The following is a 102,914-nucleotide window of genomic DNA, read 5'->3' as shown; positions in this document are numbered from 1 at the left end:
GTAACATTCCATTGTGTATATATACCACATCTTCTTTATCCATTCACCCCTTCATGGGCACCTAGGTTGCTTCCAAGTCTTGGCTATTGTGAATAAGGCTGCAATGAACATAGGGGTGCTTATATCTTTGTGCATTCATGTTTTTCAGATAAACACCCAGCAGTGGGATAGCTGGATTGTATGGTAGTTCTATTCTCAATTTTTTGAGGAATCTTCATACTGTTTTCCATAGTGGCTGCACCAGTTTGCACTCCCACCAGCAGTGTATGAGAGTTGTCTTCTCTTCACATTCTCTCCAACACTTATTATTTCCTAGCCATTCTGATAGGCGTGAGGTGATATCTCATTATGGTTTTGATTTGCATTTCCCTGATAGTTAATTATGCTGAACATCTTTTCATGTGCCTATTGGCTATTAGTATATCTTCTTTGGAGGAATGTCTGTTTAGATCTTTTGCCCGTTTTTTAATCGGGTTGTTAGTTTTTTTGTTGTTGAGATGTATAAGTTCTTTATATATCTTGGATATTAACCAAAAGATACATGGTTTGCAAATATCTTCTCCCAATTGTTAGATTGTCTTTTCACTTTGCTGATGGTTTCCTTTTCTGTGCAGAAGCTTTATAATTTGATGTAGTCCCATTCGTTTATTTTTTCTATTCTTTCCCTTGCCCTGTCAGAGATGATACGTAAAAATACGCTGCTAAGACCGATGTCAAAGAGTGTACTGCCTATGTTTTCTTCTAGAAGTTTCATGGTTTCAGGTCTTACATTCAAGTCTTTAATCCATTTTGAGTTAATTTTTGTGTGTGGTGTAAGATAATGGTCTACTTTTATTCTTTTGCATGAGGCTGTCCAGTTTTCCCAGCACCATTTATTGAAGAGACTTTCCATTCTCCAGTTTATGTTCTTGGCTCCTTTGTCGGAAATTAGCTGTCCATGGATGTGTGAGTTTATTTCTAGGCTCTTGATTCTGTTCCATTGATCTCCATGTCTGTTTTTGTGCCAGTACCATGCTGTTTTGATTACTACAGCTTTGTAGTATATTTTGAAGTCAACGAGTGTGATGCCTCCAGCTTTGTTCTTTTGTCTCAGGATTCCTTTGGCTATTCAGTGTCTTTTGTTGTTCCACATAGATTTTAGGATTCTTTGTTCTACTTTTATTAAAAATGTTGTTGGAACTTTGATAGGGATTGTAGTGAATCTGTAGATTGCTTTAGGAAGTGTGGACATTTTAACTATGTTAATTCTTCCAATCCAAGTGCACAGAATACCTTTCCATTTCTTTGTGTCGTCTTCTACTTCTTTTGACAAAGTTTTATAGTTTTCAGTGTACCAGCCTTTCACCTCTTTGGTTAAGTTTATTCCTAGGTATTTTATTCTTTTTGTTGCAATTTTAAATGGGATTGTATTCTTAATTTCTCGTTCTGCTACTTCATTGTTAGTGTACAACATTGTTAGTGAAATGCAACTGATTTTTGTATGTTGATTTTGTATCCTGCAACTTTACCATATTCATTTATTATTTCTAAAAGTTCTTGGTGTATTCTTTAGGGTTTTCTATATATAAAATCATGTCATCCGCAAATAGTGACAGTTTCATTTCTTCTTTTCCAGTTTGGATCCCTTTTGTTTCTTTTTCTTGCCTGATTGCTATGGCTAGGACTTCCACTACTATTTTAAATAAGAGTGGTGACAGTGGGCATCCTTGTCTTTCAGTTTTTATCCATTGAGAATGATATTAGCTGTGGGTTTGTTATATATGGTGTTTATTACATTGAGGTACTTTCCTTCTATACCCATTTTATTCAGCGTTTTTATCATAAATGGATGCTGTATCTTGTCCAATGCTTTCTCTCCATCTATTGAGATGATCATGTGATTTTTATTCTTCATTTTGTTAATGTGGTGTATCACATTGATAGATTTGCCGATGTTGAACCATCCCTGCATCCCTGGAATAAATTCCACTTGATCATGATGTATGATCTTTTTAATGTATTGTTGTATTCAATTTGCTGAGATTTTGTTGAGGATTTTTGCATCGATGTTCATCAGTGATACTGGTCTGTAGTTTTCTTTTTTTGGCGTTATCTTTTTCTGGTTTTGGTATCAGGGTAACGTTGGCTTCATTGAATGAGTTAGGAAGCTTCCCCTCCTCTTCAATTTTTTGGAAGAGTTTGAGAAGGATAGGTATTAAGTCTTTGAATGTTTGGTCGAATTCACAGGGAAGCCCTCTGGTCCTGGACTCTTATTTTGGGTGAGGTTTTTAATTACAGTTTCTATCTCCTTACTGGTGATTGGTCTATTCAAATGGTCTATTTCTTCTTGATTCAGTTTTGGGAGGTTGTATGATTCTAAGAATTTATTTGTTTCTTCTAGATTATCCAATTTGTTGGCGTATAGGTCAACTACATCACCCGATCTTGGAGAGATGGCCTTTGTAAGAGATGCCTTACAACGCCTGCAGTGTGCTTCCCTCTCATCATCAGTTCCAAATGTTCCAGGAGTTTCTCTTGTGTGGGCTACGTGTCTCCCTCTGTTGCAGCAGGTTTGCTCTTGCTGCAGGTGCCCAGGGTGGCTAGGCTGTCCCCCTGGCTGGCTGGTTGTAATGCTCAGCTGTGTGTGGCTGCTGTGGTCCTTTCAGTTACTTTATTGGGTTTAGGGAGCCAAGCACAGTTGGTTGCAAGATCTAATAGCACATTCCTGTTGCAGGTTTTCTGTTAAGTGAACAAGCTTGGCTGGCTGCTAGGGTCAGGGACTTACAATTGCTATAGGCCCCCAGCCTACAAGGCTGTTGTCAGCTCTCTCAGGAGTGCAGCTGAGTGGGTCCAGCCCCAGGCATGGCAGCACATAATTGTTTCAGGCTTTGGAAGGTGGGCCTGATCCCCTATGTGGCTGTTTGAGAAGTACAAATCTGGGGCAACTGACAAGCCCCACCACCCACAGGGCTGCACAACCTGTCAGCTCAGTCCCGCCCCATGCATGCACCCAAAACCATGGAAGCAGACCCACTCCTCCCACTGCAGAGGCCAAGTGCACTCCACCAATGCAGGCCTGCCCCTTGCCCACACCCTGCCCCACCAAGAGAAACCCACTTGCCCAACTGTAGAGGTTCCAGGCACCCCACCTTTGAGGGCCCACAATTTGCCTGAGGGCTTGCTGTTGGGTGGGGCCAGTCCCTAGGGTAGGGTGCCTGCTCTGGCTGATTAAATTGGTGCTCTAGTGGGTGGGGCAAACCCATTGGCTAAGAGGCCAGGGGAGGAACTCCAATGGCATCTGCCAGTGTCTGTGTCAGCATCCCCGCACTAGGTCAAAGTAATGGCTGCCACTGTCTCAGTCCCTGGGGAGGTCTCACCTCTCACTGAGATGCACCCAGAGTGTATCCAGTGAGTCTCTTTTCACCAAAGGACTGTGTACCTTTCTTTCTGGTGATTTTAGCTTGTTTTCTGAGATGAGTGAATTTGTACATGGGCCCTTAAGAGCAGGCTTTTTTTACCCTCTTATGTCTGATAGCTTTTCTGGGACAATTCCCTGGTTTTGTTAATAGCCATGAAAGCCAGGTATTATGACACTCATGTCGGTTGTGCTGAGTCCAAAAGCTGCTGATTGTGGTAATGCTCCCCCACTCAGATCTGCTCCTTCAGAGAAAGGCTTTGTACTTTAAGGTTGTGCCTGGCTGGCCATGAAGCTATGTGCTAGAAGGTGGCTTTTCCCTCTCCAGAAAGGATTTCTGCCTTGTCTACCTCTGTCAGCACTGTCCCTTGTTGTTGGGGTTCCTTTTTATCTAGGTTTCAGTTCTCTCTCAGGGGTAATTATTCCAAGAGTAGTTGTAAATTTGTTGTGTCTGTGGGAGGAGGTGAGTTCAGAGTCCACCTCCACCGCACCTGCACACCTTCTCTCTAAAATTGCTCCTCTCACTGCATTGACAGTTTATATTACTTTTTCTCTTAATATAATATAATCATTTCCTGACCTTGAAATTGTTAAGATTTTGAATGGTTGCGAGTATTCCACCCTATAGACGTGTGACAATCACTCTTTTTCTTTACTGTTGGACATCTAGATTGCTTCCATTCTTTTCCACCGTGAATAACACAGCAATGAATATGTTTGCGACAAATCTTGATTTGAGTTTTAACAAAAAGTTAAAAAAATTTAGATAGCCAGACTAAAATATTCCCATAATAAAAACCAAACAAACAAACAAAAAACCCTTAAAATGATATGAAAATATATACAATCAAAACTGAAGGCCAGACTTTCAGAATGAACATGGCCATATAAGTCAGTGACTTTCTCCTTTTTCTCTTTGAAATCATAGAAGAGAAACAAGAAAAATGAAACCAAAAAGCAAACTACAAACGAAAAAAGCGAACTAAACTACAGTTTCGTACAAACTACTAAAAACCTTGCATTTTTAGTGAAATGAGGAGAGAGAACGGCAGACTACAAGACTGTGCAGAAGCTTCCAAAAGCAGCTGAGGTCAGGCAGAGGTCATGGGGAAGAAATGAAGAGACAAAGGATGGCAAGTGAGTTAGGGTTCAGCAGCATCCAGTCTCAGAAGGCACTGGAAAACATTCATTTCCCTGAATGAGTAGCTCCCCCTGCAATGTAAAAGGCTTATTCCTTCTTTTCAGCAACAGGAAAGGAGAGTGAACAGGGCTGATGGCACTCCTCAGAGAAGCTGTGAAACTATGTACACACAAGTTTCAAATTTCCAGAAAACAGTCTGCTTATGTGGCAGCAGAGAAAGATGTAATATGAGAACTGAAACCTGGGAGGCGAGGTGAAACCTACGTTCTCAGTCCCACTGCAACCTCCTGGAAATAGCTGGTCCACAAATCTACGGTGAGTGAACGAATGATTTAAAAAAGGAACTCAAGCAGAATGGATGAGCAGATGTTACAAGAAACAAAATGTGGAAAAGAGCGGCAAAACTTAGCATCTAATGAAGAGCACTGACCAGAAAAAAGATCTTCAGAGAGCAGATGAAAAGTGTCAGCATGCATTTTGTGACAATTTAAAAAAAAGAATGCATTGAAGTAATTCCTTCAACAAAGGAGGCTCATAAAGAAGAAATGCAAAAATTGGGGAAAGGCAGCAAAAGAACAGGAGGAGACGAAACTCAAGCTGACCGAACTCAAGAAAGACATAAATATACTAGAAGAAAATACATTTATGTTTCCTTACACACTTGGAGTTGAAATGGCTGTTCTAACACTCAAGTGCAGAACACCTGTTAGAAAACACTTAGTAAATTTGAATGTGTGTATACACCTTTCTCAAAGGCAAAAAGAGACAAAAACAAAAACAAAAACAAAAACAAAAAACCCCAACACAAGCTAAGTCAAAAGACAGGAAAAACTGGAAAAAATATTTGCAACTGATAATCTCCCTTGTTTTTTTTTTTTTAATTCAGCCATCGCACATGGTGCTTTCTATGTGGCAGGCATTATACTGAGCACATTACAAAGATTAGCTCAGTTAATTTGTGCACCAACTCTGAGATGCAGTGTTGTTAGTAACCCCATTTCACAGCTGGGAAATTGGAGCAGGAAGGGTTAAGTAATTTGCCAGGATGACACAGCTAGTATGAAGCTAATATGTAGGCACCTCCACATATAAAGTCTATAATCTGTATACCAATATTTACATGAGTCTCTTGAAACTGACCAACAGCCCAGTAGAAAAATGGATAAAAGATCTGAAGAGTTCATAGAAAAAAAACTGCAGTTGGCTCTTAAATAAATGAAAAGATGTCCAAAGTCTTTCATGATAAAGATATGCAAATTAGAACTACACTGAAATATCATTTTCACCTATCAGGTTTGCAAAAATCCCCCAATTTTCTTAGGCTTGTTTTTTAAAATTGAGGTATAATCGATATATAACAATATATTAATTTCAGACGTACAATATACTGATTGGATATTTGTATAGATTGTGAAATGATCACCACAATAAGTGTAGTTAACATCCGTCACCATGCAGTTACAAATTTTTTTTTTCTTGTGATGAGAACTTTTAAGATCTCTCTTAGCAGCTTTCAAATATGCAATACAGTATTATCAACTGCAGTCAGTCGCCATGCTGTACAGTACAAAAGTTCTTGATGAGAGACAGGGAACCAGGCACATTCATATATTACTTGTAGGAGTGTAAATTGGAATAATTCCTTTTTTTTTTTTAAGGTATACTCTCTGACGAGAAAGATTGGCCCTGAGCTAATGTCTGTTGCCAATCTCCCTCTTGTTTTTTTTTTTTTCTCCCCAAAGCCGCAGGACATAGTTGTATATACTAGTTGTAGGTTATTCCAGTTCTTCTATGTGGGATGCTGCCACAGTGTGGCTTGACTAGTGGTGTGTAGGTCCATGCCCAGGATCTGAACCCGTGAACCCCCGACCGCTGAAGTGGAGCACGCGAACTTAACCACTTGGCCACAGGGCCGGCCCCCTGGAATAGTTCTTGTAAAAGGCAATTTGACAGGGCTTGTGAGGATTGTAAATGTAGGTGTCCTTTGACCCAGCAATTCCCCTCCCGGAAATGAATCCTCCACGTGGACTTGTCCACACGATGTTTGTATAAGCTTACTCATTGCAACAACCTTTTAAAGACAAATGGGAAGGCTACATGGCAAACTCCTAGCAGATTCCCTTGGCAGAGGTTAGGGGTGGTGGGGAAGGGGTTGAAACGAGGCAGATGAGGCATCAGGAGTGGGAAGGAGATTTTTCACCAAAGATTGTTTTGACTTTTGAACCTTGCGAACGTATAACCTATCAAAAGTTAAATGAAAAAAGGCTTAAACGTAAATAAGGCATAAAAAAGAAAAAACAGAAATAAAAGACAAATATTAGGAAGAAGATAAAGTTATCATCATTTGCAGATGATATAATTTTCTTCTCGGTAAACCTCAGAAAATCAAAGCAGGAAAAAAACTTGTTTGAAACAATAAGTTTACTAATGTGGTCAATTACAGGATGAAAACATAAAAGTAGGTACATTCAGATACATAAGCAATAACCAATTTTAAAATGTCATAAAAAAGTCCCATTTATAATGACAACACAAAATCCACAGTCCTTGGGGATTAACTCATCAAGAAATAGGCATTCACCTCCCACATGAAGTGAACTCTTCTGAGGGATGTGATAAATGACCTAATAAAGACACAACTATGCCATTCGATTGAATTCAAAGGCTTAGTTTTGTAACAATGTAAATTCTCCCGAATTTCATCTACAAATTTAGCATGACTTCTAAACAAATCTCAAGAGGACAATGTTAGAAACACCATCCAATATTTCTAAAGGATATCCAGGAGAATAAATACATGCTAATCTTACATCAGAGGACTAACCAGGGGGAATTGCCTCCCTATATATTAAAATCACATTAATAAGTGACAGTAACTGAGACAGTGGACTCGAAGCAGACGCACATATGGGTCAGAAGAGTCCTGAAGGGGCCCCCAGGAAATGCAGGGATTTAGAAACACTCAGGGTAGCGTTTACTCAACCAACAGGATCAAGCCTATTGGCTGAGCGTGTAGCAAACATCACATGAATACATTGTTTAGAAATATGGAAGTAGCAAGGAAACAGGACTGGGAGGGGGCTGCCTCTGCTCAGCGGGACCTCAAGGTGGGTAGAGGTGAGGCAGCAGCCTGCCCTGTTTTTTTGTGATAAGCTTTTTGAGATAATTTGAATTTTTAATAACGATATCAATGTATTACTTGAATTAAAAAAATTAATTCAAAAATCCCTAAACCATCCCTTTCCTCCTTGACTCCCACTTCTTGGGGTAACAGGTTAGGCTGAGTTTCATGGACTCACCAGACTCTTATTTTTTGTACTCTTACATTCATATCAACATATTTCTCTTTAAAAATGGATGTAATATTGGCATATTATGCAGCAAGTGCTTTTCTCACTCTATATATTTCCTGGTTTGTCCACATTTCTGTTTCTTGAGGATAGATTCCTAAAAGAAGGATTAATTCAGAGGTGACCTGGGTATTTTCGGGGCTCTCCAGCATGATGTTTCCGAAGCATACTTCCCATTGGCAACCTAGGACACTGCTCACCTGTTAGGCAGCTATTCATCGTTAAGAACTTTGTTCATTTGGGGCTGGCCCTGTGGCCTAGTGGTTAAGTTCGCACACTCCACTGCAACCAGCCCAGTGTTTCGTTGGTTTGTAATCCTGGGCGCGGACATGGCACTGCTCATCAAACCACGCTGAGGCGGCATCCCACATGCCACAACTAGAAGGACCCACAACAAAGAATATACAACTATGTAACGGGGGGCTTTGGGGAGAAAAAGGAAAAAAAAATTTTAAAAAAAAGAACTTTGTTCATTTGACTTTTAACTATAGTCATGCATCACATGGTGACGTTTCCATCAACGACGGACCACACAGACGACAGTGGTCCTATAAGATTAGCGCCGAGGAGCCCAGGTGTGTAGTAAGCCGCACCATCTGGGTTTGTGTAAGTGCGCTCTATGATGTTCATGTAACTGAAACTTCAGTCTCTGAACCCGGCGCCAATCCAAACAGCAAGAACAGAGTCTTGGGTGAAAAGGAAAAACAGCTTGACTTTCTTTGCCAGGCAGTGAGAGCAAAGCAACGGGCTAGTGCCTTAAGAATTGCTAGCTCCCCATTAAAAAGCGGGTAGGGGTTTTGTGTAGGGGAGGGGGGAGCATGAGGCCGTGCTGGTGGGCTCCTCCCCACCAGCCTGTTCGGCCTTGAAGCCTGAATTTCTTTTTGCTTGACTATCTAGACTTTTCCGATTAGGTTTCATCTTCAGTCTGTGTTTGGCCTTGTGAGACTGAATCTTGATGTCTGGATCTTGACTTCCTGGGAAAGACAGCTCACTCATATACTAAGGAGGGACAGAAAGACCTGGTTAGTTTTATTTATTTATTTTTTTTGAGGAAGATTAGCCCTGAGCTAACATCTGCTGCCAATCCTCCTTTTTTTTGCTGAGGAAGACTGGCCCTGAGCTAACATCCGTGCCCGTCTTCCTCTACTTTATCTGTGGGACGCCTTCCAAAGCATGGTGTGCCAAGCAGTGCCATATCCGCACCCGGGATCCGAACCGGTGAACCCCAGGCCACCAAAGCGGAACACGCGAACTTAACTGCTGCACCACTGGGACGGCCCCAAGACCTGGTTAGTTTTAAACAGCAGTTGATGCTGCTGAATATGCACAGCTGTAGTTAGCAAAGCTTATCTCAAAGTTTTTTTTTTCTTCTTCTAGCCCAGGGAAGATTTTTTTTAACCTCTTCCTCCTGGGTTTCATTCATCCAACAATGAAATCGCCTGATGATGTTTCTCAGAATGTATCCATTTGATAGTCCCACTTCTGGCAGCTTTTGTTCACTGCCTTTGCCTGTTTTTCTATGGGGCTCTCATGTTCTTCTTTGGTGTTTTAAGGGTACCTGGGGTTTGTCTTAATGAGGTATGGTAAGACATGCAGAAGCAGAGATGACTGTTATGAAGGAAGACCATTAGAAACAGGATGGACGCATGGACATGCCACGCAGGGTGGAACAGGGAGCATCAAGGTCGGCCAGGAGGCAGAGAGAGGAGGGGGAGAAAATGAGCCTTTATTTTGGTTCCCAGGAAGGAACAGGCGAGGCAGGGTAGATAGGTTTAGGATGGGCTAGACTGAGTAATTTCAGCAGGCTCTGGGGCACAGGCACTGTCTGTAATCACCTGGTATCTGACCCTGGGGTGATTAGTGGCCCAGGGTGTGACAGCCGATAAAGGATGAGTTTGAGGGTGGGCTCCAAACTGGTTGGTTTGCCTTTGAAAGGCACGCATCTAGGTGTGTTGGCTCCCAGGTGAGCTGCTTGCTGTCTCTAGGAATCGGCTAACCCGGGAGTCCAGTCTCTCCAGGGTCAGCCAGGTCCCAGATGTCAAAGCGTCAGCATACAAAAAATAAAAGACGTGGTTAACACATTTGGCTTATTTGTATGAGATTTTTATATGTGAAGAACAGAGGGCCTTTTGGTTTTATTTTTTTTTTTTTACCATGCTGACACACTTAAGACCTTGGCCTGTGGGGTCTCATCCTGTGGGGTGAGATCTCCCTTGCCCCGTACTCCTCAACTTCTCTGAATCTGTCCTCTCTGTGCCCCATGCCGTCCACCCCAGGGTTTAAGAATATTATTAGTAACAATGTGTACCAGATAGGGCTGATCTGAGGATGAAATGTCATAACGCATCTAATATGCATGTCCAGAATTTGCCGTTCAATAAATGTTAGCTTCAGTCCTTATATTTGTTAAAAATATTTTCCCTTGTAGCATTTTGACTTTAGCAGACATCATGTCCAATTTTTAAAAGCATAATTTTCCCTTCAATTTCCAGTTTTTAACCTTATCAAGACAGTAGCAGAATGGTTGAGATTGTGGGTCTGGTCATCAGACAAGCTGGCTTTTTGAATCTGGACTCTGCCACGGACAGGAAGAACCTGGAGACATTACAGACCCTCTCTGTGACTCAGTTTCCTTCCCTGTGCAGCAGCCAAGGGGCTGGAGATGTGTATTTGGGGATTGTCGCTAAGATTTATGACACATCTGGGCACCCTATTTTGCAGATTCTATTTTGGAGAAGAATGGAGGAGCAGACATCCTTGGATAGTTGCTGGGGTATAGTTTAGCTACATACACATGCTTGATGAAAGTAGCCCGTGAAAGCGAGCAGAATGAAAAAAATAAAACCACAAACGTCATACCGCAAAGTTTCACAACAGCACCACCTAGTGACAAGCACACAAAATCACACCTGCAGTGCCATCCACCGCTTAGGATGGCAACATGGGATAAACCAGCACAGAAAACAAAAGTGCAATGAAATCAAATTCTCTCCTTCGTTATTAGAAAGCAAACCTCCTATTCTGTTTCTCCAATAACTCATGCTTCACTTCCTAATGGTTTGACATTCTCTCCCCGCCCCTTTCTTTTTGTCTGGGTATCGTCAAGCAAGAAGTGTCTAGTCCTTGAAAGAAGCATATTTTTCAAGGATTGGTGTAACAGCCAGATCACGGCTCACAGACGAGGTCTGCCTCCATTAATTAAGTACCGTTACTCCTTTGCGAGAGTTGGTGCACACCCCTCTCTAGACTGACCCACTCAGCTGGATCCTTAATGCCCAAATGCTACAGCACACTTCTGGAAGGTGTGGCTCTGCATCCCACCTGGGCGAGAGCGTGGTGTAGAGAAAGAGCTCGGCTTTTGCAGGTGGACAGAGCTGGGTCCACCCCCAGGATAAACACTTTCCTGACTGTGTTTTCCTCGGCACGTGAGTTGGAGCTGGCTTCTCATCTGCAGAATGGGGAGAACACCATGTCCTTGAGGGGTGACTGTGGCAGGGGGACGGCCAGCCATTCCCAGGCGGGCATATTTGGTCCCCAAGACTAGGCTGAGCACCCTAATCCTTACCACCACTTATGTGCGCTCATTGTTGTCTTTTGTGTAGGCGGTTTCTCTCCACTCCGGGGATGACTGTCGCATCTAAAGGACTTTATTCCTCTCCCATTTTCAGCATACTTTACATCTTAACCATTGGGCCTGGACCCTCCCTCCATTCAGTTTTACCTTTGATGCTTTACAGGACTCTGTGTGAAAGCAGAGGAGGTTAGCAGACCGGGACACGCCGCCAACAGCAATTTCAGGAGTGTGACTTGCACTAAGAATTAAAAAATTCCAAACCCAGCAAGTTGGAAGTATTATTTATTCAAACAAACCAAACTCTTTTATTTCCTTTTCAATGGTATACATCTTAAATTGTTGGTACACACAAGTATAAAAATAGGATTATTTTAGAAAACTCCAGTTTTGAAGTGCACAACGATTCGGACATTGGTCAGTAGCCGCAGGGCCACTTCTAAGATGGAACGAATACTTCTTTGCTCCAACTCCTGGTCCTATCACACCTTTAATTTAAGTCGATATACTAAAAATAGAGGGAAATTCCAAAAGGGAAATATAAAATAACCTTAAGCATTTTCAGAAATACAAGTTACACTGAAGAATTGTGTATTAAAGGACATTAATCTGAGATGTACACATAAATACATTTCGTAAAGCACTACTTTTAGCATCCATTTTAGCAGACAAGGCTTGTAGCTCTTTGGCCCAAAAAGAAACGCCACTAGTGCAGCAGAAAAGTCACCCTTTTTAAGAAAAAATGAGTGCCTCCTTTAAGTGACTGAACATAGAGATTTTAAACTTTAAGTATATTTAACTGTGCGAATTAACAGAAATGGTAGGAAATGCATCATTTTAGATGACAAACATTCAGCTTTTATTAGCACATGACAAATCTCATTCATTCTCTTTCCTCTCCTCGTACTAAGTAATGCCAACGCTAAGTACAATTCCAAAACTCACAGCTAAGAATGTAAAATAGTACATCCACAATTCGGAAAATGAGAGAAAGCAATTCCAGGTTGTTACCACCAGCAACAGAGAACATAAAACTGGATAAAAAGCTGGAGTCAAGGGAGTTTATTTTGGGTGATTTTTGTTATAGATCAGTAGGTCCTTAATTAGCTTTGTTCACATTTTCTTTATCTCAAAAAGATAATCTTTGAACGTTTTCTTAATTTTCATTCAGGAGTGATAACTGCAAAAATGGGAAATTTTACCTCAATAGGTAACATGAGACAAGCTGAAATCTTGTTATATCAGGACATTTTCAACAACCTCTACATGTAGCACTTAGAGAAAAAAATAAGCCCTGCCTTTTGGTCACACTTGCCTTCTCACAATATTCTGATCCATGCGTGCATCGTGAGTACAAACACATATATTCCAACCTAAATTAAGGAAATTCTGTAGAAAAACATCATTGCTACAGGACGCGAGGTTTCAAAGAGGCTCAAGGTTTCAAGTCTCCTTTTAGTAACATCATTAAGATGGCAGCTGTGCTCAACTTATTTGAAATCTATTTTATAAACCTATAATCTGTAATTATATAATTATAAATCTATATTGGTAAAATATTCTACTCCGATGGATATGTGTGGGGTACACCTGTGTGCTACATACAATTTAGACTTTACCCATTGGGTCCGGTAGAGGTCATTCTCCATCTGTAAAGGGAACTGCCTACTTCTCATGACTGCCGGGTAGGCGGGGGCAAACCCCGGCCCGTGGATATCTAGAGGCGAGACAGGTCTTCCACCATCACACCCTGTCCTGTAACCTGAGATGCTAACTGGTACCCAAAGGCTGTATGGGACACGTGGAGGCCCTTGGCCATCAAACATCAAGTGCCCTGGAGTCACTGTCACTGTGGGCTGGATCCGAATTTATCAGGAACCTTGATGTGCCTCTTGACTCAGCCTTGAGCTACTGGGCCCTCGCTCTTTAAGAGCAAGTGTGCTATAAAATTACACAGCACAGTGCAGTTTAGAAACACCAGACATCTATGTGCAGTATCTGATTATAAAAACCTCAGCGAAGGTTCAGGGGTAGGGGAGAAAACACTGTATGGATTGGTTGAAGCTGTATGTCCTCAAGTAACTAATGTGCCCAGAGGTTTTGCAGACACACTGACGTCACTATGAGGCCTGGCTCTGCTCTCACTTCCCCATTCCACAAATATGACTAATGACAGGCTGTCAGGCTGTCCTCACCCGCCCCCAGGAGGACATTCTCAGCAACCCAGGGCGCTTGCCCAAGGCTGAGAGCCATGGGTGGCCTTCACTGGAGTCTCCTGGGGAGACTAATGAAGTGCTCTGACTGAACTGGACCAGGGTGAGCTCCGGGATGTCACGGGCCTGCAAGGGATGCTGGTTGCCCGTGAGCCACACTGATGCACAGGGGCTCAGAGGCTGACAGCAGTGACATGAAGGAGCCTCCTGCTTCCTCTCCAGCTGTTCTTTCTGGAAGTATCTCTGACAGAAGGTATTCTCAGAGGAGTGTGGCCAGGAACCTGTAGGACTCTGAATCACGGCCGGCCTGGCAGGGTTGGATAGAAATGGCTGTGTCGGACTTGCTCTGGCTTTCAATGAGACAGTCAGGGCAGCGGCTGCCAGGAGCCCTTCCCAGATGCTCAGATCCCAAACTTTGCCAGCTCCCCTTTGGCCCCAGCCTCTTGACCCTGCCCTATGAACTTCCTAGCGCACAACCTTGAACCTGCAGCCTGAGGACCGTGTCCGTCTTGGGAGTTTGGGTACCTTAACTTTTAGTAGAACACAGGTGATCTAAAAATGGCTGCAAAAAAGTTTCTCTTTCACAAATTATAAATCCTGAGGGGTCCCTTTGGATAATTCCTAAAAAGAAAGCTGTGCCAAAAACGTGGGTGAAATGAGCTGCCTGTGACACCCTGGGGTGTTCTCAGCTCCTCTAGATCTTTGCTTTCATCTGCTGGTCAAGGGTTATGACTTCTTACCCGACCTCCTTTCCCAGATGCTAGAATTTTCCAGGTCCCAAACATCCTCTACTCTCTATTCCTTGAATGAACCAATCTTCACTTGGCTTGGTCAACACAAAGTGGAAGGGGCCACAGTTTTTCACTTTGTCCGTGCTGACATCTGACACACAACTCCAGCTCTAACGTTCTTGAAGTTTGGGGTTTATGGCTGTGTAAGATAAACCACATCTCCAATTGATTTAGCAACTTTAAGGTTAAAAGAAATCTCAGGATTCCTGCAGTTAAAGCTACTTTTCCAAAGGAGCACATTCTGCTTATTTTGTTAGCATACTTTTGCTTATATTTTTATTTCCCTTCCCCACTTTCAAATGTATTTTTCCAGCTTGCTATTTAATTGGTAAACTGCCAGAGGTTCAAATCCCAAATCCTTACAACCCACTAGAAATGTACACAATAACTTCTGTGGTGTGGAGTTTTCTTGGCACTAAAAAATCTCGTCCCTCTCTTGGAGAAACCTGTAATTTTACATTTTAGGGTGTTTAGTTGTTTTCCCCCAAAAAGAAAAATTCTTAGTAGCAAGCTTTTCCTCTGAACAGTTCTGTAATCAATTCTAATAAGTCTGTGCAAGAGAAAACGCACTGGGATTCCACCCAATTATTTGGTCTCCACTAAAAAGGAAAAAGTCCGTGAAACTCAATTATTGTTGTTTATGGAACAGGATGTTTGGCAGTGACTCTTCCAAAAGACATCAATTGGCACCAGGCCAGGGCTTAGAACTGAACCATGCTGGGCAAATCCACCACATGGGGATGCGGTAAGAGGAATTGAACAAATTTTCATTCACATAGAGAACCTATTAAATAGTGAAATAATTCTTCGTCACCTCTTAAATGAGTTCATGGAATCTCCAAATCACAGCTGCTCTGCAAATTCTATTACCTGACGCTCTGCAGAGCTGTGAATGCTGCATTGCTGGGAATGACTTCCGTCATTTCAAACCAGAAGGGACCCCACATTTATCTCCCACCAAAACCTCTGCATTTCACAATGAATCAGGTAAAACATCCTTCCAAACACTTGGGAGTGGACTGTGTTTAGGGAAACATTCCCCGCTGTCACACGCAAGGAAATCTGTTTCTTTAATGCCAAGTACTTGTTTTTGATTCTAAGAAATACAAAATAGTGTACGGTAAATGCCAGGTGATCTGACACCAGTCACTTGTGGTTCTTTTAAATTCCGGAGGAAAAAAAATAGAATCAATCCTCATCTCATTTCCTTGCTATTTTCCATAAACAGTTTCAGTTGCTGAAGACAGGATTTCATTTCAGGCTTCTGAACAGCTTATCAAGACTATAAAGCCTCACCCTATTTAAAAAAAGTATTGTTCATGTAGAAGCATCTATTTCCCATCAGAGAGTTGACAAGGTTTTGACAACAACCTTTCAGGAAAGACCATCTTCCAGCATTTTCCACAGTGTGTTACAAGGTAAAAATGATACCCTCAAATGGTTGCTACTTCCTTTCCTGTTCAAAGCCAGCCTTCTTGAAGCTTTTCCAAGCTAAGTATCAATTTACATAACTCGAGGAGGTGGGTGTCACTAACAGGGTTTTGACTCAAAGTCCAATTTTCTGCAGCAAGGCACGCCAGGAAAATGTCTCACATTCAATTGTCTATTTCATCCGTGTTGCTAAGTTATGCTTTTGTAATTTAAGTATTTCCATTAAAATGTCACATCCAATGACATCTGAGATGAAAAGGTAGCGAAATTTGATATGAAATACAGAGCATTATAGCAAACTTCATTCAAATACCCTAGCTTGAAATCTGACTTGGTATTATCATGTATTCTGGGAACAGTGCCTGCTAATCTACTTCAACAGAAATGTTCCCCAGCTCAGAAACCTAACACGAGAAAATGGAACAGAAGACGCCTGTGTGAAGAAACATGGAGCAAAACTAAGCGGGTCATCCCAGCCATTCTATCCTTTCATTTCAGGGGTTCAGATTTTTCATAGCAAGGGGAAGACACAGTCCAGGGGCATTGCCTTCACTTCTATGCAAAGTGGCCCACAAAACAGGAACCAATGAAAAAGCCAACTGGGCAAGCAGAGAATTGGACTTCCAGAGACTTCTAACTCTGAAATGTATTTTGAAATTATTCCCTGTCAACTAGCTGAGACCAGAAATGATGATGAGCATCTGACAACAGAATCCCCTTCTACCATCCCATTCCAAGATGGCATTGTGCCCGCCATGCTTGAACTATATCTTGAAGAACACAGAAGACTCACGCTCTTTCTAAGATGCAACTTAAACCTTCTCCACAAGAATCTCACAGATTCTTCTGGCTGTGGAGTCTGCGAGGACACTGTGACATGTATAAGTGGCCCCACGTCTCTTTGGCACTGTCAAATATTTCTAAATATGGAGGTGACCTGGGGAGCCAGTGAGGAGAGAGGGCTGAAACATGCACATGTAGCCTATTTTGAACACAACGCTCCAGCTGGAGGAGATGCTCCATAGTCAGCCCTTCCAGTGCAATTTTATTATGTACCCAACTCATTCCAATAGCAATGCAGAGTGAACATTGAACATGGCACACGAACGAGAGAGAAGGAATATTACCTTTGAACTCTTCTCCTAATTACATCAGATCATACAAAGCTGACTACATTGAGTTAAAGGCTTCCACTTTTCTTTGGCAAAGGCCTAAATAAATGACAGCGAGTGGAAATTTCCTCAAATAAGGATACCACTGCACATCCAACTCGTCACCCAAGATTGAACACACCAAAGGGAAGAAGGATGTGGGTCAACCACTCAACGGATTTGTTTAAGCTGATTCAGATGAATGTGCTTGAGTCTAGGGGATTCTGCAAACAGAAACACATAGTTTCAAAGCACAGGAGGAATTGGGTGTTCCCTTCATGTCCTTTGCAGGTCTTGGATCTTCCTTCCCCGAGACGTGCTCAGAAGTACGGGCATTTAGCCATTTCCCTATTTCCCCAAGGGGTAATAATCAACTTACCTTCAGAGAGTTGGAAGAGAAACAACTAAGCTAGGGAAAAAGAATTTGTGTTTCTCATTAAAACACTGTTTGTTCATTTTAAGTAAGAGTAAGCATGGCGACAGTGACCAGCTTGGTGACAGACCTTCTCCAGGTTGATGTGAGCTCAGCACCTGATACATCTCACCTGTTGGAATGAGGGTTCTTTTAGGTGAGGTCAGCAGCTGGGACCAGGCTGCCTGCACTCCCACCCAGGCACAGGACCCTAGGCAAAGTCTCAACAGAGGTAGTTTTTCACTTTGACACCAACAATACTATGCAAGCAGTGAGTACAAAAGAGTAGGTTTCCTTCCCACTCTATCGCGATGGACGGACGGTCTTCCATCTTCAGAAGAGGCTGGTGAAGGCTGCTGGGTGACGATCTTCTCCTTGAGGATTCAGCTCCCAATCAGAGCACAGAGACCCAGAAAAGGGGCCTGCTGCTGTTTCCGACTCAGAAGGGGGCAGGATGGTTATATCATCAGGCCCCAGGCTGCTTCTCCTGCCATCATATTGCAAGCCTTCTTGTCTCACTCTGACCTGGGTTGAGGCTTAGTGCAAAATACTCTTAAGTGAAATAGAAAAAGCTTCCCATTAGCTAAGAGGAGTTATAAACTATATGCACTCACTTCTCCAGAGATGGGAGGGAGAGAACTAGCCAAGGCTTGCTTTTTTTTTTTTTTGGTGGTATACCTAGACAGTTTGGTATAATCAGTCACATAAAGGCTGCAGCCCAATTCACTCTGTTTTGGTTTAGAAGGAGGTGTTTTTTATTATCATTTTTCTTGGAAGTAGGAGAGAAGGAGGAAGCTTTAAAATCAAGAATCAAAATACAGTGAGTCTCGAAGGCATCTGGGAGCAGAACAGAGATTTAAGACTAATGGACATAGGAAGAAACCTTGCCTTAGAACCCCTGCTTACTGCACTTGAAATTTATTTCTCTTAATAGTTGAGTTCAAGGTTGCCCGAGTTCAGGCTTTGCTCTTCATTTCCAGCGATGCCGGACGAGAGAGGACTCATCATTGACAACCTCGGGATCGCGGGGGCCATGCCGACACCGGAACGGAACTAGCAGCAGGATGATTAAGATAAGAAGGATGATTCCGCACACGCTCATAAGAGTATAGGAGACAATCCACAAAATGGGCTCATTCAAAGGCAGGGCAGGGACACAGTTGCTGGCTACATCGTCTGTGGAGAAAGGCCCAGAAATTTCAGACACCGGAGCACCTGCAATTTCTGAGGAGACAGAAGGGGGAAAATCCACAGCTATGAAATGAGCAGTCCATCTCTAACATATGACAAAAGAGATAACCCCTTGCTTTATCAAACCACAGTCACATCGGCACTCAGGTTCCAGGGGCTCAGGCATCTGAGCACGCACTGAGCAAAGTCTCGGTGGCTGCGTGCCTTCAGAGGGTCCAGTCCCTTGAATCTGGAACGACAGCATGTTTCAAGGTGTACAGGTGCTGAACCTATGTGATGGAGAGCGATGTGCAGAAGGGCATAGACAGAAGCATCAGGTGCTCCGTGGAGGGCAAGCAATGGCTGGAGCGCTATGCAGGTCAGAGAGTACCGGTCAGTGCCCGGTAGGGACATCTGGGTTGGTTGTGCTTCCTCAGTGGAGACCAGCAAGGAAGCGTAAGTAGGAAAAGCAGTAGCATCTGAAGCAGAAAGCTCAGCTGAACCTGTCTGAATCATGGGGATGTCCCCTGGTGGATTCTATAACAGTGTCTCTTAATGGGTTCCAAGACCACCTGGGTCAGACTGGCCCAGGACACCCTTCCCCGCCCCAAACTTGCCCCATGTCACATCTACAGTGTACAGAGGACCCAGAATCAAGAGTGGTAAAGGGGTGCACCACCAAATCCATGACATCACTGGCAAGAAAGAGAAACAGAGCTAAAACTCATGGGTGACTTTTGCTAGCAGACTCTGGGATAACACTTTCACTGGGAAGGACGTCTTAGATGATTTCTTACAGCAGGTTTGGGGATTATCAGTATCTCCTTTACCTACTCTCCACTTATCTGCTCCTTTCAGGGGTACAGATTTGTTTGACACCTTAAGCTTTACTTGGAAAAATAAATAGGCCTTGTTACCCATTTCACTCATAATTAAGAAATGAGTATTTAGGCACTAGAAAGCAACATTCTAAGCATTTAATTTTTCTGTAACTAAAGTCTCAAGATTCTAAGGCCTGCCAAGTAAGATCACTTTTTACTGAGGAAAGAAAAAGTCAAAATAACAATGGAATAATGCCCTTAAAAATGAGGGACAAAACAAACTTGACTAATACATTTTCTTGCTAAGGTGGATTCTGTTCATGTGGATTCACGGCTTTTACTAAGTGTACTGGAAGAGAAAAGGAATGAACAAGAGCCTGCAAATACCTAAGAACAGAGATGCTAGCCTGTGGTTAATCTAGACCCCCAAGTGTCTACAGCTGTGGTCAGCAAAGGACATCCCACAGACCAAATCCGGCTTGCCAGCTCTCTCTCTTTGAAAATCGAGTTTTGTTGGAACACAGCACATCCATTTATTTACATATTGGCTAAGGTCACTTTTTTCTTTTTCTTCTTCTCCCCGAAGACCCTGAGTATATAGTTGTATATCCTAGGTGTAGGTCCTTCTGGCTGTGGTATGTGGGATGCCGCCTCAACATGGCCTGATGAGCGGTGCCATGTCCACACCCAGGACCTGAACCAGCGAAACCCTGGACCGCTGAAGTGGAGCGCGTGAACCCAACCACTCAGCCATGAGGCTGGACCCATCGGCTGTGGTTACTTTCATCCTATAACAGCGGTGGAGCAATTGTGACAAGACCACTTGGCCCACAGACCTTCAGAATCTACTACCTGGCCCTTTATGGAAAAAGTTTGCCAACCCCCAGCCTATAGCATGAAAATGAAACATTTAACGAATATTTTAAATAACTAAAAATAACCCTACTCTTCTTGTTACAAAGGCAATACATATATATGGTAGAAAACTTGAAAATATGAGTAAATAAAAATAAGGAAATAAAAACATTCATAAATTCACCACTCGAAAATAATTAATATTCATATTTTAGAGTATAATCTTTTTCTATGCATCAACTTTTGAACAAAGATGGGACCATGTCTACATGCTGTTTTGTAAACTATATTTTCACTTTACATGTCATAAAAATCTTTCCGTATCACTTAATTTTCAACCATGCTATTTTTTATGACTACACAAAAACCATATTCCAGATGTATCAAATTTGTTGACCAATGCTTCTTTGTGACCATTTACGTGGTTTTCAATATTTCTACCGTCATAAACACTAACATATGAAACATCTTAGACCTAAGTCTGTGCCCATTTTCTTAATTTCTTCAGAGTGAGTTACTGAAAGTAAAATTATGGGTTAAGATGTGCTCACTTTTATGCATCCAGATATACGCTGGCAAAATGTCGCCAAGAAAGACAGAGCCAGTACACATGCCCACCACCATGGTATGGGAGTGTCCACTTCCCATTCTTACCAACTGCCAAACAGAAAGAGGAATGATGGTCTTCAATCCAAGATCATAATGTTCACAAGGTTTTTTTTTTTTATTACTAGTTGGGGAAATCATTTAAAAAACACACTTTTTGGCCATTTATATTTCTGTTATAATTTCTATCTTTTTCTCATCAATTTGTAAGAATCCTTTATACGGTAAAAGCTTTATGCTACAAATGTCTTTCCACAGTGGGCCATTTGTGTATTTTTACGTATTTACTTTATAATAGAGAAGCTTTAACAAATACAATTATGAGAGTGAAATACACTTAGTGGAAACCATGCTTAGCTCAACACCCTGACACAGGAAAGCATAAAGAAATTGAAAGTCCCTTGAAACCACGTCTGCTTCCAGACAAGATGGAGTAAGAAGGACCAGATTTACCTTCCTACCTGAAACAACAAAAACATTGGATGTAATATATGAAAAAAAAGGGCTCTCAAGATGTTGGAATTTGGGTGAGGAGAGAGAGCCAATCCTGAGGGGGGAGGGCAGCTGCAGCGGGCCCCACAGTTGCCCCAGCTCACCACCTTGAGAAAGTGGCTGGGTTGTGGCACAGAGGAGGGCACACAGGCAGAGGCTGGCAGAGTTAGACTTTGCAGGGAGAGTGATGGAGAGCTCCACATCTCTCTAGAGAGCCTCCCTTTTTTTTTCTTTTTTGAGGAAGATTAGCCCTGAGCAAACTACTGCCAGTCCTCCTCTTTTTTGCTGGGGAAGACTGGCCCTGAGCTCACATCCGTGCCCGTCTTCCTCTACTTTATACATGGGACGCCTACCACAGCATGGCTTTTGCCAAGTTGTGCCATGTCCGCACCCGGGATCTGAACTGCCGAACCCCGGGCCACTGAGAAGTAGAACGTGCGAACTTAACCCCTGCACCACCAGGCCACCCCAGAGAGGGCCTCCCTTGAGCCTTCAGCTGAGTGCTCACCAAAAAATGAGTGAAAGCCCCTGGAAGAACCACTTGAAAGGATTAAAAGGAATAGCGCTTGGGGCTCACAGACAGGGCTGAGAATAGCGCCTGTTACCAATTGTTCCCTGTTTACTCTCTTTTCCAGAGTGAAAAAAATCCCAAATCCCATTCACAGGGCATCAGTTAGATACTAAGGGTCTTTCTCTGTAACGGGAAGAATTAACCTTGGCCTAAGCACTGCTCTGATCCCATCCAATGAAGCTTAAACGAAAGACAAGAAAGGACCAGACTCTTTTCCACGTAACTTAACTATAACCCAGAACAGACGTCAAGAATATCTGTAAGAACACAAAAGTACTCAGCACTCAACAAGGTAAAATTTGCAACGTCTGGCATCCAATAAAAAATTACCAAGTACGCAAAGAAGCAGGAAAGTAACTTATCACGAGGGGAAAGATCAATCAACTGAGCTTAGCAAGAAATGACACAGATGATAGAATTAGTAGAGGAAACTAAGACAGCTATTATGACTGCCTTCCACCCCAGATGCTAGAAGAAATATTAGACACATTAAATAGAGACAAACAAGCCACAAAAAAGACCCAAGTCAAACTTCTAGAGATAAAACTTGCAACATGTGAGTTGAAAATAGGCTGTAGGGTATTAATAGCAGATTATATAATGGCAGAGAAAAAGACTAGTGAACTTAAAAACATAACAATAGAAATTATCCAAAATAAAATGCAGAGAGAGGAAAGTACAAAAAAGAGAGAGAGAGAGAGAGAGAACGTCAATAAACAACGGGACCACTTGTAATCAGAGCACCCAAATGAGGGGAGGGGAGGGGAGACAGAAAAAGTATTTCAAGAAATAATAACCAAAAATTTTCTGAATCTGATGGAAACCATAAGCCCACAGATCCGAGAGGCTCAAAGAACTCCAAGCATAAAAAACACAAAATAGACTACCCCAGTGTATTGCTGAAAACCAGTGATAAAGAGAAAACCTTGAAAGAAAAAAGAAATATTATGTACAAAGGAATAAAGAAAAGGATTACAGAAGATTTCATGTCAGAAATAATGCAAGCTGTAAGACAACGGAGCAACATCTTTAAAGTACTAGGAGGGGGAAACCCTGTCAACCTAGAATTCTATACCAAAATATCTTTCCAAAAATGGAGACAAAATAAAGATGTTTTCAGAGACACATAGCTGAAAGAATTCATCACAAGTGGATACACACACACATACACACACACAGTGGAATATTATTCAGCCTTAAAAAAAAAGAAAAGGAAATTTTATCATCTGCAACAACATGGAAGGCCCTGGAGGGCATTATGCTAAGTGTAATAAGCTACATACAGAAAGACAACTACTGCATTATCTCATTTATATGTGGAATCTAAAAAAGTCAAACTCATAGTAGCAGAGAGCAGGATGGTGGTTGCCAGGGGCTGGGAGAGGGGGACAGAGGCAGATGTTGGTCAAAGGATACAAAGTTTCAGTTATGCAAGACGAGTAAATTCTAGAGATCTAGCACACAGCACGGTGGCTACAGTTAACAACATTGAACTGCGTACTTGAAATTCGCTAAAAGGGTAGATCTCAAGTGTTCTCACCACCATGAGAAGAAAAGAAAGAAAATGATAACTACATGAGGTGATGGGTATGTTAATTAGCCTGATTGTGCTGATCATTTTACAGTGTATACATATACCAAAACATCGAGTTATATCCCTTAAATACATATAACTTTTATTTGCCAAATATACCTCAATAAAGCTGAAAATGGAAAAAACCATCACAGCAGCTCTGCCCTATACAATATACTAAAGGAAATCCTTCAAGCAGAAGAAAAATGGTATCAGATGGAAATTTGGATCTACACAAAGGAACGACAAACATCAGAAACGGTAACTATGTAGGCAATTATAACATCTTCACTTTTAATTTAAAATATTTCAGAAGATAATTGACTGAATAACGCAAAAATAATAACAATGTTCTGGGTGTTGTATAACATGTGCATAAGTAAAATGCATGACCACAATAGCACAAAGGACAGAAGAGAAGAAATGGAGTGCCCTCTTGTGGGTTCTTATTCTATACGAAGTAGTAGGCTGTGATAAATTAAAGGTGTGTACTATAAACCCTAAGGCAACCGCTAAAATGACACAACAGAGAGTTACAGCTAATAAACTAGGAGACAAAAGACATAAAAATACTCCATCCAAAAGAAGGCAGAAAAAGAGGAAAAAGGGAAAAAAGAACAGATGACACAGAGAAAACAAAGAGCAACATGATGGACTTAAACGCAACCATATCAATCATCACATTAAATAAAAATAGTCTAAATCAGAAGTTGGAAATCTTTTTCTGCAAAGGATCAGATAGTAAATACATTAGGCTTTTTTGGGGCACAGATGATTTCCGTCACAGATTCTTTTTGAATTTTTTTTTTTTTTTTTACATAATCCTTTAAAAATGTAGTTCACTGGCCATACAAAAACAGGCTCCACACCAGATTTGGCCCGCAGGCTGCTGTTCATTGAACTCCAGTCTAAATATACCAATTAAAAAGCAGAGATCATCAAATTAGATAAAAAGCAAGACCTCACTCTATGCTGCCTACAAGAAACCCACTTCAAATGTAAATACTCGAACATGTTAAAGTCAAAGGATGGAAAAAGATGTATCAAGCTAACACTAATCAAAAGAAACCCAGAGTGGCTATACTGATACAGAGTAGATTCAGAACAAAGCGTACAGCCAGGAATAAAGATGGGGATTTCATAACGATACAATGTTCAATTCATAAATAGGACACAACAATACTAAACATTCATGCACCTAATAAAAGTCTCAAAATATAGGAAACAAGAATGATGAAACTGCAAGGAGAAATGGACAAATCTATAAACAGAGTGAGAGATTTCAACATCCCTTTCTCAATAATAGTTAGAGCTACTAGACAGAAAATAAGTGAGGTTACAGACTATCTGAACAATGCTACCAACCAACTTGACCTAATTGACAATTATAGACTACGCCACCCACACAGCAGCATCTACATTGTTTTCAAGAGCATATTTATCAATATCGACTATAGTCTGGGGCATAAAACAAGTTTCAATAAATTTAAAAGGATTCAGTTTATACTAACTATGGTTTCTGACCACAGTGGAGTTAAATTAGAATAACAAAGATATCTGAAAAATCCCTAAATATTTGGAAACTAAATAATACACTTCTCAAACTATAAAACTTCTAGAAGAAAACACAGGAGGAAATCTTTGTGTCCTTGGGTTAGGCAAAAAATATCTTAGCTACAACATCAAACAGATCAATCTACAAAGGAAAAAAATTTGATAAATTTTATTTTATCAAAATTAAGAAATTCTCCTCTTTGAAAGAATATATCAAGAGATTGAAGACTGGGAGAAAATATTTGCAAGTCACATTTCTGATAAAGGATTTGTACTCTGAATATAAAGAACTCTGAAAACTCAATAGTAAGAAATCAAACAATTCAATACAAAAATGGGTAAGAAAATTTGAAAATACACTTTACCAAAGAAGATAATGTAAGTGGCAAATTAGCACATGAAAAGATGCTGAAATTATTAGTCATTATTAGGGAAAAGCAAATTAAAACCACAATGAGATACCACTTAACACCTATTAAAATTAAAAGGACTGACCATATCAAATGTTGGTGAGGATGTCGAGGTGAAATAACTCTCATACACCGCTGGTGGGAATCTTAAAAGATATAGCCCACCTTGAAAACAATTTGGCAGTTTCTTAGGAAGTGAGACATAACCCTATTATGTGACTGAGCCATTCCACTCCTTTCTATTCACCCAGGAGAAATGAAAATATATGTCCAAGGACTTCTGCTCAATGTTCACAGCAGCTTTATTTATAACAGCCAAAAAACCTGAAACAATGCAAAAGTTCAATAGGTGAATGGGGGTAAACAAATTGTGGTATATCTATACAATCGAGCATTGCTCAGCAATAAAAATGAACTATTGATACATGAAACAACGTGGATAAAGCTGAAAATAAGTATGCTGAGGGAAAGAAGTCAGACAAAAAGGAATGTATGCTGATTCCATTTTTATGAAATTCTAAAAAGTGAAAACTAATCTAGAGTGACAGAAGGCAGAGCAGTGGTTACCTGGGGGTGGGGTGGGGTCAGCAAGGGCTGGGGGGCAGGCAGAACGAAACCGGGCAAGGAAACTTTGCGGCTCGATGGCAATGTTCATCAGCTTATTTGTGGTGATGGTTTCAAGGGTGCGTACATATGTGAAAACTTATCAAGCTGTACCCTATAACACGAACTTTTCACTTTAGACCCATTTTATCTCAATAAAGCCATTAAAAAACTCAAAAGTACAAGATAGTCAAAAACGTAGTTAAAGAATAACACGTGATATGATCACATTTAGGTTAAAAAAGAAAAACGAAACCAACCCCAGCTATGCTAGATGCATGGGGATTGATTTTAGTATTGTTCTACAATGCCCAAGATTATACACATTTTTTTCATGTATTACGTCTATATATATGCACAATAAAAATATAAAAAAACCCAACAAAATAAAATTTTCTTCAATGTACATGTATTATTTTATAATCAAAAAAGTTGTATACTTTTTTTAAGTTTTTGAAAAATAGCACCAATTTAAGATTGTCAGACATAATGCATAATGCAGGAAACAACTGCATTCTCACATTTGCTAACCAGCTCCTCAACGTTAAAGGAAAGTTGATTTAAAATTACTTCTGGAGGATATTTTCTAGGAATGCCATTCACCGGACATTTATTACATATACCACTAATTCCATGGTCATAGAACAGATTTTCATTTTTTATGTTGGATTTATTTATGAGAGGTCATACTAGGCAGTGATGAAGAGCACAGACCCCAGGGCCAGACCCTTGGGGTTTAGATCCTAGCTCCCATTTATGAGCTGTGTCATCTTGGCCAAGTTACTTCTTTGCCCCTCAGTTTCCTTATCTGTAAAATGGGTATAATAATAGCATCTACAAGTCACCAGCTCATATGGATAACCAAGTTAAGAGAAGTTAAGCACTTAGCATGGTGCCTGCAAGGAGGTCAGTGCTTCCTAAGTGTCAGCTGTCAACATACTGTTATTTTAAATTCTTTCATCCATGCCTTGGGTTAAAATTTTAATTACACATTTTCTCTGCCCCCCAGAGAGTCCAAACCCAGTTGATAATGAATACCTGAGGAAGAGATATCAATTCACCAACTATAAATATTATAATGGGGGCCGGCCCGGTGGTGTAGTGGTTAAGTTCTTGCACTCTGCTTTGGCAGCCTGGGGTTTGCAGGTTCAGATCCCAGGTGTGGACCTAGCACCACTGGTCAAGCCATGCTGTGGCAGCATCCCACATATAAAATAGAGGAAGATGGGCACAGGTGTTAGGGAGGGAAGGAGGGAAGGAAGGAGGGAGGGAGGGAGGGAGGGAGGGAGAGAGGGAGGGAGGGAGGGAAGGAGGAAGATTATAACGATAGGGTCTTTTTGGCCATAGCTTACAACATGAAGTGCACTGTCCCTTCAGATGAGTTAGTAAGCACTGAGATGCTTTCTGAGTAGACATGGTTTACTTGGAAGAGTATTCTGGAGTTACAGGACAGGTTTTCTGGACCCAGGGCCATTTTGCTCTGCACACACATGAAAGCCACTTAATATCTGGGACCTCAGCGTTCTCTTCTTTAAAATGAGAAAGGACGGCTGCCTGATCTATGTCTTTGGGGGCCCCTGCCTTTGGCATCTTTTGACTGTATTCTAAGTAGATGGCAGAGCATATCTCTGAAACCCTGTTCTTAACAGCTAACTTTCCTATTTTAAACACGAACATGCACCAGATGATCCACTTTCAGACTGCAGCACGGAAAATTCAGTGAAGTGACTGCCACAATCCACGATATGCCTCAAGTTGTATAAGCTGAAATCTATACAGCTCTTGGGTGCTAAATGTCTCAATCTATAAAAAGAGATGGGTGGTATTTCAGAAGCTTTGGATCCATGAAGAGAGAGCTGTCAATTTTCACACTCTATTATTTTCCTAGCTATAGGAATCTTGGCCTGGGCAACAAAGAGATCTGGTCCAGGGATACGAGACTCTATGCTGAAGACTCAGGTTGGCCAGCTCTGTGGCACATCATGACCACTGCTGCCTTATTAATCTGGCTCTGATCTGAGACTAGATAGAGACTCTCCGTGGGGATGCTGGGTGAGCTGAGGAGAGGCAGGGGCGGCATAAGAGAAGCATCTGAAGATCTTTTTCCAAAATATCCATCAGCCCCCTACCCACCACCATCCTGATATCCCCTGGCTGAAAAAGTGGGTGAGGAGGTAGACCATGTGGCATTTAAAAAGCTCCCCTGGGGATGCTAATCAAAGAGCTCCCACTTACTGCTCTCTTCCCACCCTGTCCCAGCCCTTACAGACAAGCCTAATCCTATAAGCTGAGTATTGTCTGATAAGCACAAATTATTATGAAAACCAAAATGAACGGCACTGGGAGAGAAGGGCACCTCCCAAAGATTTTGGCTCCATCAACTGCTCATTGGTGAAAAGATGGAACTTCCTCCTTCTATAACACATAGAACTGAGGATAAAATATAACCCCCAACTTAAAACTACGGAGCTGAGCCCAGAAAGAGGCCCCAGGGCTGTGGTTCCAATGACCAGGGCGGGGCAGAAGACTTGACCCCAGCACTAAGCAGACAGATTTTAGAGCCGAGATGCCAGTGAAAGCCTGGCCCGTTGGTAGAAGGAGCTGGAGAATTCTACCAACAAGACGGGCTGACTGTTTCTGAGGTCTAAGGAGGAGCGAGTGAGGAGGGCAAGAAACAATCTCCTACGGGAAATGGAGCCTCCACAGCTCTACCCCAAGCATGACTGGGCTCAAACTTTACACAGCTTGGTGTCGAAATCCGAAAGGTCTCACGGTCTGAGGACACTCAGCTGAAACAAACGTAAAATTGCTTTACAGCAACATTTTTACAACCCAAGGCACACTGAACTCTCTCAGAAGGAAAACAAGCACTCCCACTAAAGATAAGCTCGCAAAAAAAATTGCCAAGCAAGTGAGAAAAAAATCCACGGTGAGAGAACAGTCAGCAGACACAAAAACAAGGAGACGCGCTCTCCATAAATGATAGAAAAATAGAAGAATTCGTTTGAGATTACACAACAGCTGTGTTTAAAGTGATTAAAAACTCACTAAAAATACCAATAAGATTTTTTTTTAACTAAACAAGCTGATTCAAAAGTTCATAAAGGAAAAGAAAATGAAGAAAGAACAGTAGGGAAGTTTTGAAAAAAGAAGAAGAAATGGAAACGAATACTATGAGACATATCAATGCAACAGAATAGAAAATCCTCAAATAAATATACATCTCCCAAATATTTGCTGGAATTTGGTATGCAATAGTGGGATTTCAAATTAGTGAAGAAAATATAGATTATTCAATAAATGTTATAGGAACAATAGGGTAGTTGTCTTGAGGAAAAAGAGGCTTAACCCACACATTCTGTGCGAAGGCAAACCAAACACAAAAGTACTTGAACAAATTACAAAAGAATTTTAGTGAGAAAGGCCATTTAAAATGTGACATTAAGCCCAAGGGCCTTAAAGCAAAACACTGATATATTTAAACATATACAAGTAAACATTTTTACACTAAAATTCACCCTAAGCAAAGATTAAAAATAATTGACAATCGAGAGATGAATTATAGTTGTTTTCTCCAGACAAATGGTTAATTACTCCATTACGCAAAGAGCTCCTACAAATCAATACCAGAAACTAAAAACCCAACGGAAAAAATGGGAAAGAGATATGAGTGGATAGTTCACAGAAAAGGAAAAACAAATACCCTTAAACATCTGAAAAGAAACTCCAGCTCACTCACGTACAGTAATACAAATTAAAACCACACTGAGATAGTCTTTTTCATCTATGAGATTGGCAAAATTCCCCAACATGTGACAACACCATGTTGGTGACGCTGACTGGAGAAACAGGCCACCATATACGTTGCTAGAGAACTGGGATAGCCAGGGATAAACGAGTATTACCTCTTGGAAGGCAGTGTGGCAACTTTCATCAAGATTACAAATATTTATCCCCTTTAACCCAGAAATTCTCCTTCTAGTAATCTAGCTTCGAGGTATACTTTCATATAGTGATAGACATTTATGAATGGTATCCATTACAGCACTGTTTGTAATAACAAGAGACCGGAAACAACCTAAATGTCTATCAATAAGGAATTGGTTAAATAAATTAGAGAACATCCATATAAAGAAGATCATCATGTTCAAAAACAAATCTTTAAAAACATAACTTTACAGACTTATATGATTTCATATGACTGCCTCTGAGGGAGTGGGGCACTATGTAATTCATTGTATCTTTTGAATATTACCTAACCAGTTTTTTTAATTAAATAAAAATGACAAGAGAGATAAAGGAAATACAAGCCATAAGAAAATTATTACAGAAAACCGCAGAAAAGTGAACTAGTATATTTGAAAAAATACAAAATAGAATCTCTAAAATGAAAAGTACAGTCAATGTAACTAAAAACTCACTGAATAGGCTAAATAGTAGATCGAACATAGGTGAAGACAGAACTAGGCCAATATAAAATGCACCTGAGGAAAGCACACAGAATGCAGTAGAGATATAGAGAGGAAAATATGAATGAAAGATCAAGGGACACGGAGGAAATAATGAGAAATCCCAAAGTTTATCTCACAGGAGATCCAGAACAAAGGATGAAGAGTGGGTGTGAGGCAACAGTGGAGAGGTAACAGCGAAGAACTGATGATGAAAACCAGGAATGATCAGATTTAGAGGGCGCAATGAGTCTCAAGAAGACGAAAAAATAACCTGTGTCTAGATACATCATGGTAAAACTTCAGAACAGTAGAAGTTTAAAATAAAAGAAGTAGCAATAGCAGCCAGAGAGAAGAAATAGATTACCCTTGAAGGCATAATCATTGAAACTAACTGGGGTCTTTTCATCAGCAATAACGATGGCCAGAGAACAACAAAATAGCATCTTCAAAACAGGAAGGCAAAATGGTGGACCTAGAATTCCACAGGCAGCTGAATTATGATTCAAGAGTTGGGGCAAAATGAAAGTTACCTTTCAGACTTTTATAAAAGAAATCTTAAAGCACATTCTTCAGCAGAAAGGAAATGGCTGTGTAGTGTTCCATGGAACGGATAGATGACAATTTGTTTATCCATTCACCTTTGTTGGATTTTGGGCTGTTTGCAGTTTGATGAAAATCAGTTTTATGTAATTAATGTAATTACTAAATGAAGTACTACTTCATTTAGTTTTATGAATAAAGCTGTTTCTGGTCAAGTCTTTGGGTGGACATACACATTCATTTCTCCTTTGCATATACCTAAGAGTGAAATTGCTGAGTTATCGACTAGGAGTATGTTTAACATTAGTAGAAACTGTCAATCAGTTTTTCTATGCATACTAAAGAATTTCAGCAAACTGGGAATCCCTTAGGGATTAAAAAGGAATTCCCAAAACCTACCCCGTGCATCATGCTCAATGGTGAAACATGATAAGCATTCCCAATAAAAAGACAAAAATGTCCATTATCATCATTTGTATTCAATATTGTCTCTAAAGGCATCACAAAAATAAATAAAGAAATAAATAAAAGATATAAAGGCTAGAAATGATAAAAAGTGTATCATTTGCTGATTATATTATGGCTTTCATAGAAAATCCAAGTGACTCTAACAGCTATTAAAAAAAGGAGAATCCAACAAGATGGCTGGATAGAAGATTAATATACAAAAAAATTGCATGCCTATATATCAAGTCTTATTACAACTACAGAAATTGAAACCATATGTTATAGCACAGGGATAGACAACTACACCAATGGGACAGAATAGGATGCTCAGAAACAAACCCACGTATATTATGGGTCTTGGTACATGACAAAGATGTTATTAAAATTCAGTAGGTACAATATTTAATCTGAATTAAATAATTTAATCTGAATCTAATCAAGCTTCCAGACCTAAGTTTACATAATATATGATATTAAATAAATATGTTAAATGATACCATGAGGAAATACTCAAACAAATCTGAATACGATACCTTCTACAAAACAACTGGCCTTCCAATTAAAGCTAAGAAAAACATTTTTGGAACAACTTGGGAAATTTTAGTATGATGTAAACATTACATGATATGAGACAAATATTGTTAATTTTTTAGGTGTCATAATGGTATTATGGTTATGTAAGAGATTGTTCTTATTTTTAAGAGAGACACAACGAAATATTTAGGGGTGAAATGTCATGATATCTGCAGCTTATGTGCAAATGGTTCAGCAAAAACTACATACACACATATACACTTACACCGATATATGGCAAAATGTTAAAAATTGTTAAATCTAGATGGTTGGCATGCAGGGCATCATTGTATTCTTTAAGTCTTTTCTGTATATTAAATTTTTTCTTAATGAAATATTGAAAAACTCAGAGAGGAAACATATATTCAATAAATGAGAGAAAGTTGCACGTTCCTATAAAAATTAGATTCCTACTTCACATTTTAGAAGAAAATGAAAAAAAGTATACAGCATCTTTAGAAGAAAAAAGTCTCTACTTTCTTAGATTAAAGAAGAATTTCTTAAGGTACAAAGTAAAAGTGATAAGGAAGAGATTGGTAAATTTTATTTCACTAAATTAAAATAAAATGCAAATGAAAGACACCAAAAGCAAGTCAAAAAAAGCCAAAGGGATTACAAGAAGATATTTGCCATGCACATAACCCAGAAAAATTAATATCTCAAATATGTAAAGAACTCATACACAGCAATAAAAAAATATAAGTAGAAAAATGTGCACAAGCTGTTAATAGAAAAATTCACCATCAGAGAAAAAGCTCAAACTTCCCATAAACATATTAAAAGTTGCATAGGAAGTAATCATATGAAGTAATCAGTTACAACGTGACACACCTAGATAGGCAAAAAACAAAAAAAATATGATAATACGTTGAGGGAATGGAAATTTTTATATAATTCTGGTGGTCTGGCTGTTTCGAAGACAACTTTGACAGTAGCCAATAGCATTGAGGACTGGCATACCAAATCATCTAGGAATTCCGCTTCCAGAAGATCTTATTGACATGCACAAAGATGTTCACTGCAACACTATTTATAATTGCAAATATTAGAAAAAATGTTAATCAAAGAGGGCCTGGATAAATAACTGGGTACATTTCTACAATGGGATACCACACAGCAGTCAGAATGAATGACCTAGTATTCCTATCAATATGGAAAATCCAGAAAACGTAATGTTGAACAATCAAAGCAAGCTGACAAAAGATACGCACAGTACCATTGCATTTGTATAAATTAAAAATACCAAAAACTCGAAAGAACCTGTGTTTTAAGTACTTATTTACGGGTTTATGACAGGCAGCTTCTAAAATGACTCCTGCTGATCTCTGCTTCCTGGTATTTACTCTTGTACCAGGGCTGCTCTGGGCGACCAATAGAATAAGGCAGAGTGATAGCGTGTCACTTCCAATATTAGGTCATAAAAAGACTGTGGCTTCTGTCTTGGGTGCTCTGTTGCATGCTCTCTCTCTCTGGGATCAGTTGCTCTGGAGTGACCAGGTGCCCTGTCTTGAGGACATTCAGGCAGGCTTATGTGGAATCCACATGGCAAGGAATGGAGGGCTCTGCTCACGACCACGTGAGCTAGCTTAGAAGCAGACCCTCCAGGCTTCAGATGGCTGCAGCCTCATGAGAAACCCTGGACCAGCATCATCCAACCAAGCCTCTCCTCAGTTCCTCACCCTCAGCAAATGTGAAGGTCATAAAGTGCTGCTAAATTTGGGGCAAGTTGTTATCCACCAATAGATAATGAATCCAAGGTACTTATAACAACGTAGTGAAGTTCTAAGTGTGTGGTAAGTATGAAAAACCATACACACCCATTTCAGGATGAAGAGTAACTCTGGGGAAGGAGGTGAGTTGGGGCTTTAGCTACACTTATTTTTTATTTCTATGACAAATTTTTGAAGAAAATATCACAAAAGGGTAGGATTTGTTAACTCTGGGGGTTCCATAAGGGCGTACCCAGAACATGATTTCCTGCAATTTAAAACATTTTGTTATTTAAAATATGTTATAAATTAAAAATAAACTCTTTTAAAAAAGAACAAAAGGCTGGCTATCTATCCCATTTATTATGGTGCTACAGACCACCGTCTGGCTCCTAACTGCAGCCTGAGGGAAGTAATTGCTCTAATGGCTACAGAATTTGCACTGAAGGGAGGGGCACAGTTAGGTATATTCCCATCACTGGTAAAATCTGTTTAAGAACCAAAACCTTAAATATATTTTTAAAAATAGCAACCAAAAAACTTACACAAGAGCACCTAACAAAGAATTCACGATGAAATGCAGGAAAACAATGTTGCTCTGCCTAGAGGTGCTTAATATTAAACCATTTCCCACAGCGATCCACTTAGGAAACGTACGGTAATTACGCTGTCCGTGGTACTAAGCAAAGCGGCCCGTGTGACGGCTGTTGCCATAGTAGCCCCTGCTTTAATGGTATTTAACAAGAGAACAGAAATTGTGGGGAAAATTGCTTTCGTTCTTAGATTCTCTGGGTTAAGAGAAGTAAAACGTTCACAGCTGGGAGCGACAGTAGCGTTTCCGGTTGTATGGCCCCAGCTAACACCGCAGAGAAAGTCCTTCCTCGATGACGACCTGATGAGCTGCAAGTTAATGCACATCTGAGAGGTACACATTTATTTACTCACCACTAAGATAAAAAAATGACACGTCCCAAGAATTCTGAGTCTATTCACTAACACAAAGTCAAAGAAGTCTGCATTGCTATTTAAGACGCTATATTGCAACGTACAAATGCGTATATGGGGTTGAGTGATTTTATTTATATGGAATACGAACTGGCCTCATAGTCCAGACATCATTTTTTCCTTGTACTATTTCTCTTTTTCCTGTCTCCAAACTGTTATTTTACTTTTCAGGAATGACAGTATGTCGAAACCAGGATAGGAAGCATCACTTACTTGCTTTCTTGACCAGAATTCCCATTTTAAGACCATGATTTAGGGCGTGAGACATAACTGAAATCTCTGTCTCCTGAAGAAGTCAGCTGTGACCATTTAGCATTTTGCCTTCACACCCTCATCTCCGTGGCTCTCCTCCGAACTCTTCAGCTGGTTCTAGACCACAGCAAGGTCTGGTCAGAGCTGAGGCCACCAGCATGACCAGTGAGTATTCCTGCCTGTCCTACAACTTGATCTAAGGTTTAAGGCTTTTTTCATCAAACGAATTTCTGTTCCTTCGTACATGGTGATCTTGTATTTTACGACGACCCCGCCCCTGCAAGTTTTCTTCTGCTCCACCTCCTTGTCATCAGTTCTTTTGCTTCCTTGCATTTGCTTATTTTTTCTCTGCCTTAGCATGTTACCAGCACAACTTTGGGATTTCTGTTACTGACCCCAAACTGAATGTACCAGAACTTTTTTCAATCCTGCAAAGTCCTGGTTTGAAGCGCCGCAGCCCTCACAGCCACTTCCTCCTCGCACACTCTATCTCTGCTCGTCTCCACAACTCAATCTCGTGCTCCCTTCTATGATTTTCCTTTTCCTCGCTAGCCTGGGCTATTAGTCAGAACTGCCTGATCCTCCTACTAAACCGTGTGCTGTGGGAATGCTGCATTTCAAGCAAACTGTTAAATCTGAGGACATTCTCAAGTTTCAGTGGTTTAAGCATACTGTCAAATTTGTCATGCTCTCCTGGTTTCTCTGAACACCTGCTCAATCCTCAAGCTAGACTCTGCAGAATAATGCTGCTGTGTCATCCTCATATCATCTCTTCCAAGGAATTCTACGAGAAAAATGGGCTCCTTGGTCTCATTATTTTAGGATTTTGAGAAATAGCAATGACAGGTCTTTACTTCTTATTTCATAACGAAGATTTCTTCGAGAAAAAAAATACACACAGCTCACAGCTTACCTATGAATTGTCTTCTTTATTCATTTTGCTTTCACTGTAAAAAACTATAATTCATCCCTAAGGCCCCACAGTTTTAAGTTCAATATGAGAGAGAACTTTAATGACTCACATTTCTTGAGCATTGCCATGTGCCAAGCACCGGACTGAAAGTTTGACCATGGATTTTCTCACTTATTGCTCTCAGCAATTCCACAATACATGTTATTGAGAAGACTTTGATCATTGGCAACGGGCAGGAGTGAAAACAATTCAACGGGAACAGACTTGTCATCAAGAAATGCTTCCAAGTTAGTTAAGTGACAAAAAGGACTCTAGGTAGGGCTCCCTGCCCACAGAAGGATCGCTTACCTGCACAGGGGCTTGCTGCAAAGCCTACCCTCTTCCGAGCTCTGTCAAAGACCACGTAGAAACCCTCCATCACGGTAGCACCAATCACCAGCGCATTCGTGGAAGGGGAAATGCCGAATCGGTAACATTCATAATTCAGGCCAGGCCCCATCATGGGCTGAATGTAAAGCTGTTTGTTTCAGAGGAAAAAGCAAACAAACAAGAAAAGCACAAATCAGGCGACATCACGGAATCGTGGAGGTCACAGCATGCTCAGAACCCTACGAGGTGCTGGGGGCAGCTAGAGGAAGAAAGAGAAGGAAATCCGCCCTGCCGTCCAGGAGTTGAGATCATAGGCATGGTGATAAACATCTCTGAAAGTGATAGAAACACGTACACCACCTGTAACTGTACACGGGTACACCCACACAGACGATGTCCATCTGTCTGTCCATTCGTCCATCCACCCAGCAGTTTTTTATTGAGCACTTTATATAGTCTAAATATTGTCCTCAGTGCCAGCAATGAAAGGATGAATAACACATAGATACTTCCCATCTATTGGGGAGCAGGTAGGTAAATTCAGAGTGGAAGTGCCCCAATAGGCCCCATCTGCTGGTAATGTTGACCAGCAAACTGTTCCCTCTTAAAACTCTTTCTTCACTTGCCCTCTAAGAGAAGACACTCTCTTCTTCTTCCTAACTTATTGGCTGTTCCTTCTCAGCCATCTGTATTGGGTTTGCTTCATCTTCCTCACCTGTAAGCATCAGAGACCTCCTGTGCTCTGGCCTGCTCTCTGTCTTCCCTCCCTGGGTGACCTATGGTCCTGGGTGATCCATGATGCTAAGTACAATGCCTTTGCTCTGTGCTGAGACTCCCAAATCTTTATCTTTAGCCCAGGTCTTTGCTGTCATTGTCACAGTCTTACATCCACCTGCCCACTTGCCACTCAACTGGCATCTCAAATATAATATTTTAAAAACTGAACTTTGCATATTGTCCCCAATCTGCTCTTCTCTCAAGTTTCTGTCTCAGTAAATCAATGACACAACCAGTTACTCAGGCCCTAGACCGCTTACCCTACATCCAAACCATAACCTGAACCTGCAGGCCTTCCTCTGAATCTGAATCTGATCACTTCTCCCATCTCCATCGCTGCCACCCTGGCCCAGGTCATTAGCATTCTCTTCTCTCATAGGCTACTGCAATGGTTCCAAACTGGCTGCCAAATGCCATCTTTCCAAAGTGCTGGTGTTATCCTCTGTCAAAGAGAACTTCCGAGGAGGCAGCTTGGCAGATGTAGGATGACTTCCTCAGCATGAGAGAGAAAAGCCCTCCCACTCAGAGAGAAGACACAGCACCCACAGAGAAGCCGTCTGACAAGTGTGAAGACCATGTCATGCAGATGCTGTGCTGCGTTCAATAAACACCAGATGTGGCCCTTGAGATGCCCTGCAGGTGAGAGTCTGCGGCAGGGTAGCGGGGGAGGGTGTAGTCAAAACTTCAAACGATTAGTGAGCAAGTCAGCATCATGTCAGTAATGACAACCCCTCTGCTTTTTAATGGCGAAAAGAAAAGGGTGGCTCAATATGACAAAATGCTGAGTATTTGAAAGAAAGCAATAAAGTGCGAAATGAGTGAGAAAAAGGACCTTGTGGTGAGTAATGATTAGCCCTAAAGGGCAAAAGCAGGAAGAAAAACTTGGAGGAAAAAGGTCTGACTGATGATAGACTGAGTCCTGGGCCTAGGGCTGGAGGGAGGGTGAGAGGGCTCGGGAGGTGGTGATTTTGGAGGGAGCAGGAAAGACTGAAGGGAGCCCAGCAGGGAGGGGCTGTGGTATGAGGACTCTGAAGGGGAGGATGCCAGGTGGGAGGCAGACTGAAGACTATCATGGCGTGGCGGAGCACTGGTCACTATGTCCAGGAAGCACACAAACACTATTTAAAATTTGAACAGAAAAGGAAACCAAAAGTTGTGCTGGGGAAAACCTGTGAAATAAAACCGACGCCTGAAGAAGATGAATGCCATTGCGTTTGCCACGTGCAGAGAAGACCAGAGGGAGAGGGAGAGGAGTCTCAAGGCAGGGGGGCGAGCAAGGACCCAGCCAGCAGCTGCTGTGTCCGGGGAACTGCTCCCGCAGTCACAGCCCTACACTGATGTCTGTAAACCCTCTTCAAGGCACGGAGTCATCCCAGCCTTCACTATATTTTTGGCACCGAGGCATCTAGTGTATGCGAGGCTCCTGGGAGAGCCTCCACACACGTGTGTCACATGAATGAGTGGTGCTAAGCTTGATCCGTGTTAAATGGAATACCCAACTTCTCAGGATCAACTGAAATTAGGAAAAGGTGGGGGACACTCAGCTGCCACTGAAACACTTTGATTTGAGGTTCCATAAGCAGGACCTAGGAACATCCACGAACACACACACACATCTACACACACCCCTACCTTCGAATGAACTCTTTCCATAATAAACCCCAAACAACAATCAAATACGATGCAACCAATGATCCTGATGCAAACACGATGCAAACCGAATTTGTATCTTTTACTCTGCCCTCCCTGTGTGCGTCTCCGCTGACTTCCAACCAAAGTTCCAGGCTGTAAATTCTGTAACATGTTGGGAAAGCCGCAGTATTGCTGGAGCTCGGAATAAACTGTCTGCCTTAAACCGAAATAGCACAAATTGACGAATCCATGGTATTTAGACTGAAACTATTTACATTTTTAGGGTTATGTGAAAAAAAAAATCTGAATTTGCCTGTGGGCTGGGGTTGGGGGCTGCTTTTGTAAACAGGCCAAATAGGATTCAGTCCATGTGTTTTCCGAAAAGTGTTGGGGACAGACAAAAGTTAAGATAATTGCCTTTCGTTTTTTTAAAGATTGGCACCTGAGCTAACTACTCTTGCCAATCTTCATTTTTTTTTTCCCTTCTTCTCCCCAAAGTCCCCCTAGTACGTAGTTGTATATCCTAGCTGCAGGTCCTTCTGGCTCTGCTATGTGGGACGCCACCTCAGCATGGTCTGATGAGCAGTGCTATGTCTGTGCCCAGAATCCAAAGTGGCAAAACCCTGGGCCACCAAAGTGGAACGTGTGAACTTAACCACTCAGCCATGGGGCCGGCCCCAAGATAACTGCCTTTATGTGATCTTTTTGCACTAGTAATCCTTTGCCCATCTACTACTCCTGACGCCTGAAAGGTCCTGGGTAGGGACCCCATTCTAAACCTTTGGTGACAAGGAGCCCTGCGGACAGCCCTAAAGGGATCAGGAAGAGGGCTGGGCAGGCAGAGCTGGGGTGTTAGGAGAGGACTCCTCAGTGCTCACCCTGAGGAGTGTGTCACCGGCAGATGGAGCTTGGACGTTGTCATCAGGAGATCATTCATAACTGCCTGGCTAAGTCCTTTCCAACACGGCAATGGAAAGCCAATGGGACGGTGACGTGGAATAAATCAGGACAACAGCAGGAAAAGCAGGTTTTTAAAAATTGAAAATGTGAACATGTCAAAGACAACCAAAACACATCCTCAGGGGCCGGCCCCGTGGCCAAGTGGCTAAGTTCGCATGCTCTGCTTCCACAGCCCAGGGTTTGGCTGGTTCGGATCTTGGGCATAGACATGGCACTGCTCATCAGGCCATGCTGAGGTGGCGTCCCACATGCCACAACCAGAGGCACTCACAACTAGAATATACAACTATGTACTGGGGGGCTTTGGGAGGATGAAGAAGGGAAAAAAAGAAGATTGGCAACAGCTGTTAGCCCAGGAGCCAGTCTTTAAAAAAAAAAACAAAAAAAGATGCTGGGATGTAAACCATTGTAGCTAAATATTAAAAAAAAAAAATCTACAACCTCACAAGTGAGAATAATGTTCACCTCTTATGTAGAGAGATGCAAATTAAATGCAACACTCCCAACCCCTTCATTATACTCCTGCGCTCGCCCGGCTCGGTCCTAAAAGCAGTTCCGATCCCCGTGAAGCTTCAGCTCTGACAGCTATTACCTGCCGGGCCTAGATCGTCCCTGAATGCCTGCTTCTTTCTCCTGCTTCTTCTGAGTCTCTGACTGTGCCAACCAAGCTACATGCCACTTATTTACCAGTCTCATTCACCTTTGTCTCCAAGGTAGATTTCACTTTTAGTTTAGTTTGGTTTGTCGAACAGCAGGATGTGGACATGACGAAACGATGTCCACATCTTGCTGTTCGACAAACCAAAATTTAATCATCAAGAGCATATTATTTCAAAGATGCTGAAAACATAACGTTCTAACATCACTCTATGCCATGCCACTCATCCAAGGATACCTCCGTCTTCTGAAAACATCTTTGGCAAGTATGATCATTTCTCCTTTACCGTCACAGAGACAGACACAGAAAGGGCTAAGTGACTTGCTCGAAGTGACAGTGTGAGTCAAGGGCAGGGCTGAGGGTGGAACTCCAGCCTCTCGCGCTCAGCCTATGAGGCCTCTGTTGGGCTGTATGTCTCTTGAAGCATCCAATCCTTTCCCCAATGACTCTCCATTTCTCTAATGCACATCCCCAAGTAGAAAATTGGAAATGGGGAAAAGGATTATCATTTCCTCTTTTTCCTCTGAAATCATTCCTCCTTCCTTATCCTCCAATCCCACCCCTTTCTGCCAATTTCACCAAAACACGACAAAGACGCCCTGATTTATTGGTCCAACAAATGCTTATCACCCACCATCCTCTACTGCATGGCAGTGTTAGGGAAGGAAGGACGATCTTTAAAACTCATGGTTCTCATCTTGGAGGAATTAACAATTTAACTGAGGAAGGAATATAAGTGCGTGTGTGTCTGAAGAAAACAGAAGTCAGATGAGAAAGGCAACAGCATAAAATATCCCCCGGAAGATATGATCTCACGCAGGATGAGCAGACTAGAAAACACGCGCTGGGAGTTTGAAGGGCAGCTCACAAATGGCTTATTCTGCTCAGCAGAGGTTCAACAAAAGAGGAGTTGTTTGAATCGGGTCTTGAAGGATGGGAAGAATTGGAGCACGGGCGGACTGGGGAGGAGATGGCCTTTCAAGGCAGGGGCTGGGGTGGGGGGTGGTTGGTGGAAGCAAAGGTTAGGAGACAGGAGCAGGCACGAAGCACTGGAGGACGGTGGCTGACGGGTAGAGGGTCCAGGGAGCAGCAGGAAAAGGCTGGAGAACAAGGAGGGGTCCAGGGAGGGGCCCCTGGAAAGGCAGTGGGGGAGGCCTCCAGCATTTAAATAGTGGGACTCGCAGAGTGCCCTCAGCAGGGAGGCTGGGCTCAGAGCTGTGGCTCAGGAAGACTAATCTGTCAATAGTTTTAAAAGGGAGAGAGAGTGGGGACTCGGGATGCAAGGAGGGCACTCTGGAAGTTGAGTGGTGGAGAGGGGACGTGAGTGATGTGAGGGCTACGGGAACGGGGGGAGAGGAAGAGGCGAGAAACGCGACTCAGGAAGGCGGAACTTGGTCTGTTTAACTAGATGCTTAGGATGAAGAAGGAGCCAATGATTTATTGAATACGGAAAAAAAATGTTCTCATCTCTGAGAATCCAGTTTTATTCTTTTTTTATAAGTAAATAGGGAGAAACATATGTATTGGCGTTATGGGAGATGTTGCGGACAGAAATGTTCTCGATTCTTGACCTTTCCTTGCAGCCACGCCCTTGTTATGTGACTCTGCAGCTCCTCCCATTGGGAAGTGGTGCCTACTTCCCCACCCCGGGGATCAGGGCTGGCCTTGGCCTTGTATGGGCAGCACTGGGCAAGAGGTGCTGGCTCTGGGCCTCGACTTCAGGAGCCCCTGTGTGTTTCTTCTCTTTCTCTCAGAACCCTGCCACCACCGTGTGAGTCGGCCACTGGACAGGGAGAGACATGGCCCCATCACTCCATTGACTTAGCCGCCAGACAGGTGAGTGAGGCCGACCTAGACCCAGCCTACCATCAGCTGATCAGAGACACATGAGCACACCTGGCAGAGACCAGCAGACCTGCCCAGACTCATGAGCAGGAATAAATGCTCCTTGATTAAAGCTACTGGGTTTTGTGGGCGGTTGTTACACAGCATTATTGTGGCAATCGATATCTAATCCAGGGGTGCTATCTGACGACACACATCATGCACAAAGTGCTTTCCTTGGTGTGGTCTATGTTACAAAGAGAAAAGCACACAGCCAAGTTCGTACCTGAGGCAGGATAGTTATCCGGAACGACCTGCTGGAGTTCTCGGCTCTCAGGTAGATGGAGATTTTAGGGAAGTAAGACCAAGGTGTCTCCGAATTCGTCCAACATGCCAGCTGGGACCCAGTCCAGAAACCATCAGAGAATTCTGGAATCTAGACAAAACAGGATCGTGTGAGAAACAACGACTAGTCTGGCACATCAACAGGAACCAGCTACCAGCTCTCCGAGTCACCTCGCCAGATGCCCACAGGGAGAAACAACGTTTAATTTGGACAGCATGGTGGAGATATCAGCCCCTGGGAAGAGTAATGGGGATGACAAAATGACAATTACTCACATTACCGAGCCACGTGGAGCACTTACTGGTGTTAGGCTCTGTTATAAGCCCTTTGCAGCAATAATTATTTAATCCTCAAACACTTCCATCAGTGCAGTAACACTGTCCTCCCTGTTTTACAGATGAGGAAACCAAAGCACAGACAGGTGAAGTAACTTGCCCAAGCCAAGGTCACACAGTAGTGGGCAACAACCCTTTAGAAGAAAGACCAGATCCTAAGTGTGGCCGTCAAGGCTCTGTCCAGCATCACTTCTCTGAATTCTGTGGGCCCAGCAAGTTTTCCTCTGACACAGAGCCCTCTGCGGGCTCCCTGTTCTTCTGGAACATCTTTCTCCTCCTCCAGATCTCAGCTCAGAGGTCACTTCATCCAGGAAGCCCTCCCTGGCTGCCCCACGTAATGCTGGTATCCCATCACGTATCTCTCCTTCTTGGCCTTTCTGCTTATAGCAGCTATAGTTTTACATTAATGGGAGTGATTGGTTAACTTCTGTGTCCTGCTGGGATCTGAGCCCTCTAAGGACGGGGGTCTGTTGTCTACTGCCCCTCGTAGTCCTAACACCCAGCCCATAGGAGACACTCAGGAAATACTTGTAGGAGACCACGATTGGCCAAAAGCATGAGACATCCACCTGCGCCTCCTATCAGGGGACTGGAAGGGCGATGCCACCCACGCGTGTCCACTAGTTGCTGAATCCGCACGTTTATTACAACTGCACCCATGCCATCTCACAGACCTGGCAACGGTTTCTGAGCAAAGGCTGCCCTGAGCCTGCAGCTCCAGAGGGAAGGCCTGTGCCGGCTGTGCCTCCTGTAACACCTCCAGCCCAGGGCCCCGCTCAGGTCAGAGCCAGAGGAGCATGTGACGGGGGCGGACGTATGCTGACCGGGAGGAAGCGGGTGTCTGTCAAGGGAGCAGCCTTGAGGAAGAGACATGGGAGGCAAGTTGAGGGGTTGGTGGGATTGCTTAGGAGGGAGAACAGGGAGCAGAGAGGGGCCTAGGACCCACCCTGAGAAACGGGCCAGCAAAGGAGATCTGGGAAGAGGGCCCTGGATGGGAAGATGGCCAGGGTGGAGGGTGTGTGGGAGCCAAGAGAACCTCCTGGAGGCAGACAGGTGAGCGGGATGCTACAGAGAGGAAGCAGGACAGGACCCGGGGACACCGTGGATGTCACTGAATGAATACCGAGTGAGCGCTGCCTGCTACACAACCACACACGGCAGGTGCCGACCCCCCTCCCAGGGCAGACAATGCGGGAAAGATGCCCTGAGGGCTCTTCCTCTCGCGTAGGTGGACCAAGAGAGCACAGGGCACACCAATGCTGGCGTTAATATATTTTCACCTTTTACGAAAGCGAGGTCAATTTGAAATATGCATCATAGGAATGAAGCCCTTGCCAGACGAGTTGATAAGGGGTAGGGCAGACCTTTTGCTGGCTTCTAGGAAGACCTAAGGGCAGGTGAGCCTGCACCAAGGGCACCGAGCTCTGAGGTCAGGACTATGACCAGGTCCATCTGCAGATGATGAATGAGGCTCACGGGGCCAAGTAACTCAGCTAAGGGGCACGGTGCAGAACTGGATATGGGATCGGCTGCCTCCATGGAGGCGCCCGTAAGTCTGGAAGGCCTCCCCGGGGGCTAAGCCATGTGTCCTTGGAGGGCAGTTCCTACTCTCAGATCGCAGTTTTCAAGTCAGAAGCGATCTTAAAGCGGGTGTCATGTGCTTCTGCATTTTACAGATGCAGAAGTGCTGGGCTCTGGCCATGTGGGCACCGCGGCTGCGCAGGAAGGGAGCCCAGGTCTCCACCATGCCCAAAACTCCCCACCAGGCTCGTTTCAAAAGAGACTTACAAACCCTTCATTTCTAAAATCCTATCTGAACACTCCAGGCCAGGAGAGAGAGCCCGGCCTCTGTCCTGTGTCTACCTCTTCAAAGCCAGCCCTTTCCTTAACCAGCAAGAAAACCCGAGCCAAGAATGCTGGCTGAGAGGAACCTAGCAGATAAGAAGAACAAACGCATCTTTGGTCCCCACACAATGGGACAGTGACACCATCCATCTTGTTGAGCTTTCCCTGCCCGAGACAAACAGCCTTCCCGGATTTCTCCTTCCTGACGCAGGCACTGAAATCAGAGGATAATTTTAGACAAAGCAAACAGATTTCGTAAGCTCGTTCCTTCTACCTCGTGGTTGTCTTACAGTGGCTGCTGAACACGTGCTGCAGTGACCTCAGGAGTGCTAAGGTCTGTGGGTCACTGCCCGCTCTCTCAGACACGGAGAAGGGCTGGGTTCACAGCCTTCAAGGCCTGGCTGGTTAAGGGCTTGCCGGGCTTGCCGATGCTGGAGGCAAGTCCTTGGGACAGTTGAAGACACTGATCGCTCAGAATATCAAATTTGAAGATGCTCATGTTAATTCTGCTGAGCACATTTTTACTCCTGAAGAAAACCAGCATCCTGCTCCTTATTTCCAGCACGGTCTGATTTTCGGCCAGCGTTCTCAACGCAAGGCACTAAAGCTTTACCTGCCGACTTCTCTGATTCAGCAGACGTGAGACACGACACAGGAGGGGCTTTGCGCTGGCTCTCGATGCAGCTGCTCCGGGCTGCTGCCTTGAAGATTTTAGTTCAGAAAGGGCCTCCGAGTTATTTCTGTTTTATTTCCGCTTGGCGTTCCTTTGGTTTACCTGCTGCTATACCACCGCGGTTCTAGACTTTTGAAGTTTTGGCTCAGGACAACCCAAAGCCCTCTTCCTTCCATGTTTCTGCTGTCACCTGGAACAAAGCAGCTGCTGTGCGCTTTCCTATCAACTGTCCTTTGAATTCGGCCGTCCCAACGGAGCAGTGGCACAGTCAGTGCCGAGTTTGCACCAGGATAAAGGGTTTTATGCAGGAAACACTCCTTGTTGGGGAACTGGCGAGGGTGGTCGTGCGTGGACAGATGCTTTTGAAAGCACCCAAGGAGCCGAGACGAATGTTTATCCCACGTCCAAACAAATAGTAGTTGTGCTGTGGTTTGGACACTAAATAGAAGCCCCTCTTTACCTCACACCCACTGTTCCCGGCACTTCACCCCAAACCCTCATGACAACCTCGCAGACGAACATGGAGGCTCCCAGAGGGCACAGTGCCCTTGCCCCAGGCACTTGGCTAATAAGTGGCAGAAAGCGCGCTAAATTCATCTCCGTCTGACCTCTGAAGCTGTGTTCGTTCTCATCAGTGCCTTCTGGTCCATGCCGTTACCCTGAACTAGCTGGGAAGATGGGGTCACACTGGGAATACCGACAGCCAGGTCCCCCACAGGTATGTTGTCCTCGCCCATGATTTTAATTGTATTTCAGCATAACCGTAAGATAATTATGGAATCTGCCTGACTGACCTTTGTCTTCTGGGCATCACCTTCTTTTACAGAAGTTAAGAATTAAAATCTCAGCATGGCTTGGATGCAGGCCAGAAAGGAGGAAGATTTTTGGTTTATCTGTTTCGTTTTAAAGGCTACAAACATACACCTGGTTTACTGTTTACTTTAGTCCACAGCCATCCCTCAGCATCCACGGGGATTGGTTCCAGGACCCCCACGGATACCAAAAGCCACAGATGCTCACGTCTCTTATGTAAAACGGTGTAGTATTTGCATATAACCTAAGCACAGCCTCCTGTATACTTTAAATCATCTCTAGATTACTTATAATTCCTAATACAATGCAAATGCTGAGGAAATAGTGGTTATACTGTATTGTTTAGGGAATAACAACAAGAAAAAAAGTCTATACACGTTCAGTACAGATGCAGCATCACAGGCCTTTTTATCCACAGTTGGTTGAATCCACAGAGAGGGAACCTGCGGCCATGGAGAGCCGAGTGAAGTACATTGCCAAGTGTTTCTTTTCTTAGATTAGAAAGAAAGTGCTACACCCACTATACTATTATTTGAAATACTCAAAAGCACCGCGCCGTCAGATCCAAGTCCTCTGAGGTTAAAGTGAAAGAATTATTTGCTGGTTAATGTCAAAGAATAAGACTGTGAACTTAATAAGTAATTGTTTAAAAAAAACCCCAATAGTCAGATGGAGACTATTTGGATAATACATGGTAACACTCCCCAGCGTGTGGTCAGGACTTGCTGTTCTCCAAGATTCAGCATCCTGAGGACTCACCAGAGATGTGCGGGCCACAGCTTCGACCACTGCGTTAAACACCTTCTGGGGCAGGCGCAGCAGTGTGGTGCCACTGTCCACGATGGCCTTGTCCGCATTATACTACAATGAGGGAGGGATAGGGGGAGAAGGCACATGAGTGACATGGCATTTCATATCAACGCATGGCTCTAGCCTGCTGTCTCAGTGCATCTGTTACATACAAATTTGGACAGCCCCAGTACCTCGTTGGTGGCTACAATTCATCTCACATTCTCGGAACTTGGGAACCAAGGATCTGCTGGCCCAACATCCTCATTTCACAGATAAGGAAGCTGAGGCCAGGAAGGGAAGTGGCATGACCAAAACTAACTGCCCTCCCAAAGCAGAGCTCTTCTCTTATTTTGAGGTACCCAAACTTCCCCATCAAGGAACCCCCAAGGGCAAAGAGAGAAGACCCATTTGTCTTTAGAGGTTGAAACGACACATTCAATGTCATTGACGCAAATCATACAAACTCAACTCTCCGTTATCCCACTCATGGAGAAAGAGAAGAAAGAAGGGCAGTTTTTGCATACCCCATATTTGCATTTGGAACAGAACCAGAGCTCCATCCAGTAAGAGAATCTCACAAACACACACACACAAGCCTCGCCAGCCCTGTTCCCACCTCTACCATTCTTTATGGGGCCAAGTGAGGAAAATGGAGGTCAGCGGGCCAACACCAGACAAGCCACTCCACCACCAGAGACATAACTGTACGAGCAAGGCCACCCAGGGATCGGCTGAATCATAGCAACTTAATCCCCCCTCTTTTAAAGCAAATCTTTAAAGTCATTTGACTGAATACATCAATCAGGTCAAAAGGAAATAAGATTTTGTCAGGGAGCAGGTAGGAGGAGTGAAGAATCTTGAGAAATTGAAATACGTCAATTTACTCATATTATTTTCAGATTTTATTTTTTTTCCTTTTTCTCGCCAAAGCCCCCCGGTACATAGTTGTATATTCTTCGTTGTGGGTCCTTCTAATCGTGGCATGTGGGATGCCGCCTCAGTGTGGCTCGATGAGCAGTGCCATGTCCGCGCCCAGGATTCGAACCAATGAAACACTGGGCCGCCTGCAGTGGAGCGCGCGAACTTAACCACTCAGCCGCGGGGCCAGCCCCTCATATTATTTTCAAATGTAAAGTTATTTTCAGTTCAGAAACAAATTTAACTACAGTCTAGTTTGTTCAAAGAAATTACCACTTTAAAATATCTGAAAGGGCTGTAGCCGCTAAAACGTTGTGGTGGGACGTTCTGGGTTTTGTTTGGTCTCTTGTGGCATGGGTGGTATATTTGGTGGCAGGAAAGAATCAAGAATCTAAGCATCAAACCTCCAAATATATGCTTATACTCCCTAATACACACACTCACACACACATACGAAGAGTTTGTGTTTTATTATAGGCCCTCATATTTGACGCTACCACTGGATTCTTTATTAGCAAATGAGTGCCTTTTGACCATCAACACAGATCTGTGGACGGAGGACTGAAGCATCCTCACAGTGGAAGGGACCATCACTTTACCAAACTTTGACTGGTTTCTCAGAGGCATCTGTGCGCATGAGCTTTTATGGTGGAATGTGATGGTTAACATGAAAGGAAGTGAGGACAGGTAGAAGCATGATGAAATGCTGGTGGTTTTTATAAACCACTCTGAAAATGTTGTAGATGACAGAGGCTGCCTCAAGTCCTCATCATCACCGTGTCGTTACGTGCCACAAATAAGCCGAAATGCAGCGAGAGGGTGCTGACAAGTTTAATAAGAGGTCTGGTTTCGCGGCTCTGCACATCTGCCCCCTCTCAGCACCGTGAAGCCACGCACATCTTTAGCCACACACGTAATTTTTGTTCGAGTAAGAACTGTGTGCTGGAGGGAAGGGGGGCATTAGCTAAGAATGGAGGACAAAGCTGATGATTTATTTTTGGTTTCATTTTGCTTACTTTTTGTCCCCCTCTGTCTCCTTGCACTGATGAAAACTTGCTTATTCATCCTCTTAGAGTTCAGGACCATTGGTCCAAGATGAAGGGTAAAACGTGCAGCTCTAGACAATTCTTACCATTTTATGCTGATTTCCTCTGTGAAGCCAAGTGGCCAGAAGGAAGCCATTTTTTGGGTGGGGAGGTGGGTCACTATTTAATTTACACAAAAAGGCCCTATAACCTTTGATGACAAATCTTTGACTTGCCTTGTAAGTAATGTACCTTCTGACTTCATATTCAGGTCCAAGCTGTAATGTTTAAGCACCCCAGGCACACAGACAGGTAGACACAAAGGGATCACAGCGTAAATACCTCTCTGCAGTCCAGATTAAGGCTCTGGCCTCCGATTTCCAATTTCAGAATTTCTATCTGATAATACCACTCCTCCTTAATAGGGGTATACCAGATGTCTCCTCTGTACAGACTCGGTTCAATTCCACCCAGGACCTGGGAAGGAACATATTCACAAGTATAAGAGAAAAAATATGCGGGCATGTAACAAGTTACACAAAGAAGCACGCACTTAGAAGGTGAAACGTCACTGAATTGGTACTTTCCCTTTATTGTGATGTTATAAAACACATATATATGCTTGAAAATTAAACACGGAATGTTTTGGGGCCATGCATCCAAAGGTCAAATAACTTTATGCGCTCGTCTAATCAAGATGCTTTGGTGGTCCCCCTTATCTAAAGGAAGTCCACGCAATTCTAGCTTTACAATATTGAGATTCCACCCCCTATCCCGCAAAGAAATGCAATAAAATGGTTAACCACCTAGACTGACCATCATTCAGTTCCTCAGAAGACAGAGGATGACTTCCTGTCCACACACCTGCATGGAAAGCAGAACAAAAACGCTTCCCTGATTCAAACTTCATTCTGCAAAACTATGTAACGTTACCCCGCAAAATTCCAGGCTACCCTCTAATCTGAAAGGGGGTAAGAAGGGCGTGAAGAGCCGGTGGACTGCTGGCAAATGAAAGTGGCTGAGCCTGCTTCTCACTGTCAGAGAGCAAAGGGTTGGCAGCACCCACCCCGAGAGGGCCCTTCCCGTGCATCCTCCTTGTCACGTCCCACTTTAGACATCTGGGTGCAGGGTCTCTCAAGGGGATGCTTGGGCGACAGCACATCTAGTGCTGATGGCCTTCATTCTGTTTCAATAGAAAACTTTGTGTACGTGTGTGTGTGTTGTGAGAGAGGGGAGAGAGATATACAGGTGTCCCTGTCTCCCCACCAAATTTTCAAAATCCCTTTGCCACCTCTACCCAGAGTAAGGCCACCTACCACCCCCCCCCCTCGCCTTGTTTCTCACTTGCCCCTCTACCATCCACCAAAACCAGTTACCTTTCAAAAGACAATTTTAAAAAGCTTTAATAGAATCTGGGGAAGTGATGAGAATCATCTTTTTAGATGGTAGGATGATCAGGAAAGATCAAAAATAATACCTAATTTTATCCATTTTTGCAAAGGTTCTATAACAAGGATTATCACAATTTTACAGTACTTATGTATGCCTACATGTTGAATATTTCTATCAGGGTCTTAATAAAACAGAGAAAACAGCCCCATTGATTTGTGATATTTCGCCCCTTGAAGACTAAAAGATACCCACAAGACTACCTCCGTTGGTACCAGGTCCAGCTACTGGCAATCCTGCCCCACACATCTGCATGGAGAAAACGTTGGGGATTTTTGCTTGTGTCACCAGGGAATCAAAAAATGTCTCCAGGGAACTTGATGGCTGGAGGAGGATGAAAAAGAAGGACAACAGCTTCATGACTCATAATGAGGACAGGGAGGGATCCCATGTGGACACCAGGCATGATAATTTGATATTACTTTATGCTTAATTTTTTTATGGCTAAACAATAAACAAGCTTATGATTAAGTACAATAACTTGGAAACCTCCCACAGAACTTCCTACTCCTTGGTATTTTTCCTTTTGGTATGAATTTGTTGTAAGAATAAGAGAGGAAGTGGGTGACCAAAGTACATGGTGGATCCTAATCTTAGACACTTCAGAGTAGAGGGAGAAGAGTGTCTCTAGGAGCTGCCTTTGCAGCTTCAGAAAAAGTCTGTATTCCCCTCTTTCAGCCACAGTTGTCCACCACACAAATGAGATGTTCTGACCCAAGAGGACAGCTCATCTCGGATCACAGACCCTGGACATGGCGTAGCACTGCCAGCTGTCTACTGAACTCTGATGATCAGGAAGGTGGCAGGAAGGGAACGGTGCTATGCTCCTAAACATTGAGAGCCCTATTATTCCTCATTGCCATATTTTGGTAGCCCTAATTTGATCTGCACCTCCCTTACAAGCAGCCTTACGTTCAGAGGACACCCCTATTTCCCCAGGTCTCAAAAGGAAGAGGGATGGTCTGTAAACAGTTCTGAGTTGGGATGATGAGGATTATTTTAGGCTGGTTACTTTTAAAACTGCAGATGAGAAGGGGGCTGGTTACCTTTAATAAAAGCAACTCTGAGGAGTGAGTTTGCTTGCCCTTTGTTGGGAAACATTTACATTTGTAAGGGAAACCTCCATCTGTAAAGATGCCTCCTCTCTGTGCCAGGAAGAAGGGGGATGACCTTATCTCTAGAAACTCTTAATCAATGCCAAAGGTAAGAACTTAAGTTGTTTACTGTCTGGCAACCTCATGTAACTGACCGCCCCCAACATCCTCCTTTGTCTTTAGCTGAAGATAATGTTTAAGCGGTGGCTTCTGCCAGGTTTGATTCTTATCTAAAAGTTATAGGACCACCCAATAACCAGACCCTACGGGCACTGACACCATTTTAACAACTTTTTGCATATTCTTTCCTTTGTCTTGTAAAGACATAACTCACATACCTATGCCTTAAATTTAGCCTTACTCTCCACCCAGGTTTGCAGCAGCAGCAGCGGCAGCAGCAGCTCTAACTACCCATGGGTCCTGTCCCCACGCAGCAGCCTGACTGCCCATGGGTCCTGTCCCCATGCTATTCCACACTATTCTCTAAATAAAAGAGCACTACTGCCAGACCTTGAGAGTCCGAGAAATCTTTCTTTCGACGACTCGGCTCACCGACCCTGCATGGGGGTGGGGCGGGGGGGGGGGAGGCTCGGGTGATGGTGGTCATGAAGGAAGGAAAGTGCTCGACTCGCATTCAGATTTTGGCTTTGATGACTGGGAGATAGGAGTTAGTCCCTAGGAGGTGTTAGTTCTTGATGAACACTTAATTGCAGTAGCATAGATGCTGTAGGCATAGTCTGACCACCTATGGTTAACATAAGGAACAATTACTTATTATCTGTAGGAACTAAGACTGTCATTCTAGAAGGAGTGAGAATAGAGCCCCATTATCAAATAGATACAAATCTTCCCATTTGTTTGGTTCATTTGTATGGGGCCTCCTTCTTGCTTCCTTCTCAGACTCTGTGGAATCTCTGGCAGAATTCAGCACTATCTCTATGTGTAATCTTTGTTGAAACACTTTGTGTTTGGGTCACTGAGTGAGATGAAGCCCTGTCCTGGAGTGGGCTGGGTCTGCCGGTGACCCAGTCTGGTGCTCTCAGCCCCCGTGCTTGAGAGGCAGCAAAGTCAACACTGCCTGGAATTGGCTCCTGGCTCCGCCACCTGATAATGGAGCGACCTGTTCCTTTGTTTCCTTATCTGTAAAATGGGGATAATAATACCCCCTAGAGCTGTTCTGGGGCGTAAATGGGTCAATACACAGAAAGCACTTGGAGCAGTGCCTGGCACCTGGTTAGGGATCTATTATTATTCTGTCAAGTCATTCCTCAGCAGGCCTGTGCCTCAGGATCCCTCAAGAGCTTTAAAAGCACACAGTTGCCCAGGACCAACCCAAGAGAACCTGATTCAGCAGGTGTGCAGCTGGACCGGGGCATCTCTAGTGTAAGAGACCCTGTGGTTGGTTCTGACACATATCCTTGGTGGGAAGCTTCTGGGATGGACCAGAGGCCACCACACACTATGACCACCACTGAGCGCTCGGCTAAGCTAGCTCAGAAGCACCTTTGGACCACCAACCCAGGCTGCCCTGCCAGTCCCGTTCCAGCCATGCTTCCTCCAAACCCCGTTATTGTCTCCTCAAACCTGGGAACTTGAAGCCAATGGTTGGTAATCTTGGAATTTCATAGATGAAAAGATAAAAGGTCATGTGGGGAATCTGGACACCCCAAAGAACTCTGAAGTAGTTTATTCTCAAGGAAGTTTTACATATTATTAATTCCAGACCATTTAGCTTTACTCTCCCATCTTCCAAATAATCAGCACAAAATCTTATCATACTCACATCTTTCATTTTCAAAGTCACATGAAAGTGAAACATTTTGCCCAAGGTCACATTGTCAGTGAAAACATATTTAGGAATGTAGATTATCACCAGCCTGAAAATCTCCTATTAAGCTCGCCCTACCCTACTAAGGAAAAAGGGGATCCAGAACCCATTTGGGCTCTGTAGACAGAGTGAGAAGTATCCCCGGGGCTCTGTGCTCTGGGTACCTCTCTGACCCTCAGTCTGCACATCTCTGAAATGGGGATCATATGGCCTTACAAAGTCTGCCTCATGGGGAAGAGGTGAGAACCAAGTGGACCAACATCTTGTAATGTTCTCAGCCTAGTGCCTCATGGGCTTTTCTTTCACCCTGAGAAGCCACGGGGTTGGGGAACTCCCCTTGCCTGATGCCCCCCCCCCCCCACCTCACCCCCTCACCTTACCTCCCGTACCATCTGCTAGGAAACTTGAGTTGGAACAAATATCTTCAGGGAGAGAGAAAACAGGCCTTCCCTTTGGGATCCTCGTGGATCAATGCGGGCTCTGTTGTCACTGGGCCCGCTGCTCTGCAACCATCTAGCTCCTCTCTTGTTTCACGCTTGGCTCTGCCTCAAAGCCTGACACTGAGCAGTGAGAGGCCAAGGTGTGGAGTCTGGTTACAGGCAGGAGAGGTGACCTCCTTCTGCTTTGCTCAAGTGCATGCAAACCTAGCCAGGTCACCCAGAGCCCATGGGTATACCCTGCCGTCTAATCTCCCTGCCTCGGAACCCTTCCGGTGGAAATTCCCAGCACAGAGGCGAGCCTGCCTCACTCCTCCTGCACACCAACACTATTTCCGTTAGGTTGGCCTGAGTACAGATATTTGGAGAACATTCAATTGTGTCTTTCCCCATTTTGTGATGGTTCTGATGTTCACGTGAGCAAGGGTTCCCCACTTCCTCCTTGGCACATTTCTACTTCTCGTGGCTGGAGATCCCCAGGGCACACTTTCAAGTGGCCCTCATTCTGGCTCCAGGTGTCTCCTCAGAGGGCTTCTGGAGTGACAGAAAGGTGGCAGGACGCTCTTGCCCTGGTGGGGGAAGGCTCCATCTTCATGTGAACATACGAATTTAATAAATGTGTTTTCTTTTAACCCTACCCGAAGAAAAACTCCTAAACAAACACCATGATCAAAGTGATTCAGATTCTGTTAACATTCTTAAGCTATACAACTAAAACAAACAAAGACAAATAAAAAAAGGAAAAATGCTTAGAAATACAACTAATTGTGTGCCCACAGGTCTGTTTCAACCGTGTGATTCTCACTGTCTCCAACAGCCTGGACCCATCTGTGGGCCCCTCCAACGACAGGCTGTCAGAATCTCATCCGATCACTTGATTACCGTAGCTCCGTGCATTCTCCTTACCTTCGCCAGGGTTGCATAGGCAAGTCCAAGGATCCCGTTCCATTTAATGCCAGGCAAAAAGAAATTCTCAGACTCAAAAATAGTGGCAATGTTGACAAGAAAAGAACTATTGAAGCCTTTTGGGATGGTGACAAGGTCCTCCCCAACGAAGCCAGTCCAGCTCCCCTGTGTGTACTTCACGGTGACATCAAAGCCCTTGGAGCGGTACGTGCTGGACCTGGAGAAAGAAGGAAAAAGGCATCGTACTCTGTCCACATACCCATGTCCGACCCAATGGCTGGTCATGGTGGCAAAGACAGCTCTCCCAAACACAGAAAGTCTCCCATAAGCAATTCCTAATATTAACAGTGCTCACGTTCACGGAGTGACAGTTCCCACAAAACATAGTCACTAACGTTGCACAGTGTTTCTGCGCCCCGTCAAAGGGAAGTACTGGGGTTGACATGTGGCCCCCGAGTTTAACCCTTCCCTCTGCCCAAGTCGAACCTCTAAGTCCAGTCCTTTCTTAACTGCAGTAGCCTTTCACAGCACAGCCCAATCTGGGCACCTGCATGGCCCTCTGGCTTTGCAGGGACCCTGTACTGCTGCTCTGTGACACAGGGAGGGCGAGCAGACTAGAGGGAGATGCCACCAGCTTGTGCCAGCAGTGACCTGGGGTTCAGATTTATACAAACAACCAATGTGACGAATAAAGACCAAGCCATGCCCACCAACACCAACAGCTCGGGCCTTCCTCCTCAGGGCCCACGTAACCTCCTGATGGCACAGGTTCCTTTTCAAGGCCACCCGCCCATGCCCCAAGGCTGATTATACTCATACCAGAATATGGGGGATGAAGCTAATGACATGGCTGTAACATAAATCGCTGTGACAGCATCTACACCCCCACATGCATATAGCCCTAAGGGTAAGAGTTACAGACACAGAATAACATTAACAAGATCAGACAATGGACAGGGCAGAGAAAATCCTGCCCTCGGGATTTCAGAGACAGACAATAAACAAGTGAATACATAAAATTCCAGGCAGTGATAAGGAAAGATAAGAGCTACCCAGGAAATAAAGCAGGGTGAAGAGAGGGCAAGTGACATTTGTGTGAGACCCGCATGAAGACAATGAGCCATGTGGGACATGGGGAAGGGACATCCTGGAGAAAGGACAGCAGGTGTCAAGGCCTGGGGGTGTCCAATCCTGTAAGGTAATTCTCACATCCATTATCCATTTGAATCAGAAAATTATGCTGGATTCTGCGAAGGAACCCGGGGAACATCTCTAGGCAAATATCTGGGCATTCAGACCACCCTCCCCCTAGGAAAATGATCAAGTTCCCAAGAGAAATGTCAGATTGGCAAACAGATAATTATAAAGTGTTGCTGTTTGCCTGTTTTCATGTACTCTGTTTTAATATCAAGTCTCTGAACATTACTATGTGTTAATGAGTCTTTGTTGCAGGATTGCATGAACTAGCCCAGTCTTGTTTGGGTTCAGGGAAGAAATTAAGCCAGAGACGATATGAGCTTTTTTTTTTTTTTGGTACATCTTATAAGCTTTAAAAACGTTAACAGCCTTGGGGCCAGCTTGGTGGTGTAGTGGTTAAGTTCGCGTGCTCTGCTTCAGTGGCCTGGGGTTCACAGGTTCGGATCCTGGGCATGGACCCACACGTAGCTCATCAAGCCATGCTGTGGCAGCATCCCACATACAAAATAGAGGAAGATTGGCACAGATGTTAGTGCAGCAACAATCTTCCCCAAGCAAAGAGAGGAAGATTGGCAACAGATGTTAGCCAGGGCCAATCTTCCTCACACACAAAAAACGTTAACAGTCTTTAATTCCGTAATTGTACTTCTGAGAATTTGATCCAGAGAAACATCCATGATGCAGACAGAGGTTCACGTACAAAGAGAGTCGTTATGTTTTATTGATAACAGAGAACAGTTGGAAAACTCCTAAATGCCCAGTAAAAAGGAAATAGTTTAGTAAATGACAGTACATCCATATGATGAAATTATGTAGCACTGAAAAATGCTATTTACTGAGACATTTTCAATGACAAAAAAATTAAAAGAAAAAATCGTGTATTGGCAGAATCTTCTTCAAAACAATTTATTACACTCAGATATTTATAGTGCTACCTCTAGATGGTGGGGTTTGTGGAAGAGATTCTCATTCTTGTGGGTAGGTCCTTCTACATTTTCTGCATATATCACTTTTATAATCAGGGGAAAAAAGTTATTTTTAAAATGTCTGGCAGACAAATTTTGGAGAAATTTAATTTATTCTAACTTCATAATGGAACATAAAATATGAAAAATGTTTAATTTTAGTATTTTCTTACATTTTAGCTCATTCCCCCATAATCTTAAAGTGAGAGCAGCATTAAGTGAACACTTTGTGTGCACGCATCTCCTGACAAGGCCAGGCACAGATGGAAAAGTGACAGTGGATGGACCCTCGGCACCCACGGAGCACTGAGGAACCCACCACAAATTACACAGGTAAAGTGCACAGTCAGGTCATGGAAACGTGGGCACTGGAGGATTGGCGGAATGTCAAGTTTTAGTGTCAGAGTCAATTCAGTGGTGCCTGGCACACAGCAGGGGCCACACACATTTACACTGAACAGCAATGAAAATACTGCATCATTCAGTCCCTTTTGACAATTAGTGGTCATTCCTCAAGTTGGAGAATACGCTCTTGCTAACGGGAGAGGCTATCCATCTTGAGGTGCTTGGAGAACACCATCTAGTATAGAGTCAGCAAGCTTTCTCTGTAAAGGGCCAGAAAATAAATGTTTTAGCTTTTGTGGGTCACATGATTTCCATTGCAACTAGTCAGCTCTGCCAGTATAAGGAGGAAGCAGACACAGGTGATGCATAAACAAACACGCATGGCTGCGTTCCAATAAAACTTTATTTACAAAAAGAGGCAGCAGGTCAGACATAGCCTATGGGCCCAAGTTTGCAGTCCCCCAGTCTAAAATGTCATGCCTTTCTTGTGAAGCTGTTTTCTTTTGACTCCGTCCAAGCTACAGAAAGCTCCTTAGAATCTGCTAATGTTAACAAAAAGAGTCTGAACACCTAGTTGGCATATGTCTTCTATAGTTTCCTGACCAGGTTGCTATTTCCCTCATGGGGGGAACGTTCTGGATATTTCAGTGCCATGTGCAGAGAGATGAGAGGTAACTGGAGTTACACTGCCTGGCTTCAAATGGGAGTTCAACCACTTATTAGCTGTGTGTGACCCACCCGGGCCAAGTTATTTAACTTCTCTGTGTCTCAGTTTCCTCAACTAAAAAATGGGGCTAACACAGTATCATAGCTCATGGGGTTAATTCTGAGGATGAAAAGAGTTAATTCTGTAAAGCATTTAGAACAAAGTCTGGAACAAAAATAACTGCTATTATTATAACTATCTAATCACATCCTACCTTTATTCAATCTATGAACTACAAAGAAAGGGTAAGAATTGTTTTTTCTAGAAAATGCTCTGATAGTTACTTTTACGGAATATCCAAAATTGTCTCATATTGACAAAGGGGCATGTCTTGGGGGGATGACGTGGTTAAGGTAGTCGGGGACGTGGGGGAGCCTTCCAGCGTTCTAAAAAGTAGAGCTCTTCTGTCTTCCAGACCAGTGCTGACCAAGAGAGCTTGCTGCCATGAAGAAAACATTCTGTCTCTACGCCGGCCAATATGGTAGCCACAGGTGGCTACTGAGCCCTTGAAATGTGATGACAGTGTGACTGAAAAACTGAACTTTTCTTTAACGTTGATTAATTTAGATTTAAATAGCCACATGCGGCTAGAGGCTACCCTTGTAGAAAGCATCGTCCTAGATAATGTGAGAAAAAAGTCATTCCAAGCTTATATTCCCTGAGCTCCTTAAACTAAGCCTCGAAGGGCAAAATCCCCAGAGATGAACCGTAAGCAGCTCTGAGGATGATTAATGTATAGTTTCCAGCACTAAATTAAAAAAATAAAATGCATTCCTCCATCTTCGTGTTCTAACATCCTACCTCTTGGCACTAAAATGCTTTGGCTCTCAATTGCTCTGCACACTAATTAACTATATTGAGAGGGAACCCTAGATTGGTTTCTCCTTTGTAGCGTCCATCCTGGGTGCTCAGGAACAGCAATCAATCAAGGATGTGGGTAGCCAGGAAAAAGTCAGCTCACAGCAATAAAGTCACTTTGAATCCAATTCAGGAGACACTCTGCCTCTGATTAAGAGTGTCAGGGAACGCAGGATGGACAGTGAAATTAACTGAACTGAGGAGGAAACAGTCGCAGAATATTTTATTATTTTAAAAGAAACCCATTATCATTTTCAGAGAACATAAAAAGAGAAAGTTTGGAAGGGCAGAATTCAGAAGAGTTGAATTCTTGGGCCCACGGCTTTGCTTCTCCTAAGCCATCCCACCCAGGGAACGTCCTAAAGAACTCTGCCCAAGACTTCCCTGGGGCTCTTCAGAGTTTGGAACCTACCTTCGGGGTTGTTGGTCCAGCCTAGGTGGTCAGATACCTTTCTTGCTCTTGCCCTATTCTGGAAGTGACCAGACCAGAGTGGATGGGGCCACTGACAGGCCATGGGCTGCTCAGTTAGCCTGTCCACACTGGAGCTTGATCAACATCCAGCAAAGGCAAATGCTCAAGGGCTCCAACAGGGAAAGTCCCCTCCTGGACAGGCAAACAACGCTGGCTTGAGAAATTATCTAAATAATCAAGCAAATATGTCTGTCATCATCACATGGACAGATGAGGCGTTTGGTCTCGAGGGTCCGGTTCAGCCTCCTTAAGGAGGTCACCAGGTAATTCTCTAATATCCTAATTCTACTTACAAGCACCTCTTGAGGAAAAGAAATGGCTCCCTTGCCACAACCACACTCTGTGGGCTTCACCCCAGGTGGAGTACAGGAGGAGGAGACATCTTCAAAGGAGACAGACAATTTCCCAAATAGATTAGGAGAAGGTCAGATGGATAAGTATACTGGACCTCTCATCAAGCCAACTGGCTGGATGCTATTTTATTAGCTAAACAAGAAGTACATCTAAAAAAACCACACCATTTTCTTTTTGCTATATAGTAATTCACTGGAACATCCACCGCCATGAAAAGCGGGCATCTGATGGGAACAAGCTACACAGACGACTAACGGTAGCCTGACGTCTCATTCCATAAATCAAAGAGATCTTGTCAAAGAACCCCAAGCCAAATCTCCAATTACTGGGAGATGTTTCAGGAAGCATTAAACCTGAATATCCAAAGTCTGGGGGACTTGAATCAGAGGCTGACAAACCCAACCAGAAACCTTATTTTAACTAAGGGAGATCAGAGGGACAGCGAATACAGAAACATCACAGGGCAGGGAGCCACATCTCTGAAAAGGAAGCTTTGTTAAAAATTGAGAAAGGAAGTAAGAACATTCTCTTGGCTTCCATCAAATACGATGATGGGAAGAGTACCTTCCGCCAACTCTAAAGTTAGCTGAAAGCATCAGACAAATTAATCATACATAATTTACAAAATAAATTACGTTCCTAGTTCATATCTTTAAAATAACAAATCTGTGTTAACATAAGTCTATGAGAAGCATGGGGGGAAAAAAGAGGAAAAGAGAGCAAAGAAGTTTATCACAAATCTAAGCAAGTACTGAACGTGCAAAATATGCAAGTTTAGCAGGGGTGCAGTTGATAGAAGGGAACTTGCCTAAAATTAAAAAATGGTACGCTTCACATCTGATTCAGCTAGAAGAAGCCTGACAGGTCTGTTGAAAAACGGTTCTCTCTCAAAGACAGGCAGTATCGGGGCTAGAGGCCCAAAATGGGGGTGACGTTTTATAGGTAACAGGTAAATTTCAGCAACGCTTGCAAATGAGGAAGGCTGGCTGAAGTTTGAATGATGGAAGTGCCAGTGGATAAAACTGACGATGGAGGGGACATCTGGGACTTTCCCTGCACATTGGTGGGTTCCATTATTTCTTTTTATTTGTCCACAAAAGGAGAAATGGATGAGAACCTTGAGGGCTCAGAAAGCTGAGAGGGAGCCCTAAATTCTCCTGTGGGGTTAGCAGGAGAGAAAGCCTAGCCACCACAGGAGCTATTGCGCCCCACCCCCCCTTTCCCTTAAGGTTCTTATGGCTGGCCAAATAATTAAAAAGCAGGTTAGCAGTAGAAAATCAAAGTTTAACGACATGTACACATGGGAGGAACTCGGGCAAAACTGAGCAACTCGCCACAATGGCCAAGTTGCCCCCTTACATATCATCTCAACTAAAGACAAAGGAGGATGTTGGGGTAGTGGTTTGGACCTTCAAAGGGGAGGAAGGCAATTCACATTAGACAAGTGTTTACCCCATGGGCCACCTAGAGAGAATGTGGCCCGAGAAACAGGATTTCAAATAAGATGTGCTCGTAGGTGCCTTTCCCATCACACCTATTTCACATTGTACTATAGTCTCATGGTATAAGCCCCTTCCTGGATCAGGCCTTCTATCTTAAACTCTTTTAGGCAATTTGGGGGAAGGCCAAATGTTCTTCCTGAGTCTTCTGAGCCTCTATTGTCTCCAGCTCCAAATAATTCACATACCGGAGTGGCACATCTTGGGGCGGCCTGCCCCGAACCCCATCAGGATGTTCCTAGGAGTTTTCACATTAAGTCAGGTGCAAAGGAGCCAGAGAAGTTCAATATCTAAGTATCAAAAACAAGGACATCTGCCACCTGAACACAAACCTGGCCAGCAAGGTCGGCAGGTAAGTTAGAAAGATGTGTTCTCCTGAAGCCTGAAAGAGAACCACGGTTCAACCAAACAGTGAACAAAGTGGAAGGTAAATGAGAAAGACGCCAGTTGTCCACAGTCAGTTAAATACGGTACAGGTATTAAATGGCATCGTACACAGTGTTTGTAACGCTGACTATTATTTATCCTTGAATGTTTCAATAGCTGTATCTGCATGGCAAATGGGTCTCTGGCTTGAAAAGCACACTTTGACCTTTAATTGAACCCTGGCTATGAGCAGCTGCCAAAGAACTACCATTTACCTACCAGGAAGGAAGTAACCGTCCATGGTGGCAAATTTGCATATTTCAATCTATAAAGGAACTATACCCTTCACCCTAATTTTGGCTTTACGATGCACTACTGTTTTTTTTTTCTATTGTACCATGTGTCTACAGATGTGTGATGAAAATCAAAATTACTCCAGGAGGTGGAAAACTGATAGGCATGGCACAGATCTCAGCTCCAAGTCTGGAAGTTCTGAGTCCTGCGGTAGGTGTGGGGGAACTGGGTGAAAGTATAGACTACAGGCTTGTAGCAGAAAAGATGTAGGGCTGGGATTGCTTTGCCACCAAGATAAACATTTTTTGCATAGTTCTAATATACATTGCATTTTCCGGGAATGCAAATACTGTATAAACTGGGGGAAGGCGATATTTTGGGGGGGTAATTTTACCAGGATTCTTCACCTACTTGGAAAACCATATCATCAACTCAAGCTGCTCTGGGTGTCTGAGTCTGTTTCAATCCACTTTTATCAGTCTACGCTGGGTGCTGCACGCCCACGGGGACGGGCTCACATCCTCCTACTGCACCAGTCTCCACTGTAGTTGACCCAGATGTTCCATACTGCGGTACTGACCACCTTTTATAAATTACTGCTTACTCCCCCTATATTACACTGGGGCAGTGAGTTATAAGACCTTTGCATTTCATTTCAGGGCATCACAACTCACTAGTTATAGAAAGGGCATGCTGGGACTCAAGGTTTGGGAACTGCTGACCTAGAAACTCCAACTTGGCCAACTTCTTGGCATCTTGAACCTCCTGTGCTACATGAGGAACGAGAGGTCTGGACCAACCGGAAGTTCTGCTCACGACCAAGCAGTCCAGTGTGGGCGGTTGGGGGTGGGCGCTGTTCAGGGCAGAGGATTTGGAAGAACCACCAATCTGAACAGGAGAGGGCAAAGGGTGGCCAGTGCATCATGAGCCTACCCCTCCCCCACCTGTACTCACCCAGAAATACCCCTTCCCCCACATCACACATATTTGCAATTACAGCAATAGCTTCAGGGCACAAAGCAACCACTGGCCAGAAGTTTCATCCTGGAATAGCAACCACGAAAGGTTATCAATACAGAGTCATGGACAAAGCTATGGGTTCCCTGAAGGAGGGGCCAACCAGTTATCTCTGTATAGCACCAGCCCCCACTCCCCTCCAGCTGTACATACAGGAGACACACCTCTTTGTGCCACCAGAACGGAGACCACAATGTGGTGCCGGCAGAAAGCAGGTGGGCACTTCGTTCACACTCAGCAAGGCCTCCTGCCTTATTGAAACAGCCCGGTATTTTCAGAAACTTCTCAGCTATTCTTGCCCTCCTCCATCTCTCCCTTCTTTTTCTCCCCAGCTGGGTTGATTCCCTGGAACCAAAGGCTGTGGCTGAGGGAAGCAAGAACTGGAAGACACGAGGAGGATTTACGGGAGGGAAATCTGATGGACAGCTGAGGCAAAAATAGATGTGAGATCAAAATGTGCACAGCCTTGGAGCAGCTGCAGGACCCCACGGGCTCCTCTGGAGCCGAACACTGACAGCCTCCCAGTACCCCTCTGCAGCCCAGAGTCCCAGGCTGGACCGCGCAGAGCTGGCTTTATTCCGGAGACCCCCACCCGGCTCTGCTCTTTCCCACAACCCGACTCCACAGCGGCCAGCTGGGAGCCCTGGTCTCAGGCCAAGGGCCTCGTGCTCACACTTACCCTTTCCTAACAAGGCATGGATTTCTCTCACCTGGAAACACCTCCCTGAACAGGAATGGCTTAACCTCTCCTGACCTTCGGGGCCATGCAAGGTGGCTTTCCAAGCGACCCCAGGGTCTTGCCCAGACCAGCCTCACGCTCACATCCAACGCTCCTCTGTGCTCAAGGCCACCTCCACTTTAGGACAAGAGAGCCGGAACAAAGAAAGGATCAGAGCTCCCTGCCACTCACGTATGACCACAAAACTTGCGTGTGACTTGAATTATTATAAAGTGAACCTCATGAGAATGCACCAAGGCTATTAGGAGAATCTTCCTATGGATTCCCCTGGAATGAACACATACATGTATATATACATTACACACAAATATACTCACAAAGGTATACACATCCTGACAAACATATACTACACATATACACAAATATCTACACACACAAAATTATCCCCATACATACAAATATATACATACACATATCCCCCTTAAAATGAAACACACGTCTGATGTTTTGTTCCAGCATGTTTTGAAGCATTTGTGTGATGCCACCAAACCTGGCCACACCCAGCCATGGACCCATCACTCACCTCTCGGCATCAAAGTAGGAGTCTATGTACGCATGCGGGGCACCTGCCACGGCGAAGTTGCTGCTCCCAGTGTCAACCAGAATCTGCAGCTTTTATTTTTAAGGGGAAAAAATAGAAACCATAAGGTTACTTGAATAAGGCAACATTCTTGAATAATTCTTTTAAAAGCTAAGTACTGAGAACAGTTCATTACTTGGAAAAAATGTACATCGATCAGAAATTTTTAAAAAGCTGTGATAAAATGGAAATCTGGACACAGGCCATGAAGAAGTTGCAGCAGGAAGGGGAAAACAGTTTTGTCCGAGATACACACACGCCTGATAAAAAATGAATTTAGCAAAATAGCTGGAATTTCCTTTTTAAGCCATTGGTACTTGCTAACAAGGTGGTGCCCTTTCTCTCCCTGGGCTTTGGCCAGGTGGGTCACCTGGCTGGGACAGCCCTCTTCCCGCCTTTCCAATCTCACTTGGAAATACCGATGCAGGGGTTCTCCCCTTCGAGGATGCCTCCCCAGCCTCCTCCTGGCAGTTGAGATGCCCTCATCTCTGCTGCATAGCACCTAGGAACACCTGTCACAGGTGTCGGTTTTCAAGTTTTAATGAGGTATAATTTACATACAATAAAAATGCAAGATCTTAAGACTTTTGACTGGTATTCTTTGACAAGGTGTGCACCCAAACCAAGATACAGAAATGTCTATTATCTCTGAAAGGTCCCTTTATGCCACTTTCCAGTCATTCCCTCCTGTTCCTCAGAGGCAGCCACTTTCTGACTTCTGCTACCAGGGATTGGTTTCACCGGTTCCTGGACATTCGATAAATGTGATCACGTAGGGTTTTCTTGAGTCTGGCTTCCTCTGCTCAACCGGTTTGCGAGCTTCTCTCATGTTGGTGTGTGTATCGGTACTTTGCTTCTTTTTACTGTTGAGTGGTACTCCTTAGCATGCATATATCACAACTTATCTATCTTCCTCTTGATGGACATTTGAGTTGCTTCCGGTTTTAGGCTATTACAAAGAAGGCTGCTATGGACATTCTTGTATAAGTCGTTCTGTGACCTATGTTTCCATTGTCTTGGGTAAAGACCTAGGAATGAAACTTGCTGGGTCATAGGATAGATTATTTTTAATGTTTTTAAAAAAACAGCCGAATAATTCTTCAAAGTAGATAAACCAAGTTACACTCCCACAAGCAATATACCAGTGCTCCATCTGCTTCATTTGCTCCATGTCCTCCCCAAATTTGGTGGTGGTGGTCTTTTTTATTATAGCCATTCTAGTGGGTGTGGACTGGTATCTCATTGTGGTTTGAATCTGCAGGTCCCCAGGGAGGAGGGTACTGAGCTGTGCACTGAATTTTAGTTGCTTTACCATCTCCCCAGGAGACAATGATATTCAAGCGCAGGAAGTGTGTGGTATCCATCTTTTTATGCCCAGAGTTTACCCCAAGTCCAGACACATAGCCAACTCTTTACAATGAAGACATCTTTTAGAAATAAAGAGAATATGTAGATATAACCCCAAAGATTGAAATCGAGTTTAAAAAACTACAGATACGGAAATCCAAGTTGGTAAGTTTTTACCTTGGATCATCTTGTCACCAATTAAACTGCTGCTTTTGTCAACACATGCAGTTTTGCCCAAGCCAGTGGTTTTCGTCCTCCTCTTATTTGACCCATTGGCAGAATTTGACTCACGCCCTTCCTCCTGGAAACACGTTCTTCATTTTGGATTCCAGGACACCACACTCTCCGAGTGCTGATGACTCCCTCTGAGCTCCAGGCTTTACCTACTCTGCACCCCCACTCTGATGTCTAATAGCCATCTGTTAGGGGTTGAATAGTGTCCCCCAAATAGATACACTGAAGTCTTAACCCCTCCTACCCGCAAATGTGACCTTATTTGGAAATAGGGTCTTTGTAGACATAATCGAGTTAAGATGAGGTCATTAGTGTGGTCCTAGTCCAATATGTCTGGTGTCCTTGTAAGAAGAGGAAAATGCCACTTGATGAGAGACTCACAGGGAGAAGGTCGTGTGACAAAGGAGGCAGAGATTGGAGTGATGCAGCTACAGGCCAAGGATTGCCGGCCCCCTCCAGAAGCCAGAAGAGGCAAGGAAGGATTCTAATCAGCATCTCAGAGTGATCATGGACCTGCTGACACCTTGATTTCAGGCTCCTGGCCTCTAGAACTGGGAGAGAAGAAATTTCTATTGTTTTAGACCACCTAATACGTGGTACTTTGTTATGACAGCCCCAGGAAACAAATACACCATCTCAAGTTGGTCTTGACATGTGCAGAACTGAACTCCCAGCTTGCCCCAAATCTTCTGCACCCACAGACTCTGCCATATCAGTCAACGGTGGCTCTGTCCCGTCGGCTCAGGCCATTCAGCTCAGAGTCATCTTCCCCTCATGCCCCACGTCCAGCTGTGCCAGGAAATGGTGTCTGCTCTACCTTAAGGTGATACCAGCTGCCTGCCCGCTTCTTATCACCTCCACTAGGACCAGTGTGGTCAATGGCACCATCAATCTCCCACTTATCCCTAACCAGCCTCCCAGCAGCCACCGTGACCTTATTAAAGTCTAATTCAGAGCTTGCCAATCCTCTGCCTTCCCATGGCCCTCGATGTCTCTCAGTGTAACAGCTCAAGTCCTTATACGACTGCTAAATCCGTCACCTGTCCCCTGACCCCATTCCATCCCCGCCATGCTGTTGGGTGAACACTCCAGATGCTCTCCCGTGGGGCCTTTCCACTGGCTGCCTTTGCTGATGTGGAGCATTCTTCCCGAATATCCATATGGCGCACTCCATCACTTCCTTCAAGGCTTTAATCAGTGGGCACTTCTCAGTGAAGCTAGCCCCGATCATCCCTTTTGAATTGCAGTTCCAAGCCCCTGCCAGCACCCCTTGCCCTCCTTTGCCCCATAACCCTCATCACCTTCTGGCACAATTTCAGCAATGGCAGCCATTTAACAGCACCTACTATGTGCCAGGGACTCTTGGAAGTGCTTCGTATATATTAACTTGCTTAATCCTCACAACAGGGCAACAGCATCATGGACTCATTTCACCGATAGGGAAACTGAGGTGCAAACAGGCTGACCCGCCTGCCCATGCAGGGGTGCGTGGCAGAGCTGGGGCTCGAACCTTAGGTGTCCTACTCCAAATGCATTCTCTGAACTGCTGTAACCAGTTCCTGGGCTCTGTGAGCTAGCCTACAATTCACTTGTTCATCTCCTTCCCCGCCTGCCCTCCGCGCCACCAGCATGAACACTCCAGAGGGCAGGCACTGTTGCCATTTTGTTCACCACCCTGTCCCCAGTGCCTGGAACAGGGTACAAAGAAAAAACAGATTCAGGAAAAAACAAAAAAGGAGATGGAGTCCATGCAGCTGAACCTGCTGTGTGTGGGTTCGCAGAGGCACGGTGTTTGGGCTGCTGGGTAAATCCCATGCCAGGGTCTGCTCCGTCTGGACAGAGCCTCCTTCATCTGCTAACTTGATGGTCTTTCCCCCACAGGAGGCTCTGGAAATAGTGAATAACAAACAACTATCCTGCGAGAACCTGCCGGGGGTTGTGGACACAACACATGTGATGCCCGATGCCCATGTTTTCCCAAACCAGAATCTACTTGGTGACTTTAGAGAATTCCATCCCAATGCTGAAGGTCACATCCATGACAGTTCTGCAGGACTGGGGCCTGTAGGGGCGGAACAACAATTACCCCTTTACCCTTCTAGGTTCTTGGCTGAGACCCTGTAATCAAAGACAGATTAACAGGAGAAAAACAAACAGAAGTTTAAAAATATGGGTACCTCTTGTATACATAGGAGGTACCCAGGAAAACTGAGTAACTGCCTGAAATGACCCAAGCCATCACCTAAAAACGTTCATCAGCTAAAGACAAAAGACAGGCGTTGGGGGTGAGGAGTCAATCATGCGAGGTGACCGGGAAAATCACAGTGAACAATGCTAAGGTGGTTACACAGGTTTAAGTTGGGTCTTGTCCATTGATAAGAGTTTCCAGAGATTGAGTCACCACCCTCTTCCTGGTACAGTGAGAGAGACACCATTACAAACAGGGATTTCCCTTATACACGTTAATTTTTCTTACAAAAGAGTAACCTCGATTTTCAGAGCTTCTCCTGTGTCTGTAGTTTCTTAAAAATAATCAGCTGAAAATAATCTGATGCCAAGGAGGCATATTTTGGGGTGGCAAATTCTGCTCCCCTTCAGGACTCAGGCCTGAAGTATATGTAAAAGATGGTGACGACATACATAGGGACCACAAATGCCACTGAATGCATCTCCACTTTAGGAAGTGAATCCTCTTCCCTTCATTTTCATTTACTAACATACAGTTGCTAGAACATTTGCAGGGTCTCGCTCCCCCATAGACACACTGGATTGATTTTAGATAGAATGCAATTTAAAGAAATATATTCTCTGGTTCTCCATTCAAATATTTGAGGCGCAACAGCCCGAGCACCAAGTCCTACAACTGGGATTGGATTTTATCTGAATTTATCATGCATGTGCATCGGGGCCAGGTTTATCTGCATGTTCTTGGATTTTACTGGAGAGGACTGGTAACGCTGAGAAACTCTCACATGCATCTGTGAAAGATGCCATGAGTGGAGCCATATTAAAATAGAACCAGAAGTCATTCCAGAGGAACAGCCTTGCATATCTTGTTTTCTTTATCTTCCAAACTAGACCAAACCACCAATATTCCAAGAAGCCAGTAGGACAAGAATATCCTGTTTGTAAAGACTGATAAAACTGGACTTTGCTGATGACTGAATCGCTAACAGATCGATGGAGTACAAACCCAGCCTCACCTCCTCCAGCACCAACGAACTCTTCCTTAATACAACTCACCTCATCTTCCTCCCTTTTTCCCATAAAAGTCCTAAGCCGCTCTCCTGTAATCGGAACACGTTTGGGGTTTCTATTGAATCTGTGCTCCCTGAATTGCAATTCTAACTACCCAAATAAATATCACTGTTTAAACTGTAGTGATGGAAAGGTTGCCAACAGGTAAAAACAGGAGGAGGGGACGGTCTGTCGGTCAGTCCTGCTGGGCTAGATAGTCCTACAGGAATACAGATAGAGTTGTCCCTCTCTTTCTGCTCCTAAATACTCTCACTTTCAGTGGCTCACCACAACATGATGCTCAAAGGGGGCAGGCATATCAGAATCTCTGATTTTGGTTTTGGTTTTTTTTTTCTAAATCCCTCAACTTCAATTCTTTCACGAGATGAGTTTAGACCATTTGCATCCAATTATATACATTTTTCTTAATCCTATCACTTCTGGTGGTGACGTATTTTCTGTTTTAATCCCATGGTTTAGGATTTTTATGGAGGCCTTTTTACTCGGCCTGATTGATTACATCACTGGCCATTGGTGGTTGATTCAACCCCCAGCCCCTCTCCCCTCCCCACAGGTGAGGCTGAAAGTTCCAACCGTCTAATCACAGGGCTGGTTCCCCATCCTGAGGGGCTTGTCCAGGGCCAGCTCATTAACAGAACCCAGCAGCTGAAGGGCACTTGTGATGAATAACAAAAGACACCTTTGTCCCTCTAACCACTTAGGAACTTCCAAGGGTTTCAGGAACTCTGTGCTGGGAACCGGGACAAAGACCAAATTGGGGTGAAGACCAAATATATATTTCTTCTTATAAATCACAGTATCACGGACGGTCAAAATAAAAACGGCCAGGCTCGGGACCTTGCCCATCACGGGAATGAAGTTCTAAAATGTGACTCGTCAAGCACCAAGGCTATCATCCTAACAGCAGACTCCAGTCCAAGCTGACACACTAATCTAGGTAACCTGGGGGTCCTGAGTCCCCATCACTGTCTCCACGTGGCAGATGCAAATGGCTCCTGGAGGCAAGATGAGCCTTAAAGTTGCCTGGGTGAAAGCAGTAGAGGTGGAGAAAGAAAAAAACAACAGGATTCCTTTAGGAGGCAAATCAGGGAATCTCAGGCCTTTAAAAGGAGTTGGAGCTGTTGGGCAAGACACTTCAACCACCCTAAAATTAAAAAAATCTAAAAAAAATTGCATAACAGTGAGAAATACTTTTTCTCCGTCATTAAAAGGTACGAATAATAAAGGCTATAGATTCCTGCCCAGGAACACCCTTCCTCTCCATGCTAGGGGTCAGTCAGGAAAGCCTGCCATTTTTACAAGTCTTTCCTGGGTCTCGCTGGCAAACACACACCCAACCCAGTAGCCCAGCGGGACACCTGTGGTAAGACCCAGCGTCCAGCAGTTCTGGTTCTCAGGCTGGCATTCCACATCCACACCCAACATGCCTGCAAAACTAGGTGGCGTCAAAGCAGACACAAGACTATTGTCCTTGGCATAATGGCCCCAGTGATGAGGGACTTTCTCAGTTGACATTTCACTCTTATTTCCTTGGTGTGGAATTCCACCCACAGCCTCCACGTCATAGCAGAACCGAGTCCTTTTACCACCCCCATCCTCACTTCTGCCACACTGCACATCGTGCCCCCTTTGCAGAGGCAGGGGACACAAAAGCAGAGAAAGTTACTCCAAAACATACAGTGCATTCTTCCACACACTGACTTCTTCTAATTTCCCAGGCATTTGGTATGACCGTATCTTCCCCAGCTATTTCAACGGAAGCCAGCTTTCCAGAAAACTCAATTCTGAGTCAAGGCTTTAAAAAGCTGTTTGCCACCTTGGTTGCTCCTAGAGTATATGATTTGAGGAGAGAAATCACCCCAATAAATGAGGAAGGGATGGCTGGGGGAGCAGTAAATGCTCTGGGTTGTTCTTCAAGTAATGCTTCTGAGTGGCAAACAGGCCAACATGTTTTCTTGTGAGACGACCCTGAAAATGGACATTTATCATGGTGGCTTCTCACCAGGGCCATGACTTCCTTTTCACAAGTAGTCTCAACCACAAAGGAAGAAAAATAGTACCACCTGCATGATTATACATGATCCACTCTGAAACGACTGACGCTCAAAGGCTGGGGGAGCAGGTTTCTCTGACACCTCTCCCCACCCCTCACACCAGCAGTGTCATCTGTTGCTTCCTTTATCCCGGGAATTTCCAAAATCATTTCCCGCCTCCTTGGGTTCAACTCCTCGCACACACGACAGTCTAACCCCGGACACGTCATTCAGCCCCATAAATGGACATGGAAAATACACACGCAGTCTCAAATTCAGAGAATGTTTTGACCTTTCAAAGCACAACAGAAAATGACTCAGAAGCACATAAGGAAGACATTATCCTGGCTTTACAACAAGGAATGCAGAAACGCTGCCGAGAGAGACAGATCCTGGGAGTCACCCCTTCCTTCCCAACACTGAGCAGCCTCCTGAAGAACTCACATTCCATTTATTCCAAGAAATAGTAAGGAGTGCCAAAAATATGCCTCTACGAGGAGCTGTGGGCTTGTATTCTGATGGTCATTAGCTTTTCCCGATTCAGATCGCCTTACCAGCATCAGGGTCTCAGGGGCCCTTGCACGGCAGGAGCAAGTCCTCATTGTGCCAGGCTCAGGGCAGTGACAAGAGCAGCAGAGATAACAGACACATGATCCTGGCCCCCCCTCCAGAGTTTAGAATCCATCAGGGAAGAACAAAGTGTCCACAGGTCTGCCTTTGAAAGCTGCCTGTGATCCAAGTTGTGAGACCTAGGAAGGCTTGGAACTGTGGCAATTGACAAGGCAAATTTTTTGACCACTTCTTAAAGACAGCAAAACCCAAAACACACTCCCTGGCGCTCCTGCCTTTCAGTTGCTTCACAGCCAAGCATCAGTGGGTTAGCTCCTGTCTCAATTCTTCACTTCCCTTTCTTTCCACAACCTACCGAAATGGGGTTTCTGCCTCACCGCTCCAGTGCTGGCCAAGCTACCCAATGACCTCCGCACTCCACACCCATGGGCACCTCCTCTCTCTCCACTCACTAGTCCAGCCTACAAGCAGCACTGGCCACTACTGACCAGTCCCTCCAAGCTTTGGAAACACCACCTCCTGGTTTTCCCACCACGGCCCTCCCTTCTCAGTCTCGGTTGCAGATACCTCCTTGTGCTCTTGGAAACACCTTACACGTTGTTCCTGAGAAGTCTGTGTCCCCAGCCCCCAATGCATCATTTCCACCCTGGAGTCTATCTGTCTTCTCCAGACAGCATCCCCAGCACAGGGCACTCTCCGTGAGAGGGGGGCTCACGTGCAGGCCATCTCTTTATCCTCAGTACCTCGGACAGTGCCCAGGGCTCAGTAGATGCTCAGTCAACAGCTGTCGCATAAATGAACAAGAGTCAGGACAGAGACTTTTGTTGAGTGGAGACTAAGTAGGAGGGATGGCTATTCCAGGCAACAGGACTGTGTTTATTCATTTATAAACAAATCTGCATCGCACGCCTACCAATTATACACAAAATGTTGAGAGGGCAAAAGGTCTTAGATGATCTATTCCAGAAAAAAGAAGATGTAACAATTCTATCCCTCCCAAATGAAAACTTCCTTCTTCTGCTTCTTTGACAATATTCTCCAGTTCTAGCAGTCCCACCCAAATTTTCACAATGAAATTTTACTACATAATCATGAAATAAGGACAACCTTTATACACAAGTTACCAGAGAGGGAGAACTGGAGACATTTCTAATGTGAACAGTTTTTTCTCCCCCGTGGAGAGGGCAGTCCTATCTTCATGTCAACATGGCCCTTCACTTAGCTGAGCAGTGACACAGCACAAGGGCATGGAAGTCGGCAGCCGGGGTCAAGTGGCCCTCTGCCACTCACACACCTGTGCCTGAGCGGCTCCTTCTTCGGTTCCCTCATCTGGGAAAGGGGCAATTGACCGCTCTCCTGGGCACTTGTGAGGAGTAAATGCATCATGCAGGTTAATTGCTCACACAGTGCAGGCTCTCGAGAGTGAGCAATAAACACTAGCTTTGATTACATGCACAATTTTTGGCAGGACGTAGAAAGACTGAGGTCAGTCACTGGAGGCCATCAACACAAACTCCATGACGTCCCAAGGCACCTCTGGCCAAGGTCTGGTTCCAGAGCGATTTGAATCTAACAGATTCTTCTGGAAGATTCCTTTAGGAACATTCTTAGGGACTATCAGGACTTTATCAGCACACCTTGCTGTGCTGGGACAAAGCTTGTATTTAAAATGGCACATTTTGTGGGATTTTGTTTTCCTCTTTTGATTCAATTATAAGCCACCCCTTACCCTCTCTGCCAGCCAGCCAAGAGCTAATTACAAACCACACTCAGGTGGTGTCTCTGAGACCCAGTCTGCCCCACACCCTCTAAAAGGCCTCCCAAATGAGACATGATTCATTCCTCTCTCCCCTGACAGCCCCTGTCCCTGATTTTGGCCCCTTGGCTATCTGCATCTTTTACTGGCCTCTCTTGAGCTTCTAAGTTGCTTGAGGGCAAAGCCCTTTTTCTTAGTCTCCAGAATGGTTACAACTAATAGGGGTTCCTTGATCACCTGATCCATAAGGTGAGGAAGAAATACGTGCCAGCTCCACCTGGGAGCCGAGGGAAAGCAGATGAAGATGGCAAATCTGCCAAGAAGCTGGAAAGAGTTCTCCAGGCCAAACTCCTGAGACATTTGTGCAAAGTATTTAGATTTTCTAGAATTGGCTAGAGCAGCTAACTTAACTTCCCAGCTGCTCTATAAAATAATCATGCACTCCCCTCTGAAGTATCCAAGGATAACCAAAGTTAGAAATGAGGAGATAGCAGAGGCTGTCGGTGCCCACCGTGTGCCCTGGCACTCATTCCAGCTTCTGGGGCTTTCTCCAGCTGCAAGAGCAGCCCGTCCCCTCTCCCCAGGGTCCAGGGCCAGGCTGAACGCTCCTAGGAGGAGCCCTTAACCCAAACTACACAACAGCTGATGGACTGAGACCTCCACTCGCTCACTCCTCGGGGGGACAGATCCAGGTCTGCCCTGGGCCAGCTCCCAGAAGTCCTGGTAGGATTGAGCCCAGGTGCCCACGGCTATAACCTGCCCATCCGTGTGCCCTGTACTCCCTTGACCTCCTTCTTCCCCCTCACTTCCCTGTCCGCCACCACTGTCTCAGGGTAGGGAAAACAAGGGAAGGTTACTCATGCTAACCTTGCCTCCTGGACCCCAAATACCAAATACCCTTTAATTCAGAGACCCTAAACAAGAAAAAAAACCCAGAGAGGTGAGGAGAGCTAAGAGCTCCCCAGGGCAAAGAACCATCTGATGGTTCTACCACCCGGCAGAAACCTACACACAGGCTGTGCGTGTCTCTACTGTCCCTCTTTGATCTGCTGATGCATGAGGCAATCACCTACAGAAAGCCATTTGCCAATTGCTGCAATAAGGTAAATAAAATGTTGCACTGAAGGGAAAAACTGGGTTATGCATCTAGATGGTGATCAGCAGCCGGAGGAGATTTCCCAGAGATCACTGTGTCTTTTTCAGCAGGTTAACAGATAGGAAAATTAGCAGATAATTTAAATAATGGCTCATTTAACACAACGATTCCTAATTACATTAGCAGCCCATCTGCCGAAGTCTGCCAGGGAGCGGAACCCATAGCCCGGCTTCCTTCCCGGCCCAGCTCCGCGGGGCTGTTTGCCCACAGTCATTCTGTGTGATTGCAGGCGCTGATCTTGTTAATCAGGTTCTTTCGGCACTTCAAGTCTAGAAATGAGTCTCATTTACTCAAACATGTCTTGTTGAAGAAAGCAAAAATAATTGCCACAAGCCGTTTCTCCACAATCTAAAATTAAAGTTGTTTTTATAAAGAAGGGAAAAAATCATTTTCAAAGGGCTCCCCTTAACACAAACAGATGTTACAGAACTTATCTAAGGGGAGCCTGATTATACAGTTTATTCCGGCTGTGTGTGTGTGGTGTGTGTATGTATGTATGTGTATGTGTATGTATGTGTGTGTGTGTGAACACTTTCACATTGCAGCATGGGCTCCTTCTCCATGCTGGTTCCCTGGCTCTTTCTGGGAAAATCACAACTGCCAAAGGGATGGCGGCAGGGACACGGGCTAGCCCACTTGACGTGGGCACATCGTGAGTTTTCCATAGGATGTTTAGGGCACGGCAGGTTCAGACTGGCCGTGGAAGTAGAGGCTGAGGGAGCAGAATCTAGCGCTGGTGTGGAACTCCCTGTTTTATGAACCTAAGAGTCATCCCCGAATCAGAATCCTTCTGGACACAGGAGCTGTTGCTACTTCTGCAGCTGAACCCTGTCCCTGGGGCAGTGAGTGGTTATTGGAGGGAGGCGGGAGCTCCCTGACTGAGTTTTGAAACTTTTCAAACAACCCATCCCTGCTAGGAAGAGTGAGACGGCTGGATTTCTGAGGTGGGGGGAGATTTTATCACGCACCCATGGCGGATGCCCTTCAATGTGCTGGCAGCTATGTCCATTCACAGGATGCTGGTTTCAAGTTCCTTTTCTACCTATGGTTCCAGGACACAACTTGCACTCAGTACGGAGCAGAATGAAAAAATACCAGTTTTAGGGTCTGTTAGACCTGCATTTGAGCCCTAGCTTAGCCTCCTATTGGCTGTGGAACCTCAGGTAAATTACACACCCTTTCTGAGCCTCGGTGTCCTCATCTATAAGGTGGGATGATAAAGAGTGTTGACCTGACGAGACAAGAGATAACATATGGGTGAAGCACCCAGAATAGGGCCAGGCACATTGGGATGCTTCAATTTCTCAAAAAGAGCTGGTGTGGCTTTGATTTCCCTCTTGTCAAAGAGCTGCTGACTTCTATCACTGTGCGGATATGACTGCATCAAATTACCCAGAGCCTGTCACTCAGAGTCTCTGCACTGTGTCTGGTCTAGACGCAGATGGGAAGGGGCGTGCAAAAGCCCCAGCACTGGCACGAGTGTATTCAGCCGTCCTTCCCCGGACCACAGCGGCTGGTCCTGCAGCAAGTGATTCTGACATGGACCTGAGCACAGATGAAGCATCTGAGAGCAACCCGTACGTCCGGAGCACCTGCACTTGGCTGGAACAAGGCAGAGTGCCATCTAGGAACACCCCGACCCCAGGGCCACAAATACTGCTTTCACTCTGCCTGCCTCTGCTTCCTGCCCTGTTGAGCAGCACCTGTCGCCTGGGTGCCCAAGCTCTTCCATTCGCTTTCCCTCTGCTCCACTTCCACAGCCCATGTGTCCTGTCTGTTCCACTTCCGGAATCTTTCCTGAAGCCGTTCATTTTCCTCTTCCTCCCCTTCCACCTCCTTGGATCACCCCGGGGGCTGCGTGTCCCTAGCTCTGAGCACAGTGCCTGGCACCCAGTAAGTGCTCAGTAAAGGTTTGCTGAAGGAATGAATGTTGCCCAAACGTCACTGAGGCCATCCCATCCCAAGAGACCCAAGTCCAGTTAGTTTGCGCTCTCTGGATGGGTTTTCCCGGGGTCCGATGCCCTCCTGGGGTTTTGGTGAGTTCTGGGGCATCCCAATGGCAGTGACTCTTCTGGCTCCGGGGTTCGGCTTCCACTGAGCTGATTTCTCTCGCACGGCGCCTCCAGGGGCTGTTCCTTTCCCTCCAGGGCCACCTCAGCGTGGAACTCACATCCTTTCAGTGACGGACAACCCAGGCAGAGACTGGGAGTGGTGGGTGGGGTACTGTGGCAGGACCACCTAGGGCGATGCCCCTGTCCTTAGCAGCCTGCCAGCCGTGGCCTTGCCACCATCCTCTCCCCGCCCCGCCTCTCAGCTCCCTCACACTGCAGTAACTCCGCAACCTCCTCCTGTCTCTGCTGAGCAAACATGGGACGATTTGGGGCCTCTCTCAGTGAACAGCCTGGACAACTCCGAAGTTTTAAGTGTTTCCCTCCTCACAACTCCTCTCAACCAGCTCCTGGGAGCGCAGGAGAGTGGGAGAAGGATATATTTTCCCACTGATGGGAATTACACAAACCCTGCCCCAAGACCCAGAAGGCAAGAGAGCCATCTGGGCATCGAGACTGTAGGTGCCCTTTTCACTTCTGTGGAAGATATCGTGGGGGCAGATCCTGCAGGCACTGCCCAGATCCCCCTTCGGCACAGGCTGAGCTGCCCAGCCGCGGGAGAGAGGTCAGCTGGCCTCGTTATCCAAAGTCATGCCCTTTCTGGGGACAGCCACATGTAATGACTGGTCAATAATGGAGAATAAAGGCCTGGCCATCTCCACCTAGCTTGGGACAATCCTGCAGGGCCCTGCTAGCTCCCGAGCACCCCATGGGGCAGCCGAAGCTGTCTTTGGGCTTCATCACAGCTTGACGCCCCTCTGCCCACTCCTGCTTCCTCCCCACCTTTTACGGGTGTGGGTCCCAAGAGAACTCCGTGGACATCCTGCAGCTACGCTCTGCTCAGAGCTGCTCCCGGGGAGCCCAACCCATGACTCCCCTCTCTATAGAGCAAATGCTGGATGCCTACTTCTCAAAGCACTTCTCTCCGAGCACAGCCTTACCAGATGCCTACGCCTGGTTCTTAAATGGTCCATCTCCAAAGGAGAGGGTGGAGCCTGTCTCCCACAGCGGACCAGCCGGGTCCACCCACCCATCAAAGGCCAGGGATGGAGGCCTCACAGCACAGCAGGCAGACCTGCTCTCCACTCCGCCACCAGCTGGCTGGACAGTCATCTTTTGACCTCAGTTTGCTTATCTATAAAGTGGAGAGAATCATTTCAGCCTTCAAAATCAGTGTGTCTAAGTTTAGTTGTTGTCCAAAGAATTCAGACAAGGAAGCCATCTGGATTGTGGGTCTCCCCAAGTATGCCGGGACAGCCCACAAGGCTGGGCAGACTTCCTCGGGATAGACTTGGCATAACGATCAGCCCCTGGCAGCCTGGACTGGGCGGTGGCCTCCCAGGCTCCAAGGACAATTTTTAACGGCATATAGCAATAGCATTAGTGTACACTTGGAAAGGCAGAGAAAACGATCCTTCCAATCCACTGTCCTAATGAAGCTATGTCTGTGGGATTTCCAGCTCTCGGGCTCATGCTCACATGTGAGTCTTGACTCCTGGCTTATTTCATTTAATATTCTCAGGCTCCATCCATCCTTCAGGCTGCTGAGACTTGAAGATGACATCCACATGCACATCCTAGGGGTCTGCTCAAGCATCCAGGCTGCCCTGGGACCTGTGACTGGCAGAGCCAGGGCCAGAATCAGGGGCCGATTCACCACTGGGCTCAGAGCTCATGGAGCAGCAGGCATAACACCTGAGGGCAGACAGCGTCACACATGAAGGCGGCGTCTGGCTGTTGGCCAAGAGGCTGCACATGGCGGCATTATCTCCACGCATCATGACAGTCCAGGGCCTGCTTCCCTGCACCTGGGATGCAGAAGCCAAGCATGGACTAAGAAGGGAGCTACTGTCAGCAGTTTACCTCAGCCAAGCTTCTGGAAGTAAGAGCTGGAAGCCAGAATGAGCTTATTTGTTTGCAAGGAGAAATTGAGTGACAGGTGGGCTGGAAGCTTACATCTGCTTGACCAGCTCTCCCTCTCTGGAGAGAAACTGGGGAAGGAGGTGGAGAAAGAGCACAAGGGGTGTCCTTTCTATGAAGGATGTCACAGCCTCCGGGATCTCCCTGGACTGTGGAGTTTCACAGCCTCTGAAGTTACATTACCTATGGGCAGGATGCAAGCCCACTGATTGAGGAATGAAGGCGGACATTCAAACAGTCATGTGTGAAAGTCATAAGGCTGGACCTCATTCACTGATGCCAATAAAAATAATGATCTTTTTTTCGCACAGAAAATTCACGCTAAACTGCTTTTAAGAAAGCACTATGTAAAACGACAAAAGAAGGTTTGTCTCCATATTTTGGAGCTCATCGGGGGAGGGGATCTGGGCGGGAAGCTTCTACAAACGGAGGGCAAGTTGGCCTTTTCCTTCCCAAAAAGACAACTAAAACCACTCCCCCAAACCCAGGACCCGCTTCCAGGGATTATAGGAGATGTCATTTTAGCTAAAAATCAGCTTTCTGCACATTTTCCAAAGGAGTTTAAAGAGATTCTCATCAAAAATGTAATGTCTTAACTCTCAGGATATTTCTGGAGTTTCACTAAATATTCCTTTTTGCTCAAGAGTTGGTAACAGCGATTGCAAAAGCATTTCAGATCTGAACTTTCAGAAAAAGGACATGGGATTAACTTCACCCTGGTACCTCACGTTCAAATACTGTCAGTTTTTAGTAAATTAAGAAAAAAAGAAAAAGAAAGCATATACACTAGCTGCAGCAACAGGCAAATTTTCAAGTTACTATTATTATAAAATGGTTCCTCCTCACTATTATTCTAGGTATTAAGATTCGTTTTTTAAAAATTGTGGTAAAATACACATAATATAAAGTGTACCATCATCACCATTCTTTAAGTGTACAGTTTCATCGGTGTTGGGTACATTCACATTGTTGTGCAACCATCACTATCACCCACCTCCTAACTTTTTCATCTTGAAAAACTGAAACTCTGTCCCCATTAAACTAACTCCGCATCCTCCCCCTACAAGCCCCTGGCACCCGCCAGTCCACTTTCTGTCTCTGCGAATTTGACTACTCTAGGCATGTCATACAAGTGGACAGTATTTGTCTTTTGCGACTAGCTTATTTCACTCAGCATACTGTCCTCAAGGATCATCCACGCTGTAGCAGGTGTCAGAATGTCCTTCCTTTTTAACGCTGAATAATAATCCACTGTATGTATACACTACATTTTTTTAATCCATTAATTCATCAATGGACCCTTGGGTTGCTTCCACCTTTTGGCTCTTGTGAAGAACGCTGCTATGAACACGGGTATACAAATATCTCTTGGAAATCCGGGTTCAAGTCTTTTAGGAAGATCAATTCTTTTCAATAAATATTTAGTGAGGAGCTACCACGTGCCCAGGCCATGGAGACAAAGAAGATAGAGACGATGCCCCTTATGGAATTCACCACCTAATGTTCAGACAAAAGACCAGCCTTCTCTTTTACAACGGTTTCCAGTCTCTGTCGAATTGACTATAGGACTGGTGAGGAACAAAGCATAAGTAACAAGAGATGATTGATTTGAGGTTTATCCCCTGAATTAAAAGTTTAATTTCTAAGACCTTTCCCCTACCACTCAAGACACTTTAAAAAAATTAGCTCCCTCTGTTTATTATGATGTGTGTCAAGGTACTACAACCAATTTTAACAGTGTAAAACAAAAGAGAATTAGGCAAGTAAATTTCCTAACAAGAAAATGGAACGCCAATCACACAATCCATTATTCTGAGTTGTGCATACAGATGACTAAATCATGACCGCACATATTTAGACCTGGCACGCCAAGTGGCCTTGCTAGGGTAGTCTACTAGAGTTTATCTATGAAAACACATGTAAGATACTATCATTAAGTTCTTCGAAAACAGAAAATGTGATTCAAGCTCTAAGTGTCACAAAGATACAAAAGCCTTCTACCAACGCTGACGATTACACATGAGTATGTTAGCGGTAATGACTGATAATCTAAGATTCCCCATCTTCATGTCAGTGTGCGATGCTGTGACCTAGTCTTCACCAATGACACCTTCTTAAAGACTAAAACCTTATCTCCATTTTACATAACCTCTTTGCATCCTGATCTGATCAGCCCGAACTTGGAATGTGTAACACAAAAAGGTTGTTTTCAGGTTTGCTACCCTTTGCTAATTTCAGGCCAGCTGTTTAAGAAACAGGCTATTATTATGTGGTTTAGAAAAGCCTTTGATGCTTTTTTCTTGTAAAACCCATGAGAAAAAAAAAGGTATTTTAATAGGCATATGGTGATCAAAGATATCATTTTCTGCTAAAAAGATTTTTTAAAGCCCTTCCAAGTAAATTCCTCTTAGGAAAGACATTAAATCTCCATTGAGCCACATTTTTACGGTGTCCAGATATTTTGCAAGAATGCTAACCCTGAAAAGAAATGACGGATGCATCCCTCTTCGGCTTCTATGCCAACGAAATGCAGATGTTTTCCTAATTAGGTCATAGAACAGTCACACAGAAATCTTTCAGAACATTCTGGAGATGGGAGAAACTAAGACTTCGCAAAAACATTGCAACATATTAACTTTGGCAAAATATCCAACATACATGTGAGAGCTCTTGCATAACATCATCAAATTCATCCAATGCAGCAAAAGTAGAGACAGATACCATCCACGTCCTAACTCCAGCGTCTTGCCATGGGCACTGGACCCACCCCACCCCCCACTCAGGACAGCATTCCCCCAACTCCCCCATCTCTCTTCTCCTCTGATGTGGAAGTAGCTCTTATCCACATCAACCACAACCCTCATGGGCCAAAGCTAACCATCTGATCTTCTCTCTGTGGGTCCGTCATGGGATTTGGCACTGTTTCTGACCTTCTGCTTCCCTCAGCTTCCGAGACATTACCATCTCCAGATCTCCCGTCTCTCTGGCTGCTCCTTCTCAGAGCCTTCAGCTGATTCCTCCGCACCTCCCCAACCTCTAAGTTTTGAGGTGACTCAGGGTCCTTTCTTGGTGCTCACTCCTCTGTCTAGACTCATTCCATGGGGTAGTGCATCTGATCTCATGGCTTTACATGTCTCCTCTGCAGTTGACTGTCAAATTTAGGTCTCCATCTGGGACTTCTTGCTTGAACACCAAATGCATATTCAGCTGCTACTGGACCATTCATCTTGGATGGTATCAAAGGCATGACAATTTGGCGTTTCCAAAACTAAACTCCTAATTTACCTTTTCAGCCATGTAACTCTCATCAACAGCAGTCCCACCTTCCTTTTCTCTCACCTCCTCTCCCACAACCCACCCACTGTGCTCCTGACCAGGGCCTCCTTGGAGCTCCTCCAACATGCAAGCACATGACCTCCTCAGGGCCTTTGAACTGGCTCTTCCTCCTGCCTGGAACACCCTTCCCGATGTACCCTACTCACTCTTTCTTCAGGTTTTTGCTCCAATGCTCCCTCATTAGAGACACTTTCCCTGGCCTTCTTACCTAAATTACTAGCACTTCCCCACTCCCTGCATGCCTTTGCCCACGTTTTAATGTTTTTCATAGCATCTTCCACCTTCCAAATACAACATATTTACTTGATTTTTCTCTCTCTTCCCACTAAAATGTAAGATCCAGGAAGGTCAGTTGTTTTTGCTACTGTGGCTCACTGCTGTATCCTCTGGGCCCAGAATGGGGCCAGGGAAGTGTTAAGTGCACATCAAATATTTGTTGGATGTGTTTAGTCTATGTAAATTACAGTAACTGCCTTAACAAAATAATAACCAAACTCAGCCATTAGACTAGATTTCATTAAGAGACACGAAAATTGAAGAATTGAAATGAATCTTAGGGGTCATTGTTTTGTCCATTGGAATCACTCCAGGAATTAAAAAAATACATATGGAATCTCCAACCCAGAGAACAGAGCCTAGAATCTGTACTTTTAACAAGGTCTCAGGTGGCTGACGACCAGCCAAGTGTGGGGACCACTTATCCAGCCCGACCTTCTGGTAATGCAGCGCTGCCGTCTAGAACCACCCCGACAGGTGGTCACATTTCTGCAGGATGCCTCAGTGACAGGAAGCTCATTACTACATCCTAACTTGTTACAAGTTCAGGGCATCTGTTTTAGATTGTTCTTTCTTCTTGGTTTAATCAACATATATTTACGGTGGACCTACCCTGTGCCGGGCACATTTCTCCATCCTGGGATGAATGGTTAGCAAGAAGGACTCAGTGCCTGTCCTTAGGGAGCCTCCCAATGGCTAAATAGTTCACAGCCCCACCACGTCCCAGCAGACCTATGCCGGCCCTCTGCAGAATACCCTCTTCCACGAGGCAGCTCAGGGACTACTTGAAATGAGACAGAAGGCCCTCCCAAGAGCCCACGGTGGCCCTCCTCGGGGTGTTGGGCAGATGCACATCTCCCTGGAGTCCTCCACGGAATGGTCATGTGACATGATTCCTGCTCCTTCCGATCATGGGAGCTTCTCAGGGTTCCATTTAAGTCAATATCCAGCCTTCGTATCACCTTCCAGTGATCCATTCATCAAACATCTAATCATCAATTTCCCTATATGTCAACTAAACATTATCCATTCCACGATATACACAACAACCTGCTCATTTAGCACAAAGACCTGTGAAAATAATTCATAGTAAAAATTGTATTACATGATTTCGCAATTCCCTAAAACACTAAAAGTGATAGAAAAGCCGACATCAGACAAAGATGAGATTTGCACTCGATAAAGATTTTTTAGAGCTCTGATAGACCCTGCCCCGTGCAATCAGGGCCTCTAGCTGTCAGCATCCAGCTGAAGTTTGAAAACAATCAAGTTTTAATCATTGACAACGATCCCCAAAAATGCTCGGTTTGCTGGTTTGGCAAATATTGATTACTGTTTGAAACTGCCAGAATTAACTCAAACTTTATCTCTTCCACTGCCAAAATAGATTTCCTTCAGAAATGAGTCTAAGTGCAGACTTTAAAAAAAACACGTCATCACACAATTTCCTGAACTCTGATTTATAGAGAAGAGTCTTGTAGCCTTGCTACAGAGCGTTAATACGCTCCTAACCAGCCCGTCTGCCCCACCTCTTGGTTCCTGGACCAAATGGAGATTTGAGCTGGCTGCTCAGCCCTAAATCTTCTCTCCCCGGAGGAGGCTGCCAGGTTTGGAGATCAATGAACTGCCGAGACGGAGACGAGACCATAAGAGTCACGGCTGAAAGCCTCATAGTCTTAAGTGCCAGGTTTTGTACAAAACATTCCAATCTTTTTTGTTTCAAGTGTTCAGAAGGGCGGGCAGCTAGACGGTCTTGGCCCTTGGATAACTGGCTATAAAAGAAACCAGAATTTTCTGATTCACCTGAATGTCACGATTTTGCCCCAAGTGGATGTGTCTTGATTTGTGAAAAACAAATAAACTTAACTCTATTAAATGTGTTTCTCCCAAGTCTATCTTTAGTGTGGTAAGAGCGGAGGGCTTTCTGGCACATAGTCCCTGCTCAGTATGTTTCTATTGTATTAGCATTCATTCATTGAAGAATGAAAGACTTAATAAGACAAATATTTTGTATGGTTCAGAAAATAAGGCCAGGAGGGATATTATAGCACAGGGACAATTCTATCCCAGAAGGTCCCCCACCCCGGCCTCCTTCCTGCCATCAAGAAATGGTCATGATGAAGGCAAGCGATGATGGGACGGTGAGGCACCTGGGGTGGCAGCTGTGGAACCTGAGTGAGGGGCGGGAGGCCAGAGCTGGACCAGTCATGTACATTAGGACCTGATCAGGAGCTGGGAGGCAAGCCGGCTGTATTAGTTAGCTGGGGCTGCCGTAACCAAATACCACAGACTCGGGTGGCTGAAAAAACAGGAAATCATCTTCTCCCAGTTCTGGAGGCTGGAGGTCCAAGATGGCAGCAGGGTTGGCTTCTCCTGTGGCCTCTCTCCGTGGCTTGCAGACATCGGCTCTCCTGCTGCCTCTTCATGGGGTCATCGCTTTGTGCACACGTGCCCCTGGTGCCTCTCTGGGCATCCCCATCTCCTCCTCTTACAAGGAGTCAAGTCAGACAGGATTAGGGCCCACCCTGGCCAACTCATTTTAACCTGATTACTCTTCAAAGGTCCCATCTTCAGATACAGTCACATTCTGAGGCGCTGGGGGTTAGGGCTTCAACATATGAATTTTAGGGGAACTCAATTCAGCCCATGAGGAGACCCTATAGATCACACGGTTTCATTCCAAGAGCCTGTGGGCATGCAAACACTCACGTCAAGTCCAGAGGAAGAGGAGACGGCGAAGATGATGGATTTGACGGTTACCTTGGCTTCTCTGAGCTTCTGCCACTCAGTATATTTTTAATATTTTTATAATGAATATGAAATAAAACATAATTGTATTTTATAATAAAATTATAAAACTAAAATATATTTTATATATTTATATATAACTTTATATTTATATCTTTAATATTTTAATATATTTTACATATTATATTTACATATTCATAATTTCTATAGTTAGAAGTTAAAACCTATAAATTTTAAAATAAAATTCTATTTTAACTATTAAATAAAATATAAATTTCATCATAAAATATATGTCTAATATCAATTTTATGTTTATAAAAATATTTTTATGTTTTTACTTTTACAAATGAGATCAGCAGAGGCCCGAAATTAAACACTCAAAAGATTTGGACAGACTCAAACTAAACACGGTTTCACTCCTTGTCACCATCGCCAGCCGCATTAAGCAGGGCCCAGCAAAGGAGGGGTTCTGCTCCGGAGTTCACCGTGGAGGTGTGATGGGGGGCTGCCCCGGAGGTGTGGGCAGCAGTAGGGACGGCTCCAGCCGAGGCGCCCAGGGCCGCAGTGTGGGAACCTTCCCATCCTGGCTCCAGGGGCAGCGTGCGGCCCGGGACCTGAAGCTGCAGCTGTGGAGGGAAACGCTGCCCCGTGAAAAGCAGACGACCGAAGTCTTGTCCTAATGAGTCCAATCCGAAGCCAAGAGAAAAGGGAGCCTGTGCGGTACCGTTCATGGAAGTCGGCGCCCTGATGCAGGACAGAAGGGCCTGTCCCATTTTCATCCGGCACCCAGATCAGAGGCCTCTTGCTGGGCGCTGGCACAGCCCGGCTGCCACCCACAGAGGCATCCCCAGCACTTTGCTCCTGGTGCCTCCCCCTCCTCCTCCTCCTCCCTGTGGCTTCTACCAGAAGAAGGTGGGGAAGAGGGCACTGCCGGCAGCAGGAGGGAGTTGGAAGCTGGGGCAGCCAACCTGCCTGCCCACGTACACAGGCGGAGAAAGATGAGAAGATTCCAAGATGCATCCTGACTTCTGAGATTGTTCCCATAAAAAACGTGGGCAGTGCTAAAACTCAAAGGGGGTGTGATTCCCATCGGCTGATCGGACAGAGGGGTGAAGCACCCACACGTGGGCTCTGCATGGCCATCTCTGTCGGGAGTTGATAGTTAACGGTTTAGAGAAATCTTTCAACTGTTCAGTTCTATTCTGGGGCTGCTTTGGCCAGGGAGCTTGTTAAAGAAGGTGGCAGCATATTCCGCAGAAGCCGAGTGTCAGCAGCAGACAGGAAACGGAACACATGGATGACTTTACTGACCAAGAACTGGCCTGAGTACCAAGACACGCCGACTCAGTCCAGCAATGGGCAGTTTCTCTCCAATCGAACCAGGCCCACCATTCCTTACAAGCCTCCTGAATTCTCGCAGTAACTCTGCCAATTTTTGGATAAACTGCCCCATGGAGAAAAATCTTTATGTGTATATATCTATAACTTAGGAACCAAGAGGCCGGTCAGCCCAGTAGCCCAGAGCGCACGGTCTGGGACCAGCCCGCCTATTTTCAAACCCTGGCTCTGCCTTCACGAGTCGTGTTGCCTCAGCAATGTCACCATCTGTGCCTCAGTTTCCTCGTCTGTAGAATGGGGATAGTGAATGGTAAACTTCCATCTTCCCTAACGTCAACCAGTAGCTTTAGCAATCTAACCAGAAAGTACCGCTTATCTCTAGTTTGTTTTCTTTTTCTTAAACAACTGAAATTCTTTGGAAGATTTTTCACAGGTAGTAAATTCTGTTGCCAGGTTAAGAGTTCAAAAAATGCTTTTGTTCGTAGCAAACATATCATTTTTAGTAGTAGACATCAAATAATGATGGAAACGTTTAAAGATAGCATCTTCAAAAAGACTCTCCATAGCAGAAGTTTCTTTTGAAAAAGCGCTTTCTAACTCAGTGTAAAATATCACCTTAAAGGGACATGTTTTAATTGTTATTATTTATTTCAATTGGTGATAAATATCACCTGAAAGGGACATGTTTGCTTATTATTTTCTTCAACATCTACTGGGTGGCATACCACCGCCAGCCACTTATCATCGCGGTACAAGCCAGCAAATCTGGAACTGTGGCTTTCTGGGAAATAAACACATGTAACTCACATTTAGAGGTCTTGGTTTTTGAAACAAACCAGACCGATGACGTCCCGGAGCCTGCAAACCTCTGTGACAGGCTGTACACAAAGGAAGGCGTGAGAGAGCAGAGGGTGTGCTCGCTGAGCTGCAGAACCACCCCAACGTCAGAGAAGTCTGTCCTGCACAATCTCGAGACAGGCGCCTACATGGGCTGTATCTGCTTCCTTAGACACACTCATCCTCTCTGTTCTCCACCTCGCTTTCCTCACTTGAAGTTGTTAAAGATAGCCCTGGTTCACTTGCGGCAGCATCGTGCTCCCCGGTGTAGATGGACCACGGTTTACTCAATCAGCCCCCTTCCAGTGAACATTTGGGTCGTTCCCAATGTTTCTACTACAAAGAATAGCCTTGTGAGTTGCTTTTCCTATTTTTGCCCAAGGTAACTTTTGTGTAAACTCCTAGAAGTGGATTTCTGAGTCAAAGGATGAATGCATACGTAACGTGCCTAGACATTTCCCAACACCCAGAAAGTTGTGATGGTGCATGATTTGGAACGTTTTTGGCTGCAAATAAATAGAAAACTATAGATTTAGAGTGGCTCAAACAAGTAGGGATTTATTTTTCTCTGTATCAAGGAGTCAGTCTCTAGAGATAGTTGCCAAGAAAATCGCTGACCTCTTGCTGGAGGTCAGAAGCCGGCTGTCCCTGCTGAAGGCTTTGCATTTTCATCAAAGGCAGGAAGGAGAAGAAATTATAATCCCAGCAGCACCTGCCACTTTTTATCAGGAAAACAGGCTTTCCCTGAAACCCCCTAGGAGATCTCATTTAGGTCCCATTGTCCACAGCTGAGGAGCCACAAAGCTTCAGGCCAGAGAGTTGGGAAGGTGTCTGAGTTTGATCAGGTAACAGATTCACCATCACTGCCGTGTTTCAAAAACTCGACACGGACATAAAAGATGAAACTATACTCCATACCCGGCCTACGCGCAGCCCTGGACTTCCAATCAGCCTTTACAGCTTCTCTTGTAAATAGGAACAGACAGCCAGGAATCACCAGACATTTGAGGAAAGCCACTAGCGTGGCACAGAAACCATGACAAATGCCCTGACAAAAGGAATTCAGCGGAAACAGAGAAAAGGCAGGAAGCAGAAAGAAAACTTCAAAAAAAAAAATCATAATTAACATCCTCAAAGACATAGAAGATGCGCAACTTTGAAACAAGAATAAGATGCAAGAAAAAAGGGAACATTTGGAGAAAAAGAAAGTGCTCTTGAAAAATTAACATCTGGATGACAGGCGGTCCAAAGAGAGAAAGAACAATTACTAGAAAAGTTCTCAGAACCTAAGGTCATGAGCTTCTAGACTGAAAAGGCTCACCAAGCTCCCAGCGTAAAAACAAAAGACCCATGCCAAGACACACCGGCATGAAGTTTCAGCATACAGGTCTAAGAATATCGCATATACAATATCTCATGTATCTCAGCATCTTGTATATAGTCAAAGTTCATATTCAAAGAACCAGAAATCACAATTGCATTGGGCTTACGCACAGCATCAATGGAAAAGATCGTGTAAACAGAGCTTCAAGACTCTGGGAGGTACGTGGAGATGCTGGTTTGGCCAGAGGAGCCAGGACTGCCGGGCCCCCACGGCTCCACCCACTCACGGGGGTGGGGATCCAAGGTGTTACAGATAGAAGGGAAAGAGTGCACCGGTGCACCATTGGCTGTGCTCACCCCCAGGAGCCCCATGCAAAGCTCTGGTGAAGCTGGGTAGGAGCCTGAGGCTTAGAGTTGAGGTTTAGCAGGTCTTGCCTCACCCAAGGTTTGAATACGAATATTGGAATTTTTCAATTCTCCAGCCAGCCTCATGATTCAAACCCAAGACAACAAGGAGTGTGTCCATACAGACTGAGATAAACAGGCACAGCTCAGACTTGGAGGGGAAGGCAAGCATCCTCCACAGCCACACGGGGACTCCACCCTCTGTAAACAGCCCAACACATGGCCTGCCACATGACCAGCCCCCTGGGCTACAGTCACTCCCATTTGGGTGGAGTGAACAAAAAGCTGGGGTAACAGAAGTTGCCCGTTTCCTACAGGGTTAACGAGCCAAAATGTATATACATTTACTGATTGAAGGATGATAAAAAATATTTTATATTTTTGAAATTTGTGTATCCTTAAGAACTGATGTCATATAGAATATAAGCAAACAGATAATAAATTCTTACGCATACAAAAGCTGTGGGAGCCGCACTTTGGTAAACCTAGTTATGGATTACACGTGTCAGCGGATCAGGAACAGGGCAGTGTTTCGCAACCTTTCCTGCATGGCTATTTGACATCGCAAGGTGCCAGCCATTCGAAAGGTTTTGAAAGTCCTATGTTCAGAGCACTCAGTCTTCAAAAAAGGTTCTGTGGTTGCTTTTAGCCTCAAACATCATCTCTCTTTGCCCCCTCACCATTTTCTCTTACTCAATGCCTACACATCACACCTTCCTCTTCTGGAAAAAAGTTCAAAGGACACACCACAATAAGAGGTCCCATCCAGACTGACTCACAAAGGCTTTGTGAGTTCGATTCTAGATCACTTTAGGAAGTCAGGATTTTAAAGGAGGGCTTGAAAACTCTGTTTTGTGATTCCTGGGCCAAAATGATGCTCTCCGATATATTCAGCGGTAGAGTCTTCATTTTCTTATTCCTCAAATGTTAGCCTAACCCATGTCAGTCCCAGTTCCAGGCAGGAGGGATGCAACAGACGCAGCAGACGGTGCTGGCCCCAACGATTCTGCGCACCTGACCCTGAAGCCTCGCCATATATGCACCTGATGGCTTTCTCTGGCCAGCTGCAGGACCACAAATGCTGAAGAGTTAGTACCCCTGGGAGCAGCCCTCAGCCCATGACTGACAGGAGTGGATGACTGATGCCCAGCTCCCTTGCCCCTCCACTGGGACAGCTGAGTCTATCGGACATTCTCAGAGATCCCCAGGATGGAGCCCCATTGCCCACACCTGTAACTGCTCCATCACACACACTTCCCCACCCCCGACCCACGATTCCTGGGATCGCCTCCCAAATAAACTGTCCACACTCACATCCTTCTCTCAGTCTGTTTCTGGGAGAACTCAACTGAAGACACTGCTAGGAGACATCAGCAATAGCCTAAGAGGTCTCCTGCACCCACCAGCCCCAGGCTCTGAGTTTCATTTTCCTTTTTAATTCAGAAACTCTCCTGACCAACCATATTTGACGCTTCCTCCCCCAACCCCTCACTCCCTACACACACACTGCCTGTAAGTGGGGTAGTATGATGTTTTCACACTCTTTGTAAGCCCTTTTTCTCAAAAAATCAAATCCCAAAGCACAATTTCAAAACAGATGAAAGGAGAGCTGCTCCGGAAGCCGGGCACATGGGAGGTGCCCTCCCAGGTAGAGCCCTCAAGTGCCTGGCCTCACCTGGAATACGGCTCCCCCAGCTTCTCAAGGCTGGGTCCTCCGATCATGCTGGTCACAGCCTAGACTGCGCCTCCTCTGAGATGTCCTCTGGGGCCGCCCTCTCTAAAGCAGCCTTATTTCACCCATGCCTGTTACCAGGCTGTATTATCTCACGGTACTTACTTAAACTTCCCTTTACTTTCTTTACAAGCTGCCTTCCCAAAAAGCACATAGGTTCTACAAAAGCAAGGACCATCTGTGTCTCGTGGACTGTTGCGTCCCAGAGCTTAGTACAGGGCCTGGCGTACAGTAGGCACTTCATAAATATGCTGGATGAAGGATTAAAGCATGTGCATCCTTCAGGTCTAGTTCAAAATTCTTCCATCTCTTTAATCCCCAATCACTCCAGTTAGAGGCGATTTTTAACTCAATGCCTTATGGCATCTGGCAAGAAAAATCATGATGTTAGGAACAAGACAGGACTGCAAAGATCAGGGGACACCAACAGGTGTCAGCATGCTGCCACTCCTGGCTCGTGCCCCTAGCAGATACTTCAGATGGACATGCTCCCCTCACCTCTCCGGGCAGCTGCTCCCAGGCCAGCTGAGTTGACGTGTTGAGTTGCCAGGATTTCTCCCCCTCGGCACTGTTGACCTTTGGAGGCATGTAATCTTTGGCTGGGGGCTGAGGGGGAGGCAGGCTGTCCTGTGTGTTGTAGGATGCTGAGCAGCATCCCTGGGCTCCATCTACTAGATGCCAGTGGGACCACCCAAGTTGTAACAATCAAAAACGTCTCCAGACAGTGCCAAATATCCCCTGGAAGGCACAATTTCGCAGGGTTGAGAACCCCTGAGGTAGACCTATTTGCCACCCCTGGGGTGGGCTCTATTCCCACCCCCTCTTCAGAGGGCTAGGAAGCAGAGAAGCCAAAGCCATCACATTGCCTCTTTGCTTTAGCAAAAATAACCACTGTCCGGTAAAGGGACGAGGCGGCAAAACAAATTTGTCACTGGAACCACTGTAACAACTTCTAATTTGCCCTACCTCTGATTGAACAAGCATACTTTTTAGAGTGGTAACCACAGGTTGAGCGGAAGCTCCAGACTTTGAGATCAGCGTAACGGAGAAATGGGATGTCTGCTGAATCTAATAATTTAAAAAGTGGTGCTTGTCCTTGTCTTTTTTTCATTTTGTTTGTCTAGTAATTCATTTTTATTGATTTACAAATTATTGCTCCATGACAGACTGGAAATTTAAAAAGGATGCAATCAGCACGGAGACTTCGAACAGCCCTGCTTTAGAGGGCTTTCCCTGGAGGAAACGCTCCACGTTTCCAACCTGCCAAACACAGGGATGCTCTTGGAACGCAATCTGCTTGAGGTAGAGATTTGCTAAACGGGCAGAGGAAACACGTAACCAAACAGCAGCATTTAGGAAGATGAAAGAACCTACGCATTCTGCACAGGAAACCACTGAGCAGAGGAGCACCTGGCCTCTGAACCGCATCCAAGGGCTGGGGCCGGGCTGGCTGCTTAAGGGAGACTTGGAGGACGTAATAAAGTGCAGTTTCAAAGGCCCTGGTGCAGCGAGCCTCACCCAGTAAGTCTGGACTGGATCTCGGGAATCTGTGTTTTTTAACCGAGTCTACAAGGCATTCTTAGTCCTTCCCGGGGCCAGCTGGGTTTGAGAAGCAAGGACTCCAGCTGTGGCTTGCAAGCCAGCAGCATCCACCCTCCCCTCTCCCTGGCGCTGAACCAGATTCTGCATTTTAGCGGATCCCCAGATGGCTTACCTGCATCCACCTGATGAAAATGAGAGCTATTTAAAGCTCTCACAAACAAAATAGATTATAATCACTGAGAGTTAGAGCTTCTAGAAGGGCTCTCAGGTCACCCGGTCAAATCCCCTCGTTTACAGACTTGGAGAGGTGGAGGAATTTTCTGTCCCGCATCAAGCATTTGGCAAGCAGCACAGCTGGGCTCCAGCATCCAAAATGCCTAACTCCCCAATGACTGTGCAAACCACACACTTCTGCCTGCTTCCCAGGGGCTTGTCCGATTGGAAAACGCTTCTGAATTTCCCCAGGAGGCAGCCTGATGCAGCGGAAAGGGCTCTGGATTCTCCCGAGGCTTCTGGAATCCACACCCACCTCCCCTAAACAGCAGCTTTTGTTCTGGCCTCGCCCCGGAAACAGGTCAGACCAGATTATCCCGACCTCTCTGCCACCTGGAAAACTTTTTGTCTCAGTACTTTCCACTTTTTTCCCCCATGGTACCGCCTTCTGAGGGGGCTGCTTTGCGGGTGGTTTTCTTTGGCTTCTCCGGGGGTGGGGGGCAGCGGGGGGGAGGGGGTGCTGCAAGTAGGTCCCTGCCCACTGCCAATAAGGCCATTTATCCAGCGCTTTTCTTGGAGGGGCTGGAGATCTGCAAAGGGAGGCAAAAGGCTGTCCTTTGCAAGGCTGGTTATAAATTCCCCTCTGCCATTCCCAGTCTGGAGTGAAATGGAAGGAGCAAGGTCTGCCCCTGCCCTTTACGGCTCCCTGGAATGATGAAGCCAGCCCAGGGCATCACGCGCTGTCCCGTCTTCAGACAGTCCTCTTCATCTTCCTAAAACGGCAGGGCCCAGAATGTGTATTTCTAGGTACCGGTATACGATGTGCTGTGTAATAAAAGTCCAACAACATCCAACCTGAGACCTGTGTTGGGCAGCAGGCATTACCTCAAAAACCAACCTGCTAGTTCTGTTTCCTTAACGTGGCTATGTCAGCACTCCAAGAGTATTTTCTTTCCCCTTTGAGAATCCCAAGAGTTAAAAAAGCAACCATTTTTTATTGAGAAGCAATAGGCAAAAAGAACCAAATCATTCATATGGGCTAGGATGGGACAAAGGGGAGCCAAGTGACAGCCAATCCAACTGTGTGTCACACACTGATTCTCCACAGCCTGGGAAGCTAGCCCAGAATACGGGACTCACACCTTTACTCATATTCCTCCCCGAAACCAGCATGCAGGAGGCGGGCCGTCCACCCGCCTCACAGGTGTGTGCTCTTCTCCAGGTAGTATCTGTCGTCACTGACGTACAATGAGCCCCAGTGTCAACTTCTAGCTCAGGCTGGGCAAGCGGAACAGAGTGACAGTTTGGAGGAATACGTGACAGACGGCAGTGGAGCCAAGTGTAAGCAGAGGGCCCATTGTGAGGCATAAAACGAGGCTGGCACTTGGGTTGAAGGGAGAAGCAGCTGGATCACACAGGACCCACCACCTCCTCCTGCTGCACTCTGCATGGAGCTGGGGCAAGAAAGAGTCAGCAGCCACCCCCTGCCTAGGTGGACCCTGAATCCAGGGACCAAGGGCTTGACCTGCTCCATTCAGTGTCTGAGACATAAAGTAAATCCCATAGCATGCTGCTGGACACCAGGGGGAAGGGAAACCATCACCCCGAAATTCCTCTCCGCAGGTCCCACACAGCCGTGCCCTAGCAGAAGGAGACATCACTCACGGTAAGAGCTAACCACCATAAGTAACCTTTCCCTTTTGACTTTTAGTTAGAGGGGTCATTCTAGGGGGAAATAGGAAGCCCCGAAGTTAAGCCCACTTACCTACAGCAAAGGAAATCAGAGAGAAGCCGAGAAAGGGCTGGGCACGGCCAGAGAGGTACTTGAGGCGAAAAGGTGGGCATTCTCTAACAAATATATCCAATTAAAGAGGGGGAGACAGAGGCCTCACAAGGTTTTTTAAACATGAAATCCAAGCTGTGAAGCCGTCCGTCCACATCTGAGTTGTTCCCAACCTGAGCATTTGTGAGTCACGGGCATTTAAATACCGGTGATCTGAGCTTGCACAAGTGGGCTTTTCCCATGTTACGCAAGAATTCCAGCAATTCTAGCACTGGTGCAACGTGACAAGAGGTATTTTAAAATTCTAAGTAATTATTCTCTAGTGAGGAAACTGACACAGAAATACAGAAAAGGATATGAAACCCTCCCCTCCCCTCCTTCCACCCCATCCCCAAGTGCACAATCCTGTCCCAGGCTCCATGTTCATACAACACCATAACCACCATTTGCTACTGCCTTTAATGAAAATTATAGTTGAACTCCCAATAAAAATTATTGGCAATTACAAAAAGGGATAGAGTGAAAGAAAAAAAGATCCATAGAACAATAAACTTGGAATGAACTCATTGTGGGTTAAATTGTGTCCCTCCAAAGAGATATGTTAAAATCCTACACTCTTCTACCGGTCTTGATCGAGGTAATCAGTCTAAGATGAGGTCAGACTGGATCAGGGTGGGCCCTAATCCAATAACTGGCTTCCTCAGAAGAAGAGGCAAAATTGGACAGAGAGACACACACGGGGGAGAACGTCATATGAAGTTGGAGGCAGAGGTTGCAGCGATGCACCCACAAGACAAGGAAGGCCAAGGGGCACAGGCCCCCACCAGGAGCTGGAAGAGGCAGGAGGGAGCCTCTCCTAGAGCCTTTGGAGGAACCATGGCCCGCCCACACTTTCATTTTGGACTTCTAGCCTCCAGAACGGTGAGGGGACACATTTCTGTTGTTTTCAGTCACCTTGTTCATGGTAATGTATGACAGCACCCACAGGAAACTAAGAACTTCAGTGACCACCTGCTGATGAGGAAAGGGACGCACAGGGAGGCTGACGACCTGTCCACGGTCACGTGTGTACTCAGTCCCGGATGCTTCCTACCACACCCAAGTCATGCACAGATCCACGAAGATGGCTGTTGTTCAGAAAGCCATGGGCACAGGCAGAGCAGTGGGAAAGCGCTCAGACTGTGGAACTGGGCAGACCAACTGATATCCCAGCTTTGTCACCCACTAGCGTGGCCTTGGACATACTACTTGGCATCTCTGAGTCTCAGTCTCCCCATCTGAAAATTAAGTCACATAACTGTCCATACTTCATAGGACTGTTGCGAGGATTAAGTGAGGTGGCGTGCGAAATATTCAGCATGGCGGCCAACACCCAATAGGCCTGACATAAAGGTTAGCTGTTCATACTACAGTTGTTAATGATTTCTTGAACTGCCCCTCCAGGCTGTTCGGAGCAGAGGCCTTGGCTTGGCCTTGCACAGTCCTCTGTCATAGGACCTTTGATGGGGAATTCTTTCTCCAAAGCCTAGGAGCTGCCACCTTTTCCTCAGAGGAGTTAGTGAGAACGTAGCTTTGCCTTCCCTGTTCTTTTAGTCCCAGTAATCACTCCTTTTCTCATTGTTCATAACAGTTTACCATCTTGTTCCATCAAATGTCTCCCTGCTGGCCTTCCTTTTCTCCACCTCCCCTGCAGTGAGCTTAATGTAATTTGGGGACACTAGATGGCTTATTCTGAAAAAGACAAACTCCTAAACCACATATGTTTGGTACATATTTTCAATCCAAGGTCTTCCAAAAAATTGTGTATTGAGAAGCGATCATCGAGCCAATATGCCATGATTAAAATGCGAGTCCCCAAAATAATCTTAGCTCTTTACATTCAATGTTTAAATAGGAAAATCGTTTTGCTGTCTGTTTTATCCATATGAGTAGAGATAACAATCTCTCATCAGAAACCCCAAAAACCTTTTTGAAGCCATTACAAGGCACATACAACAGACCTTTAGCATCTTCCATGTATTTATTGCGTTAGGATGAAAGTCCTTTTTTTTTTTTAAAAAAAAAAAGGAAATTGCTATAATTATAATCACTTTTGAACACCATTATTATTATTATTATTAATAAGACCAAATTGCAAGGTTCAAGCAGATGCTGGTTCTCTACTGTTAGAAAGAAGTCACATAATGCTATCAAACACCCGGCAGTCATCTCCATGCCAACGTGGCTGGGCGCTCACACCGGCTTCTGGGCAGATGACTGGGATGTCTTAAAGAGTGTCAGACAGAACAAGGGCCCTCTGCTCTTGATTAGAGCGTTCAGGGAACGAGCACATTTCCAACGGGTGGCTTTCCCACGGGAGAGCGAGATCTGTGCAGCTCTAGGTCCTGCTGAATCTTCTCTCTCACTTTGTTTCCCGTGCATACCTGGATCCAACTATGTATTCATTATGCCATGCCTTAAACATTGCCCTGAAGGAAGGGGAGGAGACAGGGGGAGTGTAGGGCGTGGGACAGCCCAGTTGGGGTCTTACATTAAGTCCCTAACACCTTGGGGTGTAAGGTTCAGAGATCTCTGGCTGGAAAGTGTAGTTTGAGGCCAAAAACCAAAGAAAAGAAATCAGGAGGCAGGAATGGAAGGGAGCAGGCACCTGCCTGGTGGTTCAGAACTTGGGTTCGATTGCTGGCTCTCCTTTCTTTTCTTGCCCTGTTGCCCTGAGCAAGTCATTCAACCTCTCCAAGCTTCAGTTTTCCCATCTGCTAAATGGGTATAAGAACTGTGAAGATCCCCAGGGAGCGCACACACAAAACACACAGCACAGCGCCTGCTGCGAGGGGAGCCCTCCACACCATCTATGACTAGTACTTAATTCTCAAAAAATTCTTGGTTATTTACTGCTTGAATTTATAATTCCACTTTTCTCTCCACCTAAGCAAATTTTATTTTAGGCTTTGGAGAATCAGCAGAGAATAAAAGCATGACTCTTGGCCATTAATAGAGCAGAAAAACTCACTCCAGGTTCAGAAGTCGCCCCACAGCTGCCCGCTCCGGCCCGCTGCAAACACCCTGCTGGTGCTCAGAGACATTTCAGGGAGGGACAGAGAAGAAAGGACTCCTGATGCACTTGTCGCTAACACCAAGAGTTTACAAGAGGCATTCGGAAAGATCGTACTCATGGATTTTGCTATAAAGCAGCTTATTACTAAATCAGGCCAGGAAGGAAGCACAGAATATTTCATTCCCCGCCAAATGTAAAAATTAAATCTGGATTGTTAAAAGCAGCCCTCCCTGGAAACATGCAAATGTTTCACTGACAAATAACCTTGAATGAACTACTTCCTTGGCCAAGGTAAATATATAAGCAAAGGAACTCAATACATTTCTATTAATCAATTAAACATCATCATTTTAAAGTAAAAGTCATTGGATTAATTAATAAAGACAAGCTATTATTTAGGAAAGCTTTCTCTTCTTTTGCTGTTTTTGAGACCCAAGAGAAATATTTTTAATTCTTCTTGAGGCTTTTTTCCCTTCCCTTCTTCTCTGGAGGGAGATGGGCATCCTTTTGTCACAGCACCCAGGCTGCCCAAATCTACTTTACTTTAGCAGAGAGAATTCCTTTCCACTCCAAAATCTACCCAAGCCTTTTTTTCATCAAGGCACACATTTCCCAGCTGGAGAGTCATTTAGAGCTTGTTCCAAAAGATTACCCTTAGGCTACAAAAGAACTTCATCCTCAACATCTTGTGAAATCTTGTGAAAGGAATCTTGTGAAAGGCGGATCCTAAGAGGTTCTCACCACCAACACGTTTCCACGTGGTGGTTTTTCCCAGCACCAAGATCTTGTGGTCCAGAAAAGCTTTCTCAGCTGACTCCTTCTCAGTTCCCCCCTCTGCCCTCCAGCCACAGCCACCCTGGGAGACGGCAAAGACAACACTCAGACAAGAGCAACTGGAATCCACGTTTTGAGCAGGATAAATTTTTTAAGGTTTTTTTCCCCCCCTAAACCAATTACACAAGTATAGAAGTTATTCAGTAGTTTCTTTTTTTAAAAGAATTAGCATGGCGTGTCCCTCTTAAGAGAGTCTTGAGTAATTTAATTAGAATTACACCAAAGTCATGAGTCTGTTCTATTTATGGGGCAATCGAAGCAGAACTAAAACCCAAACGACAATGTTAAAAGCAAAAATAAAGTATCTTCAGACAGAGTATTCCAGTGATAAGAAAAACCTGACTTCGAATCCCACTCGGATCAGCTAGTTTGGAAGGAGGACGAGGGCCAAATCAACTCCTGGGCTTTGTTTTTCTTAAGATTAAGAAGCCTGAGAGCATTTGTTTCTTGCCACAAAAAGTGCTAATAAATGAAAATCAGAATAAGAGGAAAAGAAAGCTGTTTAACTTTATTTTCATTTTGTCATTGTGAGGCCACTTGGTCCCCCGGAAGCCTAGCTCAGCCCCTATTTTTTCCCAGGATCTTTACAGCACTTGATGCTTTCCCCACACACGTGTGCAGACGCTTGGCTCCGTGCAGAGGGGCTGGGCAGTGGGACCGCCAAGAGGCTGTCAAGGCGGCTCAGAGCGAGGGAAGCGGCGCCGGGAAACCGGGCAGCCTGGGCGGGCAGCGAGCGAGCCTCCACGGACAGGGTCGCTCTGTGCTGAGCTCCCGCATAAATCGCTTTTCAAAGGTGCTGCACCGGTGGAGGCCGGCCAAGAGCCTCTTGAGCAATGAGACAGCATGGGGGCGGGGGGTGAAGGGAGAATATCAACCCAAAGTGATTCCCCAGTAACAACAGCATCGCGCCCCAGGCCCACCGCCACCTCGCTGGAAGGTGTGGGGCACCGGAAGGAAATCCTATCTTAGAGGCAAGTTACAGGTCTTCTCAGCCGCCAGCCCACGGAGGTGGAGAGCTAACAAGTTCTGAAACACTTGCACACACCCCTCGGCGGGGCCCCGGGCAGGGCTGCCTGCGCTCGGCGTCCCGAGTGTGCGCGTCCCCGCTCCCGGCGCACCAGAGCCCTTCTGCGTGTCCCCGATCTGCTCTCCGGGGACTGGGGACAGCTACTGCTTTGGGGACGACGCCAAGCCGCGCCGAGGTATCGCTGGGCGCCCCCACGAGTCCCCGAAAAGCCCGCGGCTGCAGCCGGGGGGAATGGCACGGGCGGCAGGGCGCCGGGTCTGGTGCGCGGGCGAGCGGACTCCCACTGACCTACCTTCTGTGGGGGGGTCCCGATCAGCATCTCCAGGTAGTAGCCGCGGCCAGAGTCCCCTTGCAGGTTGTCCACCATGGCCAAGAAGTTGGCCGCGCCCCCGGCGGGCTCCAGGGCGAGCGCCAGGCCGTCGGCGCGGGGCACGGCGCGGGGCTCGGAGGGGGTCCCGGGCCTGGGGGTGGGCGCAGCTCCGCGGCTAGTGGCCACGGCCACCCGGAGGGGCAGCGTGAAGGGCGCGGGGGCCAGCGCCGGGGCCGCGCGCAGGAGCCACTGGGCCAGCAGCGGCAGCAGCAGCGCCCGGGCCAGCGCGCCCATGCCCGCGGCGGGGCCCGGAGAGCGCGCCCGGCCCGGCCCGTCCTGTCCCGTCCGGCGGCGGCGGCTCAGCGACTCGGCGGCGCGCGGGGCTGTGGGGCAGGGCTGGGCGCGCAGCGGGGCCGGCGGCGGCGGCGGCGGATGCGAGGAGGACCGGGGGAGGAGGAGGCTCGGGGGAAGAAGAGGAGGCGGAGGCGCCAGAGCCGCCCCAGCCCGCGCCGCCAAGTTGAGCAAGTTGGTCGCCGCTGCCCCCTCTGGCGGGCGGCGGCTGCCCCGCAAGGGCTGGGCCCCTCCCCCGCCGCCAAGGTCAAAGACAGGCGCGGGGGCCGCCGGGGTCCACTCGGACCCGCCCTGTCCACTCTCGCTCGTCTCGGGCCGCGCCTCTTCCCGGGGAAACTCGAGTCCCGAATTTCCTCGGAACGCGCCCCGGCGGCCCCGGCCAACGGATGTGACGAGGCTCATCCGATACCAGGCGAAAGTTTCGGGAACCCTTAAAGGGGCAGCGAAGGCCTGAACTGGCCCCCCGGCGCGGCGCGCAAGGGGCCCCCGTGGGTGTCTCCTCGCCCCGCAGCAGCGGGGGCTGGCAGGAGTGACTTGGAGTCAGAGAGGAGAGCAGGGAATCGTAAAAGAGCCGTGAGCATCTCGAGGAGTCAACGAGTCTGCGCCTCTCCTCGCCAAGTTCATCCCTCCTTACTTCAGCCCACCCGGGTCTGGCTGCTTCCCCCTCCCCCGCCCCCATTCCTGCCCATTTCCCCTTCCTCAGCCCCCTTCCCCAACTGAGTGATTTTGATGAGGTCTGAGTGGAAGCTGAGAGGGTCCAGGGTTGAGGGAGGCAGGCGAGGACGGCAGAGGTTTAGAGACTTCTCCCTAGAAATCCTGGGCAGGGGTGTGGGGTGGGGTAGCTGCTGTTGCAGCCTGCCTGAGCCCCGCGTTTCCCGCTGAGGAGGTGGCGTCTGCAGTGGCCTCTGAGCCTGGGCTTCTCCGCCCCACGCTGGTCCGTAATGCAGATACGACGCAGCTGGAGCTGTTCCCTCAGCTCCCCCAGGACTCCCTCAGGCTACCTAGCAAGTTGCTGTCAGGATCCCAGATCGGGGCCGCCAAGTCTGCACGCTGCCTTCCATCTCTCCCCTTCCTCCCCCAGCCAGCTCCTGGCGGATTATCTAATTAATACTTGTTTAGCCATAGACACCAAGCCCGCAGAAATGCGTTTAGTAATGCAAGCAATGAGGGCTATTTTATTTTAGGTGCTAAACGCAGGGGGAACAATTATACACGCTAACGTCCATCGATTGCTACTGAAACAGGGAGTAGAAAAATCTTTCTACCTCCTCCAGCTGAATTATGTTGGCTGTTTTAAAAACATGCAAGCCCATCTTCAAACAGTGGGGAGGTCGCTGCAAAGCTTCCCTCCTCCGTGCAATTTCCAGCTACTTCTGCTCAAGATTTGATTTTTATTTCTGTCTTCTCAATTTTAAAACCAGCTCTGGCTCTGCAAGGGACCCTTTTGTGAGAGATCTTCAGCTGTATTGATTTTTTGATGACTTTAACTATAAATCACATTTTCCCCAAACTATATCCCAACTTTAACAAATCTTCAGCCACACAAAGAAAGGCGAGTTGGGTCCCATGATATAATCTAAATTGATATTCCCCATAAATCTGCATAGTTCTTTCAGAACCATTACATTCATATATTCACATTCAAATTCAAGGTTGTAGAGGAAGTGTAATTTTTAAAAAATGATTATTTATACTCCTCAGTGTTCAGTCTTGGGGGGTTCAAAAAGACATTCAGACAGCTCCCTGAAGAATGTAACCTTGTAAAAAGCACACGGAATTTATTAAGGACATTGACATAGGGGCTACGTGATGTATAAGTTCAACATTAGGGACATTTGCTCTCTCTAATAATTAAAAACCACAAGGGAAATTTTAAAAAATCAAGTCTAATAAAGGTTTGTCCTTCATGAAACTCCTGACTCCTTCTAGTGTTAGTATTCATGAGCTTTTCATTTTGAGAGGGTTAGTTTAAGTTTGCGGGTAAACAGATGCATTAAGATATAGTCGCAGAGGAGCTCATGCAGTTTTAATGGATGGCAGAGCTGTCTCATCAGAAAATAATGCAGGCTGAAGTGACAGCATCTGACCGTCCCCTTGGTCATCTCTATTTTTATAAGTGGTCCTAGAGTTCTTAATCCCTACTCAGAACTGTGGGGCTGGCTGGATTTGAGAAACAATAATTTTATCATCCAGGTGTTTTAATTGAAATCATAGGTGGCAGTCCTCTGATGGGGTAGCATCCATTTTGTTTAATACCATCCTTGAAGCACTTCTTCAAGAAAGAAGCCACTTCCCGCAGTATTGGTGAGCAATGCAGAGGAGGAGGGGGGAGACGGTGAACACCTCACTTCCCCATAGCACCCCCACAACGTCTTCAGACTGGCCCATGCTCCCTCACTGCACCCATAGCTTCCACCCTCCCTTCTCTCCCCGCCTCTACCTCCTTCCAGCATCAGTGAATGCCGCCATTTTCTGCCACACACTTCCTTGGTCCACAAAGCCCCACAAGTGGGATGGGCCCTTCCTTCTTTCGAAGGGTGGACGTCATCGTTAGCATGTCCTTGGACAGCCCAAATTGAGGAGGAGTCTCACCCCCCAGCCCAAGGAGCTAACCAGGAACTCCTTCCTGGAATACGTGGCACTTAGCCAGAAAGATTGTCATCAATGTGTTTGCTGATGTTGACTGCTCTTGCTGCTACTTCTGACTTCCTTTGACACCAGCGGATGTCAAACCTTTTGGTCTCAGCACCCCATTCCACTCTTAAAAATTGAGGACCCCAAAGAGCTTTTGTTTATGTAAATCATTTCTATCAATAGTTATCAAATTAGGAAATAAAACTGAGAAATTTTACCAGTAGGTAATAATTTATTTAAAAATTACAATAATAAACTGATTACACAGCAACATAAATAACATTTTAATGAAAACTAACTGCACTTTTCAAAAAATTAGTGAAAAGAATGACGTTATTTTCCATTTTTGCAGACCCATCTCACTTAACGCAAGGCTGCTGATTCTCACATCTGCTTCTGCATTCAGTGTGTTAGGAAGCCTCTGGAAAATTCTACCCAAGGCGCAGGAAGGCATGAATGAGAAAAGGGAAAATAACACTTTAGTTTTAACATAAAAATATTTTTGAGCTAAAGGACCCCCTGAAAGGGTAAAACCGCACTTTCCTAACCGCTGTTTTCCTACCATCTGTCTTTGGTTTCTACATTTGCATCTTAAGTCATTTTCAACATATAAGGAGTCTTATGTGTCAGGCACTGTGTCAAAGACTGGGAAGAAAAGGCGCAGTAAGAGCTGGTCCTTAAGTTTGCAGGCTATATCAAGGATCACCTTTCCTCTC

General features: G+C 45.2%; 1 protein-coding gene across 2 annotated transcripts; it reads right to left on the bottom strand.

The window, feature by feature from the left end:
* Positions 1 to 11,728: 11,728 nt before the first annotated feature.
* Positions 11,729 to 102,358, bottom strand: BACE2 (beta-secretase 2). 2 transcript variants are annotated; one of them, XM_070597799.1, is made up of 10 exons: positions 99,196 to 102,358; positions 64,016 to 64,104; positions 54,681 to 54,897; positions 50,611 to 50,739; positions 49,309 to 49,443; positions 46,991 to 47,092; positions 42,506 to 42,655; positions 36,348 to 36,516; positions 25,672 to 25,830; positions 18,186 to 18,678 (listed from the first exon to the last, which is right to left on the bottom strand). In XM_070597799.1, exons 1-9 carry the CDS (start codon positions 99,964 to 99,966, stop codon positions 25,718 to 25,720), a joined length of 1,875 nt encoding a protein of 624 aa, XP_070453900.1. In that variant the 5' UTR covers positions 99,967 to 102,358; the 3' UTR covers positions 18,186 to 18,678; positions 25,672 to 25,717. The 2 variants fall into 2 exon arrangements, with proteins under 2 accessions (XP_070453899.1, XP_070453900.1); XM_070597798.1 differs by lacking the exon at positions 25,672 to 25,830 and having other exon boundaries at positions 11,729 to 18,678; positions 99,196 to 99,925.
* Positions 102,359 to 102,914: the final 556 nt, after the last annotated feature.

This window comes from Equus przewalskii, chromosome 27 (genome assembly GCF_037783145.1).
Source record: "Equus przewalskii isolate Varuska chromosome 27, EquPr2, whole genome shotgun sequence".
In the NCBI taxonomy this organism is placed as follows: Eukaryota; Metazoa; Chordata; class Mammalia; order Perissodactyla; family Equidae; genus Equus; species Equus przewalskii.
Note: the sequence above shows the minus strand (reverse complement) of the source record. Positions and strands in the feature narration are given on the sequence as shown.

Bases quoted from the DNA above. Each gene is read 5' to 3' on its own strand.
- BACE2 (XM_070597799.1), bottom strand. From the start codon at position 99,966: ATGAGCCTCGTCACATCCGTTGGCCGGGGCCGCCGGGGCGCGTTCCGA. The intron at 47,093-49,308 runs GTATTTACGCTG...CCCTCATTGTAG, and splicing joins TTAATCTGGACTGCAGAGAG to TATAATGCGGACAAGGCCAT. The intron at 36,517-42,505 runs GTACGAACTTGG...TGAAACAAACAG, and splicing joins GGATAACTATCCTGCCTCAG to CTTTACATTCAGCCCATGAT.